At 43.4% G+C, this 144,179-nt stretch overlaps 2 long non-coding RNA genes across 2 annotated transcripts; both read right to left on the bottom strand.

Moving 5' to 3' along the window:
• Positions 1-31,548: 31,548 nt before the first annotated feature.
• Positions 31,549-72,116, bottom strand: LOC110344571 (uncharacterized). The gene is made up of 4 exons (XR_002387227.2): positions 71,985-72,116; positions 71,216-71,340; positions 34,902-35,021; positions 31,549-31,793 (listed from the first exon to the last, which is right to left on the bottom strand). It is a non-coding gene; the product is annotated as an uncharacterized LOC110344571 (long non-coding RNA).
• A 5,239-nt stretch (positions 72,117-77,355) lies between these two features.
• Positions 77,356-128,234, bottom strand: LOC110344572 (uncharacterized). The gene is made up of 2 exons (XR_015446018.1): positions 128,071-128,234; positions 77,356-78,193 (listed from the first exon to the last, which is right to left on the bottom strand). It is a non-coding gene; the product is annotated as an uncharacterized LOC110344572 (long non-coding RNA).
• Positions 128,235-144,179: the final 15,945 nt, after the last annotated feature.

Here is a 144,179-nt window from a genome sequence, read left to right as displayed (position 1 = left end):
AGAGAATGAATATACAAAGATAACACTGTTCCTAGCACTGTCTTTCACAGTTAATCTGCATGAGTTTACACCGCACACCAGCCACACTGGTCTTTTTCTCAGTCCCTTAAAGCCCCCTGAATTTGTTCCAACATCAGGATTCTTTGTCATGTTCTTCCCTCTGCCAGAATACATTTATCCCAATTTAAATGGTTATATTTCTCTTGTCGCTGAAATCTCAACTCAAATGTCACCCTCTCTGAGAAGCCCTTCCTGACTACTCTACTTCAGGTGACCACACTCAATCTCCATGATGGTAGGTCTCAAACTTGAACGTGCATCAGATTCACCTGAACAATTTCAAATATAGATCCTGGGCCCCACCCCCAAAGTTTCTAGTTTAATCAGCCTGGATAAGACTTGAGAATTTATGGTTCTAACAAGTGCCCAGGTTCTGTTAATGCTATTGGTCCAGGAACCATTCTTTGAAAGCCACTTCTTACAGTGTCTCCCTCTTTTGTCATCTTCATGGTGTTCATCACAGTCTGAAGTTATCATGCTAATCTATTAAGTTAACCCATTAGGGTCTGCCTTTCATCTTGACTGAAAGCTTCTGAGAGCAGAGTATCTAACAACCTTGTCTGCTAAAGTATCCCCAGAACCCAGAATTAAGCCAAGTACATGATGGATGCTCAGTGAGTATTTGTTGAATTAATTAACTAATGAATGGGTGGATGAGTGGGTACATAGATGGATAGGAAGGAAGGAAGGAAGGAAGGAAGGGAGGGAGGGAGGGAGGGAAGTAGGAAAACATGGATGATCGATAGTAGATACATGGAGGATGGATGGAAGGATGGTCATCTAACCTCTGGATTCCTGCCTCTGCACATGCCATCTTTGTTCCACACCAAGCTGATCTACAAATAAAAACAATCCCATCTTCAATTTCCAAAATACTGTACCACTAATGACAGCATACAAATGGAACATTTTGCCAAAAATTTGGGGGGAGGGGAAGACATATTACAAAATGGCAAATTATTGCACTTAAAACTGAATATAGGCATTGACCTCTCAGACAGTCCATTGCATCATGTGGTCACCAGCCTTCTGCTGCCCTGAAGACTCTCTCCTCTTTCTCCTCTTCTTGTTCTCATTCCTGTTCTCTCCTTTTTGCTCAAAGATCTAAAAAAAAATTCTCATTTCCCTACATAGAGCCGTTCAACCATAATCTTTTGTTGCTTAAATTTCCCTTCCTCCCAGAAACTGTCCTTCATTCCGTGAAATCTTCAGTCCCAGGGGCTCAATGACTTCATCCTGGTGCAAGCCACAGGTAGACTCCTGATAGGAAGGTGAGAAGAGGTGTGAAGGGGTATTTGGAAGGGAAAGAAAGATTTAAGTAAATGCCTTAAATAGAGGAGGAATGAGCTGGTTAGATAAACACAAGTCAGCTTTGGAGACTGAGCTGATGATGCAAACACAGGAACAGAAAATCCAAAATGTGAAGAGTCATCCAAATTATGTCTCCTCCATTCTCTCAGTCACTTGTTACCTCCAACTGCTGCCATTACAAGTTACCAAATGTATTGTCTTACAGTTCTGAAGATCAGCAGACTAAAATGAATCCGCATGGTATGCTCCTTCTGGGAGCTCTAGGGGAAGAAATCTGTTCTCTTGCCTTTTCCAGCTCCTAGAGGCCACAGGAATTCCTTCGCTCGTGGCCCCATTCTTTAGAATCACCTCTCCCCACTCCCACCTCATGATCTCTGCAAGGTAACATTCACAGGTTGCAAGATTAGGACATGTGGACATCTCTAGGGTAAGGGTGCGTTATTCTGCCAGTCACCCACCGGGCAAGTCACTCCCTGTATTTTGTCATCATCTGTAACTGCTTCCTCCAAAGTTCTAAACCCATCCATCCCTTTCCCCTGCAACCTCCCCTCCAGCCAGCTTGCTGGCCAGAGCACCACTGAAGCCCTTCTTCAATTTCATCAGGGCCCCCGATCCATCAACCTCTCATCTTCCTCCTGTCCACAGCCTTGCCCATCTTCCCTTTCTTCCCTTTTTCCCTTGCATCATCTGATCCATTATTACTTCACTGCCATCGTACTACCTCTCTCCATCACATCTATTGGCAATGGCCTGATCCTGAATGAATCAACCCTCTCCCTCTGCTGTGCGGGCACTGATGGACAATACCATGTAACAGTACTGGAAATCTTCAGTTTCCAACACAAGTTTGCCATGGAGGCAAGAGGAAGCCAATGAAGAATTTTAAGCTTTTAAGCAACCCAATCAGATTTATATTGCAGAAAGATGATTTCTGTAACCCTGTGGAGAAAGGCTCAGAGGAGGAAGTAGAGGATGAGGAGTGCATTCTCTTTACCCCAACACCACTCTTCATTCTCAATGTTCCACTGTTCGTTCACAATTAGCAACCTCCTTTCCTCTTCAGCACTCTGACAGTCCCCCGTATCACTTGTACATGTGTCTGTCTCTATGGCTAGACAGGCAAAAAGCTTAGACAGAGGATCCAAGTTCAAGCTTAATCACTTCCCTGACAATCCGCGTGAACTTGAACAAGTTTAACCTCTCTGCTCTTCAATTTCCTGATGCAATCATGACACTAAACAAAAATCATACTGAATTGTGAATAGTGATATGACATTCACAAAAAGTTCCTTGCAAACTGCACAGTGCCCTAAATTCATGAACTCCTGTCATGATTCCTGTTTACACCTCCTCTCAGACCAAGACTTGTCCCTCCTTGCCACCATCCCTCCCATTACCTCACACATTAAAAATACTCTGTGATCCCCTGCTGGATAAATAAACCAGGCCTCACCCAAATGGACATTTAAAGAGGAAGTAAAAAACTTACCAATACAGCCCTTTCACAGACTCTCTTTTCTCCCTCCCAAGAAGGTCATCTTTGCTCTGATTTGATTTTCCCCTGCTCTGGAACATCCTCTCTGACTCATCCTAAGAAATGAGTCTGTTTACAAACAGATGCCTGCCTCCTAGTCCCCAGCACAGAGAACAAAACAATGATGCCTTAAAGGTCCCAGTGAGACCCTGAGACTATGACATTGGTTTCAATAAATTCAACAGCCCAGTCCACATTGCCTATGTTCAGAAAATATGGTTTATGCTCCACTGAGATTTTTGTCCCTAATTCTTTGGAGATTCCAAAGTGAGGCCTCCTCTCAGAGTCATGTGATCACTCCTGTCTCTGCAAATGCTTCCCTGTGCCAGCATGGGCAAGATGAGGCACTGCCCAGGCTATTCCTGCACATCGAAGCACAAATATGGCCTTGGAATCACATCCTAGTTTTCCTGGCCAATTTTCATACAGAAATAAAAGGCCCAAACTGTGGGCATTTATGCTGGTGGGGAGGCAAGAAGCAAATAGGGCTGACCCATCCCCAGTACAGGAGCGGACCTCAGGAGCTCTCAGGCTGGGACCCGCTGAGTGGTGCCATCTCTAGTAAATGTATCTCTGAATCTCCCAGGCTGTCATTGCTCAGCAGGGCACTATAGCTAGGTTTTACTGCTTAGTTGCCAGAGTATCAAGAGTGGTCAGATGCTGGGCATAGGACCTGGAAAGTGACAGGGGCAAAGGTGAGCTTTTCCCGTCCTAGGAAGCTGTCATCTATCCCTCTGGAAGTGCTCTGCACCATCTCATACACTGTATAATTGGCTTCCCTTCCTGAAATTTAAATTTTAAGCAGAGAGTCAAAGAAACTGCAAAACTGTGGGGATCCATCCTGTGCCACACTGTTCCTGCCTCATATCCTCAGGAGCTGCCCAGGCTCTGGAATCTTATTCTCTGGCCCCACCCACTTGAATAGCGCAAACAGCCTCTATGCTGTGAGAGTTGCTTGGGGTGCTTTCAAATGAGCTCTTAGGAAAAGAAAGACCAATTCTCTAAATTCTCCTGTGTGTTTCCTACATGTCAATGACATAAACATCCAAGAAAGAGGTTGAGTCCTTGGACACATTTGACTCAAATGATATGGGATTGAGCTACTTTCCCTTTCCTCCTAAAGCAGTTATGTCCCAGTGCACCAGGTAGAAAATAAACACCCTCTGTCCCCAGTCCCTAAGGGCAGAGCTTCAAGGTCAGTTATCTTTGCCTGCTTGCAAAGTTCAGTCATACTATCAACTGTTCAAATAGTAAGCAAGAAAAGTGATCTCAGAAATAGACCTATTTACCGAAAGCAACTCATGGTCTTTAGCTATATTCCTGAAGAGTCAACCCTGCACCACTGAGATGTATCAAACTGAGAATTCCTAGAGGATGCAAAATGCAATGCTTACCTGCAATTTGGAACAATTATTGCTGCCTGACTTTCTTTCTATTCTCAAGGGGCGTCACAAAATCCACTTAACTGGTTAATTTAGTATACATGGAAGCAGCTTTGTGCCGACAGAGAGTCTCCAGCCTTTGGTAATGAGCTCAGAGTTAAAACACCCCTTTCTCCAACAGACAGCCTCCCTCTAAGGAGGCCCAGGGGTTCCCAAGGCTGTTTTCACAATACCTCCCTGTAGGGCACTCTGTCGGTCAAAGTCAGCTGATACACCAGCCCACAAATCTCAGTGGTATAATGTAATGAAATTTATTTCTCACATCACAGTACAACACAGCACAGTTGGAAAAGTGGAGATTTCTGCTCTATGCTGTCATTCAGGGACCCAGGCTTTTTCCATCTTGTGGCTCCACCCTCTTCAAAGTGCTTGGAGTTCTCTCCAAGTAGCCAGTGCACTGGACAGAACTTAGTCACATGATCTCATCTAACTACAAAGGAGCCTGGGAAATGTAGTCTAGCTCATGCCCAGGAGAAAAAGGAGTGAGGCTTGCTAAGTAAAAGAATATAATTGGTCCCTAGCATTTATGTTGTTGTGAGGGAGGGTCTGCTTCCCCTGGGACTGTGAGTGCTTGAAAAACAGGAACCAATTTTCTATTTGCTTCTCTGACCCATTATCTCCAGTCTGCTAACCCTGGCTGAGTGGTCCGGAAGGTGGCAACTCTGAGGCAGATCTCAAGTCACAGCTGAGCATACTCCCAACAAGCTTCCAGGCACCTGGTACACAAAAGCAGATTATTGGCACACAAAGGCCAGTTGATGCGAGCCTCACCACCACAGCATACCCAGAGGTCTTGGGAAAGGGATGAGAAGAAAGTCTAGAAAAACCTTAACCCAAGAAAATAGCCTTTGGAGAAGGAGGGAGCGTTCTGGGAAGGGTACCAACTTAAACTTCGATTTAGAGTTTGTAAAGACTGTCACACTCATCAGTGGATTAACTCTCATCACAAAAGAGAACAGACTCCAATGTACTAACTTCGCAGATATGAGAATACAAGGGTTCCCCCCAAGTTAGTTAGCCAGGTGTCCTTCCTGAGGAACTACATGAACCTACCAGACTGTTTTTATGCTATCAATCTTTAAGCACTAAATAGAACATCCCTGTGGGGATTTCCGGGGACATGGAAAGCCCACACCTTTTTGTAGATGCACTCTGGGCTGTCTCCTGCTGTGTGTAAATAGGTGACCACATCTACCTGGTAATGGATTACATCACGCATACATGCTTTGAGGGATCTGTCTCTTGTTTTTAAAATATTTTTAGTCACTGTGCACTTTTAAAAATCAAGATATTTCACATAAAAATATGAAATATTAGCTTTTTTCAGTACTAACCCAGAAGTGCTCTACCACTGTACTACATCCCTAGTTCCTTTTATTTTTTATGTTGAGACAGAGCCTATAAATTGCAATCCTTCTACCTCAGCCTCCCAAATAGCTGGGATTACAGGTGTACACTGCTACACTCAGCCTAGTTGCTTCTTTTTAAAAAGTCTACCATGGGCCTGATTCCCACAGGTGACTGTCACCAAGATCTGCGTCGTGGCTGTCCCCGGAGACAGGACACGTGTCTTCCAGACCCCACAATGCCCACCTTCCTATTTTTTGTCTTTTCTTCTTTCTGGCATATTTAAGCCATCCCTCGCCTCTCTAGCCATTTGAATTTGCAGGCCCTGTCCCATGCGTTTAGGGTCCTTGCTCACTTATTCTCTCAATCAGCCATTCACACAGTCAGCATGTATCTGCTGAGTGACTGTTCTGGACCAGGTCTGTGCTAGGCAGTTGGATGAAAGTAAAACATGGACCTGCCTTCAGAGAGCCCACAATCTGGAGAGAAGGACAAATACAGAATCAAAGCATTGTAAATGTGGGATGTTCTGTCTTGAGTGCTTTGGGGTCCAGATTTTTAAGTTTGTGGAGATACCATTACGCTGACCACATGCCCTTATCAGGCACCATTCCTGTGCATGGTGATAGCTTCCTATTGTCAGCACTCCCACTTTTATCTGAGTATCTTCTGCACACAGAGTGGAAGTACTGAAGAGTAAATGTCCCTAGGTATAACTTTCAATCAGTACCTGATCAGAGGCAGTAAGTAAATACCCCAGCTCCCTCACCCTGTAGGAGTGACTATGATCTATTCAGTGCACCAGAAGTTTCCCAGTTGCCAATACCAGTGAGCTGATCAGTGAGGTACCCTGTTCATTCCTGCCCTGTCCCACTTTCCCACTCCCCTACCACTGCTTCCTCAGACTGTTCCAGGCAAAGCACTTACATTCATACCCTTGTCTCAGGGACTGCTTGAGGGAGAGCTCAATCTGAGATATGCACCACTGAATGTGTCAGATGCACAGCCCTTGCAGCCCTTTAGAGTCCATTTAATTGAAATGGAAATTCATTGTCTATTAGCCTAGAATGGATCAGGAGACAAGTCCAAACAATTCATTAGGCTTCCTTTAAAAATAATCATAATAATCAGCCTAATGAAAATGCTATCTGAGAATGCGTAGGGAAGGGTGTTTCAGCACTTAAGACTGCTGATTGCTGTCTCTTTGTGGTATTGCTGCATATTAAGTCAGTTTATTCAGCCCCGTTGCAGAGAAGTGAGGTCCACAGCTACAATGACCTCCCTCGCCAAGAAGCTCTGCACTGCTGCTTTGGAAAGAAAGAAGGCCTGTGAAAATCACAGAATAGAAGATTCAAGAGTAACTGATAGTATCTAATCAACTCCTCCTGACCTGCTTGGAGGAAGACTATGTCACCTCCACTGTCCAGAGGGAACAATAGGTATTCAGAGGCACTGGGTAACTTGTTCAAGTTCATATTGTCCTAACCCTTCTACCTCTAAACCCATACTTCTCCCTTCTCATAGGACCCTGTGCATGTGTGTGTGCACACACGTGCATGTGCAAATGTGTGTTCCTGTGTCTGTAGATAGGGATGAGGAAGATAAGAACAGTAAGACCTAATCTTAAGTCTCAGAAATACACTGAAAAACATGAAATCTTGGGCTGGGGATTTAGCTCACTGGTGCCGCCGCCTGCCTCTCAAGCACAAGGTCCTGAGTTCGATCCCCGGTACCAAAAAACAAAACAAAACAACAACAATAACAAAAACATGAAATCTCTTTGGATAACCTCATAGTATAATCCTATTAAGTGGTCATGGGCAGGTGAGGCCAAAAATGCAGGATCCTTGTCCTGGGCTAACGTCATGACCAGGTGGCAACATAAGAACAGGCTCAGGCATGTAGGGTTGGCTCAGGCAATGTTTTCTCTTTCTTTCTCACCTCTTTCCCAATTCTAGAAACCAGAGGGGCCCCTGGTCTGGATTTTTTCATTGCTTATGTCTGCCTTCTAGGATTCTACACTGCCTGCTTCTATCAAGAAAACATACCAATAATTCCAATTCATCAATGCTTAAACTCACTGCCAATTTGCCCAATATACTGCCTATTTCTTTTCCAGGCTACAATCTTTATGATGCATGTTCCTGAGGCAATTAATTTGCTCTTGAATACATTTCTTTGTGTATTGGTTACCCATTTCATTAGCTTCATATTGAGACTGGCTGGGACATGTGGGGGATTTTTCATGCAGTGAAAGGTTTCTAATAAGCCCCATCATTGCTGGCTTTCTAGTGCCATTTGATGAGCGACAAGTGTATTCATTTGGCAGCTGCATTACTTAATCAGGTATTCACTGTGTAACAGCATATATAAATACAGAGAAACATAGAATTTAAGGAGCTGAGTACAATCATGCTCCACAGGAACTGGAGCATAGTCTGTTCAACTTTGGTTTTTAGGGAAGGACTTCTCCTTGCCACATGTAAGATTCCGTATTTAAGAAAGCAGCACCACACGTGACTCACAGCCATCTCCCAGGAGGACCTCCTTCACCTGAGGGATAGATCCTTCAAAGGAAGCTTTCCTTCCCTTCCACATTAAACCAACTCCCTACATTGGCTTCTTTGGCCAATGATTCCAAACCTAACTCTTAAACATAAACTGTATCCTAATGATCAGAACAAGAAACTAAACTTTCAGGTCCTCATTTTCTCGGGTGACTAAAAGTAAAAAACACACAACTTTTCAGAAGTTTGTGGACTCTGTCATGTGGCTTATGTCTGTCTGGTCATACATAAGAAATAAGTTCTTTAATACTGATGACTTCTTGGCCTTTTGACTAAGTCAATGGTAGACATCCATTTAATAAACAGTCAAATCTGTGTCACTATTTGCATTAAAATGCCTCTGTAACTAGATGTAATAATTAAAAGATAAGACAAATTTTATCACAAACTCCCTTATGGTTGCAGATGTCACAAAGATTCACTAGCTATTGAAACTATAGAGTTGAGTACATCAGGAAATCAGTTTTGCAGGTAAGTTCAACTATCATCCTGTAATTCAAGGAGAGTCATAATCCAAGTGAATCTGTTCCCCCCATAATTCCTTCTCCTTCTCCAGCATTCCCTGTTTCCCTTCATACCAAATTGTTCAAGTCAAGACCCTTTATACATCCTTTCCCATATCTAATCAACTACCAAATCCTATTAATTCTAAAATGTAACTACCTGTGACACTGTGTCTTCTACCCTAGACTTCACTGAGCCTGAGTGATACATACATAGCCTGCTAATTTGTTCTCCGAATCCTTTCTTCCCTTTCACTGTAACAGATTGTTTTGTACACAGAAGCTAGGGAAATGAAACGTAGCATCAATCAGATTTTGTCAGTCCATGCCTAAAACCCTTCATGAGTTTCCCACTGACCTTAGAACAAAGTCTACAATCTTTGGTTTCCAAAGCCTGCTACACTATGGTCACTGCTGGCCACTCCTGTCCCCTTCATACACAATGCTTCCCCCTGATACAGCCAAACTTAAGGCCACACCATCTTCTTTCCAGGTTGCTCCTCCCATATTCTATTCCCCTTTACCTGGCCAACCCTTAATCCAGGTCACACTCCCCAAAGGCCTCCATATAGTGGGCAGTGGGATGAGTTGTAGGCACCAAAGCTACAACTGAATCCCTTAAGACCTTAGTCTAGAGCTCCTAGCTTGGGTGGCTCCAAAGGGTGACTCTTGTTGGATAAATTTTGTAGCTCTCTGAAGATTAACTAGAGGTACAAGAGAGAAGAGAGCCAGTGGTAGCTAATACATCTCCCCCTAGTCAGTCAGACCTATAATGTGCCCCTCCTGCACTCACTGCTGAGCAACAAATGGTGAAGCCCATTGCAAATAGACTATAATGCCAGAGGGGCCTCTGTGGATTTCCCAGGCCTGGCCACAACCAACATAAGAAAATGGATCAGGCTGGTCAGAGAAGGCTGTGGTAAAGAGACCATCTCAGGCTCTCACCAACTCAATTCATTCCCGACATCAGCTTAAAGGGTCATCTGTCAGAAATAGGAGGAGTCAGTTAAAATAATCAACCCCTGTTTTTCTTCTCAACTGGAGGCAAATTTGTCTGTTTTCCTTAGGCCTGGAATCAAGACAGTTCCCTTAAAGACAGTAAGACTAGGTCTCTCAGGAGGTTGAAGACCAGGGTGTGCGTGTGTGCGTGTGTGTGTGTGTGTGTGTGTGTTAGCTTTTTCCACTGATAAGGAAAGTGCAGTCCAGCAAGTTAGCCTGCCAAGCCAGGACCTGTGTTTGATTGTTGTTATATCTGTCTTGCTAGAGCAATGCCTGACACATCCAAAGATAGCATTAATCAATCGAGGGCCTGTGCCTGTCCAGTTACTTCCTAGATTCAAGTGAAAACTCCCAGGTGTGCCAACAGAACAGTGGCCCTCCCTCTTCCTTCTCAGGTCACCCATGGCATGTCTGAAACAATGTCTCCACTCTCCCAACACCAAGGGAAAAAGAAGGGTAAAGAAAAGAGAATGGCAAAGAAGCAACTGAGCAGATGGAGGAAACCTATCCCAGCTGCTGGCAGCAATGAGCAAGGAAAACCAGTCTCAGTTTGGAAAGGGGAATGTTTGCAGGGCCTTGGCCAGGATTATAATGAAAGGAGGAAATTTATTAAATATTGTGGAAATAACACCAATCTTTTCCTCATATCTCAAATGGCCTGAACTTCTCTCGTTATAGTCAAAAATGTCAATAGGTCCTGGATCAGTGAAACGAAAGTTAAGATCTCTAATATATAGGGAGCCAGGAGAGCCCAGGCCATGGTCAAATGGGCCTGATGGGCTCATGTGAGGATGGTCTGGTCCATAAGGCAGAGTCCAGACATTACAAGATAAGACCTCAGGCAATCAGCAGCCCTGGTTGTGTGGTCCTTGCTTAAAGAAGCAGAGGAGTAGGAACCTGGAGATATTAAGGTAGAGTGATAGACCAGCAGCTTGTCTCCTCCAAGAAGACCTCCCTGGCTTCCTCTCCCAGAGCAAGTGACCCTCCCAGATCCCCTCCAGTTAGCTCTATTTATGGCAAGCTACGCTTCACACCTGACAGCTTTCCCAGCCAACTAAACAACTGATTTCTCTTTACTAGTAGGAACCACATGTCATTGGATGTGCAAAGTGGGATGGAAAATGAGAAACCTACCATGCATATAGGCTGTTCAAGGGGGAACAGATTACTCTGGAACCAAAAGGGAGACCAGAGTTTTGCCACTTGAAGTTTTGCTACTCTGTGGAATAGTAGATCACCTGGTGTTTTGTCACAAAAGCAGCATCTCGGGCTCCAAGCAGACTTTCTGAATCAGAGTCAGTGTGTTAGCAAGATCACAGGTGATTTATATATTCATTATCACTTGAGAACCAGTGAGCTGGAGAAGTGAACTTGAATCTTTGGAACTCTAAACTCAAACCTCTTTCAACTCCCACATTTCCATGGTGCTTTGAAAGTCACACAACACTAATATGTTTTCTTTTTATGCCTTCCCAGGCTGAATAGACTTGGGAGGAAAAGAAAGAGGAAGGGAATGTTGTAAAAGAAGGCGAAACTCATTGACAGCGAGTGCCTATTCGGAGCCAAACACGATGCTGGCAGCTATCACATGAATTCTCTTACGATGTCACCAAAGCAAACACTAAGTCAAGAGAATGATTTCAGATGAAGTAAGATTGAGAATGGTTGAGTCACTTCACCAACATCCACAGTTTAGGACTTGTTCGACTGCAAAAAAACAAAGACCTAATGCTAACTCAAGGCAAAAGGGGTTATTGTAAAAAAATAAAATAAAATAATAGGTGACCCAGAATCCTAGGATGTACAGTATTGGAAACACAAGATCAAACCTTATGGAGCTCAAGAGTAGGCAGCACTGGAGTCCTGGAATCTGCCTCTGTTTCTTGGGACTACAATTTGCCCCTAAGATGGAGATTCACACAAGCAACTCTGTGCGGTCTCTCAGGAGATAAAGAGCGGGGGCAAGGACAAGGAAAAAGAAAGAAACTAAGCCGGGATGTCACTCAGTGCATACCAGCCTCAGCCTGATCCTTCAGGAGCTGAATATTGAATGGCTCTACAGTATCGGTCCATTATCACACCCATGTCAATCAGGCACAGGCTGCTGGTTGTTGGGCAAAGAAGAACTAAGGATTTCTCTAGAGAAGAGACAACCCTAAGGTACTGTCAGCCAACACGCAGAGGTACTTGAGGGATAGGGCACCAATACTGAGTGCATGTGTGTGTGCGTGGGTGTGTGTCTTCCTCTCTTGGGCATGAGGTAATTCTGTATTTCTCTGTAAACCTCCTCCACTCCCCACCCCTGAAAGTAACCCTGCTTTGCCCACAGTTGTCCTCTTTTACTTTCTAACTCTGGCTTGTAGATGCCCCCAAATAACCAGTCCCATCCAACAGTTCCTCTTGACCAAAAGGTTTCAGCTCACTGCTCTCACTGCTCTTTCCCAAATTCCTAAGGGAGAAATCTGATTGGCCAAACACCTGGTTCCCAGACAACAGATGGAGCACACTCAGATTACATGTCCATCCCAGCCAGTCAACTGAAATCTCAAGAGACATAATGGAACATGACCCAAAAAAGTGGGGAATGATTCTTCCTTTTTCTTAGAAAAATTGTAGAACAAGCAGTAATGAAAATTTTTGTTGTGCCCAGTAGCCGAAAATTCAGATTCACATTTCTGGTTCCATAGTTACGTTCCTCCCCCGTTACTTCCCCTTTATTGTGAGATTGTTCAGAACAAAATTCTACATGGGTCAGATCCCAGCTCCACCCTTTGCTGGCCATGAAACTTCAAGCCACTTATTTAACTTCTCTGTGTCTCATTTTCCTCATCTAGGTCATAGGGTTGTTGGTTTATAGGATTATTGGGAGGATTAAATGGATTAATACTTGTAAAGCACTTGTAATGCCTAACACAGTAAACATAATAGAAGTGGTTGGTAATAAATGAATTTTTCCAACTCTCAGCAGGGGGAGGAGGAGCTGAACAATGTGGCCCTGTGGAGTGCAAGCTGGCCACCAATCCAGAGACTGCAGACACATTGAGCTGTCTGGGATCGAGCCCTGAGACACAGACAGGCATGTCAGCACTGTGGCTTAGGCAAGAAAGACTGTGCTGTCCCCTTTCCAGGAAATCAGCTCCATGGCAACTGGAGATGGCCTGGAGCAGCATGACATGTCAAAGCTCACAAGAATCCCCAATGATAATCAACATTGCCTTCTCGAGATATTGCAAGTGTTTGTTATGTGCTAAAGTGTGCCCCCCCGCCACAAAAAAACTGCATATGTTGAAGTGCTAACCCCAGCTGCCTCATAATGTGATCTCACTTGAAGACAGCATTTGCAGGGGAAATCAAGTTACAATGAGATCAATAGAGTGGGCCTTAACCCAACAGGACTGGTGTCTTTATAAGAAGGGGAAATGTGGACACAGACACACGGAGAGGGGCAGATGATGTGCAGACATGGGGAGAAGACGGCTATCTACAAGCCAAGGTGAGAGGTGTGGAACAGATTCTCCCTCACAGACCTCAGAAAGAACCAACCCTACCAACACTTTAATTTCAGACTTCTAGTGTCTAGTACTGTGCACCAGTAAATTTCTACTGTTCAAGCTGTAAGTCGGTGGTAGCTTGTCAGGCAACCCTAGCAAAAGGCACAGGGCCTTATGTGCCCCAGGGACCATTGCTAAGCTCTTCATAGGCCTTCACTCAATTATATGCCCACCCATCTTGTAAGGCAAAGATTATACTGTCCCACCTTGCAGAAAACTGAACCCCAGTGCAAGTAAGTACCCTGTCTCCAAGCAAGCAGTTAATAAAAGGTAGATCTAAACCTTGGGCCATCACTGGATTTAACAATGCCTGGCACATGGGAGGTGCCCACCTGCCACACAGGAGACACCCACCTGAGCTCCCAGGAAGTTCCCATCGGATTGTTGCCGCGCCACTCCTATTCTGCCTCCCTCTTGAGACACCTTCATTAACCAAAGATAAAGCTGGCAAGCAAGAAAGCTTTAAGGAGGAGTCAGAACTGCCTCTACTCTGGGCAATATCAGGTACAGATCCAGACCCAGGGAGAACCAGGGATTGCCCAAGCCCGGTCCATCTCAGGTTCCATAAGCAAAAGCACCTGGAGTCAGAGCCTCTCAAACACTTCACGTTTCCTGTCCCAGCCCCAACCTCTAGTGCCCAGTCCTTGCTGACAGTCCCTTCTGTCCCTGTCCCAGAGCAAGAGCCCCTCCTTCCTGGGCGAACAGCAGAATTACCCTCAATTTTTCCCCTGAAGGGAAAGGCCCCATTTTGGGCTGGCTTTTATTCCTGTAGAAATTTGCCTACATCACACTAAAATAAACTCACTGACAGCCCTCACTGGGCTTTCATATGTAAGGCTAGGACAGACAACGCCATCCTTTTGTGTGAGAACAGAGAGCTCTGCCCACAAAAGGGGCCCAATGGAGGAACATCACAAGAGAAAGAATGATGTCTGCAGACATCAACACTCTGCCTTCTCTCCTAAATTGCTTCTTCAGAGCAGATAGAGAGATAGATTTTTCTGAGTATAAGGAAATTGGTAAAATATAATAAAAGCACAGTGAAGAAATTTTTTTTTTGGTACCGGGGATCAAACTCAGGACCTTGTGCTTGCAAGGCAGGCAGTGGAACCACTGAGCTAAATCCCCAGCCCTAGAGAAGAAAATTTAAATCATCTAGAGTCCTACCTCTGAAAGATGACCAATATTTATATAGAAAAAAATGAATTATATGTATGGGTACACACAGATATGTAAAATTGGTCTGGATTTATTTCCTGCTTTTTCACTAAATATGTTGTAAAATTTTTCTGTGCAGAATCAGACTGCTATTTGTTCTCCAATATCTGTTCTTTCGTTTCCCTGTTATTTACAGAATCCACCAAAATTTTTATTTTTATGTATTTTTTTCCATTACACTTCTCAGCCTCCCTTGCAGCTAGACGTAGCCATGTGAAGTACTAACCAACAGAAGGGATGAGTTCACTGCTTCCAGATGTTAACAGAAAGAAAGGAATCTGCCCTCTATTGCCCTCTCTTGCTACTTTCAGCTAACAGGAGTGAGAATGAGCGTGGACCATCTTAGATCATGCTCTCCATGATAACAAGAAAGACTGGCAGCAAGACACAGTTGATAACCAAACACAAGATAGACTCTAAAAAGACAAAAGCCTGATATAACAAGATAGATAGACTGGTGACAAAGATAGAGGCACAGCAATAAGACAGAAGGAAGACAGGTCCATGAGTGACCTCCAGGAGCAAGGCCACCAAAAGGCATAGACTATTTCCAGTTTCATGAAGAATGGAGAAACTTCCATCTTATTTAAAACACTGTTAATTTAGGCTCCTCCTCTACAATATAGTTTGAATGACTGCATGTTTTTCCATCATATGAATGTTCAATATCAAAGTTTATCAAATTTTCTTAATTATAAATCGTTGGCCATTTGTGTTGCTTTCAAACTTTTCTTCATAAACACCATCAAATGAATATTCTTCTTCATAGACCTTTGGACATATTTCTGATTATTTCTTGGGGTAGATTTATAGAAGTAGCTCTGCTAGGTCAAATAATACACACTTGAAAATTTTTTTTTCTTTCAAGAGTATTGTATGTTTGCTGTAGAAAAGTATCTTGCTTGAACGTCCACTTAAACTTCTTCCTATACAAAATTTTATTTGCATAGGTTTTAACGTTTTTCTCATATTTATTTTTAATACCTCCTCCCTCCTATGTATATAAGAAGGAATATAATTAGTCATGAAGACTCTGGAGTCATCTTTCCTGAAGTTCATGTGTGTGTGACCTTGAGAAAATCACTTTGCTCCTCTTGTTCATTGTCTTCATCTTTAAAATAGAGGTTCCAAAAGTACCAGCCTCAAAAAGGTAGAATGAGTTAATATGTATGGGCAAAGCACTTAGTACCTACAATACAGGAAATACTCCCTAAACATTAGCTATTATTATTTTATTCTATCTAAAATTATTTATGACATTTACTATATATCCAAAAATACATTTAGATTTATGCTAGATTTAAACTATTTCAATGCTTACTACCTATCTCTGATATGCTCAATTTTCTATTGAAGCATTTGTTTCATACCTTAATATGTTGAAATGCATTTCTCAGTAATTTTTCAGGAAAAAATACAAATGAAAAAGTCCCATCCCTGTATCCATGAGAATGTTTTTAAATTTTTTTCCAATACAAATGACCTCTTGCTTAGGCTTAGAATTTTGGGGTAACTTCTTTTCCTTCAGAGCTTTGACTCTGATGTTCTATTTTCTTCCATATTCAACACTGTGGAGAAATTCAGTCAGTTCAGGCTTATTTTTCTTCCTTTGTTTCTTTTAGAATGTTTACCTTCAGGTATACTTGTAGAATTGTTTCTTTATCCTTGAAATGTAAATCTTCTCTAGCAGTGACTAGGGGATGGGTTCTTTTTCTTTATTACATGGGAAGACTTCAGTCTTTCTTTTGTTAAGCTAAGTTTACTATAACTCTACCATTAGATGCTGCTGCTGTTGTCTCTTGCTCAAATAGAACAATGTTCTAGATTTTGAATCTCCGTCTTATCCCTTGCTGTATTAATCAGCTTTCCATTGATATAAATACCCAAGATGGTCAACTTAAAAGAAAAGGTTTATTTTGGCCCACAATTTTAGAGGTTTCAGTTCATGACCTAGTTGCTTTTGGGCCCATAATAAGATAGACCATTGTAGCAAGAGCATGTGGTAGATCAAAACAGATCACTTCACCCTCAGGATGCAAAAGAGAAAGAGAAAAGAGCTTGCCAACCCCCTATGACCTAAAGACCTCTTGCTAAGCTCCACCTCTTAAAGTTCCTATAATCTTCCAATAGTGCCACCCTGGGAACCAAGCTCCCAATACCTGGGCTTTTAGGGGACATTTAAGATCCAAATTACATACTTGTTATCATTCATACTGCCTCTGATTACCCCATGCGTTCTGGGCGAACTTCCCCGTCCCTGAGTCTCACTGATGCCATCTTCTAAATAGACCCTAAATCAGTCTACTTCTCTCCAGGCTAATAAGCCTCTAGTAGAGGTCTTCTTGCTTCTATTTCAGCTCTTCTACAATTAATTCTCTTAAGAACAGAGGAGAAAAGGCATCTCTGTTAGAATATAAACCATGTCATTCTTCTCTCACGTGGTCACATCCTTCAATGATTTCTGGTTTCATTTTGAATAAAATTCAGTCACTCTGTGGCCTTAAAACCACTCTGTATCTTTTAACCAAGTGAGTCCCAAAAAGACATCTAACAGCCTTTCCCACTCTGGCCTGTTGAAGTTGCAGCGTCTAAGATGAGTCCGAAACTTAAAAGGGTAGAAAAATTCTAAGAAAGTGAGCTTCTCTTACATCCCAGGCACAACTATCCTGACAAAGATAAGAAGAGATGAGGGTACAGGAAGTGAGACCACAGTGCAGAACAAGTGGCCATTGCCTTGACAGGCCAGCAGGCTCAGACTCTAAACATCTTTCTGCATCACACCAGGAAGATAATGAACAGTATATTTATTGAGCACCTACTATGGACAAGTTCTTTACATATATAACCCATTTGATCTTCACATCTTTATTAACTATACCCAGTAAGTATATAGTAAAGAAATACAGGTTCTGAGAAGGAAATAACTTTCCCAAGATCCTGTGGCTAATAAGAAGTGGAAACAAAGATAAAATTTAGTTCTGCATGATTTCAAGATTTCTGACCTTTCCTCATATTTTATAGCCTTCCTAAAACATGAATTCTGCAAGGACAGAATCATGTGGAAGCAGAAGGCTTTAATAGGTCCTCAAGATGAGAACCAAGTCCTCACACTGTTCCAGAGATTCAGAGCCCATATTAGTCAGAGCAGGCTAGGTTTTGTTGAAATAATAGGTAGGCCCCAAAATGTAACAATCCAAGCAGATATTCCTTGCTGGAAGATAGCTTTTTTTTTTTTTTTAAGCAAGGATCAAACTCAGGACCTTGCATTTGCAAGGCAGACGCAGTGCCACTGAGCTAAATTCCCAGCCCAATAGCTTTTTTTTTATTCCCTCTTACTGGGCCATATCACTGTCATCATACATGTCCACCTAGTAAAAGGAAGCCCTTTATCACTTGCTTGTCAAAGGCAAATGATCTACTCAAGGACCTCAACACCCTTGGAGATGGCAGAGTCAAGAGGACCTAAGAGAGCTTAGGTCCTGAATCACTCAACAGATTATCCATCAAAACTCAATTCCAGCCAGGCATGGTGGCACACTCCTATAATCCCAGAACTCATGAGGCTGAGGCAGGAGGATCCCTGTAAGTTTCAGGTCAGGCTGGGCTACAGAGTAAGTTCAAGGTCAGCCTGAACTTCATAGTGAGACCTTGTTTCAAAAAAAAGGTCAATTGCATTGTATCTTGAGCAATATTATAAACCTCCTACTGTTGAAGAGCTACTGAGATTTTGGAGTTATTTATTACAACAACAGCAGTAAGTGCATTGACTAATGCAAGAAATATAGCAGGTTAAAAAAATTAAGCCTGCAAAAGCCAAGGTTCATATTCAAGTCTGCTCCGTACTACCTTCACATCTCCTTGCTTACTGGCACCTCCATCAGAGTCCTAGAGTGGGCTCTAGTGCTCTTTGGAACTCAGGAAAAGCCACTGCCCCCCCTCCAGGCCTCCGTTTTCCCATTTGCAGATAAAGCTCTGTCTTGAATGGTGGCGTGGGACACTCTGAAAGCAAGTCAGTACTGCCTGCAGCCCACACGCATCATTCCATAGTGACCGAATGTACAGTCACCATATCACTTGAGTCAAGGAGTTGTTCATTGTAAAAGGAAAGACAAAACTTTCCCTTTTTTTTTCAAAACAGAGTCATTGAAGCTGATTATATAATCATCCACATTTAGAATGCCTTTACAGTAACCATGGCAACTATGGCATGTGTAAGGTTCAAACTTTGTTCTAAATCTGTGGTGAGGATGAAGAAAGGGCTCTTTGTGTGGACTTTGGAGGGCCCAGTGTGGTTCTGCCCCCTCCTCTGTCGGGATCCAACTTGTCAACTAACCTAAAGAGCCAAGACCAAGAAGGAAAAGGCTTTCTAGAGGAAGTAACCAATATTGAGGCTGAATTTTGCAAGACGATTTGAGGCTTTCCAGGCAGAGAAGTGGGGGAGGGACTTAGATGGGATATGGAACATGTGCAAAGGCCTGACTACATGGAAGCCTTGGTGTGCCCAGGACACATCAGGTGCACATTTCTAGGCATAAGTGTGGGGAGGTGGATGGTGGCAGACGAGTCAGCTCAGGAGTCAGATCAGAGACAGATCACCAAAGTGTGGGTATGCCAACCTCAGGAATTTAGACTCTGCTCTGTCAAGTGGGCAAGAGGGCAAAAGGGCTCACCAGGGAGCCTTGAGAAGTGGAAGGAGCAGGTTCTCCCCTCCTCACATCCCCAGATCTACTGAGTCAGCATCTCCCAGGGCAGGCATCTATAGTTTTTAAAGTCTTTCCAACATTATGGTGGTTCCTCAAAAAATTAAAAATAGAACTACCATATGATCTAGCAATTTCACTTCTGGCTATATATCCCAAAGAATTGAAAGCAGAGTTTCAAAAAGATATTTGTACACACATTTACAGCAACATTATTCACAATAACAGAGAAGCAGAAGCAACCCAAATGATTGACAAATAAAGAGTAGTCTATGCATGCAATGGAATATTATTCATCCTTTAAAAAGAAGGAAATTCTGACACATGCTATAATGTGGATGAACCTGGAGGATATGCTAAGTGAAATAAGACAATCATGAAAAACAAATGCTGAATGATTCCACTTATATGAGACACCTACAGTAGTCTAATTCATAGAGACAGAAAATAGAAAGGTGGTTGCCAGGGGCTATAGGGGCAGAGTTGTTGTTCTATGAATACAGTTTGTTTTACAAGATAAAAGGAGCCCTAGAGATCTACTGCACAATAATGTGAATAGGCTTAACACCACTGAACTATATGCTGAAAATGGTTGAGATAGTAAATTTCATGCTATTTGTTTCAAGGGAATAAAACATACCTTCCCAAGTGCATCTGAAAAATAGAGGAAGAGATCATATGGGATTAAAGATGAAGGTGGGAGGCGACATGACCATCAGGGAGACCAGGAGTGGAGGCTCTGGAGGGGAGAGAGGAGCTAAGATATGCCTCATGGAACTAGGTTTCATTATTCTACTTTACAGGTGAAGAAATGAGGCTCTGAGAGGTAATGAACTTGCGACAGGTTCAGAGTAGATTAGGTTTCACACCCAGGTAAGTGTGGGTCTAGAGTCAACTACACACAGCTCACACTACCCATCATGAAGTTGGGGAGCTCTCCCCCAACCAAGGAGCACACCAAACGATGTGTGTGGACTTCAGGAAAGGGGCTCTTGGTGCAGGGAATGGGTGCATGGCCTCTAGGAAGGGTTATGGGGACTCCATCCAAGTCCCAGTCTTAAGCATCAAAAACACACATGCTCAAAATAGCACTGGCTTCTAGAAGGTCATTGCTAGTTCCAGGAACCAGAGTTCCCCTGAGCTTGGCCAGAAGAGGCATCAGATGCAAGCAGGAATTCAGCCTACTCCAAAGCCTTAAGGACATCTCACTTTCCCCTCCTACCTCAGGACCTTTGCATTTTTCCTCAATTGGGAAATTCCTCTTTTCTCCCACTTTCCCACCTGTTTAACCCTTACTCATTCTTAAACTCTTGACTAACTGTAAAGAAGCATTCCTGCATACATTTACAAACCAGCTCAAATCAGTGGTTCCTGTTGTGCCTTGACTTAGCTCCTGCACATCTTCTACCAACAAGTTTCCCAGAGGAAGCAGAGCACAGCTCAGCTGGGGAGTTGAGGAGAGTTTAGTAGAAGGAATAAGTACAAAGATGAGGCCAGGGTGATGGGAGACACCAAGGAGAGCATAGTGCTTCAGAGCCCCTTGTCACACAGTCTGGGAATTGGCCCCACCCAGAGCTGGGTTCAGGGCTGTGGCCTTCAGCAGGGACACAGCCAGCCTCCAGTAACCTAGAGGAATAAACACATGACACTGCATTTTCCTATCTCCTACAGGGCTCTACTTGGCCAACCCAACTGGAGGGTAGAGGACAAAAGAGCCATTGGTGGCAGTCCATAGTAATCACCTCCGGGGCGCAGGGAAGGGTAGGGTGGAAGGGGGCATGGATCCTGAGAGGAAAATCAAAGGCACCAACTCACCTTCAGAGCTCTAGTCCCACCTTGTGACTAAGGCATTGATAAGCCGTTGTGGTTATGTGAAGCCTGTCTGTCTCATTTGATCTTAAATTCCTTAAAATCAGGGACTGGGCCACCACTTCATTCCTAGCAGCCAGCAGAGCACCTGTACATAGAAGCTACTCATTGCATGTTTACTGAGTGAATGAATGAAAAAATAAATAGTTAAATGAATCAGCAAAACTCTTCAATATGAAGAGTAAACACACAGAAAGAAGGTTGAACACCAACTCCTCTAGCAGGACCTGCCTGCTCACCATACCTGAGCCCTATATGATCAAAGCAATCTGATTGAACTGCAATGTCCATGCATCCTCTGACAGTGTTTGGGATCATGAACTGCCCACCACCACAAAGTCCTGCAGCCAGATTCCACCCCTCTACAAGGCCACACCTAGCCCCACCCCATCATTTTTCCCTCATACATACCGTGGAAGTCCCAGGACTCAAGGTGGCAATTTCTGCAAAGCATTCAGCCAATCAAGGTCCTTGGTAGTAAGAGAGGGGTATCCAGAATTGTGAGCTTCACTCCTGAGACCATATTTAAAATTATAAGATCTGGCTTTGCTTTTATGTCATCTCATTCTACATGGCAAAGGATACCAAGTCTGCTATGTATGGTTGTAAAAGTTGTTCACTGCACAATATTCCAGTTGAATAAAGAAGATGTGGTTTTTTAATAAAATGGAGTACTACTCACCCATAAAGAATGAGAAATTAGAGACATTTATAGCTAAATGGATGCATATTGAGGCCATACTCTTAAGTGAGATAAATAGGACACACATGTGTAAATACCAAATAGTTTCTCTAGTGTGAGAAATTGAAAGTGTAAATAAGGATGAAAATGATTAAAATCAATAATTAATAATTTGAAATAAGAAAAGGTCCAAGGGTTTGGGGATGGTGGAAGGGAAAGGGGAAAGGGAAGAAGGGAAAGAAAAAAATTATGAGAAAAAAAAATGGAATCAAACTCTGTGTAGATAGGGAAGGGTGGAGGGGGTGAAGGGTGCACAGGTAATGGGAGAAAAAATAAAAACTAAGATGCATCATGTTCTGGTACAAACACCCAATGATAAATGTAAATGTATATTATACCTAAAATGTACCAATAAATACATATATTTTTTAATGCCAGTTGAGTTGAATAATGAGGGGTGAAATCCAGCTCATGCTTCATTTTCTAAGCTGTACATCCTATCATGGACTAGGTCTTTCCAAAAGAAGAGATGACTCTTATTAACATGTACTAAAATGCCATTTGGGCTGGAGGGACACTCTGAAATAAATCCTATATGAAATGTGGGTAAAAACTATATACCCAACACAGCTGGGTCCTGGAATATTCTCTTTTTATCTCTGGGTTTCAAGAAGTCAGATGGCTTCAAGGCCAGTCCTTCCAGTGGAAATTCATTACACAAAAAAGACCTTCTGGAGTCACAAAAAGATATCCTTCCAATTACATTTATCCAAAAAAGCATGGCAATCAATGTCTCATGCACAGACCACATTTCAAACACCCTTAATCGATGGCTGTGCTAATTACACATTTGTTGCAATTAATTTCATTTCAATTATACCTTAATTACTAACCTTGAGTGAGATTGGGCAGCTCAGAGAGTTTGTGTCACCACAGAGGCAGGACTCAGAGATAAGTACGTTCCTTCAATTGAAAGATGCTGCTCCATTAAAAGTTGGTTTATTGGCTCAAGGCCATTTTTTAGCAGGGAGGGGGTAAGTTTCTCCAGGGAGGCAATTCATAATGTGAGTGTGAAATTGTACCCAGGGAGGCAGGCAGCTGTGCTTACCAGTTAACTGGAGCTGGTGTTTAACTTGCTCCTTATTGATGCCATTTTCTCACTGGTTCATTAGCTGGGGTGGGGGATGAATGCCTTCAGAGTTCATTCTGTCGTTAGCCTCTGGTTTGGTCCCATTTTCTCTTTATCTTTGTTTCCCTTTCACATCTTGGAGGCTTAGCTCTGTATGTTTGAGGTTTAGGGTTGGGCTTCAGTCTGTTCTCAGAACAAGGGACCTTTGATATCATGGGCTGCCCATGGAGATGCCCCAAGGAGATGCCATTGCAACCACCCAGACAGAAAGCCCGGGAGTTGCTGTGTAACAAAGCAGGAGCAGTTTAACTGATAACTAGAACTCAGGCTTCAGAATTCCTCAGGCTAAAGTTCAAATTCCAGCTCAGAGACTTTTTAGGACTGTGGTTGCAATCTTTTAATCTCCATGAGTGGAGTAAATGTAAAATTACCATGCCCAGCACTTGGCAACAGCTTAAAAAGCACCAGTTGTCTTCTGCAATAAAATTACTAGAACTCAAAGAAGCCACCTCTAGGAGAGCTACTTTATTTCCAGAAGGGAAGATCTTTCTACAAAACTTTTCTTCAGCTGAGAAGGAAGGAGGTATAGAGATCTGTGAGTCCCAGCCTTCACTATAAAGACAGGAAAACTGAGGCCAAGGAAGGGAAAGCCCGAAGTCACATGGTTAGTTGGTACCAAAACTGGACTAGAACTAAGTCTTCTGACTCCCAATGCTAGAATCTTCCTATCACATTAAAAACCGTTTGTCAGTTTCTGATCAAAAGTGAAGATATACAAATATCTCATATGGGTGGACAAAGAGAGATATATAAAAATATTTAGTGCATTACCATGCACAAGTCCTTCAATTCAATCCTCACCAATCCCCCCCCCAAAAAAATTAGTGCAGCATCATTTAAAGTGAAAAAAATTAAATTAAATTAAAAGTGTCAACAACCTAAAGACGCTTCAATACAGAAACATAAAGACATATGTACTGTGAAGTGCTCATAGGCTGGACTGCTATACAGCAAGCCAAGATAAATGCACTTGGTCTACATTATCAGCATGGATACATTTCTAAAACATCATGTTTGAATTTTAAAAAGTTGCAGAATATTTACAGCACGATATCACTTATGTTAATTTTGTAAAATTCACAAATGCAAAGAGAGATTATAAATACAGCCATATGTAATTTAAGTATTAAAACATAGGCAGGAAGAACCTATCAACCCAAGGGCAGTGACTACCCAGAAGTAAGGGAGATTGGGAGAAGGGGCACAAAGGAGACTTGAGCAGTAAGTGCAACACTTCACTGACACGTTTAAGAAGGCTCTGAAACAAATACGTTGAAGGGATCTCCTGTGTTCTATTTGGGTGGTACTATGATTTGGGTCTGGTTTAAGCATGTTCCCTAAAGATCCATGGGTCAGAAGCTTGGTCCTCAGTGTGCTGATGTTGGAAGGTGGAACTTCTAAGAGGTAAAGCCTGGGGGGAAGTCTTTAGCTCACTAGGGAAGCATCCTTCAGAAGGGATTAGAGTAGCTGTCCTAAGCTCCCTGAAGGGCAAGTTGTTTAAGAGCGAGCCCAATCCCTGAATCACTTTCTTGTTTCCTGTTTTGCTTTATGATCTCTCCTTCCACATATACTCCAGTAATTACCATCCACCCTGAGATGACAGCCCATGGGGGCCCTTGCCAGAACCAGTTCCATGCTGTTTGGATGCTCAGTATCCAAAACTATGAGCTAAATATACCTCCTTTTGTTAGAAGGTTAGCCTGCCTCCAGTATTTTATCATAGTAATCACAAATAGGCATAAATGGTAGATTCTTGGTTTCCTTACTTTTCAAACTCTTCTTTCCATGTGAAATTTTTCATCATTACAACAAAAATAAAAAGGTTAAACTTTGATGCACATTTTTCTGTCTAAAAATTCCCAAGAATCATCATACTCTGAGAACAGAGACAAAATGAGATGGTTCTAGGCTAACACACAATGCCGATGTTGATAGTAGTAACCATATATCTCAGTTTTCCAGAACCAAAATAGAGCTTGTAACATGTAGTAGGTAGCCAATAAATGTTTATTAAAGAGTTAAAATATAGTGGATACTCACAAAACCATTATCTCTCCTTTGCTTATAAAAGATTCATAGGAGATCAGTGAAATGGAGAAGAGAGACATGGAGATCAATACTGCACTCATTATAGTTGTCTATGGCTTGGCTTCTAGAGAAAGATGCTGGTGGTAGAGACAGGGTAATGGAAGTGGACATAGAGAGAAGGAGACAGGTTTCAAAGACAATTAGGAGATAGAATTAATGGGGTTGAGGAGATCCTGGCTTCACTGCTCCCTACGAGAAAGACTAGGTGAGGGGAGATTCTGAGTTCCATCTTGGACATGGTGAATTTGAGGTACAACCCAACATTCAAGGGAAACATACTTCCTGAGTGCCCCATCCAGTGCCAACAATATCTCTTCCTACAGCACTGGGCGGTGGCCTCAGCCGACACCAGGGGTATGCATTTGCTTAATGCCCCAGCGGTCTCTCATCTTCCATTCCTTGGACTCCTGGCAAGGTCCTAGTGACTCAGATGTTGGATCACCTGCTGCCAGGTGGGCTCTGAAGCAATAGGTCAATCTGAGTGCAGCAAGTCAGGACTCATTCTCTCTCTTATTTTCGCACTGTCAAGCTCCTGACAATGAAAATGGAGCAAGAAAAAACTGTTCCTGAATTCCACCAACAGACTTTCATCCCAGCTGGGTCTGACCCCCAAAGGAGACCCATGCCAAGAGCCTCTCTGTCACCTGGGAGTAACACAGAGATGTGAAAGGGTTCTGGCCCTCGCCCTCCCAGAGAACACTCTGCTTTGACAGCACTGGCATATTCCCAACAGCGTTTGCCTTCATAGCCCTTAAAAGGGAACAGAGAGAAAAAGCCTTCTGCGAGTGGAAGATTTTACAGTTCCAGTGAAAATTTTTCAAAAAATGAGGAACATAATCAAAATCTTTGTGGGTCATCCTGAAAATGCCTTTTCTTCAAACATTAGTCTTGCTCATGGGATGCATTCTTTTTTTTTTCTGTCCTGAAGAGTGTGGAAATGTTGGCTCCATCCAGATGGACTCACTGACTCTTGGTGACTGCAAATGGATTTCCCAAAGGGTGTGCACAGTTGGTTTTCTTTCAGCTTTTCTTAATTTTCATTTATTTTCCCCAATCCTCACCCTGGCATTAGGCCAGTGCTTGTGGGTTGAATATATTTAAATCTTATTACTGATAATTGGAAAAGCTAAGCCCACCTTTGAGCCATGCTACATAATATAAATTTTTCAGATGAAGGGATTATAAGTTGTCAATATCCCCACTCATACTTGCCCATAAACCCATCAGACACCAAGTCCTAGTTCAAGTTTTACGCAACTCCAGGGTGCCTCCAATCACCTCAATGACTCTTTCAAATTGCTCAAAATTTCTTGAAACAAATTGAATTGTCATTCAGTATCCAATTAAAAATAAGTACGTGTCATGCAAGACTTTGAAGCAAGACTTCTTAACTTGGGGTCTATAGGTCTATAGCTAGACTTCAGCGATCTATGCACTTGGGCAAGAAAAAAGTTACATCTTTTTTCCACTTACCTCTGCTTGAAATGTAGAATTTTCTTCCATTATGAATGCAGGCAACAAACTACAATATCAGGATTTGGACTTTTCACCCCCCCAAAAAAAAAAATCCCTGGATAGTTTCATTCACCTAACAATTGCTACATGTACCAGATATTTAGGAATATTTACATTCAAGACTACTTTGAAATCAAAGTAATTGTTAAGTCCTCTGCTAGCTTAAAAGTTAAAGTATTAGTGAAAAGCACATTTATTAAATATCATCAATTTATTTTTTTTAATTTGATATATTTGTTATATATTTTAGAACTTGATACTGAGTAGAGATCCATGGGCTTTACCAGTCTGAGGATCGCATGGGTTTGCGCAAAATGAAGACTTTGGAGGGGGAGGAACAGGAACAAGAGAGAGGAAATCCCATAATCAGATGGAAAGTCTATTCACGTGCCACTGTACTTGGACTTACTGAGGGAAGAAGTGTTTGCGGGTAAAAGAAGCAAGAGTCCACCCCTCTTCAACCTGCTTTCTAAACCAACACTTCTCAAACTAATGTTAGGTAATAAAGACTTGGCCTTTTCCAAAGAAAGGTCTAGCCTTTGCTCTTGGCCCCTGAGTGGTAACCTCTAAATCCTTGAAACTTCCTGAGATAAATCCTTGTTATTCATGGTGGCCCCTCTGACCACCCCTGACAGTGTATGCTAAGAAGGTGACCCAGAGTTGCCTTCTCTATGAAGAAGTTCTGGAGGATGAGTTCAGCTTATGGGAAATCAACCAATCACGACAATAGAATGAGACCCCAGTAAAAAAAAAACTCTGAAAACCAAAGTGCAAGTGAGCTTTCAGGGTTGGCAATACTCCATCCATATTGACACATGCTGGGAAGGTTACATTCCTTAAGATCATGGAAGATTTGCATGTAGATCTCCCCCAGCCTCTGCACTATGCAACTCTTCCTTTCACTGATTTTAATGTATTTCCTCTCTGTAATAAACCAAATCCACAAGTATAGCTGCTTTCAGTGAGTTCTGTGAGAATTTCTACAGAACTATTGAAACTAAGAGTGATTTAGGTAAGTCTTCTGAACTTGAAATTGGTGTCATAAATGAGAATGGTCTTGGAGGGACTTGTCCCTCTAACTTTCTAGTGGGACCCCCAGCTCCTTGAACTTGAGGTCAGAAGTTCTGGACAGATTTTAAGTCTGGAGAACTATGTTCTTATACATTTCAGTGTGGGTAAAAGTAGTCAATGTGCATAAGAATCACCTGGAAATTTCATTAAAGTGCAGGTTCTTACTCAATAGGTCAAGGGTATGTCTGGTTTTACTGAGGTTATTGTCTGTAGACCACCCCTGGAGTGGCAAGATCCTAAAGCACAACTCTGATCATATCTCTTTCTTGATTCAGATTCTCATCCAGGGACTCTCTGAGACAATACACACTTCTAAGAGCAACATTTTAGTCCCTTCAGGATCCAGCCCTGCCCTCCTCTTCCATTGTCTTCACCACTCCTGGCTCTAGCTGTGTCTCGAGCAATCCACCTACAACACAAAACCTCCATATTCACATGCCATGTCCATCACATGGCACACCCATCCTGCCTGCTTCTGATCACAGGTCCACCCCTTTAGGAGCCCATCACTGTCCCAGTCCCAAAGCCAGGCTTAGCCAAGAGCATCGATATGGCCCTCATCCCAGGCCCTAGTTCTGAGAGCCAAACTCTTACCAAAGTATGAGCTCAAGGCACATTTATTACAAAACAAAGGCCATCTGTTCACTTTCTACCTCTGTTCCTCTCCGGCTATCTTGACCTCAGTTTTTTATGGAATAGGACTAATCCCTTAGGTTTCCTTTGGACACCTGTGCGTCCCCAATATAACTAAACTTCTTGTGCCACCATCTGCTCTAGATGAGTTCATCCAGAGCCTAACCCACTTAAGAACCTAATGACCTAAGCCCAACTCCTAGGACCTGAATTTCCTGATGTCATCACCTGTCCAGACTGCTTCCAAGTGCCTGATACAGGGTTTACTACTGTCTTCTCTGCCTCATTTCACTCTCAGCCTCTGCATGGACTTAGGCTAAGAAAGTCTGCCATCCTGATGGATATTTTAGATGATCGTTCAAAAGTATTCACCCTTTGTCACCCCTCTTCTCAGGGAATGTATAATTCTCGGTGGTGTTGGGCAGTGTCATGTGATTTTCTTGTACCTCATGGTGGATAGTGTGCTTTCCTATCTCTTGACTTTGGGCTTAGCCACAGGAAGTTCTTTGTCCAATGGGATATTAGAACACGTAATACAAGAAGAGACTTAAAATGTGCATAGGTAGTTGGGCTTATGCTCTTGTACCATGAAAAAACAGGTTGCCAACAACAATGATCCCTACAGCCTGGGGCCCAGGATGAACACACCTAGAGTAGATCTGAACAGACCCACATTGAGGAGTGTAGCCTAGCCAGATCCACAGTTTAAAGCCCAGCCTAGACCATGTCACACCTAATAAATCTTAGCTATGTGAGGAATTTGAGAGTGATTTGTTATGCAGCAGTAGCTGAATGATACACCTCTGGACACCCTCAGGCACGTGTGCTTACTCCGTTTGATTGAACTTCTGTGTCCCCATTTACTCTAGGTCAGCTCTCCCAGAGCCTAACCCACATCAGGGGCTAAATTTGTACCCATTTCCTAACCCCATCTCCATTTCCTCTGCTCCTGTTCTTTTCTCATTATCTCCATAATGTTGGGGAGAAAATATTTAATTTCTATGAGCCTTACTTCTTTGGTTATTGAGAATGTTGGGTGTAAGTGTTTATAAACTCTCTAGGACAATATTAGGCACATAAAAGATGCTTAATAAATAGCAATAAGTCAGCAATTTCCAGGATGATTCCTGAGTAATAGAATGAGCGCCCCATTGAGAATGCCAGTGAAAGAACTAAAACCCTAAGCTGGAGACCCATATCACATCTTCAATCATTCTTTCCTTGGTATTCTGTCTTCCTTGTTTTTGTGATACTTGTGAATCCTACTGTGATGCATCAGTTTTCATTGCTGTCTAGACTAGAGGTCCCTTAGAGCCAGAACTATAACTTAACTCATTTTTGTATCCTCAACCTTTAGCACAGTGCCTAAACTGTGTGTGCTCAGTAGATATTTATTAAAAGAATGACTCAAACAACCAATGAATAAGTCAGTGAATCGACAGAAGAAAAAGAAGGAGAAGTAAAGAAGGAAGATGTACAAGGATTTACATGATTGGATGGATGGAAGAATGGATGAAAACAACTATACTTTTGGAAGGGTGGATAAACAGATGAATGGATGGTTTACTGATGGGTGAATGGAGCCCTCATCCCTAGGGATGTCCAACTGCTTCACACTTGCTTCTTTTTCAACCCCCATCTAACTCACACTCATTTCTCTCCTTTCACAGTCAACTCCTGGGCTCATTTTAAGTATTCCTTTGAATAAATAACAAAACTCAAGTCAGTTTGTGATGGGTTTTTGCATTCTAATTATGAAGCATGCTTCTGAATGACTTGGGAACTGAGGGGAGCTTGAAAAAGCACAAGATGCTGAGAGAAAATGAGATACATGACATTTTGAAAAGGAAACCAATTTTCTGTAACTGAAACTGTTGCCTCTGTAACCCACATTATAAATCCAATAAATTCACATAATGCTATGGTAAGAACTTCACCAAAGAAGAGGAGGGAAGGTAGGCAAGAAAGGATAAGAAAATACTTGCAGTGATCTCCAAAATCTTTCCTTCTTTTAAAAACAATACCTTTGATTCTTGGGATGGATAGTAAAACTCACACTGCCTGAATTCAAATACAAACTTCACCAATTCCAAGTGCAATCAACTTTGGCAAATCACTCATCCTGCCCACACTTTACCTCCATCATCTATAAGATGAAGATGATATTATCACCAACTAGTTGTGAGGATTGCTGAAATAACATAGGTGAAGCTCTTAGTCACCTAGTCAGTGTGTGATGAATGTGAGCGACTACTATCACTCAAGGCTGACCTTGAACTCCTGATCCTACTGCCTCAGTCTCCTGAGTGCTGAGATTATAGGAGTACACCACCATACTTGGCAAGAAGTGCATTCTTAATACACAGAAAACATCTTTAAAACCTTGCCATTGTGGCTTTCAATACCCCATACATAGCATGTACCCAAAACTATTTCCTTCAGTTGCAGAGCTTGAGACTTTATTTCTCACCCCTCCCCAATAGGTTTCCAGATTTATTCTTCACTGGGTAGATCAGCTTACCCTTTTGCCATCTTTAGTGCATTCCCTCCACTTGATATATTACAACAAAGGTCTGTACCACACATGTTAGCACAGAATCTGACCAAGCAGGTCATATTTCTTCCCCAAAGAATAAAGGAAGAAGTTAAAAATATTTATTCATAATTATTGTCCTTGCTAGACCAAGTTCTCTGAGTTCACCTTGGTTCAAACTACTTCTTCTGCCCAGAATGCACTTCACATTATTTGAGAAACATTTGGTTGGGATTTGCCTTTCTGTTCTGAGAGTTGGGAGCAAATTAGGATGGAAAAGGGGCAGCAGCCTAAATATCTGAGGTCTGTTTTTGACAGGCTGCTCCACCTCCCATCAGGCTTGGAAATGCAGAATGTGTTACTATGTAGCCTGGATGCACACTGGCCTAGAATGTGGTCAGGAGGACATAATTGCCAGTATAGACTTGAACTTTCTGACTCCAAAAATTTAGATTCTATGACATTTAACACAAAAAGTGCTTCGTGGGGTGGAGGACAGGCCAATGTTCACCTACCTGGCAGAAAAGCGAGCCATACCCTGTGGTTTCCGTGAGGCAAGAACCTGAGACTTGGCAGGCAGTAAAAGGTCCTCCAGACCAGCAGGTCCATGATGGCATCTCTACAGCCTTGCTTCCACACCACAGCATGGGGCGCAGAGCCCCTGAACCAGACCTTAGAAAATACACTTTTGAGATTTCATATTTTATACAAAAGTTATAGATTTTGATGGCTTACCTATGTCTTCATTATCCCATGAGGCCAACAAGAGCAGAATCCCATCTCTGACAATGACTCTACGAGGCTTTGAGCGTGCCACTTCTCTTCTCTGAAGCTGTTTTCTTATTTGCAAATGAAAGTGTATTCATTAGATATCCAAGTGAGCGTGTCAGGAGCTCCACTGTACACAGCCACCCTGGCTGCCGGAGTCTCTATCATCTTGTAGCTGCCCACCTGAACAGGAAGCCTCCGATCCGAGGTCATCTGGCAAGGAAAAAAATCACAATAGAATGGACTTCTCACTGTCTCGGGAAGGTTACACATGATTCCCGCTCATATTTTATTGGCCAGAATCAGTCACCTGGCACTGTCTACCTCCAAGGGAGCCAAAAAATACAAGCCAACAAATGAAATATTAGGTGGGCAATACTGTTGCTGCCCCAAGACAGGATAATAACATCTCTCTTAGTAGGTGATTAGAAGGACTAGGTAAACATATTTGAAAAAGACTTTCAACTTTCAAACCTTAGTAAAATACATACTGTGCATCTACTAGATAGACTCTGTGCTTAATGCCAGGAATTCAATGGCTGAACTATCCTCATGGAACTTACGGTCTCAGGCATGAGACAGACAGAAATGAGATGATCCCACATATGAGAGTGTATTGAGATTCTGAAATAGATTCTCTAAAGACAGATGTGGGGTGATATAATGGAAAACCCAAATTCATTGTGGGGCTGGGAAGGCTTCTCAAAGGAGTTCACTCCTGAGTTACAATCTGAAGAATGAGTAAAAGCCATTTGGATGAGGAAAGAGAAAAGGCCCAGCGGCAGGAAAACTTCAGCATGCTTGACCACAGAGAGATGTGGGAGCAAAGCAGCCAAGGAGCAGTGTGAAGTGAGAGGAGGGTCATTGAGCACAGCAGTCAAACCTTGTGGGCCGGGACAAGGATTTATTTGTCCTTTATCACTAAAGCAAACTGATGTGACACAGTTATAGTAGTCATCAATCCTGCTTTGAGGAAGTGGAAATTGATGCTCGGTGAATCCAGGATAACCATTTAATGGTCTACAACAATCAAAGGAGGAGCTGGGATTCAGGACCAAAATAGTCTCTTCTATCATGGAAAAAAAAGTTTCCTTTCTGGAGTAGATGTTACCTCCAACAGCCAGTGATACGTACAGAATCAAACATTGACCTGGACTGGACCATTAAACGGGGCTAAAAAAAGACTACAGCCAAGAAACGAGAGTGAAGATTACTGAGAAAAGAGCCCAGGCACCTCCTTTCCATCTCAGCAGTAGCAGTTTTGCTATATAACTCCAGGCAAGCAACTTCCCCTTTCCAACCTCAGTTTCCCCATCTCTGAAGTAAAAGCATTGGTCTACCTTGTCTCTGAAGCCCCTTCCCACAACAGGAGTCTTAGGTGTGTTTTCTGGCTGAGTAATGAAGGGGAAAGTAAGTAGACTCCAAACCAGTCTTTTATCTCAAGAACTGCAATTTGCCAAACAAGAAAATCAAGGGGAAATTGCAAAGATGATGAGGGATGGACCTTTTTTCGGAACAACAACCTAATCACAAGTCACTGTTAGAGATGAGATATCACAAAAACCTTGATTTGCAGCTTTGGGGAGTGGCATGCCATGGGATACAGGCAATTAACAACACAAGAAGCTTCCCAGAGGCAGAGATGAATCATGGAAGGCAGTGTTGATAGGCTAGAAAGGAAGCCAAGCAGCATGTGACCAACATTCTAGTCTGATTCATGAATCCCTACAGAGCTGCCCCACAAGCAGTCACTCTGCATCTGCCTAGAGAGCTCTCGTGATGAGAACTCTGTATCTTTTCCCCTTTGGTACAGTGCTCAGCGTCCTATGTGGTCCATAGCAAGAGCTCAACTCCATTTTTTTTTTTTTTTGAGTTAAAGAATAAACAAAGGAACAGAGAGCTTGGGAGCTTCCCAAACAACTTCCTGGTACTTTCACCAACAGGTCCTAATGACACTGTGAGGAGCACCCTTGGTCTTATGACTGTCTTTTTTAGGAACTGATTTTGGAGGTCCATTTAGGAACTGCTCCATGTTAGCTTTCTGTCACACTGATAAAATACCTGAGGAACTCATCTTAAAGGAGGAAAGGTTTATTGTGGCTTGTGGTTTCAAAGGTTCCAGTCCATGGTCATCTGGTTTCATTGTTTCTGGGCCTGTGGTGAGGCCAAACAACATGGTAGAGCATAGCTGCTCACTTCATGATGGATGAAGGAGGTGGAGGCAACGACATGATATCCCTCTAGGGCACACCTCCAGTGACCTGCTTCCTCCTAGGAGGTTTCATCTCCTACTGTTTCCACCACCTAATAGTTCATCGATTATGAATCCATCAAAAGATTAACTCACTGATGAAATCAGAGCCCTTATATTCAAATCACCCCTCAAAATCCCTACCTCTGAATATATTGCTGCATTAGGGAACATGCCTTTATGATATGAGACTTTGGGGGGGAACATTTTAGGTCTAAACCATAACATCTCTCATTTAGGTGTGGGGAGCTAAGGGAAGTAAAGGAAGCTAATAGAAGGCATGTTCATCAGCAGGTGATCACTGTGGGTAATCATCATTTAGTCCCCCTGAGAATCTGCTAGAAGATGACAGAGAACTGTGCTGCCTAATACAAAAGTCACCAGTCAAGTGGGACTGCCACGTACTTGAAATGTGGCTCCTCTGAATGGAGATGTAGAGTAAGTGCAAAATATCAGATTTTGAAGACTTGGTATAAAAATATGTACGCTATCTCATTAATTATTTCCTTACTTTGTATTGAAATGATAATGTTTACATATTAGGTTAAAACATAGTATTAAAGTTAATTCTACCTGTTTTTAATTTTAGTTTTAGAGTGCCTATGTGGCTCATAGTCATGGCTCACATTATATTTCTATTGTGCAATACTGATAAAAAAACAGACCTCAGGGTTTAACTTACCCAAGACATGAGGAAGTTGGAGTTTACCCAACGATTCCACCCATCTTGATTTGAATGCTGCTCTAAGGAAGGTTTAATACTCCATCATTTCAGTCTGTCCCACGCACCCTAGAGCTTCTAAAGCCAGAGAAATCTGCAGGCAGAGTTACAGGAACTTGCTATATGAAATCATCAGCATGTTCAGGAATCTTGAGTGTAAGGGATGTGGACAGAGCACCAACAGCCCTTCCTCACTGCCCTTCAGAAATCTGACAGTCGTATTTGTGTCCTATTCTATTTCCTGACCTCTTAACCTCCAAACTGAACAGCCAATCCCTGTCTGTGTGTCCTTCTTATAAAACTTGCTTCCAGTCCCCTATGCTTCTGGACTCTTTTTCTAAATACATACCAGTTGGTCTTTGTCCTTTTTCTAGGATACTGACTGAGATTGTCTATCACATATTGGCCTTGTAACCTTCCTGCATGGAGGACATCTTTGAGAGTCTGGTAACTTTATGGAACTTCTTCCCTGGAAGGAAAAAAAATTTTAATAACCATGTGCACCTTATTGCATCGCACTTTGAAAGAGTTCACAACCCATTGTCTATAAACAGATCTCTCCAAACGTCTGTGGACCCAAGGTTGACAACTTCTGTTCAACTCTTTTCCTGCAAATCTTCCTTTCTGTATCCCTTCAATTTTCTCACTAAAAGAGGAAAGTAGTTCCTAAAGTGGTAAGTAGAGGTAGGTTCTCCCTAATAACGTGCTGGTGGCTGATGAGCAGTTACTGAGTGCTTGAGATTACTCCTACTCTAATCTCTATTGATTCCCTGGCTCCTAGTAAGCAGTCAGTGTTGTAAGGATGAGGATGAGCCTTGTGGGCAACAAGGATATCAAGGCTGAGAGTCCCCTGCCCACAAGGCACAGAATATTAAGGCTAGAAGGAGCCAAGGCCATCAATCTATCTTGGGCGTGCCAGCAAGTTAGAGGTTACATGTCACCTCGTCTCAACTTTTTTTTTTTTGGTACCGGGGATCGAACTTGGGACCTTGCGCTTGCAAGGCAAGTGCAAAACCACTGAGCTAAATCCCCAGCCCTTGTCTCATCCTTTGAAACAACTCAGTGAGGTCTGCGGGGCTGCAGTCCTGATGGCCCAGATGGAGAAGGGAAAGCTCAAAGTGGAAAAGTGCTTACCCAAGCGGACATAGCTAGCAAGAGGGGAAGCCAGAGCTTGAACCAATAACCTGTGGCTCTCAGATGTTTCCCCATGTCTATATCAAAGTGGCTCTCATGGAGGAGACTGTGAGCTGTCCATCCAAGTCAATTCTCCCCTTACTCCATAGTAGTTGGAATTTGGATGTGGCTGACCTGCCAAGGACTGAGGCAGCTTCCCTGGAGGCTGAGGATGCCCATGTGCCTAGATGCCAGTGACGGGGTATGTGTGGACATGACATGTGCCATTTCTCACTTACTTACAAAGAAATTCATAGTGCTAATGGCCCTTGATTTGCACACACACCCCCTTTACTGAATGGGTGGAATGATCAAAGGCACATGAACATGATTGTCACCATCAACCTGGGCTCCTCAGTAATCACATGGCGCACAACCAACTGCTGACCTAGAATATCTGACTGTCATGTGGGAGACAAAGAACTTGTTTGTTCTGTAAACCATGTTATTTAGGGGTCTTTTGTTATAGCAGCTGCACCTTTCACCCTAATAGGGAACACCAAGCCAAATTTCCTTAGGGTATGGAGTCCCACGCAGTATCATACTCCCTCCTGCTCATTTATTCATTCATTCAATCTTTTAGAGAAGAACCCTCTGAACCATGGAATCTTGGCAAGCCAGGAGAGCCAGCAGAGTCTCAAATCATTAGTGCCCACAGGAGAGAAGAAGACTTTTAGTTTGGCAGCAGGGCTCATGAGATGCTGGATCTGGTGCCCTGGATCAAAGGAAGGAGCAGTCGGGGATTTAGCTCAGTGGTTCCGCCTCCTGCCTCGCAAGCACAAGGTCCCGAGTTTGATCCCCAGTACCAAAGATAAATAAATAAGTAAAGTCTAAAAAAAAAAAAAAAGCAAGGAGCAAAAACCACCCTCAGAGGTAAAGCCAGGCTTGACTCTCCAGCCCAACAGGAACTTATCTGAGAAACTCCAAAGGTTTAATTAAATGAAACATGGAGTGACAGCTGTACTCTACAGTGGACCTAAAATGACAATGTCAGGCAAGGCTGGGAGTCCGGTTTTCCTTCCTCCCATTCACCTGGTTGGAAAGGGAGGGACTCCTACTGTATGGTTATGGGATGGCCAAGCACACAACGCCTAATCCTGAACAGCAGTTCACTGACCATGTGTACTCACAACCAGGGCAGAGAGGACACAGCACATCACATAGGATCGCATGGGCCTTATACTTGGGAACAGAGTGAACACCTAGGGATTCAGGCCTTGCAATAGCAAGAGGGTGAGGCAACCTCTGGTTCCCATAGGCAAATGCAATTGGCTTGTCTGGATAATTCCACAAGCTAGCAGGGAACTAAAACCTCGGGGAGAAGCAGAAACTGTACACGTTTTTCTGGATAAGGCTCATTTTTTGTTTAGGGGGCTTTTTCTGTGGGAGCAGAAGATACATTAGGCTGTTTGAGGGCCTCTCCAGTTCACCAAATGTCAAAGTAGCATATTATACTGGCCCTTAAATCTAGCCCTTATACCACAGAACACTCCCCAGGGATTACATCAGCATCTGGCCATCATCATCAGTTCAGGAGAGACCTCAACATGCACAAGATCTCTGCCCAGAGATTCCAGAATCTCAGAACCCAGGTCATTACAACTCACTGCTGGCCAAGGTGGACTCAGACTGTGACTTGACCGAAGAGGGAAAATTGATGAGGACACTCAGTTACCTGCACATTCCTGACCTTCCCTGCTTCCAGCTGCTTCCAATAAATCATTCTGACTCACCTATGTCAAAAATCCCCACCCCCAGCTCTTTGAATTTCTCACTTTCCCTCACATCCCCTACATTTGACACAGATATGAATTAATACATCTGCCCTTTGCTCTTGTGAGAAAGCAGGCTCTGTAACCAAGACAACTGATTTGGGCCTATAGCATTGAGTACAGAAGGAAGCTCGCTGTCAGGAATGAGGGTCTGTCCTGGGACTCTCCTTTCTAGACCCCTGCCTCCTGTCCTGTCTTCTTTGCTCCCAGTAACCCAACTCAGCCAATCAGATGGTGTGTCAGCTTTCTGCACTGGCCTTTTTCAAAGTCTATAATCAATTCCTGGCTTGAGATGCCATCTGGGCTGAACAAGCAGGAAGAGATGAACTTTGTTCTGCTTTTAACATAGCTCCGGCATCCAGCCAACAGTGAGCTTCAAAACTGTGCATCGGGCAGAAATAGTTCCCATGAAGCCACATGAGACCCTAAATGGCCATGCCACTGGGATGGGAACTTCAAGTTGCCAGTGTTCCAAGACCTACCTAGGCTACTCCATTGCAGCTGAATTCTGGGGGATCCAGCCACCCCCAGACCCTCAGGCTACTGTCTGGGGCTGACAGGGAATGATGTCTGAAAATCATCACCTCTTCCCCTGGACTCTGAGCATCTAAAGACACTCCTAGAGGAGGGCTACATCTGAGTGCTTTTGAGTGTCCCTCTGGTAGCCTTATTCGATCCACTATTCCCCTATGAGAAACTAGAGTGCCAGCTTGGGCATCCAGGAACAATAACTCCCTAATCCAGAGGGAGTTGACCCAGTATTAGGGTCCAAAGGCTGCCACAGACTGGGTGACTTCGATGATAAAAATTTATTTCCTCACAATTCTGGAGTTGGCAGGGTCAGATTTCTCCTGAGCCTTTACTTCTTGGCCTGCAGATGGCCATCTTTTCCCTATGTCTCTGCCCAGTCTCCTTTTCCTTGGTTACACATGTGCCTAGCTCCTAACCCCCTCTTCTGATCAGGACACTGGTCATACTAGATTAGAGCCCACCTACATGACTTCGCTTGCCTTCATTACCTCTTTAACGGCCTTTGCTCCAAACAAAGTTATATTCTGAAGTCCTGGGAGTTAGAACTTCAACATGTGAATGGGAAGGACATACTCCATTCTCCCTCAGAGAGAGACACAAGCTCTAGATCTAGGATGAGACTTTCCTAGGAGATGGACAAGCCTCTCATGGAGTAAAGAATCAGAAGACAGACTTCTGCGTTAGTTGTGTAAAGAAGGAGGGAGGCGTATCTCAAGTGCAGGAAGATAAAAATATCCTAAGCATTGACATATTAAAATAAGAGTAAGCTTCTATGACAAGCAGCATGCTCCTGTCACTCCAAGTATTTCAGCCAAGCTGGAAAGTCATCAGGGTGACTGGAGGAGAAATTCTGATGTGCTGAATCAAAGGGTTGGACTAAATAATTTATCATAAAGCCTGCTCTGGAGGTTCCTTAGTTCTCTATAACACTTCCCAAGACATCTCTTTCTCAACTAGATGAGTTGCAGGGAGAGTGGCTAATGACATTCAAAACATCAAAGTCACTAGTATTCGTCAACAGATTTCATAAACACACACACAGAATACGAGAAGCAGAGCTTACCTAAAACACAGGAAAGAATTTCTGAATCATGTCAAGAAACTACGTGTATCAGTCAGTATTTACTAGAGAAACAGATATAACACAAGATATACAAATATATACATGAATTTACAAGATTGGCTCACAGTGGCCACCCGCAGAGTCAGATGAGGAAGAGTGCAGAGGGTCTGGCTGCAAACTGCAAGGATTTAGTCGAAGGTCTGGAGCTCACTGCAGCATCCCGTACAAGTCCATAACAAGAGGCCAATGAGCCTGCGATGGAAGGCGGAAGGGCCTACAAGGGAAGGCTGAAGGATCCACACCAGAAGCCGAAGAGTGAGCACTGGAAGCCAGGAGATGACAGCCAAAGTGAAGGCAAAGATGGGAGCTCCTCGGAAGAAACAGAAGCAGATCCGTCCTTCCTCATTTCCCCTTTATACCATCCAGGCCATAAGACACCCTAGGGTGGGTCTTCCACACCCGAGGATGTGGAATTGCTGAGCCAATTTAGTTAAGCTTCTCGTAACTAAACTTTTCAAGTTGGCACAATCAACCTCACACCAAGCCTCTGGAAAGACAGAAAGTCTGGGGTCTGCACCCTGGCTTCACAGGGCAGCCAAAGCCAGTTCCTCAAGCAGCAGTAAAGGTAGCTCTAGAGCCAGAGTTCCTGGTGAGTCAGGCAGTGGGCGACAATGACGGGTAAGGCAGGCCAGGGCTAGAGTGGCTCGAGGTTTAGGACGTCTCTGGGGTCCAGGTGTCCTCATCAACCAGGCCCCAGAAACTCCACCACCACCCCAACAGCACCATCTGAGCTTTCCCAAGCCTTGATGACTCCAGGATTCGAGCTACAGGAAGTCCCATGGGACCCCACTGAGAAACACCCTGCTGTTTTCATTTTAAAGTGCAAAGTAATTTTTAATGTATTATATAATGTTTGGGGGTAAAACTCACATAACAAAATTGAACATTTTCAAGTGAATCAGTCAGTGGCATTTAATATACATTGTGTCTCAACATTGTGCGACCACCACCTCTACCTATGTCCAAAACATTTTCATCACCCTAAAAGGAAACTATATTCATTAAATAGTCATCCTCCATGTCCATGCTCCCCATCTTCCAGCAACCACTAATCTGCTGTTTCTACTGTTTTATCTATTCTGGATATTTCAAATGAATGGAATCATAGAATATGTGACTGTGTCTGGTTTCTTTCACTTAGTATGTTTTTGAGCTTTACACAGTGTAGCATACATCTGTACTTTATCCTTTTATGCTGCTGAATAATATTCCTTTGTGCTTACTTTTTGAACACCCACTTTTTTTATTTTGTACTAGGCTCTGAAATGATGAAGCTGACCATACAAGCCTCTGACAGGTGCGTGGAAGCTGGCTATACTTGACTGGACCATAATCTCCCTGCCTCTCCTCCTTCCATGTACCCTGAAACATGCCACCAAAAGGATCTTCTTCCTGTAAAACCTGCCCATGCCATCTCCCTGCTTCCATGACTGGTATCCAACACCCTCCACTCCACCATGTCTCAGCCTCCAGCTACAGGGTACAGCGCTCTGCAGAGGCCAGGCTATGGCAAACCCCTCTCATCCTGAAAGCTCCCCTCAGTTTCTCCTACTTCCTGTGGCAAATTGATTCAAATATTATAACTCTATGAGCCTAAGGTTCTCATTCTCCAAAATGAGGTGAATGGTGGAAAGGCATGAGCTGGGCAGTGACAAAGACTCCATTTGCTTCAGGGATGACCTTCAGGAAGACAGAATGAGAAACTGATGAGTGAATCTAAGCGTCCACACTGACTGTTTGGGGGCTATAAACCTTACTTACAAGGGAACTCATGTACCCAGTGAGATATAAATAAGCACGCTGAAGGACTCCTGCTTCAGTCCAGCCTAATGGCCAAGAAATTAATTGTCAGAAACTGGAAAGCGCCTGAAATAAATACAGCTGGAGTTGTGCTTGCTCTTACTAAGGACCCGGTCAAGATAGCCAGAATGAATACAGGGCCGCTGTGAGGCAGCTTCTGGACAGAACCAGCAGGCCGGTTTTCACTGGGATCACGGAGTTTTCTGCTTTATCACATCCGCCACCGGGAGATCATTCATCAGTACCCCTGAGTCCTCTTCTTTCCAAGAGACGAAAGACTGGGGTCCAAAACTCATCCCCCTATCTTCTCCCCTTGCTGGCTGATACCTCTTGCATCCGAGGCCTCTGACACCAGAATCTCAACTGTGAAGAAATGCGTCACCGCTCAGTCTTTGTGGCTGGGCCCACACTTGTAGGCTGGGTGCCTCAGCTGTCAAAACCAACACCTGCCCTGCATCCTGCCCTCCTCAATCTCAGGGTCCTGATTCCTACTAAGGTCTGGCTCCAGCAGAGTGGCCCTCTTCCATCTCCAGTCTCTGCCCTCCACAGACTGCTGCCCACCAAGCTTCAAATGTGCTCATCTCCCCATCTAGACAAAAGCCCCTAACTTGGTCTGCCTGTCCCACCTTCCTCATCTCTCTACTCTACCAGCACACACACACCTGTACCTCACCTGACGTCCTGCCTCCCACCTCTACGAGCCTCAGTTCCACCATCTGCAAAGTGAGGGGTTTGATCCAGCCAACTCCTGAGGCTCCTCCCTTCTGCATTTCAATGAAAAATACAGTACACACACACACACACACGCACACACACACCTCTTAGGCTTTGTCCTGAATAACTAAGTGTTTTCCGTGGAAAACTAAGGAACTGCCCAAGAGGATCCCAGTGAAAGCAGCAGTGGGTGCATTCTCTCTCACATTTTTTTCCTTGCTGCTTTCACCATCTTCTGAACAAAAATAGCCTGGTCTGATTCCCTAAGGAATAAATAGAAAAGAAGCTGAGAGTCAAATTAGTGTCCACTTTCAGAAAATCAAAGAGAAAAGTAAAGAAAGGAACAAAACAGAACTTGGAGACATCAGACCCACAGCTTAATAACTGAGTTAGCTGCCTGTGGCCAGGATCCAGAGGTGGCCAAAGAGACTGGGGACGTTGGGGCCGGGGATTTAGTTCAGTGGTTTCGCCGCCTGTTGCGCAAGCGCAAGGACCCGAGTTCGATCTCTGGTACAAAAAAAAAAGGTAGAGACTGGGGAAGTTAAGGCAGGAAGAACGCTTTCCCCAAGGTCTGGGCTCCCTTCTTAGGTCCCTGCTCACAAGTGTTATGAATTATGTATACTTTGGGGCAACACTGGCGCCAGTCAGCTCAGACACATGTGGCTTATCAGATAGGACAAACACTCACCTGTACTAGTAGGCAGGCTCGTCCTCAAATACAAAGTACAAACGTTTTTATACTGGGGCATGTGCTGAGCTTATTCTTTTCTCTTTCTTGGTCTTCTCATCGCGATTCTTCCTATTTTATCTATGTTGTGGCTGAGAAGTTACTAATTCAAGCACTCTTGAACGCTGATATACATGGAGCCTTCTGGGGAGGAGGAGGATGGAGAAGTAGGTCCCTGAGGCCCGGGATCCCAATTGTCACCTCTGGATGGTGAAAGTAATGAAGGGCAAAGAAGAAGGTAACTTCCCCTTTTGTACTTCTGTCGAGCTTTAACTATTTAATTCTTCTTCAACCAACATGTGCTGTAGTTGGCTTAGGATTTTGTTTTGTTTTGTTCCATTTTGTTAACATGCACAGAAATGGCAAGATGTGTTATTCCCCAGGTTACTGAAGGAAACAAATCAACCCGGGAAGACCAAATCAACTTGCTGGCCATCTCCAGTACATTAAACTATCATCTGTAACAGGCGTCAGCAAACTATGGCTCACAAGCCAAACACAGCCTGTCATTTGTTTTTGTAATGTGCAGATTAAGAAAGGCTTTTACTTTTTAAAATGTTTTTTTAATCAAAAAAGAAGCCTATTTCATGACATGTGAAAATTACATGAAATTCAAATTTCAGTATTCATAAATAAAGTTTTATTGGAACACAGCCATGCCCATCCATTTACATATTCCCAATAGCTGCTTTTGCACAAAATAGGGAGACACTAACTATATGATCCCAAAAGCTAAGAATATTTACGCTCTGGCCCTGTACAGAAAGTGTCCACTTCAACTCTGTACCACAGCATCCTGTTGTCTCAGATCTCAAGGACTTAAGAAAACTTTAAAAATTGACAGAGTGGGCAGGAAGAAAAACATTAAAAATGCTTCATCTTTCTTTCTTAGTTATTTTTGTGTTGCTAGAGATCAAGCCCAGGGCCTTGGCACATGCCACCACTGAGCCACAAGTTCAACCCTCAGTCTGATTCTACTGTCGCACCAGCAACAAAGCCTAAAGCAATGCCAATAAAGTAGCCTATTACGTTTTGCTATGCCATGATGAATATTTTAAGATAGTAAAGCTCCTTTCCATTTTTTTATTTACGCTTTTCTTCCTATTTTATCTACATTGTGGCTGAGAATTGACCAATTCAAAAATACCTGAGTCAAGCCCCCATGGCTGGAGAGAAGGAGGGAGAAGATGCTGGAGAAGTTCATAAAGCCCACAGATATTCCAGGATGCCAAAGGAAGCTTTGCTGGAGGAGCTGAACCTGGTGGGGAACAGAGAACCGATGCTTTCTTTCCAGTATCAGTTAGCTAGACTGACTGAGAGACTGGAGACTGAGCCCTGTCTGTGGAGATTTCCCAAGAAAGCTCTGGAGGGCTGGAGGTAGGATTTGTCGTCCCCCACACACCAATCTCCCTTGAAGACCTGTCTGATTCCTTTTCCAGTCAAACCCAAACAGCTTGGTAATGCGCGGACATGTTGTGAGCTAGGACAAAGCGGGGCATGGCCTTCAGCAAGGTGGCACTGGAAGCTCTGGACAATGGACTTGCAGGCTGGAGAACCCCAGAATACACTGCATGGGGGTGGGGTGAGAAGATGCTTCAGGAGAGACTTGTTTTCCTGAAGTGGATGCCTCATATGGATTCAGTGTCTTGGCCCATGAGAAAAGTCCTCAGTCTGGGAAAGCCAGGGGAAACACAGCACATGCCCTGGAGCCACCCGCAGATGCGCCCAACAAGCAGGGGCTCCACCGCCACGCAGTTTACTTGCTTCGGGTGAGCTTTGGGAGAGCACCCAGCTGCCTCCCCACAGAGTCCTCACACCACCCTCAGCCAGCAGGGTGGAAGGAAACCCAAAGTCTCCTCAGCAGTCTCTCTTCATCCCACATGTTGTCCCTAAGCTGTTCCCACCATCCCACCCATTTCAACCATTCCCTCGCTTTCTTCCCATCCAGGATCCTCCCTATTCCTTGGCTCCACCCTAGCAGCTCTCTGGGTTTACTGTGCCAGTAGGAGGGCCTGGAAAATTCTGCCTGATGAGTCTCAGTCTTGCCCCTCAGTGTCCACCAACCTCTCCCCTACCTCTCACAAGGAGTTTTCCCTCCCACAAGGAGTGTGGTCTCGACTCCAGGCACTGCTTTGGGTGCTGGAGTAGCCAGAATAACAGGCCATCCCAGTCTGTCCCCTTCTGGAGATCATGTCTCATTCATTTCCTTATGTAACAAACATTTCCTGAGAATCGACTCTGTGTCAGACCCTGTTCCAGGTGTTGGGGACACATCTCTGCCCTGCTGGAGTTTGTATTCTAGGGAGACATTAACTAAGTCATTACACACATTATTCATTACCAGTGGGTGCTGTTGGACAGGACAGTGCCCGACGTAAAGAGAGCATCTGACAGAACAGACCTAACCTGACCAATGACTCCCTACAGCTGTATGAACTGAGGCCTGACTGAAGAAGAGGATAATCTAGGAGAGCGGGAAGAGAAAGGAAGCATTCTGGGCAGAAAACCCTAAGATAGAAGAAAAATGAATTCAGAACTGAAAGACAACCAACATGGGGGTAGGGCAGGAAAAGGAGGAGGCCCTGATGAAGCTAAAGGTCAGGCAATGCTCAGCTACTGGGACTTGGAGCCAGGGATTTCAATCTTTATCCTCAAAATACTAGGGAGCCACAGAAATGTTCTAAGCAGGGGTGTGATGTGATCAGATGTGTGTTTACAAAGCATAAGGTTGGTGGCCAGACAGAGAAAAGATGGCAGGGGGTGAGAGCAGAAAGAGAATCTAACGGCTACTACAGGAGTCTGGGAGAAGGTGAGGATTTGGAGTCCAGTAAAGGATGTGACAATGGAGAGACAAACAAGGACAGAGGGGCTCACAAGAGGCAGCCCCTCCAGGAGGAAGCTGACCACAGTCGTTTGCTAGGGCTGCTGTAAACAAGTACCACACCAGTTTACCATCTCCGTTATGGAAGCTAGAAATCTAAAACCTGGGTGCTGGGTGGGGTTGTTTCCTCCTGAGGGCTGTGAGGGAAGAGTCTGTTCCAGCCTCTCCTTGGGCCTCGGTACAAGCGGCCTTCTTCACCTACGTAAGTCTGCCTCCAGATTCCCCCCTTTTCTTCCCCTCACACTGGTTTAGAGCCCCCCTCAGTGGCCTCATTTTAACTCCATGATCTCTGCAAAGACCCTATCTCCAAATAAGGTCCCATTCTGAGGGACTGGAGGTTAGGACTTCAACATGTGGATTTTGGGGAAATAAAATCCAACCTGGAAACCTGAGCAAGAAAAGCCTGACAGGAAGTGACAGGAAGATTTAAGACTCTTCCGATGTTTTCAGAGAGACCCAGGTTAAAACCACTGCCTTTGTATCCCTTTCAACTGGTGACTGTCTTTGTCATTTGCTCCTCATTTGTCTGAGATGATAGCTCACCAAGAGGACCTCACAGCTCTGGGATGCCCACAGTCCCCAAGGATGAAAATTCAACCCCAACAGACATTCCTCCAGGATATGTTAGCCAGAGGCAGAACAAAAGACCCTGGCTAGCTGAGAAGCAGAAACCAGCAAACCCTAATAGGGCCATGGGGAATGCCAGGAGGGGGCGCAGGTGGAATTCCATGTTCCTGTTTTTTTCCAAAAACATCTAGAACTTTATCTGAAGTACTGCTTACTGTCTCCTCCCAGAAGTCCCCAAATCTGATTCACAGTCACCCAGGATCCTTGCTAAAATCCAGCTTCTCTGTCCCCCTCCCCTTGGAAATGCTGGGGCAAGACCCCAGATTAATATTTTTAATCCCTATCCCCAGTAACTGTGGTCTCCAGTGGCATTTGGAAGCTGCCACTCCACAGGCCTCTCTTCCACTGGGCCTAAGGATAAACACAGGCCCAGGGCTCTGTGGAGCCCAGCGGTTGGGTCTGCGGGGAACTGGCACAATTTCTAGCCCTTGATTATCCCCCTAAGTTGTCTAAGGCAGACTCTGATTTCCATTTCTATTCCTGCCTCTCAACTCTGATTACTTCAGCAAGTGCCTTTCAATTGCTCCATTCTTTTCTTTCATAAAGAAATGCCTCCAACTTTAATCTTTTGAGAAAAGATTATATATGTGCTATTTCCCATGCTCAGAAAGCTTTGTGTTTTCTACCACAGGGGGGGGTTTAGGAAAAGATTTTATTTGTCCTACTTTTGATTGCTTTAAGTCAACAAAGACAGCCTTATGGCAGATTTTGATCAAAACTTCTCAGTGTAGGTAGAGATGGCCACTGCTAGGTTAGGCATGAGCACTGCTTTGGGTGGGTCCCATGGTGAATGCTGTTGAGTCACTGCACACTGCCCCTTAGCACTCACCTCCACATGCTGAAGACTGCTTAGCCACACACTGCAACTCTCCTCCAGTGCCTGTGAGTTCTGGGCTGACCAGTGTGCCAGGAAAGCCAAAAGTTCTAAGGGATCCCCCCTCCAGAAACAGCCTCCCCCCAAAAGGAACTGCGAAGTGTCCCAGCTCCCTTGTCTCTAGGTCAGGATAACTCTAAGCTATGTTCTGTGCTGGATTGCACATTCCCCAAATGATTGAGCCCTGGGTCCCCACAGCAGTAACCTGTTTGATAACACCCTTACTTGTTCTTTCCCTTCTCTGTCTCACTTTCCTTTGTTTCCTGGGATCATATCCCAGGGAAATTACTTGGGCTCCAATTCTTATCTCAGGATCTCCTTCTAAGGGAATTCTAGTTAAGATAGGCACTAGTAGGGCCAGGGATTTAGCTCAGTGGTGCTGAGTCTGCCTCGTAAGCACAAGGTCCTGAGTTTGATCCCCAGAACCAAAAAAAAGAGATAGGCACTAGTAAAACTTGTTCCTCCTATGCTATATCATAGTGCTTACTCAAGAACTCAAATCCAAGACCATATTATATTCTGGGTTTTATTACAGAATACTTAGGGTACAGTATCATAGACTGTAGAAGGCCCTTTTCTGGCCATGCTAAATCCAATCCTGTCATTCAAACTGAGTATTCCGCTGGGACTTCAGACTAAATTGGGCTTGAAGCTCAAATAAATTGTCAGCATCTGCAAACCCATTTCAGCCAACATAAACCATGGAAGAGTTTTTTGGAGATAGGATTGTAAAATGGGACAATCACTTTGGAAAACAGTCTGGGAGTTCCCCCAAAGGTTAAACATAGAGTTACCATATGACACAGCAATTCTATTCCTAGATCTATATATCAGACAATTGAGGGCCAGGTTTTTAGCGCAGTAGTTCTGCCACCTGCCTCAAAAGTGCAAGGTCCTGAGTTCGATCCTTGGTACCAAAAAACAAAAACAAAGAGAATTGAAAATATATGTCCAAACAGAAACTTGTACTTGAATGTGTTAGCAGCAGAATTCATAAAAGTCAAAAAAGTACAAAAAAAAAGTACAAACAATCCAAATGTCCATCACCCCAACTGATAGATAAACAAAGGGTGCATATCCATACAATGAATTTATTCATCCATAAAAGGAATGAAATACTAATGCATGCTACAACATGAACTTTGAAAATATAGTACGTGAAAAAAGCTAATCACAAAGGGCCACAGATTATATAATTTCATCTACATGAAATGTTCAGAATTGGCAGATTCACAGAGACAGAAAGTAATTACCAATTGCCAGAGATGTATGAAAAGTGACTGCTAGTAGATAGGAGGATTCTTTGAAAGGGGGATAAAAAATGTTCTAAAATTAGTGGTGATAGTTATGTGACTTAGTAAATACACCACTATACTGTGTCTTTGTGCAAGGTATACTTTGTTGTATGTGAATTCTATTTCAAACTGTTTGAGAGACCGATTGTATGATTATGTGTATTTCTGGAGTCCCCAAGGAAAGCAAACCTCTAAATATTCTACAACTTTCTACCTTTCCTGAAATATCTCTTCAAAGCCATGTCACAAACTCAGAAGAAAGTGAGACTGAAAGGTTGTAGTCTTGGTGGTGGCAAAGCTACATCAGACCAGAGGCTGGACCTGAGAGCAGCCACGGGCACAGCAAAAGGGACCAGAGCAAACCTGCCTCAGGATCCCAGTGCAGCTACTTGCTGGTCCTGGGACCTCAGCAGGCTGTGACTGGAAGCAGAGTTTTGTAAATATTCAGTGAGATACATTCAATTTGAATGTCTACCTCAGCTAGGCAAAGGTAAGTCTTACTACAGCAATATCTGAAGGAGGTTATTCATTTATAGGCATTCATGGGAGCTGAATCTCCATAGCCACGGACCAGCTGGCTCAGATCCCTTCTGTAACAATGCGGGGAGGAGGGATTTTCTGTGGGATAAATGTCCCAGCTGAAACTGGCATTGAAATTGAATCCCAATTGGGAAGTATTAACAGTTAGGACCAGGGAGGGCCTTTCAGATTTAATTAGGTCATGAGGGCTCTGCCTTCATGAAGCCACTAACCCATTCATGAATTCATGGAATCATGGGCTCCTGAATTATCTTGAGAGTGATAATTCTAAGTCAGCTTGGTTTCATCTCTTGTACATACCCCTCTCCCCATGTGCAGCCTTGTGCTGTGCCTTAAGACTTTACGGAGCTGGGGATTTAGCTCAGTGGTTTCGCCACCTGCTGCGCAAGTGCAAGGACCCGAGTTTGATCCCCAGTACAAAAAAAAAAAAAAAAAGACTTTACAGAGTCTCCACCAGGAAGAAGGTCCTAGCCAGATGTGGATCCTCGACCTTAGAACTCCAGCTCTATGAGTTTAATAAGCCCTTATTCTTTATAAATTATCCAGTCTCTGCTACTCATTTATAGCAAGAGAAATTGGACTAAGATAATCTCTTTATCCTAGGAACTCTTAAGGTCACCAAAGAATTCATTCAGAAGGACTGAAGTCATTCCCTAGGGCAGAACATAGCATGCAGTTAAGTTCAACATTACAGTCTTTAATCAACTACAAAAGTCTTGAACAAAGTCTAACGTCACCCCCCTTTTACAGAAGGAAAATGAGTCTCAGAGAGAGCGAATGACTGACTCAAGATCAAACAAGTAGAAACTCATACCGCTGGAGCTTGGGCCCACATCTCCAGCCATGTACCATATACACAGCAGAAGTGAGGTAGAAAGACTCAAAGAAGCCAGGATGGGGAAAAAACAGGGCCACACCCGGAGCTACTTCCTATACCAGGGAGGCAGTGAGGGTAGCTATCTGAGAAGGCTCTTGGAGGGAAACCTAGAATGACCAACTATTCAAATTAGGACCAAAGAGCTGGATGGTTTCTCCTAGAATCCACACAGTAGCCCTGCCCTATGCAGCTCTTAAGTATGTGTGTGCAGAAGAGGAAACAAGACTGGAGAGGTATTTTGACCCACCCAGGTACATAGCTGGTACACTGGGAAGGCAGAATTTGAACCCAGGCCTATACAACCCCAAGTCCTATGCTCTTTGCCCCATGGTACCCAGCTTATAGACAAATCAAAACAAAAGTACTTCCCTTTAAAAATCTTCGTGTTGAGCTGGGCATGGTGCTGCACACCTGTAATCCCAGCACTTGGGAGGCAGAGACAGGAGGATCGCCACAAGTTCAAGGACAACCTAGGCTATATAGTGAGTTCAGGGCCAGCCTGAACTACAGAGAGAGACCCTGTCTCAAAAAAAAAATCTTGGTGTTGAACTTTTTCGGATGGAGTAGGACAGACTGAAATGTGGCCCCCAAAGTAGTGGTTGCTTCCTCACTTACAGCTTATTTGTTCATAGCTATAAAATGGAAATAAAGCCCAATCTGCAGATCTGCTATGAGGAGTAATGAGCTATTACATGAAGCACCTGGCAGATGCCTGGCATACAGCAGGTAGTCTAAACGTTGACTCCTTTCTCTCAGTATGAAGGCTGGTAGGCCAAAGTAAACAGCTTGTTTCTCATTGTAGGTAAAAAGACAGAGAGACATGGGTTCTTGTGGCACACCGAATTACAAGACAGAGTGGCCAGCATCTTAAAGAATATCCCATCCAGGGGCTGGGGATTTAGCTCAGTGGTTCTGGCACCTGCCTTGCAAGCACAAGGTTCTGAGTTCGATCCCCGGTACCCGCCACTCCCCCAAAAAGTAGATATCCAGTAGATAATGATTCATAAACTAAGGCCATAGAGAGGCCCATAGTCATAGCTTCATTGTTCAGACAAAGGGCTACTCCATATTTCCAAGGTTTTTTTCTGTAAATACAGAGGGTCAAAAACAATTCCTCCTCCAATAATCCTCTGCAACTCTTTATAGACACTTCTCTGGCATAAAAACTTCATTGCCTAAATATGGCTAACTCTTGGATAATGCTGGTTAATCCTGGCTAATGTTTAATTCTCTAAAGCATCTTTTCCCATCAATAAACTTTTTGTAGGAAGCTCTCATTTGCCTTGTGTTTCTTATGGAAATGTAATTTGTACATACATCCTCCCTGCATAAATATTTAGCTCATCATTGTGCAGCACAAATTCCTTGCAAATTAGGTAGAAATCAGCCTCAGCTGACAGAAGCATCTATACTCATCCAGGGGAAAAATCATTATTATTTAGAACTTATTAAGACTTGACAGTACATACTAGATGGACCTGGGAACTTCAATAAATATTGAATGCCAAAGTACACCAAATGCTTGAGCTCAGATTGGTCTTGTAATTTCTACCTACCAGGAGGAAGCAAAAGGTAGAGGAAAGAAAATGGGCTGAAAATTGGTTCTGCCAATTATAAACTGTTTCAACAAAAGCAAATTGCCGAGCCCTTCATCTACAAAATGGGTCTAAGCATTCCTATCTCACAGAGTTTGTATTATGAAGATTAAATGAGATCCTATGTATAAAGTACCTAGCATGAAACCTAGTACATATTAGATGGTCAAATGTTTGTTTCTAACAAATATATGAACCTCAAGTAGGTGAGACATGGAATTGATAGTTCACAGGTTGGTTACACTTGTGTCCCACTTTCCCATGCCATGAACATAATTTTCTCTAATCTCAACTAGGTTTTAGTTGAAGACTGCAGTTAACTCTGCCAGTATGACATAAAATTAAACAGTGAATGGCAGGCCAGATGTGCCAGGGAAAGAACCCTCCCAGGAGCTGCTCTCAACCGACAAAAACCAAGAGAGTCAGTGTATAAATATCCCACCTCCTCACCTCCTGTGAGGGATCCCTCTGAGGCATATCTTTTGCATTATTTCCCCAAGCTCCTCCACAGAATTAAACCATCCTGGTGGCTGGCTCAATAACACATGTTGTTGGCTCCTTTCCTTCCCTGTTTCATTTGCCAACTTGTGTGGTCTTGAAGAGGTTCAGAGTATGCCCTCCCCAAATACACCTCTCTGACATAAAGGTTATTTTGAATTAAGAAAAAGTAAACACAGGATGAGCTCTCTGCCATCCACAATCTGCCTGAAAGCAGAACATAAATTCCCTTATGAAGGTGTCTCCCACTTCCGCGCCAGGAGGGAGGTACCAGCCTTAGCACCAGAGATGAGAAGACACCGAGACACAGTCAGCACACACAAACTTTACTACCAGCCCATTCTTGCCATTACGTTCTCCAAATGGTTCCACCAGCCCCTCACTCTCCCTAGCCAGAAACCTGCACATCATCCTCACTTTTTCCCTTTCTCTTTCCTGCTCCCTGCCACTTTTCAGCCATTCGCCAGCTCCTGCCAATTTGACCTCCTTAATCTCTCCTGGAATCAAGAAGTGTCTCTTCATCCCTCTCCCTGCTGAGCCAAGCCAGACAATCCCCATATCTGGCCTGGACCTTTGCAAGAGCGTCCTCCCTGTTGTCCCACACCCGCCTTGCCCCCTCCACAACCCTTTCCATGCCACAGCCAGAAGAACTGTTCTTCTCAACAGCTAATGATAGCAACAACCAGCATTTACTGAGTGCTTACTCTGTGCCAGGTACTGTCTGATCCTGTCACTCCTCAATTTAAATCTTCACTGGCATCTTGTGGTGCTTAAAATAAAACTCTCAACTCCATACTTAAGCCTACGAGGCCCTAAATGACCTGGTGCTCTCTTTTGTGCACAGGTCCTTCTCTTCCTGTTTCCTCTGTGCCATCTAATTCTACAAGCCCTCTGAACAGTGGTGTAGGTCAGATTTCCACTTTAATTTCTCCATGGAGGCCTGACCTTTGAATATCATTCATATCTACCCCCCACCCCACCCCATTCCTACCATTATCTCCCTGGTCTCTACTCAAAAGCCCCCTCCATTAGGAGGAAGTCTTTCCTCCTAGAGGCCCTGGGATGAGTGTGAAATGTCTTGCCTATTCCCCTTCACAAGCCAGAGGTTCTTTAGAGCAAGAACTCTCACACACCATTGAGGCCTGGCACAGAGCCCCACACACAGTAGGTGCTCAATAAATGCATGTTGAGTTAATTAAGGAGGCCATCCAGTCTTAATCACAAACATTCTGGATGCTCCCTTCAAACCACCTTCCCCCAGGGAGCCCATGGTTGATTGGACAATTACTCCAGTGCTGGAACAAATCACCCACAGGCGCTCGATAAACCTGTTCAATGAAGGCTGCCAACAAAAGAGCTGACTGGGCTGCTTTGACCCTGGAAGTAATTATATGCACCCGCATCCATCTGTCTGTGGGGTAGCCTGGAAGGGGGGCCTCACCTCCAGGCAGCTCTATCTTCTAAATAAACTTAAAAGAGCATATGTTGTCATTTCCCCCAGGATCCCTGGATCGCTGGGGCTTGTTAGAAATCAAACAGAGGCCAGGTAAAAGGTGTTCTCTGTGCATGTAGACTTCTTCCAGCCCCAGGAGGGCTCCCTTAATCATTTCCATCAGAGACCAAACACCTAGAGCCCCCAACTCCCTGAGAACTCAGCAGGACAGTTTCCTCCTCTCCCCACAGTCCCTATTTGCTCTGTTCTCAGCCCAGCATCTTCACTGCTTCACATCAGCCTCACTGGCTCATTACATGCTTTCTCCCACATGGAAAAAACCCATAAGTCATTGCTGCTGCTTCTGTCTCTTCATCCATCCACTAATCCATCTATCCTTTCTTTCCTTTCTGTAGCACTTAAAGAAGACATGCTGAAAGCAAGCAGTCACTTCTGTGTTTACACTAATGAACAAGAAAGGCATGACCCTTGACCTCAAAGAGCTCATGGTCTAGAAAGGGAAATGGATAGTAACTTAATATAGTGACAGATGATGATGTTACTTGGAAATTAAACACATCTAGTGTTTGCTGGACTTTTGCCAGGACCTGAGGGGAAAAACATAGCCTTCAAGGGGCATCACTGACCAGGAAGGGCTTCACTTGCCCTCACTTTGACTGCATTTATTTTATTTTTCTTTTTTTTGTACAAATTAATGTTATTGGTACATTTTAGGTATACAATATAATGACATTCATCATTGGAAATTTGCACCTTTACATAATCTCTCTTGGTTCTTATTTTTTCCCCCATCTCCTGCCCTCCCTCCAACCCCTCCATCCCTCCCTATTTACAAAGACTTCGTTTCCATTTTTTCATTTTCTCACATTAATTCCATTCCCTTGTTTCCTTTCCCCTACCACTCCCACTTCCCCTTCCCCTTTGCCCCTTTTCTTCCTGTATCACATTACCTATTATACCTTTTAGTCCTTATCTACACTTTCAGTTTCTCACACTAGAGAAACTATTCAGTATTTCCACGTATCCTCTTTATTTCACTTAAGAGTATGGCCTCAGTGTGCATCCATTTAGCTATAAATGTCTCTAATTTCTCTTTTTTTATGGCTCAGTAGTACTCCATTTTATTTAAAAAACCATATTTTCTTTATCCAGTCTCCAGTCGATGGGCATTCGGGCTGTTTCCAAGTTTTACCTATTACAAATTGTGCTGCTATGAACATGGGTGCACATATATCACTGTGGTATGATTCTTTTAATTCTTTGGGGAAGATCCCCAGCAGGGCAATAATTGGGTCAAATGAGACTTCCAGTCCTAGTTCTTTGAGGTATCTCCCTACTGACTTCCACAGTGGTTGCACCAGTTGACACTCCCACCAGCAGTGGAGAAGGGTTCCTCTTTCCTGACAGCCCCGCCAGCAGTTGTAATTGGGTGATTTCATGATAGCAGCCATTCTTTCTGGAATCTCAGAAAGGTTGGAGGTGGAATCTCAATGTTGTTTTCATTTGCATCTCACCAATGACCAGTGATGTTGAACATTTTTTTTCATACATTTATTTGCTATTTCTAGTTCTTTGTGTGAGAAATGTCTGTTCATTCCAGATGCCCATTTTTGGATTGGGCCTTTAAATTTTGGAGGTCTGTTTTTTTAAGGTCTTTATAGATTCTAGATAGTAGACCTTTGTCTGAAGAACAGCAGGTGAAAATTTTTTCCCACATTGTGGGTTGTCTCTTCACTCTGTTGGTGGTTTCTCTTGCTGTGCAGAAGCTTTTTAGTAAGAAGAGATCCCACTTGTTGATTATTTGTGCTAGTTCATGGGCAACTGAGGTTTTGTTCATAAAATCTTTTCCTACACCAATGTCTTCAAGAGTTCTACCTAACCTCTGTTCCAGCTGGTTCATCCTTTGTTTTAATATTTAGATATTTAATCCATTTTGATTTTAGTTTAGTGCATGGTGAGAGATATAGGTCTACTATTAATCTTTAGCAAGTTGAAACCTAATTTTTCCAGCACCATTTATTTTTTTATTTATTTTTTTTTCCAGCACCATTTATTAAAGAGGCTATCTTTCCTCCAGTGAGGATGTTTGGCTCCTTTGTCGAAGATGAGGTGGCTGAGTGTGTCTGGAGTTGTTTCTGCATCTTGTAATCTGTTCCACTGGTCCTCATGTCTGTTTCTTTGCCACTACTGTGCTGTTTTTATCACAGTAGCTTTGTAGTATAGTTTCAAGTTGGGGGTTGTAATACCCCTGCCATGTCTCTGTTACCTAGAATTGCTTTTGCTATTCTGGGTCTCTTCTTCTTCCAAATGAATTTTTTTATTTTTTCTCAAGGTCCGTGAAGTATGCTGCTGGGATTTCAATTGGGATTGCAATGAATCTATATAGCAGTTTTGGAAGTATGGTCTTTTTCACTATGTTGATCCCTCCTACCCAGGAGCAAGGGATGTCTTTCCATTTTCTGATATCATCTCCAATCTGTCTTTTCAGAGTGTCATAGTTTTCAGAGAAGAGGTCTTTGATTTCTTTTGTTAGGTCAGTTCCTAGGTATTTCAGTTTTTTGGATGCTATTGTGAAAGGAATTGTTTGCCCTATTTCTCTCTCAGTGAGTCTGTTGTTCGTGTAGAAGAAAGCTATTGATTTTTGTGTGTTGACTTTGTATCCAGCTACTTTACTGAATTTGGTTATTAAGTCTAGAAGACATAGTGGCGTTCTTGGGGTCTTCTATATAGAGTATCATGTCATCTGCAAATAATGACAATTTGACTTCATTTCCTATCTTTATTCATTTTATTTCTTTCTCTTGTCTAATTGCTGTGCATAATGTTTCCAAAACTATATTGAACAGGAGTGGTGATAGTGGACATCGTTGTCTTGTTCCTGATTTTAGTGTGAAGGATTTCAGTTTTTGACCATTTAGTATGATATTGGCTGTTGGTTTTTTGTAGATGGCTTTTATCAGATTGAGGTAGAGACCATCTATTCCAATTTATTGTAGGGTTTTTATCATAAATGCATGTTGGATTTTGTCAAATGCTTTTTCTGCATCTATGGAGATAATCATATGGTTTTTGTCCTCGGCTCTATTGATATAGTGTATTACATTGATTGATTTGTGTATGTTAAACCATCCTTGCATATCTGGGATGAATCCCACTTAGTCAGGGTGTATGATCTTCTTGATGATCTTCTGCATTCTATTTCCCAGTATCTTATGAAGGATTTTTGCACCTAGGTTCATGAATGAGATTGGCCTATAGTTCTCTTTTTCAGTTGGGTTTTTCTCTGCTTTGGGGATCAAGGTGATGCTTGCTTCCAGGAATGAATTTGGGAGTATTGCTTCCCTTTCAATTTCATTGAAGAGTTTAAACAGTAGTGGCAGTAGTTCCTCTCTAAATGTCTTGTAGAATTCAGCAGTAAAGCTATCAGGACCTGGGCTTTTCTTAGTTGGTAAGTTTTTAATTATGTTTTCAATTTCATTGCTTGATATTGGGTTGTTCAGAATTTTTAGGTCTTCTTCATTCAACCTTGGTAATGCATTGGTATCTAGGTATCTGTCTGTTTCTTCTGTGTTTTCCATCTTATTGGCATGTAGGTTCTGGAAGTAGGTATTGATGATCCTCTGGATTTCTGCTGGGTCTATTGTAATTTCACCCTTTTCATTCCTAATTGCATGGATTTGGGCCTTTTCGTTCCATTTTCTGATAAGGTTGGCTAAGGGTTTGTCAATTTTCTTGATTCTTTCAAAGAACTAACTCTTGGCTTCATTAATTTTTTGTATCATTCTCTTAGTCTCCATTGAATTGATGTCTGCTCTGATCTTTATAATTTCCTCCCCTGTATGAGCTTTGGGTTTGTCCTGCTCTTCTTTTTCTAGAAGCTTGAGGTTCAGCATCAGGTTGTTTAATTGGGCTCACTCTGTTTTTCTAATATGTGTATTCACTGCTATGAATTTCCCTTGTAAGACTGCTTTCATTGTGTCCCATAGATTCCAATATGTTGTATTGTCATTGTCATTTAATTGAAGGAACTATCTGATTTCTTCTTTAATTTCCTCTGTGACCCATTGGTTATTCAGAATTGTGTTGTTCAATTTCCATGTGTTTATGAAATTCTTGCAGTTTCTTTTCCTATTGATCTCCAATTTCATCGCACTGTGGTCTGATAATATACAGGGGATAACTTCAATTCCTTTGCACTTACTTAAACATGTTCTATGAGCGAGTATGTAGCCTATTTTGGAGAACGACCCATGTGCAGCTGAAAAGAATGTGTATTCTGATTTTGTGGGGTGGAAGACTCTGTAAACATCTGTTAAGTTCATTTGTTCAAGAGTTTGATTGAGTTCTAGTATTTCATTGCTTATTTTTTGTCTAGCTGATCTATCTATTTGTGACAGTGGGATATTAAGGTCCCCCGCTACTATTGCATTAGTGCATATATGACTGTTCATGTCCGTTAGTATTTGTTTTATATAGTTGGGCACACTAGTGTTTGGTGCATAGATATGATTGTCATCTCCTCCTCTTGGATTGTTCCCTTTACAGGGATGTAGTATCCTTCTTTGTCTCTCTTAATCAGTGTGGGTTTGAAATCCACTCGATCTGCAAAGAGGATAGCTACTCCTGCTTTTTTTCGGCTTCCCGTCACATGGAGTATTGTTTTCCACCCTTTAACTTTCAGTCTATGAGTTTCTTTTTGAATTAAGTGTGTTTCTTGTATGCAGCATATTGTTGGATTTTGCTTCTTGACCCATTCTCCCAGTCTATTTCTTTTGATTGGTGAGTGGAGACCATTAACATTGATGGTTATAACTGATACACATTGACTTATCGTTGTCATGACTTTTTCTTTTTGTTGGATTCTCCCCCTTTACATTTAATTTCTTGTCACATCGAATGGATTCATTCTGCTGTGCTTCCTGGGGTTGTGATCCTTGTTGTCTTTTCCTAGGATATTGTCTAAAATTTTTTGGAGTGCTGGTTTGGTATTCTTGAAGTTCCTGAGGTGCTCTTTATCATGAAAGTATCTTACTTCTCCAACAATTTTGAAAGACAGTTTTGCAGAGCACATCAATCCAGGTTGGAGGCTGTTTTCCTTTAGGGTTTGGAATACATCACTCCAAGCTCTTCTTGCTCTTCTTGAGGGTTTGCATTGAGAAGTCTGCTGTGATTCTGTTGGGCTTTCCTTTGTATGTGATTTGTTTCTTTTCTCTAACTGCTTGTAGAACTTTGTTCTTCTGTTGGGTGTCTGGAATTGTAACAATTATATGCCTATGTGTAGATTTTTGTGTGTGTGTGTGTGTAGATTTTTTTTTGATCAAGACTAGTTGGAGTCCTATATGCCTCACTTATCTGTATGTCAAGTTCTTTTCCCCTGCTTGGGAAGTCTTCTGCCATTACTTCTGTGAACAGTTTTTTTTATGACATCTGCACTCTCTCCTGTTTCTTTGTTGACTCCACTCAGTCTTATGCTACTCTTCTTTGCATCGTCTAGCAGCTGCTGGATTGATTTCTCATGGTCCCTTACAATTTTGAAACAATTTTTCTTTTCCTGGTCACTAATTGCAATCTTATCTTCTATATCTGAAATTCTGTCCTCACATTGGTTCATTCTGCTGTGTAGACTTTCAATGGAGTTTTTAATCTCCTGGAAATGTTGGCATCTGTTTTATAGATTCCATTTGTTTCCTATGTTGGTATTCCATCATGTTCCTCAGCTCCTCTCTAGATTTAGTAATCATGTCTTGCACTATGAGCACAATCTCTGCTGTTACCTGAGAAATTATTTCTGATTTCATTTTTTCCAGATCCTCTTTTGTTGCAAGTTCAGGGAGTCCAAGTCATTGATTATCAGAGTGTTTCATCTCATTTTCCTTTGGGGTTGCTGTAGGTGATCTGGAAGTCTGGTTTTGAGACTTGTTTATGTGTCTTCTCATTTCGATGAGTGGGGGGAGTGTGTGCTGTTCGCACCTGCATGGCTCACCTCCTCTGCGCTGGGATCAGTGGTACAGTGGCCTGGGAGCCCCTACTTCTACACTGGAAGTGGTGGTATGGTGACCTGGAAGCCCTTACCACTGCACTGCGAGTGGTGGTACGGCAGCCTGGAAGCCCCTTCCTCTGTGCTGGGCAGTCCCTTACTATTTTAAAGAAATTTTTCTTTTTCTGGTCACTAATTGCTATCTTATCTTCTATATCTGAAATTCTGTCCTCACTTTGGCTCATTCTGCTGTGTAAACTTTCAATAGAGTTTTTAATCTCCTGCAAATCTGTTTGTATCTGTTTTATGGATTCCATTTGTTCTCTATGTTGGAATTCTGTCATGTTCCTCAGCTCCTCTATTTTTTTATCTGTATCCTCTCTAGATTTATTAATCATGTGTTGCATATGGGCCCAATCTGAGAAATTATTTCTGATTTTATTTTTTCCAGGTCCTCTTTCATTGCCAGCTCAGGGAGTCCAGGTGGTTGAGTATCAGATTGTTCCATCTTGTTTCCCTTTCGGGTTGCTTTAGGTGATCTGGAAGTCTGGTTTTGAGACTTGTTTACGTGTCTTCTCATTTCAACTGGGTGGATGGGGGGGTGTGCTGTTGGTGCCCATGCAGCTCACCTCCTCGGCACTGGGATCGGTGGTACAGTGACCCAGAATGTTCACCTCCTTGGCGCTGGGGGCAGCTCCCAGTTTGACTGCATTTTAGACAGGTTTCTTCTTTACTAGAGGGCCTTGGCCTCTGTTTTCTAAAAGCATTTATTTTGGAAATCTTTTTTTTTTTGGTACCGAGGATCAAACTCGGGTCCTTGCGCTTGCACAGCAGGCAGCGAAACCACTGAGCTAAATCCCCAGCCCTATTTTGGAAATCTTGTGATCTAACTTTTTTGGAAAATTAAGTTCCTTTGAGACATCACTGTTCTCGAAGTCTCTTGGCAGTTTTACAATGCAGGAATGTCTTTCTCAAGGACCAGAGCCATCCCTTTGCAATATAGTCATCAATACAGATAACTCTCTCCCAGTCTCTGTGGGAGGATAGATGCCTCACTTCAGTAAGTGCCAACAGCAAACACAGATGGCCTAATCACATGGACCAATCTCTCCCAAAGTGTCCTCTAGGGCTTTCCCCCCGGTTCCCCCAGAGCTTAAAAACCCTGGGCCTTTTGTTTCAGTAAATTGGAGTTCAGGCAATGACCAACAACCTTCCCTGCCAGAATGCCCTGACCTGTGCACTTTGTTTTCAGCATCAGACAGAAGAAAAAAAACTATTAAAAAAAATGAATCTTGTCCTTGAGAAGTTAAGGTCTAATTAGGAAGAGAAATTGAAACATGCAAAACTAGTAAAGGCTGGGAAGGAAAACAGGGGTGTGACAAGGAGACTAATTCAGGTAGCAAAGGGATGGAGGGAGAGCTCTCTGAGAAGTGATGGCTATACTGGAACAGGTGTCCAGGCAGAAGAGCTATTATGCATAAAAATACTGTTAGATCAAACATTCAGCTTCAGAAACATTGAGTCTCTGTCCCCACAATGTCCTATTAATTTGCACATGTGGCACTTTCTTTCACTTACCAAAGCATAGCTCCATCTGTGTGAAGCCTCAGCTCACACAATAACCTTCCCTGAATCCCAGAGGCCTCTGTCCAAAGACCACAGCTCTTCATTTCCTCAGCCTGAGGGTAAAGACTGTATTTAATCTGTTTCTTTCTTACTTCTCCAGCCACATGGAAAGAAAATGTCTCAATGACACACAAGTTTTCTGGGGTGTGACAAAAGAAGGGGCCTTTTTGCAGAGGCAAATGGTAGGCCACAAGAAACTATGGACACAAAGCCATCATACTACTGAGAGTCTATTCATATAGTCAAAGCACTGATAGGAGGAAAAACTTGTTCTTTCCAAGTGGACCAAAAAGCTAGCTATTTTGCCTTATTCACTATCACAATGACCTCAAGCAATCAGGATGATGCACAAGATCTGTCTTTGGTGAGTTTGTTTCCCAAACCAAAGACCTGGGCTGGTGTCTGGCTGTCCCCTGGGCCATCACTATCTCCAGAGGCCCCTTCATCTCCAGCATACCGGTTGCCTTCACCCAATCTGGACCCACCCACTCCTATCCCTGGCCCTGCTCCTTCCACCTCCCTGATAGAGAAGGACCCTCCAAGTCAGCCCTGGGTTAGGGATGAAAGAGGGGTCTTAATGCTACTATATTTGGACTCCCTAGAATGCCTACTTCTTCCAACCCTGCAGGATTCCTGGAGGAACCCTCATCACAGAAGTCACCAGACAGGTGATGAACTGAACCTCTCTCTGGTCCACACAGCACAGAACTTGGATGACCCAAGGCTGGAGCACAGAGTTTGCATGCACAACTGATGGCTCCTCCACATCCCTTAAAGTTCTAGAAACAATGTGTCACCAGGGAGAGAATGCTGTCCTCAGAGTACCCCCTCCTGCAGGAAAGAGGGATTTTCATGCATGGCTCAACTATGGCTTCACTCTCAAATCCTTGTGATCCAGTCATTGTCTTGACCTGCAAACAATCACATGATCACAGAAGTTGGAGCACCAAGAGGAGTGAAAACACCCATCACCTCTGACCACTCTGCCAGCCCTCTACCTGCTAGGCAAGAGGATAGAATTGTCTCAGTCAACCTTCTTCTAGGTTCCTGGATCATGGTCTCCAGCTTAGCACCAAACCTCCTTCCTTGTTTCCTCATCCCTAACCCTCCTTCCTTCATGCCTAGGCCCAGGACCTCCTTAGGCCCCTGAGCTCTGGGCAGAGGCCCAAACACCCAGCTCCTAACTTCTCCAGGTAAGGAGCTCCCTAAAGCCAGGCCCACAGCCCAGCAACCTCTTGGCCTAGACTCTTGCTTGTGGGATGAGCTCTATCTGCACTACGTCAAGGGCAATGAGTTACTGTAGAGATAGGAGCAGGACTTTTTTTCCTTTAATTCAATTAAGCCACATGCTGACTGTGATACTTTCTTCACTATCTAAGGCAGCAGATGCCTTTGCAATTACTTCCCCTCTGCTGAGGCTGCATGTTGCCTGTGGTCTCCAGGAGATAGAGATGACGTTGTAGAATCACAGGACAATGTGACAAGGGGAGGGACAGGCCAAGGAGACCAGAGGACTGGCTAGGGAGCATCTGAGAGAAAGAGCAGCCAGGAATACAAACAGTGTAAGATGGCCTGGGGCAAACTACACCATGAGAATGGCTGAGATGTGACTGCAAAGGCCATAGAAGGAAGGAGGTATGTCTTGATGTGGGCTATCCAAAACCAGATCTGGATAAAGGGATTTGGGTACAGGTCATTTACTAGGGAAGGAGTAAGAGAAATGACAAGGCAATGAGAAAAGTGGACAAAGCCAACATTAATGAGAGAGTTGGTCACTGTGGGCCACAGGGCTCAATTCCACCTGCAACTCTCTGGAAGACTGTGGGGGAACACACCTCAGAATGTCCCCAAGAGGCAAAAAAGCCAGGTGTTGATTTGCCAATGCAGGCTGAACGGTGGCCCTCAAAGGGACATGTGCCTGTCCTAACCCCTGGAACTTGTAGATATGCCCTTATTTGGAAAAAGGATCTTTGTTAATATAATTAAAGATCTTCAAGTGAGATCATCCTGGATAGCCTGGTGGGGCTTAAATCCAATGGCAAGAGGTACACAGGAAGGAATAGAAAAAGCCATGAGAAATTGGAGGACAAAAATTGGAGTGAAGTAGCCACAAGCCAGGAACTACCAGGAGCTGGAAGAGGGAAGGAAGGATTCTCCCTTTGAGCCTTCAAGGGAGTGTGACACCTCTGGCCTCTAGGACTGTGAGAGAATAAATTTTTAAACTACTTACTTTGTAGTCATTTGTTACAGCAGCCACAGGACACTAATGAATCTACCAATTTCCATCTCTTCTTGGCTAAGAGTTACTCTTGCAGTCCTCAACTGCATTTCCAGCCTATGCCCAAAGGTCAAGCCCACCTCAATAGCCAGAGAAACACCTCAGACATAGATGCACTTGTGCTTGCATTATGAACCTGCTGGATTTATCTGTGGCAATGTGTGACAGAAGCAATAAGAAACTAAGGCATTTTACAGGCTTAAAGATTGAAATTAACTCATAGGCTGTGAAGAATGAGATGCCTCCTGTTATCAGAAGCGGCTATGAACTCAATTTTCTTTCCTATGGCACAGCATAGTGTTTTTGAGAGGCTACAGTGTAAACATCTCTAATCTGAAAGTTGAAATCCAAAAATGCTACAAAATCTGAAACCTCTTGAGTGTCAACCTGATGCTCAAGAGGTTCCAGATTTTTGGAGACTTCGGGGATTTGGGATTTTTAGGTTAGGGATCTTCAACTAGTAAAGTCTATGCAAAAATCCCCAAATCCAAGAAACTCTGCAATCTGAAACACTTGTGGTCCCAAGTATTCTGGACGAGGGATAATTAACTTGCAGTCACTTCCTTGTTCCTCCTTGTGGCACCTCTCTTGCTTTCTCTATTACCTCCATCTACTCCAGTTCAAGCCGTCACCCCTCTGAACACACTGCCTGAGAGAGGGCAGGCTGTAACCTGCGAGAAAGCAGGAACAAAGACAGCTCCCTGATTTAGGGCCCCACAAGGTTGTCCCCTTGGAGAATATGAACATATCTGAGAAGAACATGGCCTACATGACCTTCTCCTCCCTAGTGGCCAGGACTAGAGAATTTCTCCCAGGACTGAAAAGGAAAACTGGAGAGATCCAGTGAGGAAAGGGTTCCACATCTCCAGGAGGCAGCTGGAGCCTGCAAAGGAAAGGCTGATGGGGAGACTAGGGAGAGGGGCTGGCACCTCCGGTACAAGGCCGTGTTTAAGACTGAACCAGCCAGATTTGGGGGGATGGGCTTGGTACCATCGTGACTGTTGTCTAAGATACAAGGCTAGACCAAAGATCAGGGGTTTGAAGGAGGTAAGTGCCCTCACCATAGTCCTAGAGCAGGAAGAAAAGGGTCTTGAGCTGAGCGACCAAGAGACGTCCTCTCCTTGGAAGACCAAGAATAAATTTGGGTGGAATCCCAAGCTGTGTGGATGCCTAAAGGAACCAGCTGCTGAGGGCTGAACCTGTGCTGTCCTGTGAAGGCCAGCCAGGAGCTCCGTATACTTGACTCTGTGGGCTCCAAGCACTATGAAGGCAGCTTCAGTCCTACCCCCAACCAAGGAGTCCACTGAGGAGGGGCTCTAGGGGTCACTGCCAACAGACATCCCCGTTCCCAGGCCCAGATCCTCATGAGGGCCACCAGCAGTAGGGTGGGCACACCAGAAGGCAGCGGGGAGCTCTGTGAATACCAGGGGCCACTGGAGAGGGGTGTTAATGCCAGCAAGAGGCCCAGAAGGGGCCAAAGCCAGACAGGCTCCTTGCAGACAAGAGGTGGATCTCATCTCACATGCTGGAGAGGCTCCAGGTTACATTAGTAACAAAACATTTTATGGGGAAGAAACAAAATGGGAGTAAATTGAAGTGTAAGAATAAGCACAGTTCTAGAGTTTTTGTATCATTAACAGAATTAAGTAATTAAAAATGCAAAGCAGGGCCAGGGATTTAGCTCAGTGGTGCTGCCACCTGCCCCACAAGTGCAAGGACCCGAGTTCGATCCCCGGTACCAAAAAAAAAAAATGCAAAACAGGAATAGTAAGCCCTCCCTGTCTGGGCCACCCTGTGCATTACAGGAGATGTGAGCATAAAAGGCCCTCAGTGCCAGCAGTCAGTGCATCCCCAGAAGGAAAGGCTATTTTACACCCCCTCTACTATGTGGTGAAATTATTTCTAGTAGTAATTGTGGAATGGTCAGTAATAATCATTACTTTCCCAATTCATTCTTAGGTCTTCAAACAATTAGCAATTATAAAGGAGAAATGTCAATGTTACATATATTATTCAGATTCAGTTAAAAATTGACTGTAGAAACCAAAATTTGCACTTACCAAACAAAAACATTATAGTTTACGGTCCATTTCATTGTTTTCAATTTTAAGTAAAGTTGAGCACAGTGGTGCACACCTATAGTTCAAGCTACTCAGGAGGACAAGGCAAGAGGATTGCAAGTTTGAGGCCATCTGGGGCAACTTAGCTAGAACCTGTATAAACGGAAGGAAGGGGTGCCGGGGATTTAGCTCAGTGGTTCTGCCACCTGCCTCACAAGCACAAGGTCCCAAGTTCGATCCCCAGTACCAAAAAAAAAAAAAAAAGGAAGGAGGGAAGGAAGGAAGGGAGGAAGGAAGAGAGGGAGAGAAAAAGAAAAGAAATTTAAAGCACACATAGGGCTGATAAGGCTGTGTGTTCACTCAGTAGCAGAGCAGTTGCCTGGCATGTAAAAGGCAAAAAAAAACCAGAAATTTTAATCACAACATAAAAACTTCAAGTGGTCATCTAATAATGAAAGAATTCAGTAACTCACATCTGACTTTTTCATTGTTTAGCCGCTGTGCCATCACTGCTGATGTTGGATTGACTGATCCAAGAATTCATAGTATCGCAGGGTTTAGCGACCTGAACTGAGCTCAAAGCAAGCTTGAATGATTCTGAATTGCTGGAAACTTACTTCCAAAATTAACACAAGTTGCTGAGCCTACATGTGTACAGGGATGTCTGTATAACAAAGACATCTTGAATTAACTTCCATGTAAAATACAATGTGTATTAAAAGAATAAATGAATAAAATATGTATATTATTAAAACTCTACAAAGCCCACGGCAATTTAGGGCTTAGATCAACTAAACATTGTACAGCACAATAGTTTACCACTGACATATTTAGAATTGTCAGCACACAGTGATAATAAAAAATGAGACTGACTTTACAGGGTTTTATTAGTGCTTCAAATTCTCTAAAGATAATCCCGCCTGCTACTGTACCCAGGGCAGTGGCCATTCCTCAGTACCTTACTAGTGACAAGGACTATTTCTGTTCTTCAAAAGAAACTATTCTGTCCTCAAAAAGTGAATAGTTCACATTTATTTAGTGTGCACTGTGCATGTATCAGACACTGTTCTAAGAAAGTTTATATATATTAGCTCATTTAATTTTCATAATAAGTAGCGGTAGTCTATTATTGCTCAAATTTTACAGATGAGAAAGTTGATGCTTTTAGAAGCTTATATGATGCATGTAAAAGTCCAGTGAGGTCTTCCTATTCACAGGTTCCAGATCAGAGGATTCAACCAACCTTGGATTAAAAATAATTTTTATAAAAAACTGCATCAGTACTGAGCATGTGCAAGTCTTTCCTTATTTTCATTATTCCCTGAACAATTCCATATAAAACTATTTACAGGGGCCGGGGATTTAGCTCAGTGGTTCTGCTGCCTGCCTCGCAAGCGCAAGGACCCAAGTTCGATCCCAGGTACCAAAAAAAAAAAAAACTATTTACATTGTATTTGGTATCATAAGTAACCTAGAGTTGATTTAAAGTATATAGGAGGGCCGGGGATTTAGCTCAGTGGTGTCACCGCCTGCTTCACAAGCACAAGGTCCCATGTTCGATCCCCCGTACCAAAAAAAAAAAAAAACAATAAATAAATAAATAAAGTATATAGGAATGCACAGTTTATGTAAATACTATGCCATTTTCTATAAGACACTTGATTATCTATGAGAGAGAGAGACTGGAGATTGAGCCCAAGGCCTTCACACTGAGCTGCATTCCCAGCCTTTCTTTTTTTTCTAAATTTTGAGACAGGGTCTCTCTAAGTTGCCCAGGCTGAGATTGGACTTGTGATCATTCTGCCTCCGTTTCTCAGAGTTTACAGGTATGCACCACCATATCAGCCAAGAGACGTGAGTATCTGAAGACCTTGGTACCATGGGGGCACCCTGAAACCAATGCCCCATGGGCAGCAAGTTCATCCTTATAAACTGTGGAAGCTGTAAGGGTAGTAAAAATGTTACTAGCATTAGCAGTAACAACAGTGAGAATTTAATGTATTTAATGTATTGGTCACCACAACAGATCAGAAATATGAGGGAGAAAAAGGTAGGGAGAGGTTAATGTGACTGTGAGCAACCTGGACAAAATACCACAGCCAAATCCAACAGCACCGACATTGTGTCAGCAAAATGGAGCCTGTGAAGACAGCTCAGTGGTGTGACCGTGTTTCCCCATGCCAGGCAGCCAGCCGCCAGGAAAGCATCTGCGCTCACAGTCATTCATAGGCCACTGTGCCACTGCAGAGAAATGGCCTTTGCACTCACCAGCCCCCTGGAAACCCAACAGTCCCCACCCCACCCCCAGAGCCAGGTTACATGAGGATTGCTGGCAGAGGCAAGAAATGTGAGAGGCAGCAGCCATACAGCTGCCCGCCGAGATGCCCACTGGTACCCTTGAACTAAGCAAGAGGTGCTCTGGAAAATCCATGAACCCTCCCTCCCAATAGAGGCAGATAATCAAAAGAATAAAGCTTCTCTTTGCAAAAGCACATTTAGTGAACACATAGGGTTTGGGGTGATTACTTCCATATTTCTCCTGGTTGTTTACTTACTTAATCCATGGCCCCTAAAACCACTCTTCTCCACCCACTCACGTGTAACAGGTAGACACAGTTATTTTGTTGGGATGGGGCGTGAAGAGGCTGCCACCAAAAGGATCCACCCTAGAAACCCTAGGCTACCTGCAGCTGGTCCTGGGAGCATCTTGGCAACCCTAGACAGGACCCCTCCTGTAAGGTCATGCAGGCCACTTCCCACCCAGTGCTAGAATGGTCTTACAGGACACTTGCTGCTGCTTGAAAGAGGATGTGGACATTTCAGAAGGTCCTTGACTATTCCTCCCTGCTCCACCAGTCTCCACATCTGAACCACAGACACAGCTAGGACTATTTGTCAAAGACGATCTTCAGTGATGCTCCATAGCACAACTCATCCTCCCCAACCAAAATTAACCTAAGCCCTATGTTGTCCCTGCCATTGTTTACAGCATAAGCAGGTACTTGTGTTCAGCCTTTTTTATTACTGTCTCCTCCACTTAACTATGAGATCCTTAAAGGCATAAACTGAGTTTTCTCCCAATATCTGACCCAAATAAGCAAAATCCTCTTGTTAATAAACACAATTCTTTAACAACATCTACCAAACTCCCTCTGCCCTCTAACTGCTGTGCTGAACACACCTCTCAGAGCATCAGCCAACTCTCCCCTCCCATGGCCTCATCCTAGATGCAATTCTCAGCTTCTCCAAACCCACAGAGGTGGAGCTCAAAGCAATGGATTCAGCATTTCAGATCAGCTTTCTAATCCTCTATCCCTGCAGTTTTCCAACATGGTCATGAATCATGATCATGGTCTAATCCAGTCCTCTACCCCTGCAGTTCTCAAACATGGTCATGAAGCCTTCTAGGGGGCTTAAAACAGATTGCTGGACCCACTCTCCATGTTTCTAATTCAGTGGGTCTAGGCAGGATTTGAGAGTTTGCTCTTCTAACACATCCCCAATGATGCCGATGTCTCTAGTCCTGAAACCACATGTTGAAAACCATGGTAATACAGTGTTTCACTGAAAATAGTTCTTGAAGGACATTCTCAGCCATGGGACTGGCTTTCAATGTGGGGAAAGAGGGGTATAGAGGAGTTGGACAATTGTCTGCCTCCTCTCACCACCCAAGACATCCATGGCTATTTCAAGCAACATCCAGTGCCTTGTCCTTGGAGACACACAAGAGGCTCCGAGACCATAGAACACAACATCTCCACTCCTGCTATGTCTAACCTTTGCCTAACCTTTGCCTGTACAAAATGCTCACTACTTATCAACTTAGACTACCTGGTCTTCAATTATTTCTTGGATTGAAAAATATCCCACATCCTACCTAGGATTGCCAGATAAAATACAAGATGCATAGCTCAATTTGAATTTCACATAAATAATGGATAATTTTTTAGTACATCTCATTCCAAGATAGTTATTTTTATTTGCTAACTCTGGCAACTCTACATTTCTACTCATGAGGGCTCCAGGTGCTTGAGCCAAATTCCTGCCAACATGCAGGCAGGCAGTTGAGCCTCTATCTCAGCTGAAGCTACATCCTCTATTTTCCAAAAACCATTCTAGCCAAAATCAAGAGCAGAAAGAGTCAGCCTCGGGGAATACACTCTGTCAGAGATATAGGAGAGTCTGGTCTTACAGCTAGTCCAAGGCTTGTCCTTGTCAGAAAAATTACCTGCTACACAGGCTCTCCAGCCATGGGCCTCCTTGCCCTTGAAGCAGATTTGTGCTGGAGCCCCTACCTGCTCAACCCTTCACAGCCACACCATAGGGAGATGTTATAACCAGGTCTGAAACCCATTTATGACTCCCATGCTGGAGCCTCTTAATCATTTCAAGGCCCATCTGCTAAAAGGTAACACCAGGACCCTAGTGCAGATGCTAAGTGGTGGAAACACCTTCCTGGGCAAGTCTTGTCACTGCCAACTCCAAACACCATGTTCAGAAGCATCCTATACATTTCATATGTCCCCTTTAGAAATCCTCTGGCCTAAACACCACATAGAAGACCAGAGATGTGAGCTATCTTACCACTTCAAGTTGACTGCAGACTTGGACAAGACTTTCAGTCTACTGACCTAACTCATACCTCATCCCACCCTACAGAGACATCTTCCAACCAAAAGAAACTACTGGTAAATTAAAACCACAGAGGCATCCCATTTTTCTCCCATGACATTAGCAATAATAAAAACTTCTAACATCAAGTATTGGAGAGGATATCTGTTATGGTCTGTAACTAGATGTCCCTCCAGAGTCTTATGCACTCATAGGTGGGGCTTTTTGGAGGCCACTGGATCTAGGGTTATGATACTGGGATTAAAGGTACACAATTACTAAATTAGTCCATTGATTGGTTAAGCATAGTTCTGAGTGTGGGTAATAGGAAGGACCACCCTGGGTATGGGTGGCACCACCCAAAAGGCAAGTAGCCTGAAAGGGTAAAAGGAAGAGGCTTCTGCTGCTGTTGCTTGCTGCTTTGTTGCCTTTGGCCTGCCCTGCCACACCATGGACTATTTCTCCTCTGCAATGGCCCTCTACCATGACACTTTGCCTAGGAGCCAACCAACAATGGACTGAAACCTTTATAAACTGTGAGCTAAAATAAACCTCTCTACCTTTAACTTGTGGTAATTGGTTATTTTGTCTTAGCAATGAGAAAAGTAACTAAGACAATATCGAAACATTGTACTCCTCTATGCTGATGGTGGGAATGTACATGTAAATCACTAGAGTGACTTTGGAGAGCAACTGGTAATACCTAGTAAAATTGCAAGTGCACATACTATGCAACCTAATAGTTCCACTCCTGGTGACATATCCCCACAGAAAGTCTCCACATGAGCCCAGTGAGATCCAGGGCAAAGATATTGATTGCAGTCTTGTTTGTTCTGGCAAAAAATCAGAAACATTCTAAATATGCAACAAGATGGAAATGAGAAACAAAATGCAGTCTATCCACATGACAATACCCTGCAGCAGACAGAATGAATAGTTAGAGCTCAATGTATCAACAAGAATAGAGGTCAAAAGTGGCCTTATGGGGAGAAGCAAGGTGTAAAGTAACAGAAAAAATCTGTAAATGTTGAAAGACATTCCCACAAAACAATACTATGTACTTATTATTTATCATATATATGCATGAATATAAAAATAAATGGTTTCCAAAAAGTTATTTTAAAAGGCACAGCTGTTCATGAAAGTCATGATAGTGTAGACTCTAGAAAGGGGTAAAAATTAAAATTTGAGAGTGTTAGTCAGCGAGTGCAACGTCTATAATGTTTTCTCTCTTTTATAAAGCATATAAATGAAGTAAAAATAACACCTTCATAGTCATCATCCCAGTGGTGGACATGTCAATTTGCTACTTTTGTATTTTTCTTTTTATGTTAACTTCTTAAAGAAAAACAGAGGCTATTCTGAGGTGCTGCCCTCTGGGGCTCCCAGAGTCTACATGACTAACCAAATGGTATTTCTCGGATTTCAATAATTCATGGTCTGAGTAGGGGCACGAGTGAGGAAAAGGCTCCATCCTTGTGGGAGTGCAGAAGAGTGCATCCAACGCAGGCTAAAACCTTGCTCTCTCCATTCTCACTAGAGATGACCTTGGGTTTGAATGAAAGGGAGAGGGCTTCGTGCACTGATTGCTTCTCCCAGTCTACTCTAGAGAAGTGGAGGGGAACTCCCACCTGTTTCAGTAATTCATCAGAGTCTCAGCGTGACAAGGTAAGGAACCTTCCAGAGGCATGGCTCCAAGTCCAGTAACAACTCTGGCCAATTTGAGGTGAGGGCTCATTCCAAGGATGTCTTCATCCTGAGGGTAGTAAGGAGGACGTAATACCTTATTACTGTGATAGGTAAAACCCTAATGTGCAACAAATCACATGTAGATTCTGTTAAAATGTGGACCCTCTCAATGGAAGAGTATGTGTTTAGCATGTACAAGGCCCTGGATTCAATCTCTAACATGGGGGAGAAAATGTGTCCTCTTCCACAGGTCTAGGGGAGGGAAGGTGAGCTGGGGTTACTGAAATGCAGCATTTCCACCAAGATGCCAAATGCTGTAGGTGCGGATGGTCCCCAGACCACACTTTGAATAGCAAGTCTCTACACTGCTCACTGTCCATCACCTCTTGGTCCTTCTGCTTCCTCATCCTACTTACAAATAAACACATGAGTGTTGATGGTGTCTGAGAGCATTAGTGTCAGAACCTGGAACACCTAACTCCTGACCTGTCCATCTCAGAGATAGCAGCTGGGGGATTAAATCATCCCTTCATCAAAGGTCATGGGTTTTGCGAAGTAAATGAAAGAGAAGGGCTTAGAACAAAAAGCTTGGCCAAGGTAACAATCCATCCCAACTTGCAGGATTTCTCAGACTCAGGATTTACACATAGTGCTAAAATGGAAAAAGTCCCAGGCAAACCAGAACATGTTGGTCACCCCAGTAAAACTCACCTTGGAAGACTAATGAGAATATGATTCTCTCTGGGAAGGAGAGAGAGTGAGGAAGTTGACTGGAAAGATGCCAGAAGTTGTTGATGTTGGACCACAGACCACACTTCCTGTGGAGGAATGTCCTGCGGGGGAATGTATATGTTGGTCACAGAGGCGTACACAATGGCTAACATTATCACACTTACGATCTGTCCATTTTATGTATGTAAATTATACCTCAGCAAAAATGTCTAAAACAAAACCAGCTTTCCTAAACTCTAATCTAAATTTTGGCATCACTGGCCTGCAGAAAACTGTAGAGAGGAAGAAACTGAATCTGAATATCTGGCTCAGGTGCACATCCTTTTCACATACAGTGGCCACACCCCAGTAACTGTGGCTCTTCTAGAAACCTTCCGTTTGCTTCACTTAATAATGCTCCTTTCTTTACAGGGAGAAGTCTAAATATAAGATGGTCAGGGGGGTGAAGGTTTTCTTCTCCCTTCACAGCGGTCATTTCAGAAGGGCAGTGTATCTACTAAGAGGCTGTATGGAAGACAGGAATGTCACCAAACCCTGTCCTTGTAACTGTCCTTTAAGGGTGTCCCTCCCAGCTCTGCTTCCTCTATGGCCACTCCTTCCTCTGCACTCTGGGAACAGCAGCCAGATGCCACAGACCTCAACATGCCCATCAACCGCCTAGAGATGTGATAAAGCATAGAGCTTCTGATGCAGCAGGTCTGGGTAGGGCCTGGGGATGTGGATTTCTAACAAGGTCACAGGTGATGCTGCTGGCCCAGGGACCACACTTTGAGAACCATCAAGGCAGACTTTCAACAAATATTGGCTAAGTAGATAAATAACCAGCTCTAGAAGTGGAGTCCTGCTGGGACTCCTGTCCTGATTCTGCAGCTCTCTCACTGGGAGAAAGTTTTTAGGCAAACTGTTCTCACTTTCTGAGACCCAGATTCCTCATTTGTAAAGCAGGGATAATAGTGAACTCAGAACTATGGGATATGTCCAAGGAGAGTTTTTTTGAGAACATTTTGGAACCTATCACTGCTTAGAAGACCTCCAAATCTGTGACCCACCTCCCAAATGCATGAGAATTTAACTCCCTCTGGACTCCTGCAGCCATAATCACTCACAGGACTCTTAAAAAGCAAACTGCATTGTCTCAGAGGGCATAGACATTCTCTTAACACCTTCACATGTTCAGACCCTGTGCTCCATCTACGGCTTCTGAGATGGAGGAAGACAGTCACTCACAAGCTAGTGGGTCACAGATATGGTGGTCAATGTAGGGACAGATTACATAATTCAGAGTCACCAGATTTGCTGGGGAAGATTCCTGTTGGAGAACTGAAGGATGAGCAAGAGTCTCTCCGGTGTTCAAGGCCTTGGGCTTCCCCGAGTGGACCATAAACATCTCAGCTTAGGGACTCACTGGCTTCTTCAGAGCACAGACGTGTGCATACAGCAGATGCTCAAAAATGTGTCATTACTGACTTAATAGGCCTGGCTCCTGCAATGCCTCCTGGGAACAATGCCTTGTCTGACTCCAGTCTGAGAAATCAGAAAAGAACATTGAGTAACCTGCTCTGCTCTAAGGAACAAGGCCCACATCTGTTTAAACAGTGATGCAGGCAACTGCCTCCTGTGTGCCGATGGAGAATTCACTAGTTAGAACAGAAGTAAAGGGGAAAACACTCCCTATTCACGTGAAGATTTGCCTCCATCTCAGCCACTATCCAGCTGCCACCTGTCCCCACCTCTGTGCCCCTGACCCTGATCATTGTCACTTTGAAGCCTTGGGTCCCAAACAGTTCTTACATATTAAACTTCCTAAACCTCATTCCTGATGGACCTGGGAAAGAAATGGGGAAAGAGGTCTCTTTTGGAATCAAGCAGACTGGCCTAAGGTTAAGACCTAGCAGTGGCATTTATGGGCACTGGAATCCAAGTCAATTAGTTCATCTATTGGTCTTGGCTTCTCCGTCTATGAAACGGTGAAAAAAAGTGGCCACCTCTGACGAGAGCCAGGGAAATTAAGAGGGCAGGTGAGTAAAGAGCCTGGCTTCAGCTTACAGCCTTTGTCACTGCCGCTGTCCCTCCTCTCTGCCTTATGAAGAGCCAAGGATTGTTCACAGGTGGGTCCTTCAGCCTCCCTCCCTGCCCTCCCCTCGACGCCCTTCTATAGGGTCCAGCAAGCACTGGGAAGCAGATGTGCAAAGGCCCAGGTCCTCTCAGCTCTTCTCACCATGACTCAGCCTTGGGCAGTGAACTTGAAAGCATCACGAGTGGAGCCTGCTCTGACGTTTCCGGTCAAGAGCACCTCGCACACGTCCCTCCCCAGCTGCATGTGGTCAGCAGCCTTGGCTCGGGAACTCCGGGGCTGTTCCCTTTCCATTTTCAAGGGTCCTTATTCACCTCGCACAGGGGATAGCACTTTGCAGTTTATAGGACACATCCCATGCCTGATCTTATTGAATCTGCTCACCAATCCTGCCAAGGAGGAAATGAATGTTCAGGCCAAATCAATGGCCCAAGACCACCCGGTGGGTAAATGCCAGAGCAGGATTTGAAGGAGGACTCCTTGACTCACAAGCCTCACTTCTGTCACCCATTAATGATGCACATGGGGATAAAGTAAGGGCCCTGTTCTCTTGACCGTCACACCTGTCCTCAGCACCAGACAAAAGCTATGCCAGCCACTGAACAATGCTCTGGAACTCTTCAGCATCCACTGGCTGTGCAGTGGGGAGTGGCTGCTGGGAAGTCCAGAACACCCTACACTGAAACCTATCCCCAGACAAGATTGTAGGGGCCTCCCTGGACAAGCTCCTGACCCCACCATCACAGGACAGCTCCTCTGGTCACTGTCCCTTGGACACCTGTGTCCAAGCTCTGGGGCTGATTGACAGCTGGACTTATATCCCAAACAGACTTCCAGCATGAATGCCACTAGCAGAAGGACCAAGAACAAAATCCACCCACCTGTCCTTGCCTCCAGACTTCCTCTTGCCTGACCCACCTTCTTTCACTCCTCTCCCTCCAAGAACTTCTGCCTATGCTCTCTGGAACGCCCCCTAAGTAAGTAAACTCACCTTCATGTCCAACCACTTCCCAATGCTCAGCATCTCTACTTCTGTCTCAACCAAATATCTCTGCACCCCAGAACCCCAGCTCCCTTGCAGCCCACTCCAGCTGGAGCTGCCCCAACCCATGCGTATACCTTAAGGTCCAAATATGCAGTAGGCATCCTCTTTGCTCCTGTACAAGGCGTGTTCACTTCAGGTCAAGCCATCTCTTCAAACATCCTTTTCATCATCCTCCTCCTGAAGACCTTCTCCCTACCTGGGACTCAATTTCTTTCTCCACCCTAATTAAGTCTTGGCACCTCTGGAACATTGATTCTCAACCTCAGCCCTATCAACACTATGAGCCAGATCATTCTTTGTGGAGGAGGTTATTCTGTAGGATGTTTAGCAGCTTCCCTGGCCTCTACCAACTAGATGGATGCCAGCACTACCACATACCTTCAGTGCAATAACCAAAAGTGTTTCCAGGAACTGTCCAATGTCCAGCAGAGAAACAAAATACCCTTGGTAGAAATGAAACTGGTCTAGAACAATATCAACATCCACTGGGACCCCAGGTCCAGTACCCTTGATGTCCACTAGCCTGCATCCTTCTCTTGGTATGGCTGCCTGCCCTCTGCACTGCCCAATGCCACCCAGGAAGCAGACGGAAGGGCAAGTCTGAATCCAGGCAGATTGATTCCAGATCAAAGGTTTAACTCACTCCACTCGGCCATCAGCCAGTGTGTCTCCCTCATGGCACACAGCAATCTGGAACTGAATTATTTGTTAACATTTCTTCCTACAATTCAGTGTCTTTTCTGCATCCTCTGCTGGAATAGAAACTCTTTGAAGGCAGCAACTTTACTACTTTCTTCACTGTGCTATCCCTTACCCTACTGGCATGTCTGGTACAGAAAACAGGTATGGACTCTTAAGTGAAATAAATCAGACACACATGTGTAAACTATCGCATTTTTCTCTGGTGTGAGAAACTGAAAGGAGAAATAAGGACCAAAATGTATAACAGATATTGTAAAATAGAAAGAGAATGTTCAAATGGGAAAGGGAACATGGGAGAGGGGGAGAGGGAAAGAAAGGAAGGGAAAAGAAAAAAAAGAGGGGCCAGGATTTAGTTCAGTGGTTCCACCGCCTGCCTTGCAAGTGCAAGGTCACAAGTTTGATCTCCTGTACCAAAAAAAAAAGAGAGAGAATAGAAGCAAAAAATGAAAACAAAGCTTTTGTAAGTAGAGGGAAAGGGGGTTGAAGGGAGGGGAGGTTGAGTGGGGAAAACAGAATCAAAATACATCTTGTACAGGTACAAATTCCCTATGATGAATGTGATCATTATGCATATCAAAAGAGTTCAAATAAAATTAACTTTATAAAAAAGAAAATAGGAGGGCTGGGGATTTAGCTCAGTGGTTCTGTCGCCTGCCTCGCAAGCACAAGGACCCAAGTTCGATTCCCAGTACCAAAAACAAACAAACAAACAAAAAGAAAATAGGTATTGAAGGAAGGAGTGGGGGAGGGAGAAAAGAAAAAATTTCCAGAAGAAAAGGGCATATTTTGCAAGAGAGGGAGGGACAGTACTGATCAGATGAAGCAACAAAAGTCATAACATAACATCTGTGTGGAATAATACACAGCTAGTAAAAGGGATAATGTATCTCTATATTCACTGACATGAAATATCCCTAATAAAACTATCTATTTATATTCCCATCTGTGTCTTTATGCCCAAAGAAATGCTCACCAAATGGCCAAAGATTTTTTTATCACTGAGTGGTGAGATTACAGGGGAATTTTGCTTGCTTTTTTTTTTTTTTTACCTCAATTTCCCACAATAGGAAAGTATTAAATTTCCAAACAGGAAACTTCTAAATCATGTTTTCAAAAACTATATTTTAAGATGGAAAATTTCTCATGATAAAATGTTAGGTGGAAAGTATAAGACAAAGAAGACATCATATATCCCAATTGAAGAAAATTTTAAACTGTATATGGAAAGTGCTAACAAGATCAGGAGGAAATCTATCATATCAACAGGTTCTGGGTATGGAGGGCAGGGATAAGACCACAGGACCATTTCTCCCTTGCCCTAGTTTCAGTTCCCAAATGCTCTGGTGCAGCACTGTCCAATATGGCAGAAAGTAGCCACTATCCACACAGGCCAGTAATTTTTCTTATTTTATCAATTGAAATTTAATTGAAATAAACCCCCATGGACCTCGTGGCTACCATATTTGAGAGCAGCCATTCTGATGTGAAAAAATAATTTTATACTTAGAAAAAAAGCACGCATCGTGATATTTAAATTATTTATTTATTTTATTTGAAGAGAAAATCCAAATGTTGCCCCAAATACTGGCCCAGTTCCAACCCAACACAGTGTTCTGCATCTGTTTCTGGTAAGATCTGAATAGCCCATCCAAACTTTCTCGGCAGATGTAGCATTTTTCATACTTTTCTAAAACCTACAGGATGATTTCATTTCTTATTCAGTTCTTGAAAGTGAGGCAGAGTCAATGAACTCACATGTATTCCAGAAAGTGACTTCCTTAGACCTCAACAGAAGGTACTTAAGTGCGCAGATGTTTGCTGGTTTTAAAAGAAGGCCTTGCTGGATATGAAAAAACATTCCCCCTAATTTTTTGCTCAATTTGTTTCAAGTTGATAATGAAATCTGTGAATCTGTGGCTCCCTTTCTTTAGGAAAAATGGAATTTTGATCCCTTTTAAAAATCCGAACGCAACAGGATAATGGAGAAATCAGACTCAATAGTCCGTTTCTTTTTCGTTTCAGAGCTGTGATGTAAACATGATGATGCCTCGCTTTTGGGGTCTTTGAGATGTTTTGCCACATGCACAGCAGCTCAGGTGGATTTCTGCCTAACGGCTGCTTCTTTGGTGGATTTCTGTCAACATATCACACGTGTTGAAAGAAAGTGAGGGAGTTGACAACATCTTTGCACAAAGACCACCCCATTCTGTTCACCCAGGGGAAGCGGACTTGGTATTAACCACCTTGTTCTCGCCTAGAAGAGCTGAAGGAGGGAGAGGAAACGCACATTTATTGAGCTCTTATGAGGTGTCATCTGCAGCCATGCACAAAAGAGGTTGGAATACGTCTCTCCTCGTGATCCAGGGGCTGGGGAAGAGAACAGAGGGGAACAGTGTAGCCTCTGGCTCCACAAAATAAGAATAAAATAAAACGTTGAACATCTGTGTTTCACTCACCACCTTAACGTGTGCACTTTGTGAATTCTGTACTCAAAAAAAGGCAGAGCAAGCTAATGAAAACAAAAAGCTGCCCAATCTCTCACTGCCCAGAGATAAAAACTTATCCACTTCTGAAGGTATTCTTCAAAATTTCTCTGTGTTCTAGGTGTTCTCAACTGAGGACAATTTTGTTGTCCCCCCAGGGAACACAGGGCAATATCTGGATACACATTTTGTTGTCACAATCGGGAGGAGGTGCTACTGGCATGGACTGGGTAGAGGTCAGGGATGTTGCTAATCATCATACACAGCCAAACACAATGAATCACTCGGCCCAAATGTCAGCCGTGCTGAGGGCGAGAAACCCTGCTTAGACACAGGGCTGCATAGCTCTGCGATAATTACATAATTGAGTTTACACAACGCCAGCTGTTTGTCATCCTGCACAAAAACATGTACTGCTTGTCTGCTATGGTCAAACACTGCCTTTTCCTTACAGGGGCCCTCATTTAATGTTTACAGAACTCTGAAGAGAAGGCATTCTCTCAGATTTTATGAACAAAGTCACCAAGGTTCAGAGAAGTGAAGACTCTTGCCCACTGTTGCACAGCAGTTACTTGTGGTGCTAGGGCCAAATGCTATGTGCAAAGGATTCAAATACTGCCTTCTCTATGGTCTGTCCATTCGCTCCCTTTCACCTCAGGGACAACGAGAGGTACATCATTCATGTCACTGCATGTACATCATTCAGGTTACTCCATTACTTAAATCCTCTCTATAGCATAATTCCTATTTTCACCAATATGATCTGTCAAGAATTAAATTGGAGGCCAGGGATTTAGCTCAGTGATTTCGGTGCCTGCCTCACAAGTGCAAGGTCCCAAGTTCGATCCCCAGTACCAAAAAAAAAAAAAAAGAATTAAACATATGCTTTCAAGTTTCTCTCTCATTACTTTTCTGCCCATTTCTCCTTGTGTCTCCAATTTTAAACACACACACATATTACATTACTTTCATACCTTGTATTTGACTTGTCAGTTTGTCAACCGGCCCTCAGTTTTGAATTCCTGTACATCCAGTGGTGATGTTGTGACCTCTGCCTTTCCTTTGTTTGCATTTGGCTGATGTATCTGTGACGATTCTTCCTTAATTATTTCATTTCCAGTGTGTGCTGACTTTGAAGTCAACGTACAGGTGGGCTTGGGTTAGATTTATCCAATCTGAGGGTCATTTTCCTTTCATTTTTTTCTATTCATATGTGATTTCATAACAGGTATCATTGGCCTTAATTTTATTTTCTTCTTTTATGTTTTACATGCTTCCACCTTATTTTCTAATTTTCCCTACCTTCCACTCATTTGATAAACAATATTTTTGGTTCTGCTGGTGATTGTTTTTATATCTTTAAATAATATGTACTTGCTTGAAGCTATCAACTTCAAAAATGAGGAAGTCCCTTAGTGAAAGAAAATCTGTTCCCTTACACTTCCTCCATCCCTCACCGCCATCATCTGGCTTCCAATGAAATGCTTCTCAAATTTTTGTCTCCATCTTTTAAATTACGGGGCTATTTTGCTATGTCTACTTTGCTTGAAAAATTACAATAGCCACGTTCTACTTTACAATTTTGCCATGATTATTTATCTTTAATTTTGTACCTAGTTTCTAAGCACACCATCATTCAGCCATTTTATTCTTCAGAAATGCTAGCTGCTTCTCACGTGAGTTCTTTGTCTTGCTTCCTCTCTTGGCTGACGGAAGCTAATTTCCAAGCATCTCTTCCCCACCTCATCCCATGAGATATGGACAGCGTATTTCCCAAATCCATGTATATCTGAGTTGCATATGAACATGACTAAGCTTTTGGCTCCCATCATCTCTCCTTCATGTATCTCCACTGTTTCATTTTCACCTGGGATCTAAGGTCAGATTTGGAAAACTGAGGTCATCTCATTTTTAGATCCTTCAAAGATAATCTACTTCTGCCTAAATTTTCATCACTCTTTCCCCATTCCTCAAATATCATCCATCATGCATCACAGTGTGTGCCTCACTCATGTTTCTCCACAGTAAATGTGCCTGGTAACCCTCTGAGCTGAACATTCCTTACATTCTCACTTTAGGAACGTTTTCTTCTGTTTCTTCTTTGAATATTGTCTCTGTGGCATTTTTTCTGTTTCTTACTGTCCAAGAACACAAATCAGCCCCACATCAATTCTAGATTTACCCCTTCTCCGTGTCTGATCAGTGTGTCAGTCAGAATCTGGCCAGGAGACAGAAACCAGACCACTTACTTTAATAGGAACAATTCAATGAAAACAAGTAACCAGGTGTAAAATTGTTAACTAGGTACTGAAGAGGTAAAAAGAGAATACTAAGGCATATCAGACCCAGCAAATGCAGGGACTAACGACCACCCAGAGGGCTGGGAGAAAGAAGCTGGTACTATTAGAACTTAGGAGCTTGGGGCCGCGGATTTAGCTCAGTGGTTTCGCCACCTGCTGCACAAGTGCAAGGACCTGAGTTTGATCCCTGGTACAAAAAAAAAAGACATAGAAGCTTGGAAAAAGGGCACTTCGAAGCTGAAAACTAGACTTCTGATCGGGGGGAAGGCTCAGCTGTGCTGGAGTCTCTATGCTTAGTGGAGAGATTTCTTTTCTTTTTTTTAAATATATATATTTATTGGTACATTTTAGGTACAAAATACATTTACATTTATCATTGGGTGTTTGTACCAGAACATGATGCATCTTAGTTTTTATTTTTTCTCCCATTACCTGTGCACCCTTCACCCCCTCCACCCTTCCCTATTTACACAGAGTTTGATTCCATTCTTTTTTCTTTCTTATAGTTTTTCCTTTCCCTTCTTCCTTTTCCCCTTCCTCTCCCACCATCCCCTAACCCTTAGACCTTTTCTTATTTCAAATTATCAATTATTCATTTTAATCATTTCCATCCTTATTTACACTTTCAATTTCTCACACTAGAGAAACTATTCGGTATTTACACGTGTGTCCTATTTATTTCATTTAAGAGTATGCCCTCAATATGAATCCATTTAGCTATAAATGACTCTAGTTTTTCATTCTTTATGGCTGAGTAGTACTCCATTTTATAGAAAAGCCACATCTTCTTTATCCAGTTTCCAGTTGATGGGCATTTGGGCTGTTTCCAAGCTTTAGCTATTACAAACTGTGCTGCTATAAACATAGGTGCACATATATCGCTGTGGTATGATTCTTTTAATTCTTTGGGGAAGATTCCCAGTAGGGGAATAGCTGGGTCAAACGGGACCTGTGGTCCTAGTTCTTTGAGGTATCTCCATACTGAATTCCACAGTGGTTGCACCAGTCTACATTCCCACCAACAATGAAGAAGGGTTCCTTTCTCTCCAGAAGCCCGCCAGCATTTGTTATTGGTTGATTTCTTGATAGCAGCCAATCTTTGTGGGGTGAGGTGGGACCTCAGTGTTGTTTTCATCTGCATCTCTCAAATGACCAGTGATGTTGAACATTTTTTCATATATTTACTTGCTGTTTTTACTTCTTTGTCTGAGAAATGTCTGTTCATTTCAGATGCCCATTTTTGAATTGGGTCTTTGAATTTGGGAGGTCTGATTTTTTTCAGTTCTTTATATATTCTTGATAGTAGACCTTTGTCTGATTAGCAGAGAGATTTCATGAGACCAGGACTCACTGTGCCTGTGCTCCAAGCTAAGTATTCAACATCTTGCTAGTACTGGAACATCGACAACCCTACATAGAGAGACTTCTAGACCAGTGGTTCTCAGCCTTGGCTACACACTGGAGAACCTAGGAAATTTACTCAACTACTGATGACTGGCTCCCACTCCTTGAACTTCTGAGTTAATTAGATTGGGGCAGTGTCTGAGCACTGAGTTTTAAAAGCTCCCCCAGCCAACTCTAATGTGTAACCAAGGTTGGGGACCACTGGCCTAGAATTAACATTGAACAGGTCAATGTTCACAAACCTAGTGTTACATTATAATGATAATCACCTGAGAACATTCTTTAAAAACTGATGACTTGTCAGGCATAGTGGTGCATGCCTCTAATCCCAGCACTCTGGAGTCTGAGGCAAAAGGACCACTTTGAGTTTGAGGCCAGTCTGGGCTATATAGTGAGTTCAAAGCCGACCTGAACTACATAGTGAGACGCTGCTTCAAAAAGAGTCTGGTGGCCCTACCTTCCCCCGGGTTCTGATCCATTTCATTTCAGTTGGGGGCTGATATTGAGGTTTCTTTTTTAATCCCAGGGGATTTTAATGTGCAGCCAGAGATTAGGCAGAGGAAAGACCCATAATGCATATGTCCCCTTGATGAGAAGACATCAGACATCATGGTGCAGAGCTTATGAGCATCATGCCGACGTAAGAAGACAGGGTTGGTGGGAGAAGCCTGGAATCAGGAGACCTCACGAGGGGACTTTTGACCATGGTACGTCAGATATGGAGAAAGCCCCAGAAGGTGTCCTCTCTTCTCTCTCCCCCTTCTCACAAGTTCATTCGTTTCACAGAGGAGAAAATAGCATTAGAAGAAGAATATGAATATGAGTAGACCAGGAAAAGTTCAATTTCCTTTGACAGGACTGTAGGGTAGCTTTGGCCCTCATCGCCCTAGACCCATGATGGCGAACTTTCTAGAGCTTTCAATGATACAAACAGCCCTCTGTGGCATGCATGCCATAGGCTCGCCACCACTGCCCTTGACCATGGAAGCCCCCTCAGCAGATGACTGCACAATAACCCACCCTGTCTGTGTTATAGCAACTATATCACCATAGCAACACAGACGCCCCTGGTGAGTCTCAGGTGTTCACCACAAGAATTAAGGAATAAACAGGGAAAATTGTACATAAACTCGGACCCCTGTGCCCTTGTCCCTTTGCCTGCCTGCAACAACTAGTATCAGTCATTTCACTTTATTTTATCTATTTATTTTTTTCTTGTACTGGGGATTGAACTCGGGACCTTCCGCTTGCAAGGCAGGTGCAGTGCCACAGAGCTAAATCCCCGGCCACAACTAGTATCATCTCTTTTCCTGTTTCTTCTGCATGTTAGGAACTTATTTTTGTCTAATCCTGCTTTATCCTCTCAAATCACCGCAAAGTCTTCCCAGATTTTGACAGTTGACCCTCTGATGGTCTTAGCTTCTGCTCACTGTTCTGAATTTTATTCCTTCAGTGACGCTCTCATGAATGCCTCCTGAGGTCTACTGTGTTGGCTTTTTGAACAGCCACATCAAACTACTGGCATTAATTGAGCTCAGAGGAAACTAATGTTCCTGACTTATTACCATGTGCTTTGTCACATCTTTTTCCATCATGCATCTAAGCTGTGGATATTTTGAGCCCAAGTATACAATCTCATCTCTTATGAGATTTGGCCTGTCATTACTTCTTGATTCACTTGTGCCAGAGTAACAAACTTGGTTTGTGCTAGAGTGATCCACCATCCTGGTTTGCCTGGAACTGAAAGATTTCCCAGGAGGTGGAACATTAATTATGTATGAAAACCAGAACAGCCCCTCAAATCAGCTCTCAGGCAGTGAAAATGGGATCTGGTAGGTAGACAACCTTCTTTAAGACAGCCACCAATGACCTGCTCCAGTATTCAGGCCCATGAGTAATTTCCTCCCCTTGAGTGTAGGCTGGACCTGGTGATTCAATCCTAATAAACACAATACAGCAAAGGTGATGAGATGCCCCTTCTGTGATTTGGTTACAAAAACATAGAGATTTCCAATTTGCTGGCTTTCTCCCTTGCTGGCTCTGAGAGAAGTTAGTTGCCATGATGAAAGGTGTCCTGTGGACAGGTCCATGTGGCATGGAACTTATGTCTCTAGCCAACAATTGCGGTTTGGACTGTGCCCCCCAAGAAAGGCATGCTGAAGTCCTAACATCCAGTAGCTCAGAATATGACCTTATTTGGAATAATCATATATTTAGTCATGATGAGTTCATAATGGAAGTAGGGTGGGCTCTTAGTCCATATGACTGGTATCTTTATAAGAGAAGAGACACAAACACATGAGATGAAGGAAGAATGCCATGTGATGACAGAGGCAGAGATCAAAGTGTTACAGATGCAGCCAAGAAATGCCAAGCATATCCCATCACCAGGAGCTGAGGAGAGGCCTGGGGCATTCTCTCCTTCACAGGCTGTGGAACCAACCTGGATGGTGCCCTGATTATAAGCTTCTGGACTCTAGAACTGTGAGAAAATGAATTTCTTTTGTCTTAAGCCACCTAGTTGTGGTAACTGCTTATGGCAGCCCTAGAAAACTAATATCCATGAGTGCTCGCAGAAGCAGACCCTCCCCCCAGAACCCTGAGATGACTATATGCCCGGTCAACACCTCAACTACAGCATCCTGAAAAACCCTAAGCCAGAGGACTCAGCTATGAAAATTTGTTTCTCAGCAATTGATAAGCAAAATAGCAAAGGATTGGAGGGCAGAGGAAATCTGTAAGGCTCCCAGGCTAAGCCCCAGATGCCAAAAACAATATGGTTTTTAACAAATCTGTATTGGCGTCTTCCCTTCTGTATCAATCATCTACTGCTGTGTAACAAACCACCTCCCAAATTAAAGTAGCAATCATCTGTTTGATCATGATTCTGCAGCTTGCGGTGGGGTCACCTGGACACCTTTCCTGCAGGTCTTGCACAGGACCACCCATGTGGTCATTCATCCTGCAGCTCAGCTGGCGCCAGCAAGTCTAAGGAGACCTCACTGAAAAGTTTGGGGCCATGGTGCTGGTCACTGGCCAGATAGTTCTTTCTATGTGGACTCTCATCACATAACAGTCTAGCCCAGACTTTCTCACATGGCGCTAAGAACATCCCCAGAGGAAAACCGTCAGCTCTGGAAATAGCACAGCTTCAAAGCAGATCAGAAGGCTAGTCTAGATTCTAGGATTGGGGCAAGAGACTCCACTTCTTGATGTGAGGAGCTACAAAGAACTCACAGTCCTATTTTAATTACCACATCCTCATCATACCTCCATTTTCTTACTGGTCCTTTCTGTGATCACCTCCCAAATAAGCTTCTTTCACATAAATCCCTTTCTTGGGATCTATTAAAGGCACTCAACCTAAAACACACAGACCCAGGGCTTTTCCCAGAACCCTCATCCCTTCTCATTCCATTCCTGCCTTTTTAATCTCACCCATTCAAGTCCCTGTACCCCCAAATCTCTCCCTCTAGCCATCCCCACACTGAATATCCAACTCCATTCTCCCAGTCCACTGAGGACCTTCCAGATATCTCAGTTTCGATATCCTGAATCAAAGTCTGCTCTCCAATAGCCCACCCAACTTTCTCTGCCAGCCGTTTCATTAAACCTTCATAGGTTCAGTTGGCCTCAGCCCAAGTGCTTATGCCAAAAACTGCTGCCTATGCCACCCATTCCTAAGCCCTGTTGATTATGCAGCTATATGCATCAGGTTCCTCTTTGGCTCTAAATACTTCCCAGGTTCCTCTTCTCATCACCGTGACTGCTACCACTATGGGCCACCATCTCTTTCCTAGACAACTACAGCGGCCCCATAAGGGCTTTCTCTGCTCCTGTCTTGTTCCTAGGACATCCATTCCCCGAAATTAAAGTCAGCAGCCAGAATGACTGCTGCGAGGCAAATACCTCACGCTCACGCAATCTCTCCGTCTCGATGACCTGAAGTCCCAAGGTGTGGTCTTTCTTCACACCACCCTCCACCCTCACTGTTGAGGCTCCGGCACTACCAGCCTCCCTTGAATATGTCATGATTTCTTCTTCCCTCTTCAGGGCCTTTCCACGAGCTATTTCCTCTAACTGATAGGTCCTCTCCACCATCAACCCCCTCTTCTTGTTAATTCTCCCAGCTACACTTCATTTATCTATACAAGAATAAAATGAGTCAAGAAACACTGGACAGGAAGCAGTTTTTCCCTTGCTATCTTTTTTTCTAGCAGTACACGTTTGCGGTATACAATGTTTACATTCCTTGTGTGGAGCTGGTACATGTACAGAAGACATATTAATTCCTCTTTTCATCTGCTTTCCCTCCCCTCCTTCCCTACTCTATCTCTTCATCCCCTTCCCATTTGAGAAAGATCTATCTCCCTACAGCTTATTATCTTTTATTTTGCTCTTTATAATTTTGATTTCTCATATAAGAGAAACCATGCAATATTTAAGCTGATGCGTCTGATCTATTGCACTTAACATTATAGTCTCATGGTACATCTTTTCCTACAAATAACTCAAGTTTATCCTTCTTCGTGGCAGAGTAGTACTCCATGGTTTGTAAACATTACGTTTTTTTTATCCATTCATCTGTTGATGGACATATAAGCTGCTTCCAAAATTTAGCTATTACACATTTAGCTGCTATAAACATACATATGCATGTATCACTATAATATGATGTCTTTAATTCTTTGGGGAAGCTACCTAGAAAGAGAAAAGCTGGGTCAAATGGAATTTCTACTTTTAATTTTCTTGAGGCATCTTCATACTGATTTCCACAGTAGTTGTACTAGTTTCCATTCCCATCAACAAAGTAGAAGGCTTTCTTTTCCCTACCACCCTATTAGCCTTTCTTATTATTTGATTTCTTTTTTTTTTTTTTTTTTTCTACTGGGGATCAAACTCTGGTCCTTGCACTTGCGAGGCCGGCAGCGGAACCACTGAGCTAAATCCCCAGGCCTTATTTGATTTCTTGATGGCCATTCTTTCTGGGGTGAGATAGAATCTCAGTGTTGTTTTCATTTGCATTTATCTAATGGCCAGAAATGTTGAGCATTTCTTCATGTATTTATTCCCTTTCTATCTTGCTTGATTGCCTTTGAGACTATATTTCTCTCACTCTCCCCTGAGGTTACCAGGACTCATTTGCCCTCATCCTCATTTACCCAGGACTGAGAGTTTCCTGGAACACAGCACAGGTACAGACTGAGATGAACTAGGCACCCTCACTGAAATGACAGTTTTCCCATTAGGAGCTGCTTAGAAACCAGAGACAACAGCCAAATATATATCACAGGAAAGCTCTTGCCTATTCTATCCCTGCAGGTTCTTCTTCACTTTCCACCTCAATCAGCCACTGTTAATTAACAATATGTGGTTAATTATTGACCAGAACTAATTGTAATACATATTGTATTAATTCTCAAACAAAAGATTGGCTTCAATTAACCAAGTGTGAAAAACTTGATTATGGTGGTTTTCACACAGGCCCATGGTCAGCATTACCAATTAGCAAGCCAGTCCCCCAAAAGCCCTCATTAGTGCAGGCATTTGCGACATTTATAAACAAAAAGAAAAAGCCATGGGATCATTTTTCCTAAATTCCACCAGAGACAAACAAAAAACCATAGTACAATTTATGCAGGATTGTAAAAGCAAGCATTACACATTATGATATAATACACAACCACATTTTCAAAGTGCCCAGAAATGCTTTGCATGGAAATGCCACTATGCCACACATACATGGTACTTAATAAATGGTTTTTGACTGAAGATTTTTTAATGTTAGAGTTGCAAAGTTTCTTAGAACTAATTCTGTGCAATGATGAGACTCAAAAAAGTGAAGTGACATGGCAGAGTATCCCGCAAAATACAGCCAGGACCAGACCCTTCTTGTAAACCAGGGTTCCTCAACTGTACCACTGCTGACATCTTGGATCGGTAGCTCTTGGGGGTGGGGACCATTCTGTGCATTATAGGATGTTTAGCATCCCTGTCCTCTATCAGATATCAGTAGCATCAGCCCTCTTCTGTTATAACAATCAAAAATATCTCCAGACGTTTCCAAATGTCCCTCCTGCCGGGAGAGGGAGGTACTTGTGAGATGTCACAGAATCTGACTCTGTTGAGAACCACCGTAAATGTGAACCACTGCTTTTCAAAGTGTGGTACCCAGACTAGCAGCACTAGCAACCCTGGAAACTTGTTAGAAATGCAAATTATCGGGCCATATCCCAGATCCATTAAATCAGAAACCCTGGGGTTGGCTCCCAGTAATAAGCCCTCTGGATGATTCTGGCACATTAAAGTTTGAAAGCCAGTGGTATAGATTATCTCTAACCCTTACAAAAACAAAAATATAAGAACCAAGGCTCAAACAGATTACCTAGCTTGCTCAGAGCCTAACTTAGTAACAGTACGGCCTGGACTTGAACAGGGCTCAAGAAACCAGAACCAAGCCTTTGCTGCTCTACTCTGCCTCCTTGTGCATAGGCAGCAGGGATGGGGAAAGCCTGACTCACTCTACAGCTCTTCACTCCCAGACTATGAGCAAGGCCAATAGCACTAGGACTCCTTTTGTGGCTGTCATGGCCTTTGATGTCTGAAGTAATAAAGAAGACTCAGAGCCCGGAGAGGCTCATCAAAGCTGCTAAGATGTTAAGTGAGATCAAACTGATGACCTTGGAAGTAAAGGCACTGGTATCTCTGCCATTCTGGATACTGTGACCTCACTGTGCCAGCCACAGCTGGTTGGCTTAGAGGAGTACTTGGCCTAAGCTGAACCAATGACTTCCTTCCTTGGGATTTTGAACTTGGGACAAAGTGAGAATTGAATCCATCCTTCCCTATGAGAATTAAAACCTGGAGATTTCAAAATCTGGAGCTACTGGCTACCATGGAAATTTCTCTCACAACAAAAGAGATTTGAATAATAAAAAGTCCTTTTCACTCCCCTGGGTACCCGAGGGTAAGTACAGTAACATTTTCCACAACATTCAAGAATGAAAGGGGAAATATATCTTCCCAGAAGAATCTATTTTGAGAAAGTTCTCCCCTGTCTTCTCCATAGCCTATGGCTTCTGAAGATAGTTCTAATCTTCCCTGAAAAATCACAGCCACACTGGGCCCTATGGCCTCAAAGTTGTCAATTGGATCTCTCCATCATGCCCAGCAATGATGCCTCAGAGTGATGCCAAGGTCTCACATGAGAAAGAGGAAAGAAAAACATTGCATCAAAAGGATTGCAAGGTACACCTTTGGACACCCTCCCCCAGTATCCACCTCTGTATCTGCAAAAAAAAAAAAAAAATGTCTGGGATAGACAGAATCAATGTTTTTTGCTAGCTGGAGGGAGGGAAGGATGGATGGATGGACAGATGTTCTATGAGAACACTATAGTTCCCTAAAGGCAGAGTGAGGAACATCTGGCTAAGGTAAGAAGTGAGGCCTTGTACTGACCAGTGAGACAAACGCCTGCCTGGAAAATGACCTGCTGGGGGACTGTGAGCTACTCACTCTGCCTCTCTAAGCCTCATGTTCCCTATTACACAAATACAGGGCTGTCCTAGCTCCTTCTCTCCCTGGTTCCTTCCATCTCCTAAGTCTGAGGAAACTTCGTGGGGATAGTGTGTCCCCAAGCTGTGAAAGCAGAGCCGTATCCAGGCCCTCTGCAGAGTGGGGCTCACTGCCCATCTGCTGGTCCTGTTTGCAGAGCGACACCAGGACGGGTGGGCAGTTGGGAGGTCTCCAACTTTGCTGAGAACATCGCTGCAGATGCTTCCGCAAAGGGTGAGACGTGGGCCTGGAGCAGAGTGAGAAGTCTGGAGCGCTGCCACTCAGTGCTGTCCTCACACTCACCAGACAGGCACCAGCCCCCAAAGCCGAGGACTCCCCACTGGGTGCGGTGGCAGGGCACTGTCAGAGAGAGTGCCCTACTCTCCCACACCCCAGGGTCAAGGGATGAATTCCCAGAAGCACTGGGGTGAAGGCAGTGGTGAAAACGATGCCACTCTCCAGCCCACAGGGACACACGGGACCTTTAGGATCAGACCTTTGCCTGGTTTAGTTTCTGATCCTTGGGGCTCAGGGCATTGTCAAGTTTTTTTACTAAAATGTTCCTCACCTCAAGTAATCAGGAGATACAAATACACACCAGTGAGCAGACATCAATTCTACAGACCCAAACTCCTCAACCCAGCCAGGGTATCTTGGTGCCAACTGCTAACAAATCCTTATCCCTGACTGAGCACTCACTAAGTGCTAGGAGCTGAGGCGGACGCCTTTCCTCTAAGCTTCGCAGTGACCCTGTGCAGCAGGCGCCCTATTCCACCGTGATACTAAGGAACAGACTGAGTGTAGAGAGCCTGTTAACTCTCCTAAAGGCCAAGTGAGCAAGTGGCATAACTGAGATAGGAATTTTGCTTTGTCCACTGGCAAAGTGTGTGACTCTAGCCACTGCACCACACTGCTTCCCGGCACAGCCCAGATCCTAAAACCAAAGCGTCTTCCCCCCTGGACACACCACCCTGCCACTTGCCTACACTCTGGCTGCAGTGCTCGTCCTGCAAGTCCTGCCACACCTGTGCTCACATCCTGTGTGCTCCCTGGAGCGCTCCAGGCTCTGCTTGAGGTCACCTCCTCCATGCAGACCTCCTGACTCTCCCAGCCCCGATAGTAAAATCAACTCATCTCTCCCTCATACCTCGTTGACTCTGGAGATGAATCTAACATGGGAAATGCTCTCACTATTATTTATGTGTCCATCTCAGTCTTCTGGAAAATAAAAGCCACACCTTCTCCACATCTGTGTGCCCAGGACCAACCATGCCAGGCGCACATTCAGGAAACAGTGAATGAATAACGAAGTGAACTGAAACTTCATCAGAAATCCAATTTCAAGTGACCCAAGAGAGCCACAGCATGGAGCGAGGGTGCCTGGCACACGATACACACTTATGCAATAAAAACATCTTAGGAAGGAAAGAATAAATAAGTGATAAGATCACTCACCATTTTCACCCTTATTTCTATGCACTCTCTTTCCAGGTGACCTAGAGAGTTAGCCAAGTCTAGATTTAATTTTAAAATATGGAAATGCAAATATCATATGCTAGTAAGCTGATCACTAACTTTTTTTTTTTTTTTGGTGCCAGGGATTGAACTCAGGACCTTGCACTTGCAAGGCAGGTGCCAGAACCACTGAGCTAAATCCCCAGCCCTGACCATTAACTCTTAAATCCCAAATTAAACTTTTCTCTTTTTTGAGATGAGGACTCACTATGTTGCCTAGGCTGACCTCTAACTCTTGGGCTCAAATTATCCTCCTGCCTCAGCCTCCTGAGTAGCTGGGACTACAGATGTATACCATCTCATCCCAGCTTCCATATTAATGTTTTAAGCAATTCTTCAGAGACAACAGACTTTCTAAATGCAATAAAAAAGAAGCTCTTGATATACAAAGCCTTGCCAATAAAAGCGTATTAGTCAGTCTGTATTGTAAACAGGCTTGGCCTAATTCAGGGTAGGGGGGATAAGGTCCTCAAGTTTTTAATTGATTAAGCCTTTATGTAGGGGCCTCCTCCAGATGCAGACCCTGATACAAGGATTTGAGTGCTAGTTTGGGGGGCACATGACCCCAGGAAGCAGAGGCAGGGAAGATGAGAAGAAAGACACAGAAGACACTGGGCCAATGCATAGTGTGTCATTGGTCCGGCTGCCACTGTGTGGAAAAAGAGCCCAAACTTCTGAATTGGCCCAGAAATTTAAAGGGAAAGGGAGGTGGGAAACTTGCCCTCTACGTCCTGTCAGCCTCTCCTACTCCCAGGGCCATATGCTCCCCAGTACACCCACCCCAGCAAACAGCCAGGGCTGTGAGGACACCTCAGGTGGAAGGGACAGGTGCTGGGCGGTAGGACCCCGCAGCAAGCACAGGAATGGTGGCACGGAGGCAAAGCTAGGGCCTCCTGCCTGCCTCTGCTCCTCTCTTCCCTTTACAGTGTGTGCTGCAGCCCCTCAACCTGCCCGCCAACCTGCAACCTATTTTCTGCTCGATCTGAATCCTCCTCCTCCTCCTTCTTCCCCTTCACCCATCCCTCCTTTCCCTACTTCTCCCCTCCCAGCAAAGCCCCTGCCATGAAATCAGAGCATCTTGCTTAGTATTTGTTTACTTAGGAACAGTGAGTTTTATGCACACTGTTCTTAACTGAATTCTCAGTGAGTTTCTATTTGAGGATGGAGAGGCATTCTGCCCAAGAACAGGGGACTTAAAATCTTGGCACTTTGTTACTGCTGCACCCCTACCACTTGGAAGGAAGACCTACCTGGGATTCAGCCTTTTATATGGGGCCTGTGAAGCTGTTCATGTTCTCGGCAACACCAGTTATTGACCATGTCACTGTGGGAGGGAAGTGGATTTCCCTCCAGACAGCCCACAGCCATGCTCCAGAAGCAGCGGTGACTCACCGCTCTGTCTCTGTGGGCACCTGATACGGAAACGCTCCTGCAAAGTGTCAGGCAGGTAGCTCCAAGAAAGCACTTGGTCTCCACCTAGACCACAATCTGGAGGCCTTGCCGCTCTTGTCATTTTGGGGAGTCCCCTCTCAGTGACTGCATCAAGAAAGCAAGTTTTTCATTGTCTCAGTGTCTGGCCTTCCAGTTCTTTGTCCCTCTGGGAATTTAGCATAGAGCACAAGTTTGGGGAATGTTTGCAGAATGAAAGAATAAACGAGGGAAAGGATTGGAGAGATGCCAGGGAGACTTACTAGAGCCTCACACAAGCTTCCAAGAACTCGTGCTGTCCGCCAGCCAGAGATGGAGGGAATCCAGAGTCCAGGAAGTCCAGCGTTTTTCACCCTTCAGGGGGCGTGGGGGCCAGACTGGGCCTGATTGGCTACATCTCCCCCAGATAAAACCAGGCCCTGACTCCTGTGGGCTTTCTACTGGGCTCAGGAAATGGAGTTTCCACTTCTTTAGAAAGTTAGAACATCATTAGTCTACAGGGGCCAACTCCACAGTCGCTACTCTGTTCTGCTGTAAAGGGGGCTCCACACACTCAAGGGAGGCCAGACTGGTACACGGTTCCCAGCTCGGCCCACAGCCGCCGTGTTCCGCAAGTGAAGGACACCTGGAGTGCCAGTCAGGGGCACACCCCACCCCACCCCGCCAGAAGGCGGGCCCGGGATGGGAGGAGGGTGCAGAGGGCCCAGAGCTGGAGGAGATGGAGGCGTGGGCGACTGACACCTCCGACCCGACTGGGAGCAAACGCTGTCTGCAGGTGGGGGAGGCCGCGGAAGACGGGACGGAGATCCCCGGCCCACGGCGAACCTCAGGAGCCTACCCGGCTTCAGTGCAACAGCACAAGGTCCCTCTCGAGCCTAGGCGGATCGGAAGTCGCCACAGCCCTCGAGGATGGCGGCCAGGAGAGGCCTGGGGCAAGCACTGAAAGGGCAAATCCTGCGCTGCACCCCAGGAATCCCCTCTCCGTGACCTGCGGGTCGCGGAGGAGCAGCAGCTCAGGCAGCCTGGAGGTTGAGGAGGCAGAGGGCGCCCCGGCTGCCGGAACAAACACGGCCAGCAGCGCCACCCCTGGCAACTTCGGGGAGTGCAGCTCACTGCCGCCCCACGCGGGCTTGAGGCGAACTCCCATGGCTCTGCCTTGGCAGTTGGGGTTTACGGCCATCTGAACTCCTCTCACACGCACACATACGCGCACGCGCACGCACACATCCACATGCATGCAGGCACAGCTCACATGCTTTTGTCTCCAAATTTATTTCATATCAAATCCCAATCATCAAATCATTTCACCCTTAAATGTTTCCGTATGTGCCTTTAAAATAAGTAAAATAACCACAGTACCATTATCCCGCCAAAAAATAATTCCTTCATATTCTCCAATATCCAACTGTCTCATAAATTCGTGTTTCTCTATAGTTTATGCATCGGGGTCCTAAAAACTCTACACATCATGACTGGTTTGGCATCTTTGGAGTCTTTTTCAATCCATGTTTCCTTTTCTTCCTTTTTTTTCTTTTTTCTCACAATTTGTTTGTTGAAAGAACCTGGGCATTTGTCCTGACACGTCTCCTAGTCTGGATTTTGTGGGTTGCCTCTCTGTGGTATCATGTCCCACGTCTCTTAGACTTTCTGAGTTGTAAATCCTGCTAGTTGGGGTTAAATCTACAGGGCTGCTCAGAGTCTGTGTTGCTCTTCTGTCGAGTCCACTTGAGGACCGGCACGTCCTCTCAGCAGCCCCTTCCTCTCCCACCAGCAGTGATGGCCGTGGCGTACAGCCACTGCTCACCAGGGATGGCAGAATGGTGATATTCTACCTGCACCATTAGCTATTTACTTCTAAATCTGAGCTTCTATTGATTCAGAGCCTCGTTCCACAACAAAGATGTCCCCGTGAGAAAAATCTCTTCTGGACTTGACCTTGGGTGTCTTCTCCTCTCTAGAGCTGTGTTGGCCAAGGAGGCCACCTCCATCCACACATGGCTAATGAGCACCTGCAAAGGGGCCTTCCAAATCTGAGGTGTGCTGTGAATGCAAAACATGTTTCAGATCCCAATGACTCACTTCATAAGAGAAAAGTAATAAAACATCCATTAATAATTTTTGTACTATTTGCAAGCTGAAATAATATTTTAATATATTAGGTTAAATGAACTATATTATTAAAATTAATTTTCCTGGTTCTTTTTACTTTTTAAATGTGGTTACTAGGGAGGTTAAAATTATTTATGCAGCTCACATTCTGTTTCTTTCAGATATTACTCATCTAACAGTTGCAATGAATTCAGTAATTTTCACAGTGACTATTGAGCACTATCTACGTGTTAGGCACTGTTCAGAGGATGTGGCAGTGAACGAAACAGGAAAAGCCCCTGCCCTCAAAGCCCTTGGAGCTTGGATTATATAAGGCAGAGACATATTAGCAAATCTCTAGAACATCAAATGATGATAAAGTGTTGGGGACTAATTAAGGAAGACTCCTATGAGTAGGAGGACTTTGATCAGCAACCCCAAGGAGATAAAGCAATGTGCTCTGTGCATATCTGGGTAAGGAATTCTAGAAAGATAGGGGAAGAACAATCATGCAAGACCAATGTAATGACCAATAGGGCTTAGTTTCGCTTTTTTAAAGTAAAATATAACTTACATGTGGTAAATGTCCCTTTTTTTTAACTACACAGTTTTATGAATGTTGAAAACTATATACAGAATTAATTTTACTTTCATAAAACAACCACTACAATCAAGATACAGAATATTTCTATCATCAGTAAAGATTCCTCTTGTGCCTTTCAGTCAATTCCCTCCTCCTCCTCCAGTCTTGTCTTAGTTACTTTCTCGTTGCTGGGACAAAATATCCAACACCCACAAGTTAAAAGAGGAAAGGTTTATTTTGTCTCACAGTTTGTAAAGGTTTCAGCCCATACTTGGCTGGCTCCAAGGCAGGGCAGCATGGCAAAGGTGCATGGCAGAGGAGAAAGCGCTCATGGCAGGGCAGGCAGGAGTCAGCAAGATTTCCTTCTTCTTTCCCTTGTTATTCCATCCAGGCTACAAGCCTATTGGTTAGTTCCACTCACACCCAGGGTAGGCCTTCTCTCTTCAGTAAATCCATCATCCACACCCAGAACTATGCAAACCCAATCAGCGGACTAATCCAGTATCACACACTCAAGATCCAATAACTTCTAAAAGTCCCACCTATGATCACATGAGATTTTGGGAGGACAACTAGATATAAGTCATAACAAGCCTCTAACAACAATTTATCTAACCCTATAGTTTTGACTTTTCCAGAGTGTCATATAAATGAAAATATATGCTATACAGCCTTTTGAGTCTGGAGGTGGACACAACCTGCAGGAGGCTTCTTTCATTTAATGCTTCTACGAGATCTCCCTGTTGTGTTTAGCAGCAGTTTGTTCTTTTTATTGTTGAGTAGTATCCACTGTACAGATTATTATTCATTCACCAGGTGATGAACAGGAGAAATGTTTAAGTTGATAAAGGAAAAAAAGAGAAACAGAAGTACAGTAAATGGAAGACATGAAATAATATGGCGGAAGTGAGGCATAACAGAACAGTATTTGCAATAGAGAAAATTGGAGTATAGTCATCAATCAAAGGATAACTGAGTCCAAGATTGTATAAGCAAAATAAGACCTGGTAGTGTGCTATTTAAAAACACTTAGAACAAAAGAACACAGCAATTGGAAAGGATTAAAAAGCACGTGTCAGGCAAATATGAACCAAAAAAAGGCTGAGGTGATCATCTTTCACAAAATGTAATTTAATGCAAATAATGGATCATGAGGAAGTATAGATTTTCAAACAGCCATCCATAAGCATATATTTTCACTAAAAATTATAGCTTCAAAATATGTAAAATTCCAAATTATAGAATTGAATAGAGAAATAAGCCAAAAATTATATTCGAAGAATTTAATTTATCTCTCTAAGGAACTGACTGAGCAGATAAACAAAAATTTCAGTCAGTAAGCTAATACATGTATCTTGAACTCTGTCCCTTATAACCAGATACCATTCTTTTCAAGCACACATGGAATATTCGGTAAAACTAAATATTAAAATAAACCACAATAAATTTCAAAAGATCAGCATCAATTAGTCTTTCTTTTCTAACCATATGTAATAAAATTTTTTAAAAAGATTACTGACCAACCTCTTATTTTTAGAAACTGAATAACATAGTGCTAAGTGACCTATGAATTAATACGGAAATTGTCAGAACTAAGCAAGTAAGTGCTGCATGTCAAAACTGAAGGGAATAACCTAAGCAAAACCTGGAAGAGATGTATCATTTAAAAGTATTTATCATAAAACCAGAAAGATTTCATGAAAACGAGCTAAATGTTCATTAATGAAGTTGAAAGAGAACAAGAGAGGCAAGGACAGTTTGGATTAACAGAAGCAGAGACAGAGAAATCCAGGCAAATTTGGATGTGTTTTGAAGACAGAGTAAACAGGAGAGCCGAGCGTGGTGGTGCACGTCTGTGATCCCAGCACTCAGGAGGCAGAGGCAGGAGGTTTGCAGCAAGTTCAAGGCCACCCTGGGCTACATAGTGAGCTCAAGGCCAGCCTGAAATACATAGCTAGATGCTGTCTCAAAAAACAACAACAACAAAGATATATAAACAGGATAAATACGTGTCTGGAATTCAATAAAAGTCATTGATATACATATAAACTTGGGAGTCATCAGAATAGCAACACCATAGCCAGCTGGAGGGCAAGTTAGACAGAACAGAGCAGAGGGCCTGGGTGACCTCACCTGAGACTGAAATGGTTTAATCTAGTGGGAGTCCCCAGACATGCTAAGTGGAGAGATGCTGCCTCAGGCCAACAAAGCCCATGAGAGCCTGCAGTGTAAACGAGAACACCCTACAAGGAACATAATCATCAGGCAAAGTAGATTTCAATATCATTGTCACCGTGGCCACCACCATCACCATCATCTGTTTCTTTATTCATTTATTCAGTACCTCATACAAGGGATATTATTGTCCCCGTTGTATCAAAGGGGAAACTGAAGTTCAGCAGGGTTTAGTAATTTTGTCCAAAACAGAGGCAAGATTCAATCCCAGATGTGGAACATTGCCAATGTGCACAACAGATGAAAACCTGGGAACAACCCGAACTCTCATCAGAGAGGGAATATTCCAGCAATTATAGGAACAAGGGAAAGACTGCTATTATTCAAGTGTATTTTAAAAGTCAGCCAGCCAGGCATGGCAGTGCATGCCTGTAATCCCAGCACTTGGGAGGTTGAGGCAGGAGGATCACCACCGAGAGTTCAAGGCCAGCCTGGGCTACAAAAGGGAGATCCTGCCTCAAAAAAACCAAAAAAAATTAGCCATTGGGCGGCAGCAAGAGCACTGTTTGGAGAGCCCACCACAGGGCCCGGCCCTGCTCCACCACATATGGGTGTGTGGGCTGTGGCTGGTGTACTGTCTGAGCCTCCACTTCCTCATCTGGTCAGTGAGGACTACGATTCCCTCTCCTGTGACCCCAACATGTCTTCAGTGAAAGCCAGACAGAAACAGACGCAAAGTCTTTGTTTCAATAGAAGGCTCTGCAAACTTAAAGGACAATGGCAGCCACTTTCAGAACTCCAAACAGGCCTGGCCCCACTCAGGTGACTCTTAGCACCTGGGAAGCCCAGTCCTTCTGGCAGCCAGATTGTAAGACTCCTCCATGCCTCTCCAGCCTTGCACACACACCGAGAGACACCCTTAGACTCAATCAACTAGGCCCTCTCTGCCTTGTGCCCTACTTTAGAGGGCCCTTCTTTGACCTTCCCATGGCCATGCCCTTCCCCTCAGGACAAGAAAGTCAAAGGACCAAGAGCACATGCCCACCTGTAGCGGCCCCTGCCTTTCCTAGACCAATAGTTCCCCCTGGACCCCAGAACTTCCTGAGCCTGCACAAAGGACTTTGCTATCCCAGAGACAGACTGTCCCCATGTATGCACCCCTAGGCTCAAAGGACCAAAAGGCACAGGGAGATGAAGGACGTGGTGAGGGCTTGGCCATGTAGGAGGGAGGGACACAGCCTGGAGGCAGACACCTTGTGGTACAGACAGCTCTGGGGGTGGAAGAGAGGAAGGGGAACTGCAGGCCAGAGCCTCCACAAGCACTGTCGGCTCAGCCTCCTCTGCTGTAGGGCTGCACACAGCCCCATAACCTGGTCACACCCCTCCCCTCCCGTCATGAAGCTGATGATAAAACACAAGGAGCAAAAACAATCATTGCCGGAGTCCTAATTATGGTGAGCAGCCTGGCATGCTGTATATAGACTCTGCTTTAGAGGAAATGTGCTGATTTATGCAGTTCCCAGCATTTAAAGGTGGAGACCAGACTGTGGCTGAATCAGATCAGATCATTCTCTGGGACAGATTGCAACTCTGGACTGCTGAGCAGAAATGTGTAAAGGGTTGTCTGTGCTCCTCCTGTCTCTTCTTCCTCCAACCCACTCCCAGCTGCACCTTGGGTTTTCTGACCTTTCCTTTGAGCCAAAGGCCCAAATTGACCCCACAGGCATTGAGGCAGAAGTTAATATTATTAAACATCTTTTCTGTGCTTGGCTCTGGGGAAACCAAGGCATTTTAAACCAAGGCCTCTGGAAGCTCTCAGCCCAGTGGGGCATAAAGACACTCAGACAGCCCTCTTACGCTGCCTCGATGGCGGCCCAGCTGTGGAAGACTGCAGACATGGTGCCACTTCCCCTCTTCTCTGCTCCCCTGTCCCCGTATGACGTCTGATGCTCTCCCAGTCTGGCTCCAGACTCACACACGTGACTGGTCTTGGCCAACAGTATGCACACAAAGGCTGGAAAAGCTCTCAGGCCGCTGAGGTTGTCTTTTTTTGAGGCTCTTGGAATTCAGCTAGTGAAGAAATGGGGCTGGCCTGCTGAAGGATAGGAGACCACTCAGAGCCATGTGGAGAGAGACCCACCCCCATCACCGCAGATGATGAGGACATCAGACCCCCAAGCAAGTTTGGCCTGGTCCAGAAACCTACCCAGCTGAGCCCAGGCCAAACTGCCAACCTACATTAATTGTAAGTTAAATAAATGGTTGTGGGTTTTTTGTAAGCCCTCTAAAGTAAATGAGAGGACTAAGCCAGACCTAGGAAAACAAGATTTACCAGGCGAGGAAGAGTAAGCCCGGCAGAGGAAATGGCATCAAGCAGTGGCATGTAGATACAAAGGACTCTACTTTCAGAGAGGTCATTAACCAAGATAATGAGATTCCAGGGCCTCTGTGGAAAGACAAGCCAGTGAGTTAGGACCTCAGTGCCACATGAGGGGGTCTGAACTTGCTCCAGAAAGCTGTAGGGAGCCACTGAAGGAATGAGAGCAGGACAGCTTCAAGACGAGATATGTATTCTGCACAGGCCCCATCTGGCACAGCAGGTGGAGTCAGATGCCCATTCTTCATCCCAGCAAGGGGATATCACTGCCTGCTTCTAAAGGATGCTAGGCAGCAGCCTCTCCTTTCTGTCCCCTTTGCTCCTGACCTCAGGCAGGAGGTAGAACTGAGACCCCAAGACAAACTCATTTACCTTGAATGCAAAGAATATTTTCCAAAGAGCTTCAGTCTGAAACTTCAGCAGTGCTGTCTCAAGGAATATGACAGGCATGGTAGACACTCAGAGTTGGTGACAAGAGGGGACAGCCACAGAAGTGCGAATCACAGCTTCAGAAAGTCACCTCTTTGCAGATCAAATGAGACCCAAGGCCCAGCTGGCTCAGTCCCCTCTGAGGTAGGTGTCTTCCAGACATTTCTTCAGTGGCTGGGTGCTCAGGACTTTCTCCATCCAAAATATCCCATCCTCAGCTGACCCAAGCCTCCCACTCGGTCAGCTGCAGCCTTTTGAGGTGGTAAGAAAGTTTGTCTCTTCTTTCCTGAATATAATTCTGGAGTGATTCGACTTGGACAGAATGGGAAGGAGACGGTCATTTCCTTCCTTTCCAAAGCCAACCTTCTGTAATGCGCCTGAACGAGCTTTCCTGACAGCTGCATCGGCCCTAGGCAACCTCAAACTCAAGATCCCTTCTCAGGGCTTTGTACCTTTGGTCTTGTAGCTGAATTGCAGTTATTTTATCATGTGACAAGATGATTGAAAAACAGGCCCCAGAGCAAATTCATCATTGTCTCTCCCCTACTGAGCTCGTGGAAGGTCTGGTACAGACTGGCAGTGTCTGTGGAATGCAGAGCCTCTGTCCTGAAGAGTGAGCACTACCAGACGGGATGCCCTGGACAAACACCTGCCCCAGGCCCAAGTGCAGCAGCTCAGGATCTACTGCTCAGACCCGAATCTCTATTCCCACTAACTCTTCCCTGTCAGCCCACAGTTCACAAACTGTAAGCCAGGAAGGGAGCCCTCACCAGACCCAACCTTGTTGCCATCCGATCAAAGACTTCTAGACTCCAGAACTGTGGAAAACTCAATTTGCACTGTTTAAGCCACCCAGCCTGAGATATTTTGTCATAGCAGCCCGAACAGATTAAGACTATTCAAGGAGTTGGGTTCATATACCTTAGGTAGAGCAAAGCCCTCCCTGAGCTCAACAGCACAGTCTAGGGGATTGGCAGGGGCACCATGGGTTTACTTGAGAGAAACAACAATGTCCGTAGACACCCGAGGCCAGTCATTGCTTTTGGCGACATCATATTTTTGCAAAGCTGGGTTTTCGGTGCTTATAGTGATAAAAAGCAAGTTCCATGTGAAAACCAATGTGCACCAGGAAATGAAGGTGGCAGCATCCAATCTGATTCTCAGTAATGAGAAACTGTGCAGTATTCAACAGGCACATACATCCCATTACTGCATAATTCTTGTTACTTGAGATAGAATAAAAAATAAAAAATTTTTCTCTCGATTTATGTAAATTATTTCTTTTTCAAATGATTTCTAAGCATAAATATACATTATTTAGACTTAGCTACTTAAAAAACAAAACTACAAAGGGTGGAGGGGGTGAAGGGCACACAGGTAATGGGGAAAAAAATAAGAACCAAGATACATCATGTACAGGTACAAACACCCAATGATAAATGTAAACGAATTGTATACCTAAAATGTACCAATAAAATTAATTTAAAAAAAAAAAGAAAGAAACAAAACTACTAGGTATTTTATGTGGGCTCAGGGCACCATGAAAATTTTACTAACATATGAAGGATATTAGGAACAGAGGAATTGCGGGAATCTCAGTTTTAGGCATTTTTACCAGGTCTTCAGTTTCTCTATACTGTATGAACTAGGAACAATTATGTATCATAAGGCTGTTGATAGACTCAATTAGGAGAGGATATATGCAGTGTTTAGAATGGTATCTGGCCCATAAAAGCTTCTATCTATACCTTGCTGTTATTATATAAAGGCCAAATCAGTAACTGGCATTATTAGAGGAGAAATATCTAAAGTGCAGCAAATAGCAATTTTCAACAATCTCTTCCTTTATTAATGATGTAATTACCATATACAAAGTGCTTCGACATACAGCACAAAAAGCACCAGACTGGGAGTCCAAAGGAGAGATGTTCCAGCTGCAGTTTAACCTTGAAACCTTGACCAAGGTACCCCTTCTCCCTGAGCCTAAGTATCCACATCTATATATCACACAGTCAGTGGTGATGACTCCTGTTGGGGGAGGGAGGATAAGTCCTTTTCCTGTGTGTACAAACACCAACAGGGACCAGACAAGGATGGGACGTGCTTCTGTGTTACCAACCGTGCAGATATGCTGATGTGGTGATCAATATTCTGCAGCTGATCTGCTAATCACAGGCTATCGTTATCAGCTTGTTGGGTGAATTCCCCTGGACTCTGGGGGTAAAAGCATGAGTTTTTCAGCTTACTCAGAGTTGAAGGTAATGAAGCCTTTCAGAGTTACAAACCATCACCTTCAGACTGATGCAGACCTCTCACTAAATCAGACCACCTCTGAATTTGTGGATCCAAGTTTTGCCTGCTATAAAATCAGTTTCATATCCAATTCCTTAAAGAGAGATTTGTTGTTAAACCAACCTACGGTTTTTAAAGGGTAGTTTTGTGTTGGGGTGAGGGAGGAGGCAAAAAAATAAGAAAGCCTTCATTTAAAAAAAAATCTCAGTTTTCATCAGATCAAATTTCCTTTGCCATTTGCCGCTAGGGTTCCTAGGGATTCTGATTTTTTTAATGGTGAATTTATTCCTTTATTAGATAGTCATTGAAATCGACCTCATTCCCATGGAGGGGCGATTATGGATTCATTCCTTTTACAAGGCTGCCGGCTGACAGAAGAGATTCTGCTGGTCGCTTCAAGGAAATGTGTTTTATAAAATGAGAGCTGAGGTTGCTATAAAGCTGATTTGGGCATGTTTTCCTAAATTTAAATAATAATAATAATAATGAGAAAGCAGTTTCTTCCAGCTTTATTTATATGGATAGGGCCATAGAGAGAGAGCCTTATACATAGAGCCATTGCTAAAAAAAAAAAAAAAAACAAAAGAACTGATGAATGAAGATGAGTGTCAGGCCTGGACCTCAGCCTCCTGTGCTCAGAGCCACCCACACCTCCCAGATCCTCCCTGAGGGCACGTGGCGTTTAGATAAGAGAATGTTTAGACTCAACTCAACAAAAACAATTGTCTTTTGGGGTTTAAAAAAAAAAAAAAATCACCTTGTCCCATCCTTGACATTGATCCAGTGACTTCATGACAGCCCTGGTAGAAAGTGGGAAGGGAAGGCCTCCCACAGCTGCAGAGGGGTGGAGCCAGGGCCCAGGGCTTCCTTCCTATATAGCCTGAGAGCCGGACACTCCAGGTTTGGATCCTGGCTCTGCCACTTACTGGCTGTGTGACTTTCAGCAAGTCACTTAACCGTTCTGTGCTATTGGCAAAACAATGAAGAACCAAATGATGTAATATTTGTAAAGTGCTTGGAAGAGGGACTGGCATATAGCACGTGATGAAAGCAAGCTGCTGGGCTGTCTTGCATCTGGCCCACAGACAGTCTCCCTTCCCTCCGCGCCAGCTCCTCCAGATGCTCCATTTCCCTGGCAAGTTCACAGCTCGCTTTCTAACTTTTGTCTGCATCTGCTTCCCATCCCCCAGAAAAGTCTGTTGGGCCTTGACACCACTCAACAGCCCTCCATTTCTGCCTGGTCCATCCTCCTGCCTTCTCCATGGAATCTGCCTCTCTCAACAAACCATCGCTCTTAGCCCACTTCCCCTCTTCACGGAGAAAATAGTGTCATCAAACAGAGCCCCTCAACATCATTCCACACCGCTCACCCTCTCCTGCTCCTGGCCATACCCCCTCACTTCCACTCTCCTTCCTGCCAGAGTGATCCCTGCCACCTGAGGCTGGCTGCGTTCCCTGCTGGGGTCTGCCGGTGTGGCTGTACAGCTTGTGCACTGTACAGGGGCATCTAACCAAGGTGCAGTAGAAACTGAAACCTGAAGCGGGAGGATCATAAGTTCAAGGCCCGCCTGGAAAGCTTAGTGAAACCCTCTCAAGATAAAATAAGGAAAGGGCTAGGGATGTAATTCAGTGAGAGTGCTCACCCAGCATTCACAAGGCCCTGGATTCAACACTCAAGACTAAGTCAGAAGAGAAGAGCGTGATGCTCCTTAAAATGTTTTTTTCTTCTACAGTGACCCCAACCACCTGTCAGCCAGCCCAGCTCCATCCGGTGCCTCTTGGCTGCTCTGGGAGATACTTGCCTGAACTGCAGCAGGCTCCTGACATGGACCTATCCCCGGTGACTCTGCCCTGCAGCCTCTCTGGGTGATCTCACCCTGCAGCTCTCTAGATGACTCCTCAGCTCGGCAGCCTCCTCCACCCAGGACCAAACAAAGTCTAGCACTGCGCATTTGCCTTTTTTCCTATATAGCAACCCCCCTGGGCCCCTTGGCAGGTCAGTCCATGTACTGTTTCCCCTTATGCTGCAGCACACAAGTCCTAATACAGCCTCTTCTAGACAGCATACTCTTGACTTTCATGATTTTTTGTTTGTTTTTTGAGACAAGGTCTCCTATGTAGCCCAGACTGGCCTCAAACTCGCTGGGATCCTCCTATCTCAGCCTCCTGAGTGCTGGGATTACAGACATGAGTCATCATGCCTGGCTTGTCTTTTGTGATTTCTATCTCAAGTAGAGCATGCTGAGCTGGTACACTAAGAGCGGGTAATACCAAAGGCCGCTGGCACTGAAAGCAGTCAGCAGCCAGAGCTGGTGATACTGAAGTCAGTGGCAAGCAATGGAGAATGGCCAACAGCTACCATCTCCAGTTGCCAGAAGAGTTCCCAAGGCCTGCCAGTAGCTTCTTGTTCCAAGCATCAAGGAGGGTCACCAATACTAAAAGAGCTGATAGCCACTGACATTCAAAGCTCAGGGTTGTTAACCCTAAAAGAGCTATATTTCACCAATTTGTGATTTCTATACAAACTGAATAAGAACCCTCAGGTGATTGGTAATACCTGGGAAACCCATACGGGAACCCAACCCTCCCTTTTAGAGGAACCCGAAGGATTGGGCAGACAGTGGTGATGGTTGTCAGCGGGCCCAAGAACCAGCCCATGTCTGGCTTCCATTTTACATGTGGTTAAGAATCCATCCTAATCAATGATTAGCCAAAAATAAAAAAGTGTAGCTAGTCCAAAGGCTAGGAGTAAGGGTGTAAATCGATAATAGAGCACTTGCCGAGCACGCAGAAGGCCCAGCCCTGCAAAAAGAAAAGAGAAGGAAAGAGAACGGAAGAGAAGGGAGGGGAGGGGAGGAACAGAAAAGTAGTTTCTCCACATCAATGTATGCCATAAGTATAAAATAGACATTGATTTCAAAAACAGTAAGAAAAAATTTCAAATATCTCATGAATAATCTTCATATTACATGTTGTATTAGTTTGTTAGGGCTGCTGTAACACAGTACCACAAACTGGGTGGCTTAAAACAACAGAAATCTGCCTCACAATTCTAGAGGCTAAATTTCAAAATCAAGATATCAGCAGAGAAATTGTTCCTCTAAAAACTAGGTGAGAAACACTTCCTCGCCCATTCTTAACTTCTGATAGGCACCGGTCCCTGCTGTTCCTTGGCCTGCAGCTCAAAGTTGCTCCAGTTTCTACCTCTGCTGTCACATGGTTTTCTCCCTATATGTCTGTGTCATCACACACCACCCTCCTCTCGTATAAGAATACTGGTCATATCGGATTAAGGCCCTACTCTACTTCACTGTGACCTCATCTTAACTAATTATATCTGCAACAACCCTATTTCCAAATAAGGTCATATTCTGAGGATTTCACTATATCTTTTTGAGGCACACATTCAACCCACAACACATAGTTAAGTGATACTTTAAATACAGTGAGTTAAATAATATGATTAATTGCACATGGGGCTCAGACATGGCACTGACATTGTATTTCAATTGGATTGCTGACTAGGGGCGTGTGTATTGTAGCTTGACTTGCTATTTACTATTGATTAGGTAACTTTGCAATGGAAAGAGTAGATAACCAATAGAAAACCAATAGTGAGTAACAGTTAACCGTAAAAAAACCAATAATGACCAGTGAACCTTATCCTGCAGAAAAGCAAATGACAAGATTATAACTCAAAGCTTGCAGGTTTCTCTCACACATACTTTGGCCATCTTATTCCAACATTCTTTCTCTTAAGTGACTATGAATACTTCTCTCTCCTATAATTTCTTGAACTAATCATCTTGCTGAATAGCTCACTAGAGGGTTAATTAAATCTTTGGCCCATGTCACTTTGTGGAAAGTTAAGTTTTCAACATTTCGGAACCAGCACTTTGACTCAAGATTCTGAGGAATGTGCCCCCTTACCTTCCCAGTTCCAAGCTACGGTCTTTTCTGAGCAAGACCTGACTCCTGCAGAAATTGCTGCTGTGGGGTTCCCTGCTTCCTACACAATGAACAAATGAGCAATGCAGAGGTAACAGTCGAAAGTGGCTATGCCAGCGAAAAGCTGGGCTGTATGTATCCATAGACCCTGCATGAGATTGCTGAGCCTTCCTGACCTTTACAAGGCCAAGAAGTTGCTGACACAGGCTGATTACCCAGCAGCAAACCTAGGATTGTTCAGAGACCAAGGAGCAGAGAAACCTTCTTCAGATGCCCTGGCAGAGGGCAATGACAGTTTCCTGGGAAGCATGGAGTCTCGGGGTCTCTGCCCATCTTTAAGGTCACTTCTCAGCCAGATCTTGAAAACAAGGAAAAGTGTGAACAAGCCCTCTGGCTTCACTTGCATCTAGTTACTATTTTCATCACTGATTCTAGAAGTAGCCTATCTAAACAATAAAGTAATAGACCCCTACTAGCTTTGCTACAGATAACACCTTTGGTGTATGGTCACCTTGGTAACAACTGTTTAAGTTTTTCAGCAATTTGGAAGTAGATCATATTGGTTGAAGCCACCAACACTTAGCATGGGCTTGTGCCAGGTATCACGTCGCCAGATGTTGGTGCCCAGTAGGCCTTTCCAGGCTCTTATGCCCTGTTCAAAGAATTGGATGGGGGGCCAGGAATGTAGCTCAGTGGTGCCGCGCCTGCCTGGCAAGCACAAGGTCCTGAGTTCAATCCTCAGTACTGGGGGGGAAAAACAAGAAACAAGAACTGGATGAGAAAATCAGAGAACATATAAGCTTAACATTTATTAAAGGTAAAAGAGGAAGAAAAGAAGTGAAAAAGAAGTGTTCCAAAGACATGTTCTGAAGAAAAGAGAAAAGACTCCCTGCATGCAGGATGAGCCACTGCAAGAAGAAGAACAGTGACCAGAAGCCAAGGATACTATCTTTTATATCTTCCTTCTAATGTCTAATCTGGGGCATCCCACGCAGGCCTCTTGGTGCGTGCATGCCCAGCCCTGTTGGATACATCTCCATGATTGGCAGATCATGTCCAACTGCCCAGCCGCCTTGCCAATCCCTAATCTCTTACCTCACAGTGGGTGAACTTTTGATGTCAGGAACTGAAAACTCTACTCTCAGATCATGTTAATGCCACCATTTTCTGAATGTGCATCCTGTGAGCCATAAAATTTCATTACACATGAAGATCAGTAATTACTTCACTTTTCCCTACCTCCAATCACCTTTCTCTGTATCTCAGGCTTTTCTGTTTTGTTGTCCCCAAATACCCTTCGACACTATCTTCAGGGAGGAGATTTGAGACCTAGGGCTCCAGCCTCCCCACCTTTGGCAGCCTCATGAAAAAATTCTTTGTTTTTCAAAATTACACCATTTAGGTAACAATCTAAAAACTAAACCTCAAGGAGTAGGTACCAAATGATGGCATCTCAGAGGGCTCCCAATGGAGAACAAGATAGAACAATCAGGTGGCAGGTCCACAGAACAGAACTGTAACCTGAAGAGAAAAATTAAGGCCTGAATGTTTAAAAAATGATGATAGCAGGCTTGATGAAGATCCATATGCATCACAAAAAGAAGTTCTGAAGCTTAAAACAAGAACTTTGAGCTTTAAAAAAAAAAAGATAAATTAAAGGCAAGGATGTCGTTGTTGAGCACTGAATCAGACACCTGGAAGATCAAGTATAAGAAATATCTTAAAGTTCAGAGAAGAAAGACAATGAGATAAAAGTCATGAGGGAAAAGATAAAAGAATTGGAGGAAAGATCCAGGAATTCTAACATGCAAAGAACAAAAGTTCCAGATGGAGACAAAATAAAAATCGGAAAAGAGGGAATAATTAAAACATACGCCAGAAGAACATTTCCCTGAACTGAGGAGAGACTTGAATAGATTGCTCTGTCCACAGAGACAAAAGGACTGCCTGGCTAAAAAATAATTCGTATGATAAGATGGAAGAAAAGACTTTCAAGGATATGCAAAAACTCAGAGGTGAACCAGCAGATAAGAGCCAACATGTGTGAACTAGAGATGGCTTCTACTTCACCTCTGCCCTCCAAATCTCCTGCAATAAGCTCCCTTGTGGCCCACTCCAGCAAGAAATTTATAGGTAAGGTAATATGTGAAATGTAGTTCAATCTAGCTAAGTTCACACATTTCAAAGGCACCATATCAGCTAAGGCAAAAAGAATCGAACAGCTTCACCACCCCCAACAGCTTTTTCAGCCCCATTTCAGTCAAAGAAGAGTAAGGATGGGGCCGGGGATTTAGCTTAGTGGTTCCACCGCCTGCCTCACAAGCTAAGGACCCGAGTTCGATCCCCGGTACCAAAAAAAAAAAAAAAAAAAGACCAGTAAGGCAACAGCACAAACGCTTGGCCGTTTTGACCTAAAGGAGGATTCTTTTAATAGGCAACTCCTGCTTCAGAGCTCCCCGCCCCCCATCAGGCTGGCAGAGATCATATGAGGAATATATCATGATACAATGGCTCCTTCCACCCAATCCTGTTTCTTTACATAAGTGTCACTCCTCAAGAAATCTTCTGTGCTTCTAACTCTGTCTCAGCATCTGCATCTTAAAAGTTCATAAAATAATTTTAAAGTAGATAATATAAGTATGCTCAAAAGTTCAAAAGAAAATATGCTTCCAATAAATGAACAAACAGGAAATTTCAACAAATAAAACTACAGAAAAGAACCAAATGGACACTCTGAACAAGGAAAAGTACCAAAAATTTGATCTTTTTAAGTTTACTCCATAGGTTTAAAAAAAGAGTAGCGGTAACAGAAGGGGCAACAAACTTACAGATAATGTGAATAGAAATTAAGCAATCTGAAGAACAGAAAAAAATGAATATAAAGAATTACCAATACCTCAGTGACCTGTGGAGCAGTATCAAAAGGTTTAATGTTTGTGTAAAGAGAATGTCAGACAGCAAGGGAAAAACATAGCACAAAAAACTTTTGGGCAGAAATAATAACCATAATTTCTCATTTTAGTTAAATTTATAAATATACTAGTTCAAGAAGCTCAACAAACCTCAAGGAGAGGGGGAATTATACCAAACTGCTGAAAACCAAAAATAAAATATGAAAGCAGCCAGGGAAAATTTACATGTTACACACTAGGGAACAATGATTTGAATGACTTCTAACTTGACATTAAAATAAAGGAGGGAAGGGAAGACAATAGAATACATCATTAAAGTGATGAAAGAAGAATTGCCAACCCAGAACTCTATGTCCACTAAACTGTACATTACTGTGTAACAACTCAGCGGCTTTAGAACAATACACAATTATCTCAGTTTCTCTGAATGAGATGTCAGAGCATCACTTTCCTGGGCTCCCTGCAAAGCTACAGGCAAGGCAACACACAGGGTTCAGTTTTCCTCTGGAAGCTGGACTGACTATGAATCCTTTTCCCAGCTCATGTGGGTTGGTGGTTTCTTTGCAGCTGTAAGACAGAGACACGCTGAGCAACTAGAAGTTACCTGAAATTTCTTGGCTGAGGGCTCGAATTATTTCATGGCAGCTTGCATGCTCACAGCCAGCAAGTGAAAGAGATGCCAGAGCCACCTAGCAATTCAGAGTGGCTCCTAAGGTAACGTAATCATGGGAGTGGTGGCCTACCACTTTCACCATATCTTACCTGTTAGAAGCAAGTCCAAGGTCCCACCTATACTCAGGGGAAGAGCTTATACCCAATCTGAATTTTAGATGGTAAGCATCCTTGGGGGTCACTCAAGGCCCGTCCACCACAATGAAGAAGACATAAAAACATTTTCAAATGGATGAAGGAATGAATCCAAGGCTGGCAGATCTGTACTACAAAACACACTACGTAAAGTTTATCGGGTGAAGAGAAATGGCACAAAGGGAAGTTCATATCTTCAAAAAGAAATGTCGGTCCCTGGAAATGTGTGATATGTGGGTAAATATAAACTAGTATATTGTCCTTAATGTCTAAATGAATAACTCTTCAAATTAAAATTATAACATTGTTGGGCCGGGGATTTAGCTCAGTGGCACCGCGCCTGCCCCACAAGTGCCAAGTGCTGAGTTTGATCCCTGGTACCAAAAAAAACAAAAAAAAAAATCATAGCATTGTATCACGGTGTTTATAATGTAGATATAATATGTGACAACCATAGCATAGAGGATGCGGAGTTATTTCAAGACTTAAATTTTGTTACATGGTAAGATATTAAATCTAAGAATACAGACTCCAAGTTAAGGATAAATATAGTCATTGAGCAAACGTTTTAAAAAATGGAACAGGGTACTGTACAGCTAAAATGTCAATTAATAAATTAAAATGGAATCCTAAAAATTATTTGACCCTAAAGAATGTATAAAAAGAGGAAGAGAGAAATTAATAATACAACTGTATAGCTATATCAAATCATGTCCACAATTATATTATTTGTTAATAGACTATATATTCCAACTAAATGGAATACAGTGGAGGAATAGGTGTTTTTCAAAGGCAATTTCTGTCAAGAGCTATTCTTTAACAATACAGGTTGCTAAAAGGAAATGGATGAGGAGGAGTACATGGAACAGCATAAAATCCGGGTACAAGGAGGCTGTAATGAGGGGTAGGGTTATGTCAAATAAACTTCAAGATAAGGGACATTTTATGAGGGTAAAATGCTTTGTTTTCATGAAAAAGGCATAATAACAGAGTTTCAAAATGCATGAAACAAAAACTGACAAAATCTAAAACTGAGTACACACAAAAAAATCTAAACTTGTCTCTCAGCAATTGATGAAAGAACTAGATTTACGGAAATCATTAAAGATGTAGCTCTGAGCAATGCCATAAACCACTTTGGTCTAATTTATACTTACAGAATACTAAACTCAATAATAGCAAAATATACATTTTGTTTAAAAGCTCATGGTATATTCATCAAGATAGGCCATATCATGGCCTATAAAACATGTCTCAATAAATTACATTGAAATAATACAAATGGTGTTTTCTGACAACTATGGAACTATATTTAAAACCCAACAAATAGGTATGTAGAAAAAAAACTGGATATTGAAAATAAACATAAGTAACGTTTGGGAAGAGGAAATTTAAAGTGTTTTATATAAATAATGAAAATACAACATATCAAAATTTGTGGGAGACAGCTTAAGCAGTATTTAAAAGAGAGAACTTCAAATTTTAAATATTTATATTAGAAAGTAACGTAGGTGTAAAATAAATGACCTAAGTTTCTACTTCAGAAGCCAGTAAGAGTAAAGCAAATCTAAAGTTAGTAAACAGGGATTATTAAAATAATAGGAGAAACCAGAAAGAGTAAACAATAGAGAAAATTAACAAAGCCAAAATGTGGTTCTTTTAAAAGACTGATAAAATCAATAAACCCCTAACTCGACTGACCATGAAGAAAAAGATCACCAATTTCCAGTATCACGAATGAAAGGGGAGACGGCCTGCTGTGTTTGGATTCGGCTGGTATCCCCGAAAGATTCGTGTGCTCGGAGGCTTAGTCCACAGGGCGGCAGTCCTGGAAGGGCAGAAGCTTTAAGAAGGGGCCCTAGTGGAAAGTCTTTAGACTACCGGGGGTCTGAGGAAGTGCTCAGAGAGGGTTGTTAAAGAGCATGAGCCTGGTCACCTGGCTCTTGCAGCCTCCTGTATAAGGAAATCTGCCTGCTCCTGTAATTGCTACTCACCACGAGGGGATGCAGTTAGGGGCAGCACTCGCTGAGCCTGCGAAACACCGTTTAGATTTTCAGCCTCCAAACCTGTGAGTTACATGAGCCTCTTTTCTTCAGACATAGCTTGTCTCAGGAATTCTGTTAAATATACAGCCTTACAAATCTTACAACTATGAAAAGAATAATGGAATATTTTTAATAAGTTTATGCTAAAAATTATTTAGACAACAAAGATAAAATAGACATATTCCTTTAAAAATACAATTTACCAAAATTGGCATAAAATAAAATAGAAAAATCTAAATAGTCAGATATTTAATAAGAAATTAAATTCAGCCTTCTCCCTTCTCTCTTCTCCCTTCTCTCTCCTCTCCTCTCTTCTCCCTCTGCCCTTCTCTCTTCCCTCCTCTCTCTCTCTCCCTGCTTCCCAAGGCCATGAGGAGAGCAGCTTTTCCTCTTTTCCTCTGCGATGCCCTCTGCCATGCTACCCTGCCCTGGAGCCAGCCAACTATACACCAAAACCTCCACAAACTGAAATGATGCCGATTTCACATGTACCATTTCGGTGGCTGCTGTGGAAGAGAACGAATGAAAATGGAGACAATTCGGAGGCTACTGTAGAAGTGCAGACGAGAGCTCCAAGGCAGGTACCGGGGATCGAACTCGAGTCCTTGCGCTTGCACAGCAGGCGGCGAAACCACTGAGCCAAATCCCCGGCCCTGATTAATTAATAAACATCAATTAAAAAAAAGAAATTAAATTCATAATTTAAAACCTCCCCACATACCCATGCATGCCTAGGTCCTAGGTCTAATCTCTAGTACCACACAAAAAAAGAGAGAACATAAAATCTCACAAAATGGAAAGAACACTTCCCAACTCATTTTAGGAGACTACCATCATAATCCTGATGACAAATCTGACAATGAAATTACAAAAAAAATTAAATCTGACACCCATATACTTCATAAACACTGATGCAAAAAACCCTTCACAGAGTATCACCAAATAGAATCCAGCAATACATCAAAAGCAAATTGGATGTACCCTAGGAATCCAATGCTGGTTTAAGGGACAAAAAGCCAAATGACATAATCTACCATATTAATAGACTTTTTTTAAAAAACTCATGTACTCAGTGAAATATAAACAGGAAAATTATCAGAAAAACATCGATAGCTATTCATTTAAAAACAAAATAGGCCAGGCATAATAGCACTTGCCTGTATTCCCAGGACTCAGGAGGCCGAGGCAGGAGGATTGTTGTGAGTTCAAGACCAGTGAGACACTGTCTCAAAAAAAAAACAAAAAAACAAAAACAGAAGCCAGGTGTCTATTGTCCCAGCTATTCAAGAGACTTCAGCAGGAGGATCATTTGAGTCCAGGAGTTTAAATCCAGCATGGGCAACATAATAAGACTCTGCCCCCAAACAACAGAGGGAAGGGTAGGGAAGTTTCACAAACCAGAACTAAAAGGAAAATTCTTTCATCTAATAATGACACCTTTTTAAAGCCCTAGTAGTTAAATTCAGAATGTTTTCCCTATAATATTGGGAATAAAGACTGGGATTGGTGGTGTGCATCTGTTATCCCCGCTATTCGGAAGACTGAGTCAGAAGAATCACAAGTTCAAGGCCAACCTGGAAAAAGTTCAATGAGATTCTGTCTCAAATTTTTAAAATATGTAAAATAAAAATATTGGGAATGTTTATAACCATCTTCCTCACTTCCACTCAACATTGTTCCTGAGATCTTTGCCAATGAGGAAAAGGAAGGAAGAAGTAAATGACATACAGATTGGAAAGGAAGAAGTAAAATTGTCTTTGTTCACAGATGAAATTACTCTCTGTACAGAAAATCTTAAGGGATCTTGAAAACATTTATGAGAACTAATAAGTAAACTTGTAGATACAAAAGCAATATACCAAAATCAATTGTGTTTTATATTCCAGCAGTGAAAAATTAGAAAGTGAAATTAGAAAAACAGTTTCATTCTCTATTGTCAAAACCCATAAAATACTGAGAAATAACTATAACAAATGATGTTACCTATAGGTTATAAAACCCTACACTAAGAACCTCTTCATTAAAATCACAAAATATTACTGAAAGAAATTAAAGAAGATGGAGAAATATACTAAACTTTTTAATTGGAATAGTCAGTGATTTTTTTTTGAGACAGGGTCTCACTAGGCAGTTCAGGCTGTCCTTAATTCACTATGTAGCCCAGGCTGGCCTCAAACTCACAGTGATCCTCCTGCCTCAGCCTCCCAAGTGCTGGGATTACAGGCATGCACCACCATGCCCAGCTATTCCATGATTTTGAGATGACAATTAGCCCCCGAATTTATCTATGCATCTAAAGCCATCTTACCCATAATTCAAACCAACCATTTTGTAGAATTTGACAAATGGATCCTAAAATTTATACAAAAATGGAAAGGACTTAGAAATATCTAAAGCAGGGCAGGGGATTTTGATCCCCACTACCAAAAAAATATATATCTAAAGCAATCTTGAAAAAGGACAAATTTGGAAGACTAATACGCCTTACTTTTTATTAGTACATATTTATATACTTAATGATTAGATTCACTGTGGGGAGTAGGTACATATACATAAAATATCTTAATTCTTTTTATTCTCCTTCTCTTCCCTTCCCAATGCCCTCCCACCATCTCAATATCCCTTTCCCATTTACCAAAGATATGTCTCCCTATTTCCTATTGTCTATCTTTTTTTCTGCTCTTTAAATTATTTATACTTTGGGTTTCTCATGTAAGAGAAGTTATTTGATATTTAAGCATGTGTGTCTGATTCATTTCACTTAACATTATGGTCCCGAGATGCATCCACTTTCCTACAAATGACTCAAATTTATCTTTTTTATGGCAGAGTAGCATTCCATTGTTTATAAATACCACATTTTCTTTACCTATTTATCTGTTGAGGGATATATAGAGTCTTCCAAGATTTAGCTTTTAGGAGTTATGCTGCTATAAACATGGGTATATATGTGTCACTACAGTATGATGTCTTTAACTCTTTTAGGAAGGTACCTACAAGAGGAATAGCTGGGTCAAACGGAATTTCTAGTTTTTAGGTTTTTTTAGGAATCTCCATACTGACTTCTGTAATGATTGTACTGGCTTAAATTCCCAAAAACAATATGGAAGGGTGCTTTTTTATCCTCAGCCTTACCAGCATTTGTTACTGTTTGACTTCTTGGTAAGTAGCTATTCTTTCTGGAATAAGATGGAATCTGAGCATTGTTTTAATTTGCATTTTGCTGATGTCCAGAGATGTTGAACATTTTTTTCATGTATTTATTAGCCATTTCTTCTTCTTCTGAGAAATGTAATAGACATTTCAGTTGCCTGGTTTTTTTTAATTGGGTCAATTATTTTGGGGGATCTGATTTTTTTAATCCTTTGTAGATTCTAGATATTAGGTCTTTGATGGGGGAATAGCTGGAAAGAATATTTTCCCATTCTGTAGGCTGTCTCTTCATTCTGTTTGTTGTCTCCTTTGAGGTGTATAAGCTTTTTTGCTTTTAACAACAGTACCCTTTGTTGATTACTGACGTTATTTCTTGTGCACTTGGGGTTCTGTTCAGAAAGCCCTTACAAGAGTATTACCTACTTTATCTTCCAGCAGATTAAGTGTTTCTGTTTTAATATGTAGGTCTCTGATCCATTTTTATCTTGGTGCATGGTGATAGATATGGATCTAGACTCAATCTTTAAAAAAAAAAAAAAGGAAGAGAGGTTTATTTTGGCTTGTGTTTCATAGTGGTTTCAGTCCACAGAAGAGCTCCAGGCAGAAGCAACCGGGTGGAAGGGCCTGGGTGGAGCAAAGGTCATCTCATGGCATCAAGGAAGAGACCAATCAAGGGAAGAGGAGAAGAAAGGGAGAAATAACCTTCCAGGTCATCCCCATGGTAACCTGCCTCTTCCCACCAAGCTTCATCCAACAACAAGGCCACTATTATACACCTATAATCCAGTTATGGTCCAAAGGTGCCAGTCTATGATTGCATGAGGCTTTAGGGGGACATCTAGATATAAACCATAACATTTCCCCGATTCCCAAAGATATGCACTTCTCTTTATGCAACTTCCATTTAGTGTCAGAGTTGCCAAAATTTAACAGTTCTAGTATTGCTACATCCAATTCCAAAGTCTCCTCTGAAATGTAAGGCAAACTCGTAGCTGTGAGCCACTATAATATTAAAAAGAAAGTTAACCATTGCTGACATATGTGGTACAGGATAAACATTCCTATTCCAAAAGGGAGGAATAGGGGGATAGATAGAAATCGGACCAAAGCAAGAATGAAACCCAGCAGAACACACATTAAATCACACAACTCTTCCGTCCATCAACCAGGGCAGGCTCTGTTGAGATGTGAGCTCTAAAGGGCTTGGGCAGCCCTGCCCTTACAGTATTGCTGGTGGTTATAGCCCTCATAGCCTCTCTCAGGGTGGTTTTGCTCACTCCTTGTGGCTTTTATCAGATGTGGCTTCTCCAGCTTCCTAGGGTCTCCACTGTACCTTCAGCCACACTCTCACAACTTCATGCACTGCCCACTCCAGGGCACATTGTCTGGCCTCCCAGGCCTTCTGAAATCTGGGTGGAAGCATGCCTGACCTCACAACTCCTGCATTCTGAATGCATGTAAGACCAGTACCACATGGATGACATCAAGTTCTGCCACTGGCTCCAGCAGCAGCCAGGCCCTATTGCATCATGGCTATAGAGGACTCTGAGTGCTTGGATGGCTGAGCATTATGAACTGAATCCTAGCAAAGCAATTTTCTGGGCAGCCCTTCTGAGCACAGTGCCCCAGGGCTTTATTCTTAAATGAAAACTTTATAGCCTCCACACTTGAGCTGGTACTGAGTGGGGTCTTGTGGATTTGTGAAATGCCCTAAAGCCTTTTTTCCTATTATCCTGATCCAAAATACATGACTTCTCCTTAATGCTGATATTTTTATCAGCCAAGCTCTCCTTGCTCCAGAGTTAAAAGCATCATACCACAGCTATATATGGACACCCATGTTTATAACAGCACAATTTGTAATAGCTAAATCTTGAAAACAGCCCAGATGCCCACCAATGGATGAACAGATTTTTTTAAATGTGGTTTCTATATACAAGGGAGGACTACACCACCATAAAAAAGGATGAAGTTGGGCTGGGGATTTAGCTCAGTGGTTTAGCCGTCTGCTGCGCAAGCGCAAGGACCCAAGTTCAATCCCCAGTACCAAAAAAAGAAAAAAAAAGGATGAAGTTGAGAAATTTTTAGTTAAATGGATGTACCTTGAGAACATAATTTTAAGTGAAATAAATCAGACACACATGTTTAAGTATCACATTGTTTCCCCTTGTGTGAGAAATCAGAAGGGTAAATAAGGACCAAAATGGAGGATATGTATTGGGAAGTTTGAAGAAAATGTTCAAATGGGAAGGGGAACAAAGAGGAAGGAGGAGGAAGGGAAGGTAGGGAATAAGCATAAAAAGTAGAAAAGAATGGAAGGAAAACAGTAGAAACAAAGCTTTGTAAAAGAAGAGGGGGAAGTACTACTCAGCCATAAAGAACAAGAAACTAGAGACATTTATAGCTAAGTGGATGCACAATGAGGCCATACTCTTAAGTGAAATAAATAGGACACACATGTGTAAATACCGAATAGTTTCTCTGGTGTGAGAAACTGAAAGTGTAAATAAGGATCAAAATGTATAACTGATATTGTGAAATAGGAAGAAAAGGTCTAAAGGAGTAGGGGAAGTAAGAGGGGTAGGGGAAGGAAAGAAGAGAAAAGAAAAAATATGAGAAAAGAAAAAAATGGAAACAAAGTCTTTGTGAATAGGGAAGGGAGGCCAGGGGAAGGGGGAAAAAATAAGAACCAAGATACATCATGTAAAGGTACAAGATCCCAGTGATAAATGTAACTGTATTGTGTACCTAAAATGTACCAATAAACTTAATGAAAGAAAAAAAGGAGAGGGGGAAGAAGGATTGAAGCAAAGGGAAAGGAATGAGAAAAAATGAATTAAGATATATTATGTACAGGTACAAATTCCCTATGATGAATGTGATCATTATGTATGACAAAAATGTACCCATAAAATTAATTTTTTTTAAAAACTGAAAATTTTTTAAATGAGCTTTTTGCTCCTTTCTCATAGCAGATCTTGCTAAAAGCAGTAACCATGTTACAGCCTAAAAGTTCAGCTGCCTTGAAATTTCTTCTGCCAAATTAATTAGCTCACTGCTCTTAATCTGTTTCCTGCAAAGTCTCAGGACATGAGCAAAATGTGGGAAAAAAATTCTGCCAAACCAAAAACACATAGCCTGGAGCTCAACTGTCAATGGAGTCCTTGTTGTCAACTGAAACTTCCTGACCCTGGTGTTTACAGCCTGCATCTACCAGAATCTCCCATCAAGCTTGGCTTACAGTATTTTAGGATTTCTCTAGTCAGTATCTCCAGACCTTTTCAAACTCATCCCTCAAAGCAATTCCAAAGGCTTCTGAAGCACATGGTCAGGTATATTCACAGCAACAACCCCACTTCTCTGGTACCAAAATCTGTCTTAGTTATCTTCCTCATCTCTGGGACAGAATACCTGACACCCACAATTTAAAGGAAGAAAGATTTATTTTGGCTCATATTTCAGACCATGGTGAGCCAGCTCCCAAGAAGAAACAGCATGGCAGAGGGCCATGGTGGAGGAGAAGCTGCTCATATTACAGCGATTCAGAAGCAGAGAGTGAAGGGAGGAACTGATGAAGGAGATAAGCTCTTCAAGGCTCCACCCGCAGTGATCTTCCTCTTCCAACCAGACTCCACCTTCTCAAAGCGAGTCAGCTATGATCTCCCATACTTCACTCACCTTCCAAAATCCCTGCCTGCCAGTGCATGAGGCCCTTGGGGAACATCTAGATATAAACCCTAACCATATGCAACTAGATTCTTGGGATAGAAGCAAAAACCCAGAAGCAGATCTTTGCACACGAGGTGGTGTGACTTTTGACAAGACACCAAAGCAACCCAATCAAGAAAGGAAATATTTCAACAGATGATTCCAAGACAACTAAAAATCCAATATGGGAGATAAAAAGTGATTCTCAACCCTCTCCTCCTTATACTATACCCAAAAGTTAAATCAAGATGAATTACAGATGTAAATATAAAAACTAAAATTACAAAACTTCTACAAGAAAATGTAGAAATTTTTCAACCTGAGACTTTAGCAGGTTTCTTAGGCAGTCAATACTTAGAAAGCAATAACCATAAAAAACGTATAAATTAGTTTATCTAAATTTAAAACTTCTCATCAAAAAACACCTTTAACCAATGAATATGCAATTCTCAGACTGGGAAAAAAAAATCACAAAACGTATGTATTTGACTGCCAGTATTCAGAATATATATATAATTTTTTTAAAACACATCTACAACTTAATAATTTTAAAAACACCATCCTATTAAAAATGAGTAGGGCCGGGGATTTAGCTCAGTGATTTCACCACCTGCTGTGCAAATACAAGGACCCAAGTTCGATCCCCGGTACCAAAAAAATAGATAGATAAATAAATAAATAAATAAATAAATAAATAAATAAAATAAATAAAAATGAGTAAAGGATTTAACAAACATTTCACAACAAAAAAAATATGAATCAATGCCCTATATGCAAGTGAAAAAGTGTTCCACATTATTTATTAGTTATCAGGGAAAAGCAAATTAAAATGACAGTAAGATAGCTCTACATATTTACCAAATGGCTACATTTAAAGACTAGCAACACAGGTTGTTGTTAAGAATGCAGTGTAGAGGCCGGGGATTTAGCTCAGTGGTTCCAGCGCCTGCCTTGCAAGCACAAGGTCCCGAGTTCGATCACCGGTACCAAAAAAAAGAATGCAGTGTAACTAGAACTCACACATAGTTAAGGATTGTAAAATTGTACAATTACTTTAGGAAAAATACTCTGCCAATGTCTTATAAAACTAAGCCTATACCTGCTCTGTGATCAGCAACCCATTCCTAGATATTTATTCAGAAGAAAGGAAAATACATGCCTACAAAAAGTCTTGTCCACAAATGTTCTGGATGGATATAAAGGACTAAAAGAAGGCAGGCTGGCTGCTGCTTCTCTGCTACTTCATTGCTTTGCTGCTGTCTGCCCACCATGAACTGTTTCTCCTCAGTGATGCCCCTCTGCCTCAGAGCCAGCCAACTACGAACTGAAACCACTACAACCTGTGAGCTACAATAAACCTTTCCTCCTTTAACTTTGGGTATCAAGTATTTTGTCTCAGCAACAGGAAGACAGAGCCTCACTATGTATATATACTAGATCATTTCATTCACTAAGATGAAATGCATGACATATTGATTGAAAGATCTGCCCAGGTTCTTCCAACACACATTTTCTCCAGCCCATGACCCCCTGTCTCTGCCCCACTTCTAAGGAGGGAGATCATTTCTCTGGGCCAGTTTCAAGGGATACAGGCCCTAAACTAGGGTAGGACCCATGTTAAAGAGTTTCAATATTTGGCAGAGGTGAAGATGTCTTTGTCTGGCTTTCCTGGAGGCTGAAGAAGATGGCTAACACCACTTGGGTGACAGCCTGGCCCTCTCACTGTCCCTCTGAATCCCTCACTCTCAAGAGATTGGGACATAATGGGCTGAGGGAATCTCCTGACCAAAGACAGAGCAGACAGACCTGAGGCAGGAATGAAGCCACTGCTGTTTAGCTTTAGACAGAAGCTTCAGCTCTGGCAGAGCACCCTCTATTTAATTCCTGGCACCTTGATAAGAGAGCTTGGGACAAAGCCCAGAGAGTGCTTTTGCTAGTGACTGTCCTTCACACATACACAGAATAGAACTTAATTTGATCTTTATTAATAGAGTGTACAAGATACTTTTCCCTTCAGCTCTAAGCTCCCAAGCCAGAAGGTAAGTCTTAAAGAAAAAATGATTCATGACACCTGTTTAAGACAATAAAGCAAACTTGATTCAAGAGGGGCCAGTTACAGGTGTAGGGACAACTGCAATGCTCCCGAAGTCGGGGTGGGGAGAGACTGGACTCAACTCTGACTCCACCAAGGACAGGTGGACATTTATAGCCAAGAACCAAGGTGAGTAGATTGAAAATTACCAAAAGGAAACATCAAGGGTAAAGAGGATTTTTAACAGGGACTCAGGGGCTGGACTGCAAATCTCCAAAGGGTAGCTAAAAGCAGGCTAAAGCTTGCCATCTCTGTTTTCCTTTTATATGTCTTCCTTATTACCTCAAAACTTTGGGTCAGATCCTCACTCAGCTCTACTCATAGACCTGTTAATCACTGAATGACAGTCCATATTACAAGTTTATTAGCCCTAAATTTACCTAGCCTATCTCATTCCCTTTGAAGACTGAGGACACCAAGATAAGAGTTACTAAAACAATTCTCAGGATAACATCCAGTTCCAGACCTCTTGAAGCAGTGCCAGGAAGCCTCCAGCCATTGTCCTAAACCTGTAATCACTTCAGATTCCAGGAAAAGTAGAGCCTCATAAACCACACCACAATGAAGTCACCCCAAGTGGGAGCAATTACCCTATGACAGGGACTGAGAGTGCTCCTCTAAGCAGTAGCTGTCATCTTATAATGGGATCTGAATTGTCCCTTGAAACAATGATGGCTCTCCTGGGACCTCACAGAACCAATCCTGAGACACCAATCAACTACACCATGATATGACCTCAACAGCCTACACTGTCAGCCATGCAAACTCCCCAATCCTTGCCTTTGTTCTCCTTTTCTATAAAACCCTAAACTTCTTTCAGCCCCTTGAACCTCTTTGTCAGTGCTACCCAGCATGGCCATGCTGATTGAAGCTCCTTTCCTGCCCTTCACCACTCCTCATCTCCTTGATTTGAGTTAGGAGCCAAGTGGCCAAGTCTGATCTGCAGGAACCCGTGGAGCCAGGACTTTTGTCCCCAAACTCCAGTAACAGATTCTGTTAGTCAGCACGACAGAAATGTTGCAGAAGTCAGGCCGGAGTAAGGTATCAGGGATGAGGGTTTTCTCTAACCTGACATAGCAGGATTCTTGCTCAAGTTGGATTCTACAAGGATGGAGAGGGAAGTCTAAGGTCAGCCTGGTCTAGTAGAGGGTTCCGAGGTGCCCAGCTGAAGTTTGGATCAAAAGGAACCATCTTTGTCAGCCCAAATAGGCTGAAAAACCTAAACAGCCAGGTGTGGTGGTACATCCCAACTACTTGGGAGGCTGAGGAAGGAGGATCACAAGTTCAAGGCCAGCCTGACAACTTAATGGGATCCTGTCTTAAAACAGAAAAGGCTTAGGGACATAGCTCAGTGGTAAAGTACCCCTATGTTCGATCTCCAGTACAGAAAAGGTAAGGGGACCACTGAAGAAGGAAAAAGGAAATTATGAGGAACCCCTCCGAAACACTAGCAGTTGAATCCACAAACAAGTTTTAAGTCCCGGCTCTGCGAGTTATTCTATGTGTGGGTCTCAGTCTCTGTAGAGAAAGACAAGAACGTACCTTGGACCTGGCCAAGGAGCCCTGTGCAGGCTCTAGATGCTGATGCACATGTTTTCCAGAAGGTCCCAACTTCACTGTTTCCTAAAGAAGGAGAGCCAAATCTCTTTCTTTGGTAACTTCCACATTTACATATAAATTGCTACCTAACGGCTCTGCCCTCCTTTATCTTAGCTCCAGATTCTAATGAGCTGGAAAAATGTCCTGTGCCAGGGAATAATGAAGCTTCCAGGCTGAGAAAGGGAGAGAATGTGATTTCTCGTGTGTCCCGCCGCACGGAAGGGAAGGGGAGGGGGTACCAGGCCGCCTCCCCACTGGGACATAGGTCCCAATGTCTCAAAGGAAGGGGAAGAACACATTTTGGAACAATTGAAAATGTGGTGGAAAATCAGCCATGAAAGTACATGAAGTCCACTACACAATTTGTGAAAAGTGAGTCATAATTCTATTTGTTCTGCCCGATGTACAAATCGCAAATATTTCATCCCGACAGAAACTAAAAATGAAGACAAGTGAGGAGTGCCATCTGGGGTGTGATCTGTCATTACCCATAGGGTCTCACATCCAGAGATCTCCTCAGAAACTTGGGGTTGGAGGGGGAGATATTATTATAAAGCTTCTTCCCCCAACACACAGACACAAGATACACACACACACACACACACACACACACAAGGGGGTGCCAGGCCCCTCTCAATGCACTTTAAATACATCCTTTTATCTAATTTCAACTGTGAAGGGGAGACTCCCATTGCAGAAGATGAGAGAAGTTAAGTACTCGCTCATCTGAGTTACTGGCAGCTTTAGCATTCAAACCCAGGCCTATCTGATTCTAAAGCTGGGTTTGTTTATGTGTTTCCACCACACATGTCCTCAGATCAGAAATTCTTAACTGAGATCCACAGACAGAATTGCAAGGAGGTCCACAGATGAAAAAAATTACATTTTTATGTTCTCCTGTTTCTAACTGATATTTAGCATTTTCTTCGAATCAGAATGTGGGTGACAAATAAGTACCTGAGACTTTGTCACCATTAGAAATCACACACTTTGATATCATGTTAGAGTTGTTACCGATGTCTCAAATTATCATTTATGTTCATCACTATTCCAATATGTCAGTACAGTAGTTAATAGACCTACACGGTCTCGCTATTTCATTCATTAATAAAGAAGCACTGTGGCAGGCAGGTGGCTCCCAGAAAATAAAGTTCTGCTATTAGACATTTACCAATTGCCTTAGTGTAAAGACTCCTACCTTTGCAAATGTTAAAGATGACTGCATTTAACACTGGTTTGCAAGTTTCCTCAAAAAGACAAGATAGCTCTAGCACATCATTGGCACAAAAGTGGGTTTTCCTGGCTCTGCCTGCCTCCCCAAAGCACTTCTCTTCCCTGAAACTCCTGTGGCCTTCAGTGTGACAATACTAATAACAAAAATAGATTTTTAAACTATGTTAGGTCCTGACTCTGTTCCAAGCATAATCATAGGGACTCGATGTGAATTATCTCATTTAAACTACCAATAATCCTATAAGGCAGATATTATTGGAGTTGTTCTCAACTGAGAGCCGAGTGGAAAGGGGGAAAGATGTGGTTTTGCCCCCTGGAAACATGTGGCAGTCTGGAGACACTCTTGATTGCCATAACTAGGTTTGCTACTGGCATCTAGTGGATAGATGCTGCTAAGCATCCGACAATACATAGGAAAAACACTCCATTCAACAAAGAATTATCCAGCCCAAGATATTAATAGTGCTGACATTGAAAAATTCTTTATTACTATCACTAGCTAGAAGGTCTCAAAGATGGAAAAACTGCCGTCCATAAAGGTTACCGTGTCCAAGTTCACACAGTTTTCATATGGTAAGTTCTGTGTGAGCACTAGCTCCTATTCTCTCCCTGACTTTCCCTCAGTCGTTGTAGGGAGAATCGTACACCAAAAAGAACTTGCTGAGCTGAGCCTTGGCAATAAGAGTCCAAGATTTGCACCATGAAGGTTCTGGCACAAGGTCTCGGTGGTTCCAACCCCAGCTACTTCTAAAAGTGAGATGTGGCCCCAGGAGTCACTCCCCAGAGAGATCAGCCAGATGGCCCGTGGGGCTATGTCTTAGTCACTTTTCTTGTTGCTAGGACAAAACACCTGACACCCACAACTTGAAAGAGGAGAAGTTTATTTTGGGTCGTGGTTTCAGTCCAGTCGGCTGGCTCAAAGACTGGATGGCATGGGAGAGGAGAGTAGCAAAGCAAAGATGTTCAGTTCAGGGCTGCCAGGAAGCAGAGCAGAGGATCTGTGCCAGAGAGGAAGGGATCAGGGACCAGATATAGTACTGAAGGTCATGCCTCCAAGATCCACACAGACACCCAGAAATGTGCCCCACTGATCCCCTAGGAGGCTTCCAAGACAATCAAATTGACAGTGAAGTTTAACCTCCACAGGGGACATCATCTCAGAGAGACCAGCAAGGCAGGAGGTCATGCTCTGTGAAAGGAGAGAGGGTGGTGTGTTCTAGTCATCAAAACGAAGTCATTGTGGCTGGAGCACAGAGGATAGAGGGGAGGGCAATTCACAACCAAAATGCAGAGTCAGCAGGGCTCACTGGGCTTTGTAGGATTATGTCCCTTTCCAGTGTATGTAAAGCACTCAGGACAGGTATGTTACAAAGTGAGCCACAGGATATGACAGATGGACAAGTGAGTGGCTGGGGGGAAGGAGGGTGGCTGGGGGTTCCTACAAGGCGTTCTAGACGCTCCCTGCCCTTTCATCCACCTCCCTTAGCCCAACATCTTCTGCCTACCCAAGAGTCCCAGATGCCAGAAACCAAAATGTATGTACGTGCATAATATATGTGCAGTAATGATGTCAATCAAATAACCAAGTGGCTAGTGGGCAAATTCTCAGCTCCAAGATCAATCATGGGACTCGGAAACCACCACTGGCTCCAAGCTGAGAAAGTCAGGCTAATAACCAGTCATGTAATTAGCTTCGGCCCACTTATGCCTAATCACTGCACTGTTCAACAACAGTTGGATGGGCTGGTGCTTGAGAGCTGGATTAACTTTGCTGAGTGGATTAACAAACTAAGCTCTGCTCAAAGAAGCCCAGAATTCTAGACAGAGAGTCTCAGCTCAAAGAGCAGGGGACAGCAGGAAGGTGAGGAGGCAGGGAGAGAGGAACAGAACACAAGACTTTGGTGTGGCCAGCAATATGTGACGCTTCACTCTCCACACCTTATCTAATCCTTTCAACCACCCATTTAGGCAACACCGCTTTCCCCATTTTCCATTGAGTGAAGTTATTAGATACAGGCCCAGGATTGGAATTCAGGTCTTTCTTTTCCTCACTGAATTTCACTGCCAGCAATTCAAGAAGCTTATGTGTCCACTCGGAACTTAAATAAGTGAGCTGAGAAGCCATCAGTTGCTCAAGGCAAATATGCGAGGAGAGGAAATATGACCCTGATGTAGGGAGAAAATGGTAATCAGACCTTTCCAGAACCATCCAGAAATAATGAATGCCAAGGTGAGAAAAAGTAGTGGGAACGAGGAGGCCCATTTGACTATAGAAAGGCAATCATGTTTTGTTTTGGTTTGGTTTTTGGTTTCTTTTTTTTCCATTTTTTTGTTTCGTTTTGGGATTTTTTTTTTTTTTTTGAGACAGGGTCTCACTATGTAGTCCAGGCTGGCCTTGAACTCATAGCAATGCTCCTGCCTCAGCCTCCTGAGTGCTGCATTACAGACATACAACCACCACACCCAGCAGGTATAATGTTTTGAAATTATCAAACAGACCAATGATTTTTCATCTCCGTGAATAGTGATGCCCATGAATCCCTTCTTCTCCCCACTACTCCCAACCCCATTAAATCAAAGACTTTAGTACTTTAAGAGGACAGGTGAAACCACCGGAAATAAAGAAGACATGGCTCAGCTTTGAATCCGTGTGGAGACAATTATCTTAAAAACTGGCCTGAGGGCCAGGGATTTAGCTCAGTGGTTCTGTCACCTGCCCTGCAAGCGCAAGGACCCGAGTTCGATCCCCAGTACCAAAAACAAAAACAAAAAAACAAAAATGGCCTCAGTGGGGGAAGAAAGAGATTCTGAATTCCAAAATCTTCCCTTTCCATATCAAAGACAGAGCTTGCAGGTCTGAGCCTGATGTTTCTTATAAGCAGTGGTGAGGTGGGATTCAGCACATGAGGTCAGGAACATGTCTGCCCTACAAGAAGAAGTGTCCTCATCAAGACCCGGAGGTGGAAGCAACGAAGCAGGAAGATGTACAGAAAATGTGACCAGAAAAAAACCTGCATCTGTCGGAGACACCTCTCTCAGCCCTGGTGCCCAGGTAGGAAAGTAACAGATCAGGGAAAAGGATTGATCAGAGGGGGCTCTGTGGTGCTGTAGGTCTGAGATTGGCCTTGGGGTGCCCAGAGGAGCAGCCATGGTGCAGAGAAATGGCGGCAGGATTCGGGTATCCATCTGGGCTTAGATCCAAAAATAAAAGCCTCTACAAGCAAAACAGGAATAGGAGATTTCATATCGGAATGAGAACATAGGGGATGCAGGAAAACATGCAGGGGCATGAAGGAAATCAGATCAGAAAAATAGCCATGATCACGTCTGCCAGAAACAACTGACACAAGTGGACACATTAGAGCTTGTGTGAAAATCCAAATGGCCATTCCTGTCTGCCAAAGGAAGACCATGAAAAGGGAGACCTTATAGGGAGCTGCAGCAACAGAAAAGGAAAAAATGAAGACAGATTTGAGGGACCTTGGGAGACGGACCTGAAAGATCAAGAATAGTATAGCTGGGGTTGGGTGCAAGAGCACAGGCCCATAATCTCAGCTACTGGGGAGGCTGAGGCAAGAGAATCCCAAGTTGGAAGCCAGCCTGAGCAATTTAGTAAGACCTCATCTCAAAATAAAAACTAAATGGGCTGGGGATGTAGCTCAGTGGTAGAGCATTTATGAAACCCTGAGTTCAAGCCCCAGTACCACACACACATACAAACACCCCACAGAGGAGGGGGAGCCGAGGAGGGCTGAGGAAAACAGAGGAGTCCAAAAAGACCTCCGATTTCTGGCTCGATCCGCTGAGTGGAGCAAATGCCATCCACTAAGATGCGGACACATGGGAGGGAGGAGCAGGGCCAGGACTGGAGTGAGGGGAGTGAGACATTCATCTCAGGCACTGCTGTCATCTGAATGTGTCCTCCAAATTCCACGTGTTGGAAACTCGGGCCCCGGTGTAACAGTGTTGGGAGGTGGGAACTCTGCAAGGTGATGGCTCATCAAGGCTTTCCCCTTAAGGACAGATCCACCCATTCGTGGGTTAATGGCTTCCTGGGGGAGTGGGTGAGTCACCAGGAGTCTGTAAGACAATGTGGCTGTCTCTCATGAGCCCCCTCACCTTATAATGCCCCGCGGCACCTCTGGATTCAGCAGTCACCACCAGCAGGAAGGTCCTCACCAGATACTGAGGCCATCTTCTTGGACTTCTCAGGCTCCAGAACTGTGAACTGAATAAAACTTTATTCTTTATAAATTACCCAGCCTGTGGTCTTCCATTACAGTAACAGAGGGCAGACCAAGGCACCAAATAGAAGGCCGAATAAAGAAAAATTAGTAATCAAGATACGGGTTTAATGCAGTAATTTTTTTTAAAAAAATCAAAATGAATGCAAAAATACATGATGAACAAGATCATATTACTGATTTTTTCCTTTTGCCTCGGGCTTCAATATGACTCAGCTCAGCAAGGTTACTGATCCTATGTTGATTAAAAACTTTGATATTTTGTTTATCATGGATTTTTTGCATTTCTTTTCAATACTGCATTAAACACTATTTGATTGCTATTTTTTATGCCCCCTTAAATTTTGCAACGAAAATGAAGGGTTCATTGATCTCATCCAATCCCAGCCCTAAGGAATAGGTCTGGCAGGGGAGGTCAACCAAGATTTATGTACTACACACATGTACTAATAAACTAAAACAACTTAAAAACCATTAAAAATTGTATAAAAATAAAACAAAAAGGGCTAGAGGTGTAGTTCAGTGGTAGAACATTTGCCTAGAATTCATGAAGCCCTGGGCTCAGTCCCCAACATTCCAGAAATAAGTAACTAAATAAATAAATATTTTCTAAAAAGAATTAAATGAGGTCACAAGTGTAAAGTGCCTGAACCAGAGTAACCTTCAATCCATGCTTAGCCGATTCTGGGTGTACCTGGCTCATCCTCCAGGCCCTACCATTTCAGGGAACCCCAGCTGTTGACAACTATATTTCCTGCATGAGGACTTCCTTGGCCACCAGGTCAGATAGGCTGGAAATGCTGGATAATTAACAGCCCTGGAGCAGCCCTCAACTAATGATCAGAGTCGGTATACAAATACCCCAGCTCTCTCATCCCTCAAACAGGAAAATTTTGAGATGTAATTTCAAGACCCATCTCCCAGAGTCTCCAGGTAAGATTAAGCTCCCATTGTCCACAGTGTAACTGGCTTGATAATAAAGCTGTGCTCCTGGTCCCTTCCCCTTCTCAATTTCCTACCCTCCTAATGATTGTCCTAGGAGCACCTCCCAGATTCACTGAGTGTACTTGAATGTTTGTCTCAAGACCTACTTCAAGACAACCCAAACTGAGATGCACATGTCCTTCCTTGCTTTATCCACTTCTCTGTGCAAACACAGAATGCTGTGAGCACACTCGGAAGTCTGAGCATCCCTTAAAGAAGATACCCCCCAGCTCCCAGCCCTCTCCTGGGAGGGAGCTCTGCAGTGTGACTGCCAGCCAGCTCTGCAAGGCCTGGATCTGAAATGGGCTTGGCCATGTTTCTGTAATCTCTGCACCTTGAGTGGAAAAATAATTGGCAGGCACCTTTCCTGACCATTAATTCTTTACAGCCAACTCTGAGCCCTTGGGGCAAAAACTGATTATCTGCAGTTACTGCCAGCCTGGCCCTGAATTCAGAACAGGGAGCTTGACTCCCCCTCTTACACTCTTTACAGACTCATCTCCTTGTGCCTCCCCACCTCCTCCCAGAGCCTGAGAGGAGCTGGAGATGGCTGCTTTGCAGATGGGAGGAAATGAGAAATGGCCAACAGTCCAGACAAACTAAGGGTGAAGGGCCATGGGTTAAAAATCGTGGATGGTAGAGGCTTTATTCATGCTTTCTTTTCAGAAAAATTTTTTTCTTTTATTTATTTATTTTTGTATATCCTTTTATTGGTACATTTTAGGTGTAAAATATATTGATATTCATCACTGGAAATTTGCACCTTTACATAATCTCTCTTGGTTCTTATTTTTTCCCCTATTCCCCTGCCCTCCCTTCCACCCCTCCATCCCTCCCTATTTACAAAGACTTTGTTTCCAATTTTTCATTTTCTAATATTAATTCCATTCCCTTCTTTCCTTTCCCCCACCCCTCCCACTTCCCCCTCCCCTTTGCCCCTTTTCTTCCTATTTCACATTATCTATTATACCTTTTAGTCCTTATTTACACTTTCAGTTTCTCACATTAGAAAAACTATTCGGTATTTACACCTGTGTGTCCTATTTATTTCACTTAAGGGTATCACCTCAATGTGCACCCATTTAGCAATAAATGTCTCTAGTTTCTCATTTATGATGGATGAGTAGTACACCTATTTTATTTTTAAAAAACATTTTCTTGATCCAGTCTCCAGTGGATGGGCATTTGGGCTGTTTCCAAGTTTTAGCTATTACAAACTGTGCTGCTATGAACATGGGTGCACATATATCACTGTGGTATGACTCTTTTAATTCTTTGGGGAAGATCTCCAGCAGGGGAATAGCTGGGTCAAATGGGACTTCCAGTCCTAGTTCTTTGAGGTATCTCCACACTGATTTCCACAGTGGTTGCACCAGTCGACACTCCCACCAGCAGTGGAGCAGGGTTCCTCTTTCCCTGCAGCCCCGCCAGCATTTGTTATTGGTTGATTTCATGACAGCAGCCATTCTTTCTGGAGTGAGGTGGAATCTCAGCGTTGCTTTCATTTGCATCTCACAAATGACCAGTGATATTGAACATTTTTTCATGTTTATTTGCCATTTCTACTTCTTTGTGTGAGAAATGTCTGTTCATTTCAGATGCCCATTTTTGGATTGGGTCTTTAAATTTGGGAGGTCTGATTTTTTTAAGTTCTTTATAGATTCAAGATAGTAGACTTTTGTCTGAGGGACCGGTGGTGAAGATTTTTTCCCACATTATGGGTTGTCTCTTCACACTGCTGGTGGTTTCTCTTGCTGTGCAGAGCTTTTTAGTAAGAAGAGAGCCCACCTGTTGATTGTTTGTGCTAGTTCATGGGCAACTGAGGTTTTGTTCATAAAGTCTTTTCCTACCCCAATGTCTTCAAGAGTTCTACCTAACCTCTATTCCAGCTGGTTCATCCCTTCTGTTTTAATATTTAGATCTTTAATCTATTTTGATTTTAGTTTAGTACATGGTGAGAGATATAGGTCTGGTTTTAGTCTTTGGCAAGTGGAAACCCAACTTCTCCAGCACCATTTATTAAAGAGGCTATCTTTCCTCCAGTGAGGGTGTTTGGCTCTTCTGTCAAAGATGAGGTGGCTGAGTGTGTCTGGACTTGTTTCTGCATCTTCTAATCTGTTCCTCTGGTCCTCAGGTCTGTTTCTTTGCCAGTACCATGCTGTTTTTATCACAGTAGCTTTGTAGTATAGTTTCAAGTTGGGGGTTGTAATACCCCTGCCATGTCTCTGTTACCTAGAATTGCTTTTGCTATTCTGGGTCTCTTCTTCTTCCAAATGAATTTTTTTTATTTTTTCTCAAGGTCCATGAAGTATGCTGCTGGGGTTTCAACTGGGATTGCATTGAATCTATATAGCAATTTTGCAAGTATGGCCATTTTCACTATGTTGATACTTCCTACCCAGGAGCAAGGGATGTCTTTCCATTTTCTGATATCCTCTTCAATCTCTCTTTTCAAAGCGCTACAGTTTTCAGAGAAGAGGTCTTTGATTTCTTTTGTTAGGTCGATTCCTAGGTATTTCAGTTTTTTGGATGCCATTATGAAAGGAATTGTTTGCCCTATTTCTGTCTCAGTGAGTCTGTTGTTCATGTAGAGGAAAGCTATTGATTTTTCTGTGTTGACCGCGTATCCAGCTACTTTACTGAATTTGGTTATCAATTCTAGAAGACTTTTGGTGGAGTTCTTGGGGCCTTTGAAATAGAATATCATGTCATCTGCAAATAATGACAATTTGACTTCTTCATTTCCTATCTTTATTCCTTTTATCTCTTTCTCTTGTCTAATTGCTGTGGCTAATGTTTCCAAAATTATATTGAACAGGAGTGGTGATAGTGGGCATCCTTGTCTTGTTCCTGATTTTATTGTGAAGGATTTCAGTTTTTGACCATTTAGTATGATATTGGCTGTTGGTTTTTCATAGATGGTTTTTATCAGATTGAGGTAGAGACCGTCTATTCTGATATTTTGTTTTATCATAAATGCATGTTGGATTTTGTCAGATGCTTTTTCTGCATCTATGGAGATGATCATATGGTTTTTGTCCTTGGCTCTATTGATATAGTGTATTACACTGATTGATTTGTGTATGTTGAACCATCCCTGCATCCCTGGATGGATCCCATTTGGTCAGGGTATATGATCTTCTTGATGATCTTCTGCATTCTATTTCCCAGTATCTTAGTAAGAATTTTTGCATCTATGTTCATTAGTGAGATTGGCCTATAGTTCTCTTTTTCAGTTGGGTCTTTCTCTGCTTTGGGGATCAAGGTGATGCTTGCTTCCAGGAATGAATTTGGGAGTATTGCTTCCCTTTCAATTTCATTGAAGAGTTTAAACAGTAGTGGCAGTAGTTACTCTCTACAGAGAATTCAACAGTGAAGCCATCAGGACCCGGGCTTTTCTTGGTTGGTAAGCTTTTAATTACATTTTCAATTTCATTGATTGATATTGGGTTGTTTAGAATTTTTAGGTCTTCTTCATTCAATTTTGGTAATTCATACATACGTAGAAATCTGTCCATTTCTTCTGTGTTTTCCATCTTATTGGCATGTAGGTTCTGGAAGTAGGTATTGATGATCCTCTGGATTTCTGCTGGGTCTGTTGTCATTTCACCCTTTTCATTCCTAATTGCATGGATTTGGGCCTTTTCTTTCCTTTTTCTGACAAGGTTGGCTAAGGGTTTGTCAATTTTGTTTATTCTTTCGAAGAACCAACTCTTGACTTCATTGATTTTTTGTATCATTCTCTTAGTCTCCACTGACTTGATTTCTGCTCTGATCTTTATAATTTCCTCCTTTCTATGGGCTTTGGGTTTGTCCTGCACTTCTTCTTCTAGAAGCTTGAGGTTCAACATCAGTTTGTTTAATTGGGCTCACTCTGTTTTACTAATATGAGTATTCACTGCTATGAATTTCCCTCGTAAGACTGCTTTCATTGTGTCCCATAGATTCCAATATGTTGTATGGTCATTGTCATTTAATTGAAGGAACTGTCTGATTTCTTCTTTAATTTCCTCTGTGACCCACTGGTTATTCAGAAGTGTGTTATTCAATTTCCATGTGTTTATGAAATTTTTGCAGTTTCTTTTGCTATTGATCTCCAATTTCATCACACAATGGTCTGATCATATACAGGGGATAACTTCAATTCCTTTGCACTTACCTAATATGGTCTATGAGCAAGTATGTGGTCTATTTTGGAGAATGACCCGTGTGCAACTGAAAAGAATGTGTATTCTGATTTTGTGGGGTGAAACACTCTGTAAAAATCTGTTAAGTTCATTTGTTCAAGAGTTTGATTGAGTTCTAGTATTTCATTGCTCATTGTCTAGTTGATCTATCTATATGTGACAATGGGGTATTGAGGACCCCCACTACTATTGTATTAGTGCTTATATGATTTTTCTGTCCATTAGTATTTGTTTTATATAGTTGGGTGCACTAGTGTTTGGTGCATAGATATTTATGATTGTCATCTCTTCCTCTTGGATTGTTCCCTTAACAAGGATATAGTCTCTTTCTCTGTCTCTCTTAATCAGTGTGGGTTTGAAATCCACTTGGTCTGCAAAGAGGATAGCTACTCCTGCTTTTTTGGGGTTCCCGTCACATGGAGTATTGTTTTCCACCCTTTAACTTTCAGTCTATGAGTTTCTTTTTGAATTTAAGTGTGTGGGGTTTTGGGGGGGGTTGGGGGGATTTTTTGTTTTGTTTTTTCTTTTGGTACTGAGGATTGAACTTGGGACCTTGCACTTGTGAGGCAGGCGCCAGAACCACTGAGCTAAATCCCTGGCCCTAAGTGTGTTTCTTGTATGCAGCATACTGTTGGATCTTGCTTCTTGACCCATTCTGCCAGTCTATTTCTTTTGATTGGTGAGTTGAGACCGTTAACATTGATGGTTATAACTGATATGTATTGACTTATCATTGTCATGACTTTTTCTTTTTGTTGGATTCTCCCCCTTTGCATTTAATTTCTTGTCGTGCCTGGTGGATTTATTGTGCTGGGCTTTCTGGGGTTGTGATCCTCATTGTCTTTTCCTAGGATACTGTCTATAAGTTTTTGGAGTGCTGGTTTGGTATTCATGAAGTTCCTAAGGTGCTCTTTGTCATGAAAGTATCTTATTTCTCCATCCATTTTGAAAGAAAGTTTTGCAGGGTACATCAATCTGGGTTGGAGGCTGTTTTCCTTTAGGGCTTGAAATACATCACTCCAAGCTCTTCTTGCCTTGAGGGTTTGCATTGAGAAGTCTGCTGTGATTCTGATGGGCTTTCCTTTGTATGTGATTTGTTCCTTTTCTGTAACTGCTTATAGAATTTTGTTCTTCTGTTCAGTTTCTGGAATCTTAACAAGTATATGCCTATGTGTAGATTTTTTTTATCAAGGCTAGTTGGGAGTCCTATATGCCTCGCTTATCTGTATGTCAAGTTCTTTTTCCCTGCTTGGGAAGTTTTCTGCCATCACTTCTGTGAACAGTTTTTTTATGTCATCTGCACTCTCTCATTTCTTCATTGACTCCAATCAGTCTTATGTTATTCTTCTTTGCATCGTCTAGCAGCTGCTGGATTGATTTCTCATGGTCCCTTAAAATTTTAAGGAATTTTTTCTTTTCCTGGTCACTAATTGCAATTTTATCTTCTATATCTGAAATTCTGTCTTCACTTTGGCTCATTCTGCTGCATAGACTTTCAGTGAAGTTTTTAATCTCCTGAAAATCTGTTTGCATCTGTTTCATGGATTCAATTTGTTTCCTATGTTGGGATTCCATTATGTTCCTCAGCTCCTCTATTTTTTCATCTGTGTCCTCTCTAGATTTATGTGTTGACCTTGTATCTAGCTACTTTACTGAATTTGGTTATTAAGTCTAGAAGACTTTTGGTGGAGTTCTTGGGGTCTTTGATATAGAGGATCATGTCATCTGCAAATAATGACAATTTGACTTCTTCATTTCCTATGTTTATTCCTTTTATTTCATTCTCTCTCTCTAGATTTATTAATCATGTCTTGCACTATGGGCACAACCTCTGCTGTCATGTGAGAAATTATTTCTGATTTCATTTTTCCCAGATCCTCTTTTGTTCCCAGTTCAGGGAGTCCAGGTGGTTAAGTATCAGAGTGCTCCATCTCATTTCCCTTTTGAGATTTCTGTAGGTGATCTCAAAGTCTGGTCCTGAGGCTTGTTTATGTGTCTTCTCATTTTGATGGGGAGTGGGGCAAGGGGGTGCTGCTGGCACACCTACCCAGAAGCCTCCTCTGTGCTGGGAGCTGTGGCATGCCTACCCAGAAGCCTCCTCCATGCTGGAAGCCGCAGCACGCCTACCCAGAAGCCTCCTCTGGGCTGGGAGCTGTGGCACCCTGACCCAGAAGCCTCTTCTGGGCTGGGAGCTGTGGCACGCTGACCTGGAAGCCACCTCTGCACTGGGAGCTGTGGCAGGCCTACCCAGAAGCATTCTCCACACTGGAAGCTGTGGCATGCCTACCTGGAAGGCTCCTCTGGGCTAGGAGCTATGGCACACTGACCCCGAAGCCCCCTCTGTGCTGGGAGTTGTGGCACACTGACCCAGAAGTCTCCTCTGGGCTGGGAGCCATGGCATGCTAGAAAATATATTTTTTTACCATCCACATTTTTTGCACTTTCCCCCCACAATCTCCATTAATACTCCCAACAACCTCTGCAGTGGATGTCATTCTGGTGTCCACATTATGGGTACAGAGCCTTAGAGAGGGGAAGGGTCTTAAGCCCATACCTCATGGAAAAGTTGACTTGGACTACACAGCCCATTCTCTTCCCTAGGTCATATGTTTGTTTTCTCCCTCAGCAATCATTTCCTGAGCACCTCCTATGTGCCAGGCCCCATGCTGGGTGTGACATTAAAGTGCAGCATGGACTTGATTGGCTTTAGGATCTGCCCTTTGGAGTTTAGAGCACACCTCTGGGTGTGTCTGGGTGGGTCATGGAAGCGTGGCTTGGGGGTCCATACCTAGTCCCTCACTCCTTCCTCAGTTCCTTAGTTGCACTATGACAAAATTTCTAAGGCAATTATCATAAAGAGAAAGGGTTTATTTGTTCAGTTTTGGAGATTCAAAGTCAAAGATCAGGGTTGAGGATGTCGCTCTGTGGTACAGCACTTGCCAGGCATGCAAGAGGTGCTAGGTCTGATCCCCAGCAACACAAAGCAAAGTCAAAGGAGGGGCAGCCCCATTCATTTGGCATCTGGTGAGGGCAGCAGATAGCAGCACATCAAGGCAGAAGCACATATAGAAGCAAGCAGTAGCATGGCAAGCCAGAGGCAGAGAGAAAGAGGCCGGGAGGAACTAGGCTCGCTTTCTCTAAAACAATCCTCTCAAGAGTTCACACACCTCTCCCCCAGTAATCTGGGGGCTTCCCATAGGCCCTCCCTCCAAGATTCCACCTCCTCCCAAGACCACCACCTGGGAACCAAGCCTTCAGTGTGCAGGTGTTTGGAGAACACTCAGACCACACCCAAACCACGGCCATCCCTGGACCCCCATCCCCCATCAGAAGTAGACCACTAAACAATCCAAATGGACTCCCCCAGCCCCAAGCAGAAGTAGGTCACAGTGCCATCCTCTGGTCTCTATTCTCTGTCACCTGATATCTGCCAAGTTGGTCACAGAGCAGAACTTGGACTGGTCCCACCCCAGTCTGGGTGGATACACCTTCTCCTACAGGCATCTTCAGACCTCTTCTGTAGTAAATGGGCATTCCTGTGTTATTCCAAAACTGAAGGCTGGTGTAATTATCTTTTGTTAGTTTTATTATTAAACCTTTGTGGGAAGGGCAGAGTGACAACCAGGCAGGATGGCATGCCAAGAAGGATATAACAAAGGCAGGGAAGATGACAGAGGGGACCAGCTGTAGTGTGTTGCATGACAAAAGTGGCCAGGCCAATTCACAAGAAGCTACATTCTTAACAGGGGAAGGTGCCATGGAAATAGAGCTGCATGGGGAGGCGAGTTGACATGCCTGTAGCAGATGCTGTCTGCCCCACTCTGTCTTCCTGGCATTCACCTCCACAAGCCAAGGTCAGCTTGCTGGGAACAACCTGCCTCTCTGCCCCAGGGCTTGATTTCTGGCTGTGGGAAAATATTCAGCCACTCAAACAAGCTGCAGTGTCAGAGAGTGAATGCTCCTGGAAGCAGCCTTCAACCAGTGACAATTTCCTCCATCTGAGCTGGGAAGACACCATTCTCTTCCCAATGTTTGAGGTGTTTTCTGCTGTTTCTTTCAAAGTTCTAGGGACACTAAGCTCCACTTGCCCACAGCTTTCATCATCCCAGTGATGTACTACTCACTGACTTCTGTGTAAATTATCAATATCAAGATGGAGTCTCTTATGTCAAATCCTAACGAAATGGAGCCAGGAGGCCGTACCTGTATGTCTATGGACATAAGAATGTCCTGTACATATCTCTACAACGAGAACTATCCAAGGAATTCCTCAAAAATACAGAATCCCAAATAAGCCACTTGCAGTATCCAGATAAGCTGCTTGAACAAGGACATTTACCCAACAGTAGCCTCCTCCAACCATTGTTGGCGCTACAGCCTACTGCTGCAATGAGCACCTGTCATCAAGGCATATTTTCGTGTTTTGAAACAGCACCTATGAACTATTATCTAGAATACATAAAGAACTCAAAAAATCAGACCCCCCAAATTTAAAGACCCAAGGGGAAAATGGGGATTTTGGGAAATGAAAGAAAGTGTTCAAATGGGAAGGGGAACAAGGGAGGAGGGGGAGAAAGGAAAGGGCAAGAAAAAAATGAAAATAGAAGGGAAAAATGGAAACAAAGCTTTTGCACACAGGGAGGGGAGGGGCCTTGAGAGGGGAAAAGGATGAAATAAAATTTATTTTTAAAAAGATAAAGAAATAGCATCTATGAGCTTCTTCTTTCTTTTAAAAGCTTTCCCATGCCAGGACAGTGGTACTCACCTATAACCCCAGCTACCTGGAAGGCTCAGGCAGGAGGAGGAGACGAAATTTAAGGCCAGCCCTGTCAACTTACTAAGACCTTGTCTCAAAATAAAAAATAAAAAGGTCTGGGGTCTAACGCAGTGCCAAGGCACCACCCCAGGTTCAATCCCCGGTAATGGAGGGAGGGGGATGCTGTCCTTTTCCCATTGCCCTGTCCCCCTCAGATGGGCCTGTGTACCCCATGTGCAATCCCTACTATTCCCAAGACACTTTTGTCTCCCAGAGAGCCTACCTCTCTAGATTCCCCTTAGGCTGAACTTCCTTCCCTTCCCTACCCCACATCCTCTCCTACTGCTGTTTCCTGTTTACTGCCCAAATAAATTACTTGTCTGTTGAATCTTGCTTCAGGGTCTGCTTCCAGAGGAATCCAAATCAAGACATGCACCAGGCACTTCTCACATCGTCTCCCTTGGTGCCCACCACAGCTCCGGAAGCTGGGCTCTTCCTCATTTTTCAGGGATGGAAACTGAAGGACTAGAATTAAACAGAACCCCAACCCGCTGGGGACCAGCAAGGGCCAGAGTGCCCGAGAGGTTCCTAGGGAGGAGCTGCAGACTTGACTCCTTGATCACGGATGAACCATCCCAGGCCTAGGCGGAGGCTCCACCCACAGCTCACTCTGCTCCAGTTCCAGCCCCATCTCTCAGGTCACCATCCCTGGGAATCCTCTCTTCCTGAAGACCTCTGGAATGGGACCAGGAGCTGCTCCCAGAACCCCCCTGTCATAAAAAATAAATTCGTATAAAAAGTATCTCTGTGGCAAAATGGGGCATGGTGGGTAGGGATGAAATTTGCATTTGTTCAATAATAAAAGTCAACCCTTTTTGCATCCCTATTATATGCTAGCTGCTATTCTAAATGGTTTACAACAAAATAACTTGCAAATTCTGACATAACTCCTTGAGACAGATACTACTTCTTTCTCCATTTTACAAACAAGGAAACAGGCACAGAGAGGTTAAGAAATGTGTCCAAGTTCGGGCCAGGGATTTAGGTCAGTGGTTCTGCCACCTGCCTCACAAGCGCAAGGACCTGAGTTCGATCCCTGGTACCAAAAAACAAACAAACAAACAAAAAGAAATGTGTCCAAGTTCACACAGCTATCGAAGGATGGAGCTGGACCCAAGCAATCTAGTTCCAGACATGTGTACTCTCACCTATCTTCACTAAAAGCTGTCTCTGACACAAAGTGGGGTTTCTTAATAGCATGTCGTGGGTGAGACCCTGCAGGAGACATTGCCCTCTTCAGGCTTGGAGCTCTCAGCTTCATTTTTGTTCAGCTGAATAGGTGGCTCAGGCATTTGTCCTGGGGCAGGATGAGAGAGACTTAACCAAGTCACTCTGGGTACAAAAAGGTGGCCCCAAACACTTGATGATCTTTATGGGTTTGACTTTTAACTATCCTTTTGATGTATAATTTACATACAGTGAGATTTACACATTTTAAGTACAGATGCTCCTCAGCTTATGATGGAATGATAGCCTGAAAAGTTGGAAGGAAATGCCACAGCTGAGAACGTATTTATTACACCTCACCTACCAAACACCTTAGCTTAGCAACACAGAACCTGTAGAGCACGGTCTCATGGCTAACTAGGATCACAGCTCACCGCTCCTGCCCAGTATCCAAGAGAAAATTATACTACACAGCACTATCCCAGTAAAAACCCAAAGGCAGAGTTCAAAGTACAATTCTACTGAAAGCATATTGCTTCCTTGACATTGAAATGTTTAGAAATCATAAGCTGAGCCACAGTAAGTGAATTGGGGACCTTCTATATACTGCCCAATGAGTTCTGGTAAATACATGAATTTGTGTAAAGACCACCACCATTATGATAGGAAATGTTTCCTTCTGTCTAGAACATTCCTTCCTGCCTCTCTGCAGCATATTCTCACCCCTCACCCAAGCACCAGCCCCAGGCAACCCCTAATCCGTTTCCTGTCTCTTAGCTCTGTCTTTTCCAATGTGGTCACCTGTCCGTGTGTGTCACAGTCTTACAAGGGGCTGGTAAGCATGCAGACCCCCAGGCCCTCCCCACCCACACCTGGGAAATCTAACTGATCATGGAGCCTACATGTGTAAACAGCACTCCCCAGTAGTCCTAAGGACTACTTCCTTGGGACTAGGTCTGTCTTGTGCCTAGTTTCAACTCCCGAAACTAGCACTGTGCCTAGACCTTGAAAAGAACCTAAGAAAGATTCATTTCCCCCTCACCGACCTAGGAGGTGGGTTGGGCACCTCCAGCAGGTTCAGTTCTGCTCAGCTTCTCCTGCCTTCTGGCATTAGAGAGCCAACATTTGATGCAGCTGCAGGAAAAGCATTGCAGTAAAAAGCACAAGCACTACTAGGCATTCAGGAACACACTGCCACTTACATTTGTCCAAATAACAGGAGGTAGAGGTACTGATGAGTAGAGACTGCAGCCACTTCTCAGTGCCAAGTAGAAGGATGGAAACTCACATGCACCCGCTTTGGGGAAGACTGGGGAGGGAACCCCAGTATCACCTCTCATGGGATTGTGGGATTCTGGCAGGCTTGAAGACCACAAGTGTGCTGCTGGGTCTGTGTGTCTTCTCATTTCCCCTGTGGCCTCGTGCTCTTCCCTTAACAAGTGACAAATGACGATTTTCCACCTAGCATCTCTTCCTCCCCTCTGCCCCAGAAGCTGAGCCAGGATCCTGAACCTACCTGCCAGCAAACGCTGGCTTTCTGTTCTGCTACCTTGTTGGCTTCCATTGTAAAGACAAACGCTGTTTCCCACGATCGACTATTTCAAGAGCTTCTTGGTCACTGTTTGGTCCCAAAAAGCAGAAGTAAGGCTGAGTGAGGAATTAGGCACCGGCTGCCAGCTCCGCAAACAACCACGCAGCTCTTCACTAGGCTGGAGAAACGTGTGGCTGCAGGAGTAAGTGCATAGCCAGGCACATCCAGGAGGGTCAAGGTCAGCAAGCAGGGTCACAGTGAAATAGGCCCACACAGGAGCCTGAGGCCCTAAGTGGTCAGCGGGCAGCTGAGGAGTAATTTGAAACCAGATCACAAGAGGCATATTTTAGGGATTGTGAAGAAGGACATTGACTAGTGGGTCTGAGTGCTGTCCCCAAACGTCAGTAAGACCCAATTGTGGATAACAAATATGGCATTTGTACAGCCTCAGGCACAACTAGGGAGAGAATCTGAGGCAGGAAATTTTTTACAAAATTATTTACACACAATGAAAGATGTCCAACAGTGGAATGGCTACCTCGTTAGACAGTGGACTCTCCATCAGGGAGGTGGTCAACGGTGGACCAGAAAACTTCTAGGTGAATAAGAGGCTTGACAGTTAGATTTGCATTCAGGGACCTTCAAAGACCTTCCCTCCGCAGCTTCCCTGAGACTCCTAGAATTTATCTACCACTGTAATTACACAGATAACCACAAGGTGGCAACAGAGTCACACCTTCAGGTCCGTGGAGTTCATCAGCCGGTAACTGGAATACAAAACTAAAAATCCACATACACAATTAATTAATTCAGACAAATTGATATTTAAGGTAAAAAACTATATGTCAAGTAGTTAGCAGAGTATTAGTCCCCAGCATGAACCAGAGGACTCCAGGTAAGTTATAGTTGGTTGTCTGTGCAATTGTTCTTGAGATGTATTACCCTACTTTAATTTTCCAGTAAAGAACAACATTCATACAGCAAAACACACAAATTGTAGTACACAAAGCAATGAATTTTCACAGACAGAGCACAATCTGCATAAGGAGCACCCAGATCAACAAAACAAATACGCCCAGGACTTGAGAAGCCCGCCCCTTGAAGGCTCCTAAGTAACTCTCCCATCAAGGGTGAAAAGCACCCTGACTTTTGGCACCATTAGTTTTGCTTGCTTTTCGGTTTCACACAGGGAATCATAAAATGCAAATTCCTTTATGTCTCCTATCCACGTCACTTGGGAAATTTCATTGAACTTTGCTTTGCATCCTCATGGTTGGTTCTTGCTGCTTTGTAGAAGTGTCTGGCTAAAGAGACCAGTTTTTCTCTCCATTCTGCTGAGGGAGGTATCTGAGTGCCTTTCAGGTTGGAGGCTAGAAAACATAATTCTTTTTCTTTCTCTCTTTCTTTCCTTTTTTTTTTTTTTTTTTTTTTTTTTTGAGACAGAGTCTCACTCTGTAGTTCAGGCTGGCCTTGAAGTCACTGTGTAGCCCAGGCTGGCCTGGAACTCATGGTGATCCTTCTGCCTCAGCCTCCCGAGTGCCGGGATTACAGGCATGCACCACGACTGGCTGCAAGAACACATAATTCTGCTATGAGCACCTAACAAGTTTCTTTTGTAGATTTATGACATTTCTGTTGATTGTGCAATTGCTAGGTCATAGGGGTAGCCAGTGCCAGCTTTCAGCTTTGTAGACAACCTTAGGAGACATTGCTGCCTTATTTTTCAAAGTAATTCACACTCCTGCTAACGATGTCTGAGCATTCCAGTGGCTCCCTGGCCATAGTAGAATTTTCTGTTAAAGCAAATTTTGATGGAGAAAATGTGGGAATGGAGAGGGCATCCTGTACCCCTGAGCCATCAAAGGGTGGTCTGTCTGGACACCACAGATGGGTGGGCATAGACCAGAAGGCAGAAGATCTCACCCCACCAGCAAGTCCAATGAACTCACAAGCACACAAGTGCTGCTGGATGAGATCCCCACTGCCTATTCTCTGAGCAACTCCACGACGGTGCTGCTCCCAGCGAGACCTCACAGTGTGTCTGCAGCTTTTCCAAGTGCTGGGGAGAGAGGACGGGAAAAGCAAGACAACATCTCTGCTCTAACGACTCCTATGTTCTAGGGAGAGGGAAGACAGTATGGCTTATATGTAGATGTCCCCCCCAAAGTCTCGTGTGCTCATAGGTGGGGCTTCAGAGAGGTGATTGGATCATGGGGGTGTGATACTGATCCGTGAATTAGTCCACTGATGGGTTTACAGCCAAGTGTGCTGTTGGGTGGCAAAGCCTGGTTGGGGTGGGGGGTTACTGGGGATGTGGCCTGGAAAGGGGTATCTCCCTCCCTCCTCCCTTGTTCTCTGCTTCCTGCTGCCAAGCCAGGAGCAAGCCTCCTCTGCCATGCCCTTCTGCCATGCCACCCTGCCTTGGAGCCAGCTGTCTGTGGACTGAAACCTCTACAAACAGTGAGCCAAAATAAACCTTTCCTCCTGAGAGTTGTGAGTGTTGGTTATTTTGTCTCAGTGATGAGAAAAGTAACTAAGAGATGTGTCAAGGGATGAGAAGTTTTACAAGGAAAAATAAACAGGGAAAGACAATACAGGGAGGGTGGACATTGCTTTTAAGTGAATTGTTAGACAACTTTGAAGCAGAGGGCAGTGGTGCACATGTGTAATCCCAGCACTTGGGAGACTGAGGCAGAAGGATCTCAAGTTCAAGGGCACCCCGGGCGACTTAGTAAGGCTCAAAAAACAAAAAGGTGGGAGCAGTGGTGCATGCCTATAATGCCAGCACTCAGGAGGCTGGGGCAGAAGGATCACAGTGAGTTCAAGACCAACCTGGGCTACATAGTGAGTTCATGGGCAGCCTGGGCTACATAGCGGGAGCCTGTTTTCAAAAAAATAATAATAAATAAAACAAAAAAAGAGAACAAACCAGAGGAAAAGAAAGTTCAAGAAACGGGGAGCTGTTCAGTGAAAAGGTCCTGAGATGGGTGTATGTTTGACATATTCAAGTAAGAAGCTAGGGACAGGGATTTAGCTCAGTGGTGCCATGCCTGCCTGGTCCTGAGTTCAATCCTAGGTACTGGGGGGCAGGGGAGCTAGCAGGAGGAAGAGGGGAAAGGAAGGTAGTGAGGAAGCTGGAGGTGGGACAAATTGTGCAGGACCTGCCCCCACTGTGCACAAGGAACCACAAAACCAACTCCTTACAGACAAGGCTAGGGTTTGGGGGCAGGTGTGGCAGAGCATGTGCTTAGCATGAACAAGGCCCCAGGTTCAATCCCTAGCACCAAAAATAAATAAAT

The sequence above is a fragment of the Heterocephalus glaber genome, unplaced genomic scaffold (assembly GCF_053883595.1).
Source record: "Heterocephalus glaber isolate CG9 unplaced genomic scaffold, H.glaber_assembly_v1.0 deba00001673, whole genome shotgun sequence".
NCBI classification, from domain to species: domain Eukaryota; kingdom Metazoa; phylum Chordata; class Mammalia; order Rodentia; family Bathyergidae; genus Heterocephalus; species Heterocephalus glaber.
The sequence above is the reverse complement of the archived record's forward strand: the minus strand, read 5'-3'. Positions and strand labels throughout refer to the sequence as shown.